The sequence below is a fragment of the Centruroides vittatus genome, unplaced genomic scaffold, assembly GCF_030686945.1.
Source record: "Centruroides vittatus isolate TY-2023 unplaced genomic scaffold, ASM3068694v2 contig_1476, whole genome shotgun sequence".
Taxonomy (NCBI): domain Eukaryota; kingdom Metazoa; phylum Arthropoda; class Arachnida; order Scorpiones; family Buthidae; genus Centruroides; species Centruroides vittatus.
The window spans coordinates 547,498-691,676 of record NW_027120915.1 but is presented as its reverse complement, the minus strand read 5'-3'; the positions used below and the strand labels follow the sequence as shown (position 1 = coordinate 691,676).

At 28.3% G+C, this 144,179-nt stretch overlaps 3 protein-coding genes and 1 non-coding gene across 4 annotated transcripts; 1 reads left to right on the top strand and 3 right to left on the bottom strand.

Annotated features, from left to right (window-relative positions):
* Positions 1–15,454: 15,454 nt before the first annotated feature.
* On the bottom strand, positions 15,455–62,952 carry MAGE. Its single transcript, XM_067262434.1, has 9 exons — positions 62,753–62,952; positions 51,160–51,237; positions 48,187–48,250; positions 33,675–33,754; positions 29,060–29,151; positions 28,496–28,578; positions 23,087–23,129; positions 22,465–22,654; positions 15,455–15,621 (listed from the first exon to the last, which is right to left on the bottom strand). The coding sequence occupies exons 1-9, from the start codon at positions 62,804–62,806 to the stop codon at positions 15,541–15,543; spliced, it is 765 nt and encodes a 254-aa protein (XP_067118535.1). The 5' UTR covers positions 62,807–62,952; the 3' UTR covers positions 15,455–15,540.
* Positions 62,953–72,142: 9,190 nt separating this feature from the next.
* Positions 72,143–72,216, bottom strand: TRNAI-AAU (transfer RNA isoleucine (anticodon AAU)). The gene has a single exon. It is a non-coding gene; the product is annotated as a tRNA-Ile (tRNA).
* A 4,242-nt stretch (positions 72,217–76,458) lies between these two features.
* LOC136968426 (uncharacterized) lies at positions 76,459–80,990 on the top strand. The gene is made up of 5 exons (XM_067262449.1): positions 76,459–76,611; positions 78,670–78,805; positions 78,923–79,074; positions 79,207–79,327; positions 80,652–80,990. The coding sequence occupies exons 1-5, from the start codon at positions 76,557–76,559 to the stop codon at positions 80,854–80,856; spliced, it is 669 nt and encodes a 222-aa protein (XP_067118550.1). The 5' UTR covers positions 76,459–76,556; the 3' UTR covers positions 80,857–80,990.
* Positions 80,991–92,390: 11,400 nt separating this feature from the next.
* On the bottom strand, positions 92,391–134,870 carry LOC136968416 (uncharacterized). The gene is made up of 5 exons (XM_067262437.1): positions 134,813–134,870; positions 113,986–114,040; positions 107,827–107,963; positions 107,659–107,749; positions 92,391–92,601 (listed from the first exon to the last, which is right to left on the bottom strand). The coding sequence occupies exons 3-5, from the start codon at positions 107,960–107,962 to the stop codon at positions 92,565–92,567; spliced, it is 264 nt and encodes an 87-aa protein (XP_067118538.1). The 5' UTR covers position 107,963; positions 113,986–114,040; positions 134,813–134,870; the 3' UTR covers positions 92,391–92,564.
* Positions 134,871–144,179: the final 9,309 nt, after the last annotated feature.

The window sequence follows — 144,179 nt, the reverse complement described above, 5'->3', positions numbered from 1 at the left end:
GAATTCGTATTTAAAGTTAGTATTAAATAATTTTTAATTGAATTTCTATAAATAATCCTTATTCTTTGACAGTCTTTATAAAATATAAATGAATTAATTACGAAAATAAACCAATGAGCAAATACTCAATTCGTTTTCGGCGCTTCGTCAATGTGGCGGCTTGTTTAAAAGTCCTAATTCACAAGCGATGGCAGATTTAAACGCAAATACGCCGGCCGATGTCGTCTCCGTAAGTTGGATTAAACGAAACGAAAATAAAATCTTACAGCTAGCTAAATTCTAATTAAAATCTTACTTTGTATACTGTCGGCGTCCAAAAGTCTTCTTAAAACCACTTCGGGTAGCAAAAAACACCGAGAAAAGGCAAAAAACACACCGAAAACAGGAGCAAAGAGCGCACACGTCCGTCCGGCAAGCAAAAAACGTGCAAAGTGACGCAAAATCGTGTTGCAACAATACGCGTTTCCATAGAAACATAGAAACGGGGATTAGAAAGCGCTTAACGAATTCGAATGCGATTGACGTAATGGATTCTTTTTGAATTTTAAGGCTAAATATCTGCATTGTTTACGTTTCTATCCCCCGAATGACGACGGATTGGGTCCGAGAGACTCCCTACCGCCCTCCGCCTTCCGTTTCCATTCTCCACAAGGGGTTAGAAGCAAGATTTTCTATAATCGAACGTCATCTTTACCTCGCCACCTCCCAAAACTAGAACAAATCATTCCTCTCGTTCGTCCAGTATTCTCCGATTGACCGACAGCGCAATTTTTGCAAAATTTCGTAATATTTCGTTTATCCGACGCCATTGTAAAAGCGTTTACCTGACGTCATCGGACGTTGGTTATATGAAATATGCGTGTTATAGTTTAGTTACGTAAACGTTAATTAAAGTGACTTATATATTAATAAGATTTATTTCCAAGAACTAATAATTTATTTATTTAAAGTAATAAATTTTAAGTGAAAATAAACTAATTTTTTTAAATAAAATTTTAACGAATTTCGGAAGAAGCATATTTTTGACCAGATATTTAGTTAATGTTTAATAAACTCATACTTGTCACATCTTTAATTAGCCATATTATAGCCCGATATTTAGGCGATCGTTTGGTAACATTAAAAGTGCTCAGCAAATAAACACATAGAAATAAAACATCTTAATTTGTTGCTGAGAAGAATATATTTGAAACAAACGTTTTCAGCCTGGTTAACAGGCCATCATCAGGTTAAAAAAAGAAACGAAAATGGAACAGATACGTTCCATGTATTTAAATCAAAATTTAGAACAAAAACATTTTTAAAAAATATCCAAGATAAACGGAAGAACATATAAGATTAACACAAAATAAAATTAACACGAATTAAAATTAAAAAATATCATAAATCTTCCAATAAACTAATTCTAGTCCGAGTTTTTAGTGAACTTTTTAATCATGTACAGTACTTCCACGCTGACGGCAGGCTCTCAGCATCTCTCTCATTTAAACATCCCTCATGTAGCCTACTTCTATATATTTCCATCTTCTCCGCCGTCATTAATAAAGTGGGGGAAGATATAGGTTTTATAATTGTTGCCTCGTCCCATTTTACCACCGAACCTTGGACGCGACATTTGCGACAAAATTGTAGCATTGGATCCTTTTTTTACGTTATATCTATGCTCTTTTAGTCCTACTCCCAAGATTCTGTTGGTGACGCCTATATAGTCTTTCTTAACATTTAGTTGGATGTTCTCATAAGGTATACTTTATAGACACCTGTATTTTCTTCTGTTCTTATTCTATCTTTATCGTTCCTCAATATCTTACATAAATTGGGGGCTCTTTTTAAAATCATTCTTGCTTGTTTTCGATTAGCAACTTCTTTCATAATACTATTCAAATTACTATTATATGTTAAAATTGGAACAAAAAAGTTCCTTGAATGTGCACTTCTTAGACATTAATATCAAGTTCATGGGAGATCATTTGTCCACCACCGTGTATATTAAACCTACTTACACCCCACTATATATACCCGCACAGTCAATGGATCCATATCGATATAAAATGGCCGCTTTTCAAACTTTGAGAAGAGGAGCTTATTTGTATTGTGATAGAATCGATGACAGAAATAAAGAAATTAATAGGATATTGCAAGTAGCCCAGACCCTAGGTTACCAAAAAAAGCACTATTGTTGGATTACTCAAGAAGTATGAAAGGAACGAAGAGAAAAAAGGCTTAAATACCGCTCCAAAAAATAGGCGCTTGAAGTTTACATATGACCATCCTTGTTATCATTGATTCTATTTAAAAACTCATGTATCCTGTTATTATTTCTCCATAAAATAAAAATGTCATCCACATATCTACAGAGATGTATAATATCTTCTTTAAAACCACGCAGGACTCTTCTTTCTAATCTTCTAACTATCAATACTAACTCGCAAAGAATTCCAGAGAGGGGACTTCCCATCGGAACCCCTCTTTTCTGCCTGTACATTTGACCAAATTTCTGTAACACTTTGCGACTGTATTTGTATATTAATTGTACTGTACATATTTTATTTCTTGTATTTTATTATCTGTGTTCATCATTTTGTATTTTGTACTTTAATATCCATCTACTGTATTATTCCCTATATTGTATTTTATTTTGTACCTGTATCTGTATCTTACAATATGTTAACCCATCTGTACTAATTTTCATACACTTCTATTGTTATTTTAATTCTGTACCTTCTGTTCATTATTGAAAATGTAACATTGTAAATATGTTCTGGTTTCCACCTGGTTATATGTCTATGGCACCAGGTATGTACTGTACCCTAGTATTTTAGAAATAAATAAATCTGCATCTGTACATTTGACCACAAAAAGTAAAACAAGATTGATGGCATACAAGGCTAGCTAGCTCTTCTAGGTCTTGGGTGTAATTAAGCAACTGTGGTTTGTTGTTGTACATGAAATTCAATAATGTCTCCACACAAGATTCAATCATTACTGAAGGATACATGCCTTCATAATCCAAAACGGTCACTACTTCATCTTCCATTGAAGAAATATTTTGTACTTCATTGACTACGACAAGAGGATTTTTTACCATCAGCCTATCATCTTCAAGTTGTGAGGATAAATATTCATGTAATCTTTTTTCTAAGACAAAGGTGGGCCCCCTACATTTCTCTATCACTGGTCTTAATTCGCTTCGGCTTTGTGCGTCTTAGCAAACGCAAACAATCTTGGAGCTCCTGCGTTTGGATTGTGACATTTTTTCAGAAAAGGTAAAACGGCAGCAAGACTTGAGCGTTCTAACCTCTTGACCCTTCTGTCCAAAGACCCAATAATCTTGTCATCAACAATGTCACACTCGGTCTTCTTGATGTAAGCATGTAATTCCTTCTCAAAAGTATGCCTCTTCATGATAACTAAATGCCTAGTTTTGTCTGCTTTGGTCATCACTAAGTCATTCGTTCTTAACCACTTTTTCGTAAGCCATATGTCTCTATTCTTAATACTAGTTGCTTTTTTCTTTGGGCGGTTACTGATGACCGTCTTCCATCTAAACAATTCTTTATCCAAGGGATCCATACCAACTACTCCTCTTTCAATCTCCTGTATGGAGGTTTCCCAACTATTTACAACATCTGGGACAAAGTTAGGGCCTTTTTCTAGTACCTCCCTGATTTTCTTCGATATTTCTATCTGGTCCCATACTTTCGCTACTTTCAACACCTGGTATAACAAGGTGACGGCCGGATGTTTGAGCGATTAAGACTTCAGTCTACCGCTCTGAGATCGATTTCGGGCTGTTGAAGAACCCGGGGCGATCTGTATCTGGTGTGTCAAGACATTCCAGCAGCCCAAATTGTGGATCTTCAGAAACCGACGATGGGTAAGATTAAAACGGCCCTCTATAAACAAAACAAAGAATCACCAGCTGCCATATTGCAAGTGTGATGAAATATACGATGGGCACGAAGATCTTTAATTAATGATCTTAGGTAAGAGTTAGCAATACTAAAGTACAAGCGAGATTTGTGCGCAGATGATTTCTTACCACGCTAAATTTAACAGAAAAATTTATCACAAAACGATTATTGATGCTAATGTGTGAAATTGTATTTAATCCATGCAAGATGTGTGATACCAGAGCCCCTTCGGCGGCCAATTTAAAGTCTTTTAATCTTTAAAATTGGCGTTTCCACTTCCCGGGACGAGGAACCAGGGGTTGGATTTGTGGGAAGCGAGTGTTCGGGTTGTTTCAGTGTGTTGAATTACAGAGAACGAGGCGCTTGACGTGTAAGTGCGTGAGTGCGAAAATTCGAGTAGAGGTTAATTAAACGGTATATATCTTCGTGTACAGTGATGTTGTGTCCGTGTGTGTATGTGTGTGATCGAAGAACATTTTTCGGCGTGTCTAAAAACAGAAAAACGGTAAATTACGATACGAGAATAAGATATATAGAGAAAGAAAATGAAAGAGTTCTAAACATAGTAAGTATGGTTGCTGTGTATACTAATTTTGTGTGTACCGTCCTTGTAATCCAAATGATGATATTGGTAGACGATCATACAGCAATGGTTAGGGAAGATTTTCGTTTATTTACTCAAATGCATTTCGGGTTGGTTTATCTCCCAACCCCTCTTCAGTGATATTATGTTGGTACATTTTTTACAATTATTTTTCTATATTTTAATACAAAGGTGTATTACATTCTATTTGCAGTGAAAGTGTTTTGTTCCTAATGTAAATAATTGTAAAAAATGTACCAACATAATATCACTGAAGAGGGGTTGGGAGATAAACCAACCCGAAATGCATTTGAGTAAATAAACGAAAATTTTCCCTAACCATTGCTGTATGATCGTCTATCAATATCATCATTTGGATTACAAGGACGGTACACACACACACACACAAACAAAAGAAAGAGTTCTTACCATCGGAGATTTCCACAAATATTCGCTTGTACGATAAACGACCGCTTCGTTCTCTTCGGGATGAAGTTGGAGAGGGAGATTCTTATCCCTCTCCCAAATGTTCCTAGAAAACACAAAGACAGTGAGCAAGCGAGAAGTTCATTTATTACCTAAGCTCAACATTATTACCTTTATCAAACAGTCTTTCTTCCCGAACAGTGTTATGAGAAAAGCGAAGGACCTGACCAAGCCTAGCCTAACCTCACCTCTTGCTTCAGCTTGTGGTATACCAGTTAAAGAAATATCAGTATTATAAATATTTTCAATATAATAATTATTATTTAACTAACTTTTCCTATTACAATATCAACTTTACTCGTTAAGTTTCTGTCACAATGTGTGTCACAATGATATTACATCGTGATCTACGACGTATTTTCTCGGTCAAATCTTTATGCTTATTTCCTACGTATACGTTAAAACTCCGTAAATTTGGTAAATATATTAATGTAAATTCATTGATTAAGACACCAAACAACATTCTTACTTTTTTAAAACGAATATTGCATTTAATCATTGTAAACGTTCTGATAGATTTTACAACTTAAGCCACTCTACAACTGAACCTTAACATTTTTCAACTTTTAATTTAAGTTTGTACAGCAGGTAATTTAATATTTTTTTAGATTAACGAAAGCGAATCTTAAAAATTCTTTGATATTGAACTAAATTTTATAAAAAGAAAACCGTATCAAATTTTATAAATAACGTTACGTCATTGGCCGAACGTCATTCACGACAATAATTATACAACGAAGAGCTTTTTCGGTAATTGTTAACGAATCAACAATTCAAATTCCATTGGCGTCTTGATTCAAACAAAGAACATTTTCGAAGAAAAACGTAAGAAAAGGCCGAGAAATTACAAAATGATGAAGGGAGGAGGAAAATACGGAAACAGGTATTTTAATATAAGAAACGGGACATTCAAACAAAGAACAATGGAACAATAATTGTTTATTCGTATGTATGTGTGATAATATATATATATTCCTATATACATAAGTAAATGTAAATATTTAAATGTAAAGTATTACTATCAAATATAAATATAATTAGTAATTAGATTAGAATTGAGTAGAATAAAAAATAAAAATTTGAATTACCCTCATATATACAAATTATTTCACATTAGAAATAAGTCATTTAATTAATGTAATATTCATATATATATATATTATATATATATATATATATACGTATATTCTATTTATTAATATTTAAATTAAATACGCATTATACCTTTAAATTTAGTAAAAAATAAACTGTTAACCTATTATTTATTTACAGCTATAATTACAAGCAGTGCCGTAACTAGGGCGGTGCCAGCGGTGCCCAGGCACAAAGCGTAGATCCTGGGGGGAGTAGAAATGACCTGGCCCAAGTTTTATATCATAGTTTTGGGGCGTAGTTACAGAAGCCCGCACCGGGCGCATAAAAGACTAGTTACGACGCTGATTACAAGGCTTATCACGAATAAGCATTCATAATAAGCACAGCGGCCTTCGTCGATGCCATCTTTTTATATATAGTACATCAGCTCGTGCATCAAATTAAATTATGGTCCGCCGCCGAGAATGGGTACTACTCCGTCATCTGGCTGACGCAAGCTTGATGTAATGTGTCCTAAGTTCGATTTAGGTCCGGATGTTGAGATTCGAGCCGTCAAACTTCGGACGTATCAATGAACTTATTGCCATTTTCTATCCGTTATCGTGACTCGTATTACCTCGTAAATCTCGGTTTTGACAGTTCTCTTCATGACTAATTGTCTGTATTCACTAAGGTTAGGTTATTACCTGAGTAAGAATTGTTGATATTTAATCTGTTTTATCTATCAAGAAATCGCATGAAAGAGGATGTGTGTGGGTTTAGTCCAGGTTGATCTTCTCTGGTCTTTGACCTTTTGTTTGCCCTTCTTTCCCGGTGGTGTTTGAATATTACTTTAAGTAATTAAATTATTTAATTAACTTAATTGTTCCCCTCTGCAGATTCTCACAAAAATGTATATTAATAATTCATACAAAAAATTTATCGGTATGTTTGATTATAAACATAAACGTCTGTCCACTTTTACCTAATATTTATTTCGTAAGAAATTAGAAAATTATGCAAGAAATATTGGAAAATACCTGATAAAACTAAGATGCATTATAAGCTATTGTAATGTATTGAAAATGTGACAGATCACATTAAAAAATAAAGTAATAAGCATCAATGCATGATTTGTCGATTGTTTAGTTGTCAAATCATAACTTATATTTGAAAACGATTGTATTTAACTCATATTTAAAATATTGTAAACGTTTCAATGATATTAAATGTCTCACAAACAAAAAAGTGATGCATTTGAAAACATAATTGTGAAGAAAGATATTATTAATACATCGCGCTTTACAAAAACTGATTATTACTCGATCTTTTACTTAGTGTTGTTTGTACTGCATTATTAACTTGTTAAACATTAAATTATATTAGGCTTACTATTGATTTTGTTTTTCTAACAAATTAGTCTTTGTAACGAACTAAGGTTCATACAATAAAGAATTGATTGATTGATTGAATTATTGAATTTTTTATATAAATGGAGAGGTTGTTTATATGTTGTTATTATGAAGAACACGTCTAAAACAAAATATCTATTTCATGCATAAATTAAATAAGAAATAAAAACACGAAAACAATGTAAAAAAAGAATAATAACGAGAAACACCAAATATCCGTATTATACAAACGTATGTCTATTTTTCCACTATCCTGAAAATTTAAAATATTTAAAAAAATACAATTTCCGACTTGAGTCTAATCTGATCTAAAATAAACATTTAATTATGCAATTTTGTCAGATAAACAGCGAGCCTGTTGCTAAAATACTACCACTTGCAACATCTAAACGTTGTTTTTCTTTTTACTGTTTTGTATTTCTACATGTAATTGTAAGTGGAACAGAATATGATATAGCATCACGACCTTCTAAACCTCGTGCAGTACATTAAGAATTCCATCTGAAAGTAAAACTTTTTATGACTTATCGATATATTACTGATTTTCTTCTATTAGTACAGTGTAGTTTATATTAATTTCAGCTTGCTTCTATTTTTACCTATATAAAGCCATAGAAGCAACACATTTAATGCTGCATTTCTGTATGATTTTTAAGAAAGTGACAAAACACCGCTTGACAAAACCGCCACGAAAATACTTGTGAAATTTCTGTCGGGTGTACTTAGTCTGTGGAAAACATTATCTTTAGAACTTCGATAACATTTTTACACGTTAAGCCACAAAGCCACGTCAAGGCGACACCCAGTTTGTGGTAGTTTTTTGTTTTCCAGAAACTGAACCCCATTGCTCGACAGAATAACAATCGGGGAATAAAACTGGATATTCGTTGCTATTCGATTAATTCAGTAACCTGAAATCGATGACAAAACACACAATTTTTAAGTCAAATAATTCTAAAAAACTCGATTATATAAGAATAATTCTAAAAGTTTAAAAAATTTTACAACAGTTATTCTAAGATAACTGAATCTACACCGATTTCGAGGACGAATTATAACAGCATTAAATCAAAACAGCTAACAAAAAAAAAAAAAAAATATTTATACTTTTCCTAATAAATCCGAAATCTGGGCATAGTACAAAGAACGACCATTCACTCACTACAGAACTATACATACATACGCCACTGTCGTTTGTACTATACCAAAATAACGAAATCTGGGCATAGTACAAACGACACCCATCCACTGACTACACGACTATACTTACTATGAATCTTGTTAAACGTCGGATAAAAGAACACTACAGTATTAGGAATTATGTAAATAACATAAATTTGAATACCGGCACGAGTGTCGATGCATGTTGGGACATCTTCGTCAACTATAAAAGCACTTATAACTTGATGTCAGTATCCACTGAAGAAGCCTAACTGGCGAAATGCATATGGATTTACTAGGAAAAGTATATATAAATATCTTATTTGTTAAATGTTTTAATTTAATCTTGTCATAATTTGTCCTCGAAATCGGTGTAAATTGAGTTACGACGTGTGTTCAAAAAGTATCAAACCTTTGGTCAGCAAAAATTCATTTATTGATTTTGAAGTACAAAACCCTAATCCCCTTCAAAGTAGTCTCCTTGGTAATTTATACACTTCTCCCAGCGCTCCTGGCATTTCTGGAAACACTGCTGGAACGCCTCTTTTGGAATGGCCATCAACCGGTCCGTCGCATTCCGCATGATGTCTTCTCTTGACTGAAATTGGATTCCTTTTAGCGTCATTTTCAGCTTGGGAAATAGCCAAAAGTCACACGGAGCGTGACGAACCACAGGAATGTTATGTTTGGCGACGAATCAGATGCGCAGAATGAGCCAGTGCGTTATCATGATGGAGCTGCCAAGTTTTGGTTGACCACAGATCCGGTCGTTTGCGTCGCACAGCATCACAAAGACGACGAAGGACCTCCTTGGTAGTACTCCTTTGTGATGGTTTGGCCTTGTGGTGCGTACTCGTGATGCACCATCCCACGGGAGTCGAAAAAATCTGTCAACATGACCTTGACATTGCTGCGGACTGCCGCGCTTTTTTTTGTCTAGGGGATGTCATGTCGAATGTTTCGGGAACGTCGTCCCCAGAAGCCTGTTGAATCTTGCGAATGGTTACCGCTTGGGTATCGCCAAGCTTTTGGCAAAATTTGATGCAATATCGCTGCTCATGTTGTTCAATCATTTTCCAACCTACTGGAATCCGACGAGCGCTCACTACACGTCCTCACTCATAGGCCGACTGCCAGCGACTGACGCTTCCTGCGGGCGGGAAAAAAATTTAGGACTGCACATGACTGTCCCCTCCACATCTCCACCGAAGGAGGCTTCCTGCGCGTCATTGGTTTACACGGGAAAAACAAAGATTCGATACATTTGAACACACCTCGTATACTCGGATAATTTTTCCAAATTTTTTTAGAATTATGCTTATATAATCGATTATATAGATATCGATCCTATTGCTAAATTTTACTTTTTATATTTTTCAAACAATTCTATTAAGTAAAAGAGATTTTCAATCCAGATTTATCAATTCGAGATAAAAATAGCAACGAATAAAATAATTAAAAATATATTGTATATTGAAATACGTAATGATAATTGTCTAGTATATATTTTCAATTACTGTATTTTGTAGAACACAGACCGGCACGCACGTGCTAGTGCACAAGTTGAAAGGCACCCAGCCAGTGGCGTAGCGTGAGTGTCAGCCGCCCGGGGCGGAGAAAAATTTCGCCGCCCCCTTATTTAGGTATTTTTACAAGATATTATTATTTATTGTGAAATTTTGCCGCCCCCTATAAGTGCCGCCCGGGGCGGGCCGCCCCTGCCGCCCCCACTACGCTACGCCACTGCGCCCAGCACGTGATGCACGAGCTGATGTACTGTATATAGAAAGATGGCTGGCTAGCATCGACGAAGGCCGCTGTGCTTATTATGAATGCTTATTTGTGATAAGCCTTGTAATCAGCGTCGTAACTAGTCTTTTATGCACCCGGTGCGAGCTTCTGTAACTACGCCCCAAAACTATGACATAAAACTTGGGCCAGGTCATTTCTACTCCTTCCCCAGGATCTACGCCCTGTGCCTGGGCACCGCTGGCACCGCCCTAGTTACGGCACTGCTTGTACCTATAGCTGTAAATAAATAATAGGTTAACAGTTTATTTTTTACTAAATTTAAAGGTATAATGCGTATTTAATTTAAATATTAATAAATAGAATATACGTATATATATATTATATATATATATATAATATATATATATATATATGAATATTATATTAATTAAATGACTTATTTCTAATGTGAAATAATTTAATTGTATATATGAGGGTAATTCAAATTTTTATTTTTTATTCTACTCAATTCTAATCTAATTACCAATTATATTTATATTTGATAGTAATATTTTATATTTAAATATTTACATTTACTTATGTATATAGGAATATATATACATTATCACACATACATACGAATAAACAATTATTGTTCCATTGTTCTTTGTTTGAATGTCACGTTTCTTATATTAAAATACCTGTTTCCGTATTTTCCTCCTCCCTTCATCATTTTGTAATTTCTCGGCTTTTTCTTCGAAAATGGCGTCTTGATTCAAACGAAGAACAATGGAATTTGAATTGTTGATTCGTTAACAATTACCGAAAAAGCTCTTTGTTGTATAATTATTGTCGTGAATGACGTTCGGCCAATGACGTAACGTTATTTATAAAATTTGATACGGTTTTCTTTTTATAAAATTTAGTTCAATATCAAAGAATTTTTAAGATTCGCTTTCGTTAATCTAAAAAAATATTAAATTACCTGCTGTACAAACTTAAATTAAAAGTTGAAAAATGTTAAGGTTCAGTTGTAGAGTGGCTTAACTTGTAAAATCTATCAGAACGTTTACGATAATTAAATGCAATATTCGTTTTAAAAAAGTAAGAATGTTGTTTGGTGTCTTAATCAATGAATTTACATTAATATATTTACCAAATTTACGGAGTTTTAACGTAAACGTAGGAAATAAGCATAAAGATTTGACCGAGAAAATACGTCGTGGATCACGATGTAATATCATTGTGACAGAAACTTAACGAGTAAAGTTGATATTGTAATAGGAAAAGTTAGTTAAATAATTATTATTATATTGAAAATATTATTTATAATACTGATATTTATTTAACTGGTATACCATTTACGTTCATGGACCCAAGAAGTCTAATTGAAGGGTTACATTCCCAAATTGGTTCGGTCCAGTCCCAACCATTAACAAGAAAATTGTTGCATTTTCCCCCGAAAGTGGAGCCTCTCCACGGGAGTGAATGGTACTTTGAAATATTGTTCGGTGCCATTGATATTCACTCGAAGTCTGCAGCTTATTGTTAACTTACGTATACTTGTATTTTAAACATTTTTTCAATTTAATAACACAAATTTATACAGTCAAGCAATAACATTAATCAAATAACTATCTATAAATGATTTCTACAAAACCATTAAATAAATAATAATTCTTTGATACAGACATATTAACTTAAAAATAGTAAGAACACAGTTATCTCCTGTAAATACATTATAACAGTTTTCTTTTTTAAAAAAACTATTTGCTAAAACGTTTATTCTTCATTTACAGAAATGAAATCAGCATTGATTATACACTGGAAATAACATATCAAAATAATCGGGGCTTGAAAAATTACATACCAACTTACCAATCAGGGATTCATTTCTCTCAATCATTATTAGAAAATTATAAGTACCCAGAGATCTTAAAAGTCGGCAAGTAAAAAAAAAGATATGAATAACGAATGCTCTGTATAAAAAAGACAAAGAATATATATATAAAATATCAGGAAACTGAATTATCAATTTATTTTAAGTTAATTAATTTATAATGATAAAATATTAACCAGGCATTTTTTATAAATTAAAAAACAATTAATGAATAAGCAAAGTATTTTCTCTATATTAATGAATAAATTATGCTTATTCATACTTCTCAGAGAATTATTGAATATACAGAGTTTGTCCAGTAAGTATCCGGACTGATTTTTTCCTGCCAATGCAAAGGGGTAGAGGACAGTTTATATGGACGGGATCGGTGGTGGGGATGTCACGCTACGAGACCCAACTCAGCTTTGCAGTGTATAGATCGCACCTAAAGTGAAAGTGTGTTTAGTGCTCATGTCGAGAGTCAAGATGCAGCGAATCATCGAGCAAATTTTTTTATCGGCAATTTATTTTTTCATTTTTAACTTTGTATCTATTATACATATAATTATTATACCAATTACTTAAAATTTTCCTTGGATATCCATTCAATAAATATTTTATAAATAATTGTGTTTCTTCTAATATGATATCTTCTGACAACGAGGTACTTGTTAATATTTTTCTCAGTTTCATTAGGAAGGCATTTCTTTTAACATCTATTGGGCAATATGATTTATAATGAATCGTTTTTTAACATTGCAAGGTTTTTCATACTTGACGGAACTGTAATAGTTTTTCGTTTCGGTTTGTAGTTGTGAAAATCCAGGGTTAAGAGAGAGGTATCTCTCGTATTTGGCGTCAGACCCGAAAGATTTTCCCACAATGTCACTGGATGGGATTGTAGTAATATTTAATTTGGGGAACAAGAAGTTTTTATGATCTTCCCATAGATTTTTCCTGACACCAGCCTAATTAGAGCGTTGGGCACGCTAAAAAATAATGTCGTACTTTTTCGAGAGGGAGGGATCTTGGTCTGCCTTACGACTTTGGCTGATATTTGAAATTAAGAACGAGACCATTTTAAATTAAAACAAAACAGAATTTAATAGGAATAAAATAAAATACAAAGACGTGGTCCTCGAACCACATCAAGTAACAGAGGAGGTTCTAAAAGACCTATCTTACCGCCAGAGTTTACATCAATCCAAATAAAATACTTGGATTGTAGGATTGGGAAAAGTCTCGTTGATTTTCTTCTTGTTGTTGTGGTAATAAAGGAGACGGAGTTCGATGATGCGGTGAAGCAGCAGACAATGACTTTCTGGAATCGAGCACTATAGGAAATCAACCAAGAACTCCCTGAATCGGTGGAAATCGCCCTTTTTATGCGTAAATTTTTCCAATTGAAATTTGGGGTTTGGAGAAACTGTTAGAAACATTCATAATGTTTCTAATGTTTGTGTAATGTTTATGGTACTGCAGCTGTCAACTAAAGCACTGTCAGTCATTGGGCAAAACACAAGAGGAATGGCAGATCTACGCAGTTTTGTGGGAAGCGATCGTCCCACCACAGCTGTCTCGGCAGCCATGATGCAGCGAGTTGATGAAAACGATTTGGGAGGAATGACACATTACAGTCCAAAAGCTGGAAGAAATTTTTTGCATTAGTGCCAGGAGTATTCACAAATCATTTGTGAACTTAGGAGACAATGATGTTGTTGGCTTATCGTCCTCGCTATTGTTATTAGGTGAGAGTGGCACCCATGACGATGTTGAAGGAATAATTTCAGCTGGGTTAGGATCACAGTGCAATAATGTGTCACTTTCAGTCAATGAAGGGTTTTTAGAGATTTCTTGACCATCACTTTTTAAATATTTATATAAAGACCCACGTAGATTTTCTTCTACCCGCTTTCTTTTGATAGCTCGTTTCCTTTTTGAACTACCAGACTCAAATTTTCTACCGGCATCACGATCACGCGAACTCATTTCATAAATCTTGATTCGCACATAAAAGTAATTCAGAAATAATTTACAAGCAGTTTTACACTGTTTCTTTTAACAATTCACTCTTTTTCTATAAGTACTGTTGATAATGTAAGATTCACTAAAACTTAATATCATTTAATGTTTATTTACCTACTGAAAGATATGTGCCATACAAACGATTAAGTAACGCATACAGCTGCTAGCAGAATAAGTCAGGTGACAAGAGTTGTCAAACGAAATGAAACACGGGGATTCCCGGAGCGTAAATCGTAAACACGAATCACGAAAGTAACAAAACCGCGCGTTCAAGTAGGTTTTCTAATGCGCAAGACGAGAGATTCAAATAATAATAAATTTTTCAAATATGTTTTACAGTCAAATTACAAAAATTATTATTATTCACTGATAAATTAATTAATTTTGATATCGTTAATCTTACTTTTATTTGAATGTGAGAATGAATAAATCTAAATGATAAAGTTTATTTAGGCACTTATTAATATTAATATATACTGTACTATGAATTAATCAAATTTATTTTATTGTTATAACTAATAGCTAAGGATAAAACTTTCTACTCGGATTGTTACGCGAGGCCCTGGGCGATTGCCCTGCTGCCACCCCTAAGACTGCCACTGTCACCATATATTACAAATTATTTTAAGTTACAGATTTATATTAGAAAACCTGATAAATTATGGATAATTGATCTTCATTCCTTATTCATTGACTCTATAGAACCAAAGATAAAAAAAAATATGTGAACTCACTTATTTCCCATCAGTATCAAAGTAAACAAAACGTCTTTAAGTACAGAACAAAAAAAAAATTCCTTTATTCTCTTTGGAATCTGGAAAACGTTCTTATTGATTGTCTTCCTGAGCAATATCTATATCTTTGATTGAACCAGTTTTAAAAAGCTTTTTCTCCTATTGTTAAATTTTTTTCAGTGATACAGCCTTATTAAATCTTATTAAGAAATAACTTGGATGTTTTTTCATTTTTTTCTGTATATAATGTCATTTTTTGGCTCATATTTATGAAAATTTGTTTTTCCAAAACAGTAATAAGACTTAGCTACCATTTCTTAAGGAGTTAGAAAAACTGGCAATCAAAAATATCTTGTATGGAATGGTATTGACAAGACTGGCTCATTCTGCAACAAAAATTTCAATACAAAAATAATATTTTTGTTCTAATGATTTCAAAATTAGAAAAATTGACATTTAAAGTTTGATTTTAATTTTTATTTTATATTATGGTATATATAAAATATTTATATAAAATTCATAAATGATTAAACTAATTAGTTTATTTTTGCATTTCTTCAGAATGTAGCATATCTTGATATTGAGATGTCCACTGTTCAACTTTCATATCATTATTAAATATCTGAAAAATAAAAGAAACTGTTTAATACTTTAATATATTAATATGATTACACATCATTTGATTGGAATTCAATAACTCTTACATTTTAAAATGAGCAAAATAAAAATGTCCTTGAGAACACTGCATGGGTAAAACAATAAGTTAAGTTGATTTAGTACAATCAACACTTTTGAATAGAAAAGCATAATTTCTTATAAGTATTATTGCCAGGAACATGAAGACTAACACAGACAGAAAATAAAACAATAAAAAAATTAAAATATAAAATTTGATCAAAATGTGAAAAATGTAAATTAGAAAACTCTAGTCTAGTCCAGGTCATGTTGGCAGAATTAGTGAAAATCAAATTAACAAGTTTATTAAAAAGTATGAAAACCTCTCTTAAGTTCATTATTTATTAGCTTTATTAGTTTTCAGGTACAAAACAGAAGACAACCAGGCAGAAGATGATAATCAATCAAAGACTGAAAATTAGTAAAAAAAGAAATGAAGTTTGTAAAACCTGCTTCAAAGAAATTGACATGCTATGGCAATTCATTGTGCCATAGCATGTCATAGTGTATTGGAAACCCTTAATAATTTTTTCAATATGTAAATGAAATATGAGTTTAGAATCATAGATTACCCCTAATCAGAGATTGAGAGAACCTAAAGAAAACAACAGTTTTCAATAAAAACAAGTCTGAATGAGCAGGATTTCAAAAAGAAGAAAAGCCCATTAAAACTGCTTTACATGCATTAACAACTCAGTTCAGTTTTTCAGGATCTCAACTACAATATTTATATCCATTTGTATAGAATAATTATTAATTAGATTAATAATTTTCTCTAATGTTTTCTGTATGATAAGTCTATAGAAAAAACAATACTCTAAGCTTTTGAATTTGAAACTGGAATATATACTATTATACTCTGTGCAGGATGAAGAACAAAACTAAAGTGCAGCTATTGAGAAAGACTGTGTGTCCACATTTTTGCATAGCATTTGTCAAACATTATATTGTCCATTGTTTGCCATTTCTATTTTCCCCTTCTGTAATAGAAAAAGTGTCATGACAATTTCAAGCTAAGTAATATACATATACTCAAGGTCTGTATAGGGTCTGGACACACTCCCGTGATTCTATGCGGCAGCAGCCATTTTGGGACTTATCAATAGAGCTCACTACATGTGGTTCCTGTGTGAGTCTAATATTATTACGTATATACGTACTCAAAACGTTAAACAATGGGTTATTGTGTGGCACCCAATTGTAAAAGTTAGTCTACCGACTTTTGATTGTTTACATTTCCTGCAGATAAACAGAGAAAAGCAAAATGGGTAATTCACAAGCTTGTAAGAGAATCAAAAATAATTACTTGTAATAATTGCATTTAATCTATTAGTACCGTAGAGCCTTCTATAACATTACCTCATGAATGGACCACTACTCTAAGTAAAGGTAATTTGGTTCATCCAACAGATATTGCATTCAACATTGTTTGGGAAAGTGAAAAAACATTTAGAAAGCGTATTAATTCATTCCTAAACAAAGACAATTTAAAGGAAAATCTGTTACAACTCACTTCAAGGTTGGTAACTCATGTGATACAAAATTCTTGTCAACACAATATCAAGGATTTGTTAATCTCAACTTTTCTGTCAGTGAGATTACATATTTTTGCCAGAGATATGAACAGTACTTTGAATGTAAAAAAACCGTATGGAAGCAAAAGCTCATTTATGTGTACTTCTGCTGACCTCCAAAAATAGTGTTTTATTATATTTGTGTTTACAGAGAAAGAAGTTATGTCTCAGATAAGCTCTGTTAAAAAAATCATTAAATTGTGTTTACTATTATCCTTTTTAATTAGATCATATGTAATTAGGAAAATATGACGTTTAAGCCCTTTGTAAAGCCAAAAATGTTCATTAATTACACGTTAGTCCAGTATTTATTTTTTAATGCATTAATATTGTATTGGTAAATGTTTTAAAATAAAATTTTGGATAACTTCATTGTATATTTTTTATCATACTTTAAATTTTCTTTTATGTTATTGCATTATTTTACGAAGTGCTTATATATGTAATTGCATCAGTTTTAGCACCTATTTAATTAGTTTCACTCACAACAGCAAATAATATGGATGATTGTTTCTTTTAAACTATTTGATCGAAACATTACATAAAATTAAGGTTGCGTAATCATCCGAAATTATTATTATATTTTTGACTGGAAATCACTGGATTTAAGCAATTTTAGTTTAATTAATGTCGTATAAAACTGACTGCTCATACAAGTTTGCTTAAAACATGCGACTCAAAATACCCCAAAATGGTGGCTCAAGAAGTACGTCAAGCATGTCCTGACCTTCTTATACAGACCTTGCATATACTAGTAACCCGGGCTGCCCCTAGTGGGATTTCTAGCAGCAGCAGTGTAATTCTGTGGTATAAATAATCAATGGAGAATTTTTTACCCTTTCAGTAGGGAATTCCCCTCCCCTTGGGGAAGAGAATTTATTTCCCTCCCCACGGGGGGTTAAGGTTTACCCCCCGACAGGGAGAGGGTAAACCTTAACCCTCTCCCTCAGACGGCCGGATGGCCGAGCGGTAAAGGTGGCAGCCTACCGCTCTGGGGGACCCGGGATCGAATAATCCCCAGGAATTTTTTGGGGGGTGGTCCGTTCGGATATGTCGGGCCCCGTCCCTCACCACCCGGTCGCCCCATTGTGGGCCTGGCCGAACCCATAATGGGCCTACTAAAAGATGCCCTCTTAGTGCCCACAGGGCGGAAAGAGTTAAAAAAAAAAAAAAAACCCTCTCCCTCCATGGGAAGGTCTAGCAGCAGCAGTATCATTCCGTGATATAAATAATAAATTTATATCAATAATAAATTCGTATTACAAATAAAAATAATTTATTGTTAATTTAAAATCATCACTAGGGCATCCATAGTGGGCATTTTAGGCATACCGAGACATACCTATAAACAGTGCGATCAATGGCTTATATTATTGCATATATGATTTTTGACTTTTTACATATATATAATAAATATCATATATTGTATATGATTTTATCAATATGCTGGATACACTTACATACTTACTCCTGCAACATTTAATAGAAATTATGAACATTTTTGGTTGCATTGAGAGGCCCTCCTCAGGTAAAAAATGTTAGACTTGGCACTTATCGGAAAGATTGGTAAAAAGGCAGTTGGACTAGCGTAACCGGTTATGTAACAAAGGAACAAAGAGTGCACAAAGATTACACACCGTCTTGACTCACGGAAGGTCAGCGCTGGAAAGGGGGAGAGTGAAATGAGGTCACCTTCCCCAAGGGGTCAACAACGCCACCAACCTTTTATTACGTCAGAAGAACATCTACAAAACATCATGATCGTTGATTCCAACGAAAAAGTCATTCCACAGAAAGAATATTTATAAAACAGAGAAAAGTTCCACACAGAATATGATGTGATTTGAAATTTACATTATAAATTAAAATGACACAACACATAAGGTTTACATATAATAAATACAATGGATTAATATAAATTTTAAAATAAAAATAAAAAATTTAAAAAAACTTAGGAAAATGGATGTCTCACAGGCTTATTGCATAATTTGAAAATTGCAAGATAAAATATGTCATGCTTTGATATGCTTCAAAAATTACACAATAAAATAAATGATAAAAAAACATTAACAACTTTATAGATGAGAAATAAATCAGTGTTAACAAAACTTTTAAATAAAAACAAAAATACTGAAAATAATATAGGAACTGAAGTTAAACAAATGTCTGGTAGGCTTATGAATTAAGGGTATATAGAATGAATTTTATGTACCCTTAATTCATAAATCCTTAACTTTATGCGTTGTGTCATTTAATTTATAATGTAAATTTCAAATTGCATCATATTCTGTGAGGAACATTTATCTGTTTTTAAATGTTTTCTCTGTGAAATGACTTTTTTTACCTGAGGAAGGTCTTTCAATGCAACCAAAAATGTTCATAATTTTTATTAAATGTTGCTGGAGTAAGTAAATAAGGTATTTTTGTGTGTAAGTGTCAATTGTAATATATATATATATATATATATATATATATTAGATTATAATATTTTTGTCGTTTTAAAATAGTCAAAAGGCATTGCCTAGAAATGCCAAATTTAAAGAGATGTATTTGAATTTGAAAATTCTGTTCAAATGTTTGGTATTAAGTTTAATGTTTCCTTTTTTGTTCAGTGTTGTAAAATTATATATTTAACTTAATTAAAAGTTTGTTTATGTGTGAAGAACATAATAAAGTAGAAGAACTTAATAGGCAATGGCTTCAGATAGTTCTGCCAGGCTAATCTTCTAACAAGTAACACAACTTTGTTCTTTATCCTGCAGAGTGTAAAACAATTATTAACATAAAAACAGAGCACTAAGGATTGAGCCTTTTTAAATATTGCAGAGGAGAGCAAAATCACTAAAAGAAAAAATTCTAACTTTAATGCAAAAGATATGAAACAAAAAATAGTTATTTAGCCATGAAATCAAGACCAAACTCAGAACTTAAAATTTTGAAGAAAATGCTTGGGGAGTTAATCAAAATGGTTCTGTTTTATATCCAAATAAACGAAAAAGCAGGTTGTTTAAGCCTGTGGTTCTCAAACCGTGGTCAGCGGAACACAGGCGCTCCATAAAGCCACTTCAAGTGTTCCACGAAAAAATCAAATATACAATTAAAAATTGTTGCAAAAGAAAAAGCAATACAATGTAAAATAATTTTTGTATGGGAAAGTAATCAGCAAATGCCAATGTCATCATCTACTAGACTGAGTGTGCCTGATTTTAAAAAGGTTTGCCACTCCTGCTTCAAACTGATGTATTGTAAGTGGTCTGTGGAAAAAAATGTCAAAGTTTAGTGTTCCCTGGCTTCAAAAAGATTGAGAACCACTGATTTAAACTCTAGATGTTTCAAAACTGTAGGTGGTAATAGAATATATGTGTTAAAGAATACAAGAGTCAAAAAGTTTTAGTTAGCATTGCTGTAGTAGTAGTAGTACTGTGGGTGATTGGTTAATGAACATAATCAGTTCCAAGACTTTGTTCGCTATCCGAATTGTTTGTTAACCAATTATTGATTTACCACAAGTTTTTATGGGAATTTGATTAATTCATTCTGGAGACCCCAAAAAATAAAAATATATACTTTCTTACTAGGTTTATTTACATGTAATAATAAAAATGCATATAAATACAATCTTGCATTTTTATTAGTCATGTTTTTTCCATTTGTGGGTGTTAAAGAATGTCTAATATCAATTGCTTTTCTCTCTTCAGGATTTTTCAGAAGTAATTAATAGTATCGTAATTGTAGAGATCCTCAAGCCTATTAACCTCACCCTGGTTTGGATGCCATTCTAAGACCGTTGATCTGACATCCTCCCACTTCTTCAAAAGATCTCTAATAGTAGGTATCGGCATCCTCTTTTTCAGAAGAAAACATATTTCGCTGAGTTTCTTGGTGTTCTTCATTCAAGAGTTCTTGGCGTTCTTCTGTTGTCAGATCCGTTTCAGGTTCCATTATGAGCTCTTCAATGTTCTTTATTTCTAAGATGTGATTTTTGTTACTTCTTTAGTTGCTTGAGTCTTCTTGATTATAAAGTACCTTTCTTAGATAAGATTGAACTGCAGCCTACTGTAGACCTGTTCAAGCCATACTGCCCAGCAACATCAGACATCTTCTGCCCACTCTCTACCTTTCCTATTATACTCTCACTTTTTGAAAATAAAAACTGACCGAGCGCCCACCCTACAGTCTTGCAAATACTAAAAAAGAATTGTTTCTGTCAGAAAAATAAAAGGCTGGAATTACAATGGAGAATTTCAAAGTTCAAAGGAATACTATATACCGGGTTGAATGTCAATGTCAACATCTCCCGTGCTCTGAAAAGTTTCAAATTGTTGCCTGAAGACAAGGGAAGACCAATTGGTATTCATTATTTTACGTCGCTTCTTCTCGTGTTTATTCTGGGAGGTATTCATTGCCTGAACACAAAAATTTTTCTTGAAAGTGTTCGTTATCCGATTTGTTCGTTAACTGATCACCCACTGTAATCGATTTAAATGAGTCTGGATCATTTTTAAGACTGGTAATTAGCAATGAAGGATACCTTTAGTTAGGAATAAAGTTATTTTGAAAAACAAGAGAAAACAAGTGTAATGCATTGATAATAAATTCAAAGCTAATTATTTAAAGAAAACCTTGTGTCACCATAATTATTCTTGTTTAGTATAAACTCATAAAGGACATAATAATAATAATAAATCACAGATAAAACAATTTACCACAACAGACCAGACATCAGACTCATTGACAAACACAATAAAATCACATAGCCATTCCAAACACTCACAATATAGAAAATACATGCACTGAAAAAGTCAGCAAGTACGCAGAACTTGCCCAGGAAATAAGGCATCTGTGGAGGATGGATAAAATGCTAGTTGTACCCGTTGTTCTCTCCCGTACAGGTGTGATACCACACACACTACACAAAAGCCTGGGAACATTACAATTGAATAGAAACATACATCACACTACAGAAAGCTACTATATTGAATACATGCCACATTGTTAGGAAATTCCTGAATACAGACACTGACACTGACACACTTATTTTATTTTAGTTTTGTTTTGGTTACTATGCCTTAACTTTGGTCTGGCATAGTACACAGCCACCGGTGTCAATCAAGTATAACCCACTAAACCCAACATAATAATAAAATATTTAATAAAATGATTAGGTAATTTTTCATTTAATTATATATGTTATTTCACTTGAAATTTACATTTACCTTGCAAACAAGTTCTAAAATATCTCTCTTGCTCACTTCAAGTGAGGCACGTGGTCCCCATCTAAATTCATATCTAGCCGGATCAGATCCTTGAATGCGACTATATTCCAAGTATAACTGACGTACAAATTCTGCAGTAACAAGTTTCTTAACATCGCCAAAAATGGGGTGCAATTTATTGGATGATGGTCTATAAACATGAAAAAATATTTGATTAATTTAAAGATTCATTTTAATGTTATTTTTAGGTTTTATTAAAATAATGTATGTAAAGAGACTACAACAAATTTCATTGTAACTATATATACTAAATCGAACCAACTTGACTTGCATCATAGGAGTGTATATATACAAGTATATTAAATTATACAATATAAATAATTACTTTCTAAATGTTTTTGCTAGAATGTTATAACATTAGAAAAATGAGTATTTCCTCGACTCTTTATTTTTTTGTTGTCATAACAAAGAAACCAAGTTTCAAATCATCTTTTCAAAAGATTAAACAATGAAAACTTTTGCTTTCCATACTCTCACTCTATACAATACTTAATACAGTACAGAAATCATTCTTATAAATTAAACTTAAATTTACAATGACACTTTTGTTTATTTTACTTACTCTGGATTTAATCCAAATCGTTTCAATGTTTGCCAGAGATGAACTGAAATAGAAGATATATTTATTTATAATAAATATAAATTTAATACAAAATCTTACTCAAAAACCTTTTAAACGTGCAGCCAAATTTATTAACTTCAAACATTTTCAGTCTTGTTAAAAGACCTTTCTCAAAAAAAAACGTTTAAAACGCTGCATGTTTAAAAGGTTTTTGAGTAAGTTTTTGTATTGAGTAATATGCAGTCTCGGAAGAATATAAATTTAAATTATTGATGATAAAAAACGACAATAAGTGTTTTATAGTAATAAATTTATAGAAATTTTATTGTGGTAAAGTGAATATTTCATTGAAAAAATTATTGAAATATTTATTATTTGGATATGATATGATTATAATATGATTAACATTTCTATATCTTTGTTTAGAAATTGTAAATATATCAATTATGATATATTTAAAAATGGAGATCTCGCTTAAAAATTTACTTGAAATTTTGATTAAATCATCAAAATTTAATATAAAATTAAATTAATTAAATAAAAAAAGAATATAATTTATAAGTTTTCAAATATACAATTGATAAAGTTCTGAGTTTATTTCATATAGATAATGAAGATGATTTATCTAAATAAATACAGGAATACATATGAGTCACATCAACTTTCATTCCAGACTGATACCATAACTTGAAAATATTTACAAGTTAAAACACTGTCTTTTTCACTTGTTAATGCATGTACTGCACTGAAGGAAATCTAGAAGAGAAGTTGTATCTTCTGCACAATATATTGAATCATCAAGGGATAAACACTTTCTTACTTGAGATTTAGACAGACTTCTTAAAGCTGCAATAAAAACTGTAGAGCTTTGGGTTGATATTGGTAATGATGTTTTTCAGAAGCAACTGTCTAAGGTTGAGTGTGAACTAGATAGTCTTTTCTTTTGTCTGTAGATTTTTGGATAACGTGCTTAATCCCTTACAAAATTAACATTGACTTTTAAACTTCTTTCAAAATCTGGATCATGCTTTTCCATGACCATGCTAGCTTTGAAATAATGGAAGCATCAGAGAATTTTGAAAGTCGGACCTTTAGAACTAAAACATAAGATACATCTTCAGACACATCATCCTGTCTCTGCTTTCAAGTGCAAGATCTTCATTGAAAAAGCAGAGAATGGGACTTCATAAGTTCAACTTTATCTTGGCACTCCATTTCCAGCTCTAACTGCTTTACTTTTTCTACAATATTGTAGTCACTTGAAATACAAGATTTTCTATGTCTTCAAAATCATCTAGCAATTGTGGACATAATTTTTCCCAGACCTCATTTAGTATAGAGATCTCAACATCATTCTATGCATTTCATAAAATTCCAGCGAGTAATAGAGAGGTTGTAGCCGGCTTTTTCAACGTGAAAATGTGTATGTCAGACATTCAGTGCCACCTTCCTGTAAGCCTAGAAGTTTGACAATGGTGTTGGAATGTCAGTGGAATCATGCTCGACATTCCAAACACCATTGTCAAACTTCTATGCTTACAGGAAGGCAGTGCTGAACATCCGATGTACAAGTTTTTGCATTGAAAACTTCAGCCGCAACTTCTCTAATATGTTGGAAACTTACAAAATTTAAATAAGCCCATACATTATATGTAGAAAACACAAACAAAACAATAAAAATACTATTCAGCAGTTTTTACTAATACTATTACAACTGTTTATACAATAAATAAAACAAAAATCTTAATACAAATGCAAATTAAATAAGTATAGTTGTTTTTAAAAATCAACTATAATAATTTGTCTGAGATTTTAGCAAACTGACACCCTGGTTGCTAACAAAAATATCCTTGGATACTACAAGAAAAAAAATAGAGTTCCAATAGATGTAAATTCTGCTAATTACATGATTCCAATAATTTACTTACACATGTAATATTACACATTAAAATACTGAAATGGCAACTGGAAAGGCCATAACAAGTGAAATATGTAACGTAATTATTAATTTTCAGAATGCTGGAAAATCACTATGACAAATATCAGCAGAATTGAAAAATAAAATGCCCATGCTTGTGATATAATTAAAAATTATGAAGGAACAAGAAATCAACTGAATGACCTAGCCTCATAACTGTTTGTGATCAAAGATGTGTAAAGTTTCCTATAAGTGTTATGGTTTGGACTATACATCTAACTCAAGGTAAGAGTTCTAGTTTGTTATAAAATATCATCATATTCTCAAAGAATATCTTCTTCCATCAATGCAAGTCTTTGAACATCCTGAAAATGTCATCTTTAAGCAAGATAGTACCAGCTGTCATACTGGAAAAAGCCCAAGGCATGGTTAAATGATCATCATATTAAATTATTAGACCATCATGTAGCAGTCCTATCTTTTGTTTTTCCCTATAAAGCTTCAATTGGCAAAGAAAACTTTGGAAAAAAAATCTTCAATAGAAAAATATCTTCAAGAGAATACTGAAAGCTTATGGCAAAAGATCAAAGAAACCTAAAACGAAGTAAGTAAACAAAAGCGCCAGGAACTTATGAATACCATATGTAAATGAATATGAGCTGTGATAAAAGCTAGAGGAGATGCCACAAAGTATTAAAGTAAAACCTTGTTATTTTGATATCGGTTAATTTGAAGTATCACATAATTTGAAGTCTAGTCCAGTCCCCGGCCAAGAGAATAAGATTTTGCATATAGTTTAGTTTGGATAATTCAAAATATGTATACAATAAAATTTGAAGTCATTATCTGGTCCACTTATCCACAAAACTATTATTTAATTCAAAATTTTCCATCATAGTACATGTTTATAAGAAAAAAGTTTCCATGCCATGAGGTAATTTCATTTTTAGTTCTACTAACACATTATTGATTTATCACTTACAAAGTCATTCAGACATTGGAGTTGTTGCCAATGAAGAAAGAATTTTTTTATTTTTATGAAAGAAATCAGTTTGGCATTTAATTATTTTGAACATTTTTTTTGCAAAAATCTATATCTGTTTCAATAATTCCAAAGTTCATTAAATACATGTGTGTATTTACAATAGAATACATACTTAGCTTTAGCCATTAATGCAGCTTGTTTTAATCAGATTACAGGATTTTTGTAATCTTCAACTCAAGACTGTGTTAAAAGACAGTGAATTGTTCATAGAACTAGCCATTGATCCTCTAGAATCTAGATGAAATTTGCAGATAATTCTTATTGAAGCACTTAAGCATCTTTTGTACATTATCATCAGATCTTACTTTGAACATAGTTTTGTTACATTTTCTTTGTTTTTATTAAGTATAGTACATGCCAACTAATGGTTTTTTTAGAAATAGCTTAAATTACTAAGTAATAACTTGTAATATTAACACATTTGTAACCAAACCAGTGAAATTATATCAGATAATGTCATATTTTTTCAGAAATTATAAAAAAAATTTGATTCAAAAAAGTTTGGATAATTTAGTCATGCGTTTTGGTCTCGTGAGTTTCAAAGTAAGATTTTACTGTAATTTATTGAGAACAATTTAAACTGTTTGTTTTTTGGTTCATAACAATGTAGTATTTGAGGAATTTTTGTTAGCATCAGGGTGTCAAGGTTTTATTTGCTAAAAAGTTTTTAAAAACAATTGTATAATTTTATTTAATTTATTATATAAGCAGATGTTAAATAATATTTGTACTGTTTATTTGTTTTCCTATGTATAAAATGTGTATTCATTTAAATTTTGAAAGTGTAGGACATATTACTTGTTGGAGTTGTACAGTTGTGATACCATCTAATATAAAACATTTCCAGAACATCTTGATGACTTCTTGCCCAGTTTCTTCTTTCATGTCTATTGCTGTAATGTACAGTACTTGCTGAATGTTCTTTAGTAGTACAACTTGAAGGTAGCTATGACAAACAAATCCATAGATTACAGCAGTGAGGCAATAATGGGTGGTAGGAATATCATTTGAATGTTAGGTTACAGATCATCTAATGTTTAAGGATGCCAAGAAACATTGTTTACAAAGAGTAAAATTTTGGAAAGGATGTTTTTATAAAATCTACTGCTTTCACTGCTTTCACCTCTATTACAAAGCAGCTATCAGATCATTTAAAAAAAAATTCTAACAATTATCTACTTTCATATTAGTTATCTAATCATTAGAAGTCTAGTGTTAGCATAATTTTTAAAAGTCTAAGCTTTTCTAAATAGTAAATTAACATAAGCTTTACCTTTAAGGTACCACATGCATTGGTATATAACAAGGGTTAGCTTATCTTTAGCTGACTTGAATATTTTTCTCTTTTGCAATAAAAGTTCTTGATAGAATCTTCTAATACAGCCCATTTCATCACATTTAAAATTTTATTTTTCACATGGCCATTATCATTAATTAATGATATTCACTAAGTCCTGTGAAAAACTTTCTGCAGTCGCAGTATCTGAAACAGCTACCTCTCTCCTTGAATGTTAATATTATGTAAATTTTACCTCTTTTTGAAGCAAGAAAACAATCCATAGCTTGTTTCAAATTCAGCATCTTTTGTTGCTTCACTTTTCTCAGTCTTTCTGTCATTGAAAAGGCTTTGGACTTTATTTTGAACAACAATCTAGTTTAACTTTTTCTCCTGCCTTAGTAATTATTGTATTATTATTAATTAATAAACAAAACAATAAAAAAATTTATCTTTTGACAGTTTGTATTTTCAATACTTAATGCAGTTTAGATCTGTCTCAAATATCTTTTTTTATTTCACTTATTTAAAATTACATCTACAATGAACTTCTTACAGAAATGAAACAAAATATGCAGAGGAATACAGAATAACATAACATCTTTTAAGTTCATACAAGTGTCATGTTTTTAACACTCTCTTCAGAGAGGCATGTTATATGAAGGTTTTATTTTGGTCCTAATAATCTTTTGCAGGATATAAATCAGTGATATCTGCAGGAAATTATAATACTTCTAACATAAAATCTTGAGATATGACCACACTGATCACTCATGGTGCCAATTGGGAAGCATCCAGGACCTCCATGGCTTTAAATCTTGAGATCCAAATCAAAAGCTTTATTAAGGCTGTTCTATATTAATAATATTTAAATATGAAAAATTCTAGAGCATTTTAGAAATACTGCAATATAGCATATTTAATTTAGGATAAAATTATTATTTTATAGATATAAAAACTTGTCTGTATTTAATTTTTTTCAATGTAAAAGTCAGTTACTGTGAGATTTAAATGAGAAGGATTCTATGGATGTTGAAAGTTTAAAGACCACATTTTTCTTAATCATTCAATTCAATGTATTCAATATTTATACATTAGTTTCAATAATTTCTCTACTGATATTTTATTTTATTACCATATTTTAAAATATTAAAAATTATTATATTTTACCTTCAGATATAACGTTCCCATTCATGAATATCAATGTTAAGATGATCAACAATAATCCATCTTTTGCATTTTCAGAATCAGAGCTATTTAAAAAAAAAGTTTACAATACTTTAATATATAAGAATAAAATAATAATTGTAATTCATACTTTTACAATTGCTTATTGACTTGTAAATATATACATTAGGTGCCTCTTATCATAATAAGTAATCTAATATTACCATATGGTAATATTAGATGACTTATTATGATATGAATATTAATTTACAAATTTCACAACACACAATACAAATATTTTTATATTTTATTTATCTTTTTTATTAAAAGTATCTGAAATTATAGCTCAGATTTTAATTTTGGACACCAGTGTATTTTAATCTTTGCTCAAATGATGCAGCAAGAGTATGCATAACTGTAAATGAACTGTTTATTTTTTTAAACAAATGATTATGTTCAGAAAAGAACCAATAATGTTCTTTAGAGCTGCAAAATGAAGGTTGTTCATAACATAAATTTAACTGTATTAAGTTTAAAAAGAGTTACTTTGATAAATATATACGTTACTTTGTACGTTGTACAGCACAGTCCTTCAAATAATTAATTAAAATATAGTGACCTTTTCGACCTTCAAGTTCAACTAATCGTATTCCATAAACCTAAAAAACAATTACAAATTATTGAATTATGCAAAATTATTGAAATATTTCTTGTAAATATAAACAAATTTTGTTCTGACTTTCAATTAGAAATATATATAAAATATTATTAAGAAAATTTTTAAAAAATGAATAGTAAATTTGACCAACAACTGTTTATAATTATATATGTTATGGAGTAAGTGATTAATACGGGCATTATTCATAATGACTGGACATTATGAATAAAAATCAGGCACTGTAATAAATTTCAGGTATTTTTATCATAATTTATCAGATTGACCAGTCACTATGAATACTGCTATCACCTGATCGGGAAAAGTGATGATAATAGCTTCAGGAGTGATCATCCGACATACATTAGTCAATCAGCACTCGTGTTTGAATTGCACATGCATATTTTGTTTAGTATCAAATTTTAAATTCATGTGACCAGTATTTAATCTTGTACAACATTTTAATTTTACTTTTTCCTCTTAAAATAGCGTTTTCTTCTTTGAAAAAGTAATGATTAAGGAGCAATCATTAAGTGATATGAATAACCACTTCAACAACCAATTAAATGAGTTAATAGCAGCAAAAGGTCAAAATAGTCAAATTTTTACAAAATTAGTGAGTCAAAAATCAAAGTGACTTCAAAGTTACCAGAAAAATATCAGCATTTACATAGCTGTGACATTCCTTATGTTTCTGTATTCAATGGTTGACTCAACAGTGAATTTTCCATTGAACAATCCTATTAACCTCACAACTCAACAGTCCATTTAGAAACGTCGTTTTCTCACCGTTGAGTGAACCATTGAATATAGAAACGTACAGTATGTATCTATCAGATAAATAGAAAAATTAATTGTGCCCATAAAAGAAGATAATTTGATTAAATATTACATTCACAATAAAGAAATATTTCAGATATTGCATAATGACCATATTGCTATTGACCATGGTGACAGAAACTGCATGGAAAAAGAATTAAGTACGAAATATAAAAATATTACAAGGGATATGAGATATGATCGTGATTTACTTGAACTTACGTGAAATTTGTCAGAGAAAACAGAATGTTCCTAAGAAAGGCTTGGTAATTAAACCAATTTTAAGTAATGAAATGAACTCGAGATGTCAGGTCAACCTTATAGATATGCAGTCGCAAGCCGATAAGCAATATAAATTTATACTCGTGTACCAAGACCACATGATTAAATTCGTTCAATTATGATCATTAAATACCAAAAGCGCTGAAGATATAGCCTATGTTCTTTTAGACATTTTTACAATTTTCAGTGCACAGAGTATTCTACAAAGCGATAACAGCAAATAATTCACCTATAATGTCATCAAAGAAATGTGCAGTATGTGGCCTGAGTTAAAACTGGTGCATGAAAAGTTTTACTGTATTTTTGCAAATTGTCAGGCATGTCAGTCTATTTGGGGAAAATCATGAAATCAGATATTTCCATTTGGTTAAAACTAGCATGCCCGTTTACCCTGGAAATGTCTCTTTGTGTGAAATTTAAGAGGAATGTGTTATTTTTAAGATGAGGGTGGATTGTCAGTGTAGCCCACACTAACTAACTACAGCTGCTACTACTACTACTGCTAATGTCAATAAGTCATTAATTGTTTTATTGTCTTAAAATCAGGAAGAGCATTTTAGTTTACAAGTCAGTCAAACTATACAACTTTATGGTACTTGGAAGAATATTTTCTTTAACATTTACAGTAATTAACAGCTAGCTTTGTTAGATCTGATTAATTTTATTTTTAATCACAGTTTAACTGGCATGCCGGTAACATTACCTGGGCTTTTGGCATGTTGGTTCCCCCAGTTATATGCAGCATGCCAGTCATTCTGCAAAATTACAGTACTTTTCAGTGCATTCTGAAATATCAAGTTGACCCCAGAACAAAGTACTACCATATCAAATATGAGAGGTAAATACTTCATTGTACAACACACATGGAGTAGCAATGCATCACTGTGTAAAACAAATTCAATGTGAGAGTGGTTGACTATGCAGCTAGGTTTACATTACAAGTAATATGGATATGCAAATGATCAAATTTAATATAAAATATCAAATGCCATTAAATAAAATAGGGCTAATCTAAACCCAACCTGACAATCAATCACTTTATATTGTATTCATGTTATGCAGTAAAGCATTTGCTTGTCATATTTTATATAGTGATAGGTCACATTTTGACTCCTTGATTTTTTCATTTCTTGACATTTCAACACTCCAGGAGCAAAAAAATTTAAAAAGAAAATCATTATAAAATACTATATAGTGATATCTTGTAAGAAACTGAGTCCTAGCATTATTTTTATTTTATTATTATTTTTCGTTTTATTATATTTTGTTTGGGGCTTATGTTTAGTTAGGACAACGGTTCCCCACCACTCTCTTATTAGTAACCAAAAAAGAAGATAAACCAACTCACGAAGGAATGAGCACCATAGGAAAAAAATCTCGCGCGCTTGCGCTGCCCAGCGGAAATAAACAGTCTGCAGAAAAAAATGGAAGAGGGAATCCCCACACTCACTAGCAAAGAAATACTTACTAAACCGTCATAACATCCCAGAAAATTGTGTTAAATACTTTATAAACGGTTTGTAAGATTTTGTTGGAAAATTAAAGCTGCCAGAAAGATTCTTAATGTTAGAAAACTAAGTATGTAAATAAGGGGAGTAACCCAGCTGAATTGTGACGTCACCTCACAGCATAAAACCAGCACGCCAACCGAAGAAAGACAAGGTGATTTCCAGAGCAAGGTGATTCCTGGTCAAAGTCCAGATTGAGAATTAGGCGATCCAAGGTGTTAAAGAGGAATTCGATTTGACGATAGCGAAAGGAGTGAGGAAACAGGTTCCTAGTATAGTGAGGTGATGGATAGACGTTTAGTTCATAAGAGATTCTATTCATAGTTCTTAAGTATTTGATTTGTCGAATTTTCAAAGGGGAATTAAGATTAAGTTAAGCTAAGTAGCTGAGTTTTATTGTCGGGTTGACTTGTTGATTTTCGTTAATAAATTTTGTTTTGGATTATAGACAATTGTACATAGTAAATTCAATTCTATTTACTAATTAAATATATTTTGAAACTTTTGCTTTGACTTGATATTTGTCGTTATTCTTACTAATATTTTTGGTGCACGCGTAAAAGCCCAGGCCTGGCAAACTAATCTCGAATCCGTGTAAAGTACCCGTTAGGTTAACGGAAGTTTTACCGGCCGCAGTTAGTGTCGGTTTCCTGAGATACTAAAAATAGTACTTTACAATCTCACTTATACACCTCTCACTTAAGCTACTCTCTCAGTTATGAGACATTTTTCACTGGTCCTGGCTGAAGCCTATGAGAGATAATGTCTAAAATCTCTCATTTAAATAATTCTCAGTTCTACACCCCTATAAATGTTTCAGACTAATGTATTTTTCTCTCACTTTACTGTCATGAGTGTCAATCACAAGAACAGAGTGGGGTCACTTTGTCATAGGTCAAACAGGTGCCCATTAAGATAAGAAAGCAGAGAGAATTACCATATTGGTATAATATCTGTTTTTAGAAAGAGAATGGCTGCTGGCTATACATTTAGATAGAACAAGTGGTAATATAAATTATCAGAGCAGGAAGTCATGCAAGACTCCTTGACAGCTTTTTATAATAAAACTATAAATGAAAATTTAATAAATTTTTATTGTTTAAAAAATATTAAATTTGTATGTTATCAGAGACAGGATGAAATGTCATCTTGAATTATAAAATTATTTTAATAAAAAAGTAAATCAAAATTTTTATTGGTTTATTATATTATTTACTTGCTTTAGTGAATGGTTTTATAGATTTTGATATTTGCTATTAATTTTTCTGTGTAAAGAATAAAGTAAAAAAAAAATTCTTTTTCTTTTAACAAATTTTGTTAAACCTTTTATTCTTTTATAAATATAAACAACTTTATTCAAAACATCTAAATTAATTGAGGAAAGGACTAATTTTCAATTAATAACAACTTATCTTCTACTGTTAAAAAGTTAGTTTAGTTTATGTTGGCCACACAAAATAATAAATGAATAATACCCTATTTTACAAAATATGATGCTACTTTTGTCAAAAAAAACCACTCCATGATATATATGTGAAATTGCAAACTCTAATAGGCTAATAAATTCTCCAATTGCATGTATGGGTATTCATGATTATAAGATATTTTAATTATAATTTTTTTTTTTTTTTTTTTTTGTTTTGCTCTAGTTAAACAGCTCTTGTTTTAATTAATGATAAAATTTAAATGGTAAATTACTCTTTTCCTGATAAATAAAAGTGTGCATTCTAATTTTATTTTTTATTTAATCAGAAAAAATTTACAGTAAAAAAAATTTTTGGGCCAAGTGTAAAATGGCTTAAATACACTAAATAATTTTTGCCTAAATATCTTGTGCTGAAATGGGGTCGCATCTTATATACTGTAAAGTACAATAATTTTATTTGTTAATATCATAAATATTTTCATATAAAAATACCTGCTTAAGTTTGTCCTGAGCTTTGGTTATTACAGTATTAAAATTTCTACTTTGTTCTTTTAGCACATGTTTAACAATATCTGAAAACATTAAAAAATAATAAATTAAAAATAAATTAATAAATATAAATAATTCAATTTTTAAATTTTAATATAATTAACTATTCAAAACAAAATAATAATATTCAAGTTAATTAGAAATAAAATAGTATATGATTTAATTAATGTCTTAAAAATTCTAAATTTGTTACTATTAAATTATCTCTGATATTTGTCAATACTGACATAGTAATATTATATTAATAATTTATTTTCAGCAAAGCTTCTTGCATGAACTTAAATTATAGTGATATTTTAAAATTTTTTAACAATCCAATTATATCAAGAAAATAAAATTTTATTGTCTACATATATACAGGGTGGGCCAATGAAAACGAAACGGCAGAGTGTTCATGTTCGTCCAAGCAAATCGCTCAGACAGGTCGATTTTATTCTCAAGGGGACATCTTTTGCAATAAAGTTTTTGCGATTATGAATACAACAGACAACAAAAACTTTTAAAAACTCATTTATTTTGTATTAACTAAACAAACATTTATTTCGAAAAAAAATGTTTGTTTAGTTAATATTCAGATTTGCAAAAACTTTATTGCATAAGATGTCCCCTCGAGAATAAAATTGACCTGTCCAGAGCGATTTGCTTGGACGAACACGAACACTCTGCCGTTTCGTTTTCGTTGGCCCACCCTGTATATGGTTCTCATTAGCAATAATATGCAGGAGACTTTTCTGGTCTTCAAGCATGAATTAAGGAACTTAACACTTATGCTGAATTTGTTCTGCTCGTACATTACATCTTGTAGGTTTGAATGCAGATGAATGTAGCAGTGAAGGATGCCATTTCTTTCTGCTATTCCAGGAATTAGATAATTTTTTTAGTTCATCAACATCTAGATGGAATGTTCTTAAAAAATCAGATGTGAAGGAACAAAGATCTGAATTATTAACACTTAAAGACCTTTTCAACAAGGGTTTAGTTGTAAATTAAAAAGTGCCAAGGTGCTAACCAGTGCTCCGAATTTGAATCACCACTATCTATCAACACACCATTGTCTTTGGAGTTTTATATGGACAAAGCACAACTTTGTGAAGCAATATCAGTAGTATATGATTGAGAGACTCTGAGATAATTTGTTAAACTTTTAACATTTTATAACTTTTATCGTAGTAACACTCACGATTTCGCAGGAAAGACGTCAAGCAGGGGCTAAAAATCGACAAATTTCGCAATAATTGGTAAATCGCTCGAGCGTTTTTGAGATATTTAGTATCCCAAAAGCTCGCGTAGACATCAAAACCACACCCATTTTAGGTGCCCCTTCGGATATACTTTCCAGAAAAGCATTGTTAAAGGAAGCTTCTCCCGATCAAATAAAAGTTGTGTGTGAAATTTGTGAAAACACTCTTCAAGGTCGTTTACCAGTTAAAGTCAATAAGTTAAAAAAATATAAGTCATGTATAAGAAAACTCGCAAAAAAAAAAAAAAAAAAAAATATCGGTCTTCAAGCAAAAAAGATTTTAGTAAACCAATCTGGTGGATTTTTAGATGCAATTTTAACTCCAATAATATCATTAGCTAAAAGACTTTTTGGATTATAAAAAACAAAAATGGTCAATGAATGGCATTACTACCTCCCAAATTAGTACCTAAATATCAATTACAAAAACCAGAAATACGATTACACAATAATATTCAAAATTTACTAGAAGAAAGTACTTTGTCTGATGATCTAAAAGTTAAACTATTAAGTCAACTAATTTTGAGATTTAAACAAACTATCCATACACCAAAAGAACCGATTCGAGTCTCGTTAGTATCACAACCAACCGAAGAATCTCAACAACCGTCACCTGAACCAACAAAACCCTCACCTATTGAAGATCAGAAAACAGTTTCAGTGCCACTGGCATATCAAAAGTATGTTCCATATATCCTTCAATTGCTAAAGCCTTATCAATATGATTGGAACGAAAAAGGAGAATTAGTGGTGAATAACGAACCAATAATAAATAGTCATATAGTGGATCTAATGTCGTATCTTATGCAAACGAGAAAATCGAGCATAGTACCCCCGGGTTTTTCAGAATTTTGGAACGGCATTATTAAAGCTAATGTGCCAAAAGAGTGGATTGGAAATACAGAATTGTCCAGTCGATTAACAATAGGAGAATCACCCATACTTCGTTTTCGATCGCCATTAATTCCATCACCTCCGATTCGATCAATTAGTGTTAGAAAAAAAATTGATGCAGCATCGGCTACAAAAATTCCTAAACGGATTGCATCGTCTAAAAAAAAAAAAAAAAAAAAAAAAAAAAAAAAAAAAAAAGCATATTTTATGGAAAGACTATTGAGAACTATTTATTATACTCCATCCCATCCTGCATCGTTCGGCTGCGTAACAAGTCTAGTAAAAGCAACAAAGTTGCCAAGAAAAACTGTTGAAGAATGGCTATCGAGTCAAGATACATATATGCTACATAAACCAGTACGAGTAAATTATATGCATCGTAAAACTAAAGCGTTACACCAAGGAGAACTATTTCAATCCGATCTTATGGATGTTCGTCAATTTTCGAAAGACAATAATGGAATAAAGTATTTATTAACAACTATCGATGTGTTTTCTAAATATGCCTATGTAATTCCAGTTAAAGACAAAAAGCCTGAAACGATAAAAAAAGCGTTTCAGAAAATATTTAGACAAGAAATACCTAGGTTTCTCCATACCAATAAAGGGAAGGAATTCATGAATTCTGTTATTAAGGATTTGTTTAAAAATCATCAAATAAATCATTATTATACTCATTCCGAAACGAAAGCGTCGATTGTAGAACGATTTAATAAAACTCTAAAAAATAAAATTTATTGTCTCATTACTTATCGAAATTCTAATAAATATATTGATAAATTAAATGATTTGGTAAAAGCATATAATCATAGCATGCATCGAAGTATAGGAATGTTTCCAGCCAAGGTGAGGCCAAAACATCATTTACAAATTTTTAATCGACTTTATGATAAAACAAAAGCTAAAATAAAATATAAATATAAAGTCAATGATAAAGTCAGAGTTTCTAAAAAACAAAAAACTTTTACGAGAGGGTATTTACCAGGCTGGAGTAAGGAAATTTTCATTATAAAAGAACAACATCCTACAATTCCTCCCACATGTGTTGAAAGATTATAACAACCAGATGATTAAAGGTCGATTTTATAGCAAAGAACTGCAGAAAGTAAAAAAAAAAAAAAAAAATGAATAATTTTTATGTGACTCTAATAAGCACAGCAAGTATGGATTTTTTTCCAAACAATACTCAATTCTCCTTTACATCGAAAATTAATCCACCGATAAATTTATCAGGATCTTGGGAAATAGCATTATCCCAGATAATAATACATCAATCATGGTTTAACATCTCTAGTGAAAATAACAAATATGTCATTACTACTAGGGAAACAAGATCGTTTAGAGTAAAAGCCGAAAATTTATCTACATTAATTCCATTACATCCTATGGGAGAGTCCATTACATTAATTCCATTACATCCGTCAAATCAAGTAATATATTCGAGAATATTACGAATAATTTGAAAGCTTTAGGAAAGGATCGTTTTATTAAATTTTCTTTTAACCAAGACGATAGCACGGTGAAGATTCAATTGGCTATTGATTGTGAATTACATATAACTCCAAAAGATGGACGTACATTTCTTTCTATGCTAAATTTAGATAATCAAAAACTTTTCATGTTAAAGGGACAAGAACAATCATTTCAATATACTCCATCTTTAGAAGATTTTAGTGGAGAATTTATTACTTTAATCAAGAAAAATAGATATATAGAAAAAATAAGAAGCGAAAATGTTGAAAATATGATACAAATACTGAGTGGATTATACAGAACAATAGAATTTCTTAAATCATTTCAAATAATAAGTTTTAAATCACTCCCAGATAAAAAATTATTATTGAAAGTTCCACGGGAAACTTCCGTAAAATTTAATAGACAATTAAAAGATATATTAGGATTTGATTGATCAGAATATCCTGAAGGAGAATTTATAGGGACCTATCCACTAGAATTAAATGCAGGAATAACGGAAATATTTGTATATTCTAATATAATAGAATCTCATCACATAGGCAATACTACTGCCCCATTGTTTCAAGTAATTCCAGTCATGGGAGAAAAAGATCAACAAATTGATAAAATTTATAATACTCCAATATTTTTCCCGGTTCGAACAAATCACATCAAGACTATTTCTATAGACATACGTTCTATAGACATGTAGCTCTAGTTTAATAAAGGATTATTTTTAAAATTTAAAAAAAATGTTTTATTGAATCTGAAAAAAAAAAAAAAAAAAAAAAGTGTTAGGTTTATCAGTCTATGTATGAAAAAAAAAAACAGAAATATTTTACTTACCACTTCTATACTACAGATTCTATGACAAAATATCATTTTTTTTCTACACATCTGCTGACAAAAATATTAAATATCATTTTTGTATTTTAATATATTATTTTGGATTTAAAAAAATTAAATATAATCAATGTAGCTCTAGTTTAATAAAAGATTATTTTTAAAATTTAAAAAAGATGTTTTATTAACTCTTAAAAAAAACTAGTATTCAATTTATCAGTCTATGTATGAAAAAAATATATATATATTTTACTCACTCTTTTTATACCTCAGATTCTGGAAGAAAAAAAAATGTTATTTCTTAAATGTTAAGTCTTTTTAAGAAAACTAAAAAAAGAACATTATTCAAAATTTGAAAAAGATACTCACCTTCACTAAATAACACAAGCAATTCACCAAAATTGTCGACTATTATGTATTCTTTTTCTTTCTTTAAAATTGTTACAGCTATGTCGTTATTATAGTTTTCAGTAATAAATTTTCTATATATTCTTCCATTAATTATTATTTCATATTTAATTAAATTCCATGTTTTTAAGTCTGCGTAAATATGTGAATTGTGTATAATTATTTGTATTTTTAATGTCATTATAAATCCAATCACGATCGGGATGTTCTGGAAATTATTAACTAAAATCAATTATCTTATTTAAAAAAATCATCTTATTTAAAAAATAATTTTTCTATTTTTACTAAAATAGAAAAAAAGGTAGTTACCTTGTTTTTTTAATGTGATGAACTTCTCATCTTCTGTTTTAAAAATTATTTTTTTTTTTCATGATCATCGATCTCAAGCATTTTAATTGGTATCCATTTTTCTTCTGTTTTTTCTAATCCATTGTAAATTTTATCGTTTATTTTTAATTTATATTTAATATAGTTGACTTTTTCCATTAACCCGTTCATGTTTAATAATTCGAATAGCTAGTAAAAAATATAATTTAAAACTTAGCATCACATGTAGAAATGTATGTTTTTATATAACATGTTTTCAAGTATTCTGTTGATTTTTCAAGTCATTAGTATAAGTTGATTGCTATTAAAATTACAATATTTTCTTTTATAATTCATCCGAAGGTCAAATTTTTTCCCTAATTGCTATTAAAAATTTCAATACCGCTTTATATCTTCATTGAAGATCATATTAAAAATTACAATACCGCTTTTATAATTGACATAAACTTTATTGAAGGGCAATTTTTTTTTCCTTGCTATTAAAAATTACAATATCGCTTTATAATTGAAATGAACTTCATGATATGATTTTTACCACTGTTTTATTTAAAATTACTATAATTTACATCAAAGTTCAATAACCCTTATTGTTTTAAAATTACTATAATTAGTTTGCATTAAAGTTTAATAACCCTTACTAGAATTATTACCAAAATGATATAAAAGCAAGAGGAATAGACAAGATTCTTTAGTTCATTATGCGATTCTTTATCGACTTTCTCTCTACAACCAATCCCAGCAAGAAAATGTCTATGGAAGGTTAGTTAGTATCTCTTTAGATTTCGATTTTTTTTTAATAAGAAAATTAAATTATTTTTTTTTCATAGTTATTCATCTTTTTTATAGATTCACAATCGTTATTTGTTATTAATAATCTGTTTGTACCTAAAAAACGAAAATTAGCTAAAATTGATGATGCATCAACAGAGAAAAAGAAAAAATATAATTTAGTAATTTCGAAAAACAAATCAACTTTTAAAGCAATCCCACCATATTCTGTCTATATATCACATGGTTATAACTTAGAAATCAAAGAATTCCGACAGAATCACTATATTTGACTAGCAAAGACCTCCACGAAAGGTGAGATTCAAAATCGATTCAACATTCCTGTGAAAGAACTTCATTTTTTTCTACAAGCCTTAAATGCTGTTCAAAAATATTTGGAAGATTACATATAAATAATTGAAAGTTTACATGTAAGTAAATTCTTTGTAAAATAATTTTTTTTAAAATGATGTAATTTAATTGATAGATTTTTTTTAACAGAAATTCTCTCTCTCTATTGAAAACATCACTCTCTTTTCAAGAAGACAGAAAAATTGAAATTAATGAAAGTCACCTAGAAATCATTTGATTCATCATAAACTAGTCCAGGTAAAAAAATTAAAAAATGTTTTTGTTAATAGAATCGGCATTTCAAAATTTTTTACAGTGTTATAGTAAATCTAATCTCGAATATGTTGATCCAACCATTTTTTTCAGAGATATAAAATCTGAATTATTTAATATAATTACGAATTTTGGAAATGATTATAGAGTTCGATTTGTTATTAGTCTTAAAGTAATAATGTATAAATGTATAGAAACAGGAGATAAATATAAGTTTAAAGATTTTTTTTTACAAGTAATGCTGAACGAACTTTATCTCCATTTCTAGCTTGGAAAAATATTGAGAATGCAATAGAAAAAATTCTAGGAGATATATCAACTGCTGTTACATTTGGTAGTGGACGCATAATATATAAATTAGATTTCATAGATGTTCATAGATCGGAATATAATGGTCATGTTGGAGGTTGTGGGTCTATAATTTTACCCAAAAAATTACGAAACAAAAAAGTCTTTTAAATATTCATTGTAAAGACGATAAATGTTTTGTTTATTGCATTCTTGCATCTATTTTTCCATTCGCAAATACAGTCAAAGCTGTTTTTGTACGGTCTTTTTCTGTGCAATTTTTATTCGTGCGATTTTTTTTGTGCGGTATATGAAAATTTCAATCAAATTGGAACATAATTGACTCCTGTAAAATTTTTAAAAACTCTATTGGTTGTTTTCTATGACATCAGCAGGTTTTTTCATTTTTTATTCAGAAAAATTTTTTTCTCATACGTTTATTTCGGTCCCCTCTTATTTTAATAGCATAAAAACCATAAATATTATGTTATATTTGAACAGATGCGGTAAGTTAGCTCCCCTCCAGCTTTAGACTGCAGGTGTGAAATTTCACGCCTTGTTAAATGAAATAACACTTCCTGCAGCTATATTTATCAAATAAAATCTTTATTTAACAATTATTTTTAACTTTTTAATGTTAGATTCGTATTTAAGTGGAAATAATTAATTAATATAAAAATTAAAATTCTTAGAGGATTTTTTTCCCCATTAGGTGTTGCAGAAAAAGGCCCAAGGAGTTAAAAAAGCAATTGCTAGTTATTTCGTACAGTTTCGAGTTATTTTCTACGTGAGACTTTTTTTATGCGGTCCCTATTCACCGCATAAAAAAAATATATATTTTTAATTGTGTTGCGAAAACTATTTTTTATAGCCACTCGTGAAGTTTCGCACGATTTTTTTTATGCATTTTCTTTTATGTGGTCCCTATCCCCCGCACAAAAACAGGTTTGACTGTAATAAAATTAAAGTATCTACTTATAGAAAATATTTAAAATTTATTAATTGTTCAAATTTAAAATTTCCTGTTTCATTAGATAAAATAGCATTTGATTTCTCAAAAATCGATATTTGTATTAATGTATATGGTTATAAGGATATTGTTTTTCCTTATTATATAAGTAAATTTAAATTTGATAAAAATGTAAATTTATTATTATATCAAAATCATTATTTTTTAATACGGAATTTTAATAGGCTTTTACACGAAAAACAAAGGTCACTTTATTACTATTGTAAAAATTGTTTAAATGGTTTTCAACGCAAATCAAGTTTAAATTTACATAGAGAAATATGTACAAATTTCAAATTTCAAAGACTATCAGTTCCTAAAGTCAAAAATTCTATTCTTAAATTTAATGATTTTTTTAAAATGCTTAAACACCCCATAGTAATATTTTGTGATTTTGAATGTTTAACAGAAACAGTTTCTAATGCTATGCAATCGACAGATACTAGTTTTAGTACTGTTACGCAAATTCATAAACCAATTTGTTATGCAATGATTGTTTTGGGTAAAAACGATACAATTATCTATTCTACCTTTTATTGTAGAGATAATGTTATAGATAATTTTCTAGCTAGACTAAAAGAACTATCAGAACGCCTTATTAAAGAAATAAAACTGAATATTCCATTAGATCGTCGTATAATTCCAAATTCTATTAATCGAGATAAATGCAATATTTGTGGAAGAAAGTTTTCCCCTAATGATGTGAGCGTAATTGATCATAATCACTTAAATGGTAATTATCATCAGATACTTTGCCAACGATGTAATTTAAACTTAAATCTAAAAACCTTTATCCCTGTTGTTCTTCACAATTTTTCTGGTTATGATTCACATTTAATTTTAAAAGATACTTCTAAAAAGTATATATCCTCTCTTAAAATTATTCCTGTCAATATGGAAAAAATATACTACATATACTTTAGATTGCTATAAATTTTTAGACAGTTACAATTTTTTAAATTTTTCTTTAGCAAATTTACTTGATAATTTAGTAAAGTCAAACTACGAATTTCCAATCTTTAATCATTTTTTTTCCAGTAATAAAAATAGGTATCTATTGAAAAAAAAAGGGTATTTTCCCATATAGTTGGTTCAATGATTCTTTAAAATTAAATAATAAATCTTTACTGGATAAGAAATCTTTTACAACGATTTGACTAGAAGTCACATAAGCTCAGAAGAATATGATTTAGCTCATCTTGTACGGAAAGCATTTAACTGTACAAAATTTTTAGATTATTTGCATTTATATCAATTTACTGATACAATTTTACTTGCAGATGTTTTTACAAATTTTCGTAATTTATCATTAAAGTATTACAGTCTTGATCCAATTCATTTTTTAACTTCTCCAAATCTTACATTTATCGCTGGATTAAAAATGGCTAAAATAGAACTAGATCTATTTACTGATTTGGATATGTATATGTATATAGAATCCGCAATTCGTGGAGGGCTGTCATTGGTCGGAAAAAGATATTCTAAAGCGAACAATCCTTACTTATTGCAAATTTACGATAATTCGAAACCCCATAGTTATATAGTGATAACTGATAGCAATAATCTATATGGATTAAGTATGGTTCAATATCTCCCATATTCAGAGTTTCGCTGGTTACGACAATCCGAAATTGATGAATTTAATATTAAAAATGTTTCTTCAGAATCCGAAATAGGATACATACTCGAAGTAGATTTAGAGTATCCAGTTTCGCTTCATAATCTTCATAACAATTTTCCTTTAGCTGTAAACCATGAAAAAGTAGAATTTGAAGATTTATCTACCTATCTTCTTTATCTTCTTTAAATCTAAATTTTAACAATAATATCAAAAAATTAGTTCCCACTTTAAAAGATAAATCGCACTATATTACATATTATGAAAACTTAAAATTTTATCTAGAGAAAGGTTTAATTTTTAAAAAAATCCATAGAATTCTTTCTTTTAAACAAGCACCATACTTAAGTCCATATATTTTTTTTAACAATGAAAAAAGAAAAGCTGGCAAAAGTGAATTTGACAAAAATGTTTTTAAATTAATGAATAATAGTTTCTATGGAAAATGTATGCAAAATGTTTGTAAACAAATTAATTTAAAAGCTGGATTGAATAAAGATCAATGTAAAAAATATCTGAACGATCCGGCACTAGAAAATTTTCAAATAATCAATGAAGATTGTGCCATTTTCAGATTAAAGAGATCAAATTTACTGCTCAATAAACCACTATATATAGGTTTTTGTGTGCTAGAATCGAGTAAGCTACACGTGTATAAAACATATTACAATGTTTTCAAAAATTACTATAAAAATAATGTTAATCTGTTGTACACAGACACCGATTCGTTAATTTTAGATATATATACCAACGATATTTATCTCAATTTTAAAAACAATCTTCCTGACATATATGATTTTAGCAACTATCCTCTAGAGCATCCATTATACAGTGAAAAAATAAAAACAAATTAGGATTTTTCAAAGATGAAGCTAAATCGAAAGTAATATCAGAATTTGTAGGTTTAAAAGCTAAAATGTATTCGATTTCTGGAGAATGCTGTGAGAAAAAAACAGCAAAAGGTATAAATAAATCAGTTGTTAAATCAACTTTTTATCATGAGCTATATAAGTCAACTTTATTCAAAAAAACAGCAACATCGTCATAGTCAAACACAAATAATTAGTAAAAATCACGTGATCACAACCCAATTTCAAAATAAAATCTCACTTTTTGCTTTTTATAATAAGAAATATATTTTAAGTAATGGAATAGATACTTTATCTTATGGTCATTATTCTATATTTTCATAGACATTTTTTAATACTTTTTTTATTGATATTTTAAATATTATTCATGTAAATGAAGAAATGTAATCATTTTATTGTAATGCTTATTTTTAAATCTTAAATGAAAATGTAACCATTTTTATTATCATTATTGTAGTCTCTATTTTACATGTTCTATATTCCAATAAAAAGAGAGAGAGAGAGAGAGAGAAAGTTGTGATTATTTAATTATTTACACTTGCAACATTATCGGGAAAAAGTATTTAAAACTTCTTTAGAAAAATAGATACTAACTCAATCTTAGTCATAAATAAGGCTAATTTTTCCAAGAGAAAAAAGTAATATCTTACCTTGTCGAACAATCTGTAACTTTGTTCAATTATAAATTTATCTGTTGCATCATATCGTTTATTTAATCATCATCTGAACATTTCAATAAAAAAGTGTCTTGTTCTTTATTTCAATAAAAGAGTGTCTTGTTCTTTATTCCAATTTTAAAAAAAACCATCACCATATAAAAAACTAATCACCAAACATAAAAAACTAATCGCCAGACATAAAAAACTAGTCAATTTATTTAATCACCATCACAATTTAATATTTTTGTCAACAGATGGCGCCACAATGGTGTCAAAGTATTAAAATATTTTTGCCGTCAGATGGGTCTTAATTATTGATCACTTTATTTAATTAATATTTTTTAGAATCTAAGAGTTGTTTTTCGAAGCATTGCAACCATTTACGATATCTTTAGTCTTGCCCAAAGTATATTTCATTTAAAGCATTCCCGATTTTAAATATTATTTGTGTAAATGTCATTTTAATTCTTAAATGATTAGATCCTTATATTAAAAAAATATTAGTTTTCTTATATATAGAAAAACAGTTAGAAAATATTAAAATATTTCAAAAACTCTCGTTTAAATCACGCGGAAAAGTATAACTGAAGGGGCATCAAAAATGGGTGTGGTTTTGATGGGTAGGAGAGTTTTTGGGATACAAAATATCTCAGAAATGCTTGAGCGATTTACCGATTATTGCGAAATTCGTCGATTTTTAGCCCCTAGTCGCTGTCTTTCCTGCGAAATCGTGAGAGTTACTAGGATAAAAGTTATAAAATGTTAAATTTTAACAAAATTATCCCAGAGTCTATCATATATATACTACTAATATCTGCAAAATGACTTAAATGCACCAAAAATAATCTCTATATTCATTATCAGTGTGAGAAATTGGAAGTAGTAATTTTCTGTTTCTTTGCCAAGGTAAATAGTCTAAAGTCCAACCTAGATGTTCACGAGTACAAGGTCTTCACCCTGCTTAAAAAAAGTAACAGGGCACACCCTGATATGCCTTGGCATGAATGTAGCACTGCTTTCCAATACTAGATTGTCTTAAATAACTACTCATCACACCAAAATTACTTCAAAAAATTACACACACGCAACCATTTATGGCGTGATAATGAAACATCTAAAAACTATCAACAAAACAAACATTTTCAAACCCCTTCTGAGCTTAAAAATGTTTGTTTTGTCGATAGTTTTTCGATGTTTCATTATCACGCCATAAATGGTTCCGTGTGCGTAATTTTTTTTACTAGATGGTCTTGATGATATGATGCATGTCATGCATTTAAAAAAAAAAAAAAAAAAAATCACTGGGAGGCTATTTTGTTTGCTTTGAATTCAATTCATGAAAATTCCACACAAACCTTTAACACATGCTAAAGCCAAAGGACTCTTGAATAAATTAAATCAATTGGAAACAGCACTTATGGTAAAGTTTTGGGGATTTATTCTAGAGTGTTTTAATGCTGTAAAAAAAACTATGAAGTACAGACATTGATTTGAGTACTGTTTGTGATTTGTACTGTACAATTCATTGATTGAACTATTTGAGTCCAACTCAAAATAATTTCAATTACTTTGGAAATTTCTCTGGCTTTTTCTTCAATGTAAAAATACTTATGAATTTGAACTAAACAAAAAAAAAGTTACCTTACAAAAAATGTACTGAAGGTAAAGAAGTAGTAATGGCAGAGACAATTTTCATATCAACAAATTTCTCATTATTGTTGACAGATTAATATTCAAATTGCAAAAGAGAAGACGAGCACATGTTCATAGGAATCAGAAATTCTTGTTCTTAACACAAATTGAAAGATTGTCGTTAAATGCTTTAACTAAAGCAACTAAGACTTTGCAAACACAATATTCTAATGATTTAGTGGATGCATTCACAAATGAAATATTACATCTTAAATCTTATCTTGGAGTTTTCAATGTGGAAGCCAAGCCTAAAGCTTGATTGCACTTTGTCAATGATTATAGAATAAAGATTTGCACATTATTTATTTTAAAGTTGATATAGCTCTGAAAATGTTTAGTGCATACCTGCTTCAAATTGTACAATTGGATGTTCTTTTTTCACGTTTAAAAAAAATAAAAAGATACCTATGCCTAATATGATTGGAAATCATCTCAATGCATTAGTCGTTTTATGCAGAGATGCTGAAACTATGGAAAAATTAGATATCCAGTTATTGGCAAATTTGTTCAATGAAAGAGACAAAGAAAGCCAATCAATACTTAATGAGTAAAATTTATTTGTTCAAAATTTAAATTATTATATTTATGTTAAAATATTTAAAAAATGCTAATAGAATTTTATTGCAGATTATCAGTATGTTTGTTTATATGTAGTATGTATATATTATAATATTCATTAAATGAAATTATCTGATTTTTTACTATAAAAAATTATCCATCATTCTGTTTTCTATTCTATCTTATCCTGTATTATTCTATTTATATGAATATGAGATACAATAAATTGGTTGGAAATAAAAACATTTAGTGAAAATTCATATACAGAAGTTATAAATTCACATTTAATGTAAGGAAAAGGTGGCAAAATTTTATTTGATTTCAAGTGGCAAAATGATAAAAGCATCTCTGCTCTTTCAATGTTATTAGTCTCAACCTTGTACATTATGTTATTTTTCTTTAGCAGTGTTACTAACTTTATTTATTGAATTTGCCTCATATACACACACATTTAAAATAAAAGCCAAAAATAATTAAGAAACAACTTTTAGAATTTACTTCAATAACTTGGCTTGCAGAAACATGACTAAATCTTCTGACAAACTTTTATTTCTAATTTCTTGAAAAGTGAACAGAAATATTTTCCACTAAGTTTTCACTCAGTAACTAAGAAACTTTCATTAAAATGTCATTGTTTCATAATAAATCAATCACATCTTGTAAATCATTATAATTAGATGAATTAAAACATAAATCTTGCTAGTAAATATTTAGTGATTACAACCTATCTATTCATGAGTTTTATAACAAAATATTTACCATCAAAGTAATTTGCCATACTTTATACAAATGATTTGGCTGAAAATAACCTTTTAAAATATATTTTGATACATATTATATACTTAAATTTTGATGTTTTCTATAAATTTACATTTTTGACCAATACAAATTTTTTATTTCTAAAATTTCAATACAAAATGTATTGGTTTCTCATAAGATTTTAAAATGATTATAGAAATTTTCATTTAATCTTTACTTTCATTATTTTATTTAATAACAAATTATAATGGCCAGTATTTGTTTCCAATACCATATTGTAGTATTAATATACAAAAATCATTATAATTCAAGTCTATATTTTATGCTGAAAACTTTTATATCAACATCTACATTAGTGGTTCAATTAGACTAAAATTTCTTTATTTTAAAATGTTTATTTTTAAATAGAATTTATGTAATATTCAATAATAAAAATGAACTTGCCTGCTTTTTTAATCACTTGTTTCTTCTGGTCAGCAATCAATAAATAATATACTGTGTCATTTACCTTTAAAATTAAAAAAACTCTATAATAAACATAATATAACAAAGTTAAGAATAAGAAAAATATATAATTATGGAACAGAATCAATTGCAAAACTTAAAAACAACTGTTTTTAAAGTATTATAGTAGAGAGGTTGCGGCTGACGTTTTCATTGTGAAAACATGAATCAGACATTCAAGTGCTGCCTTCCTCATTTAATACTGGGCAAAAATGTTAGCTCTTACTTTTTTCTGCTATTTTTTTTCTGTTGCTGTTTTTATCAAGTTTATTCAGTTGTGAGTGGTTGTATTATAATTTCTGAAATATGGTCTTTATCTTTTACTGTTAGAGATCATATGTATGTTATGCAAAATTGTCTTAAATTGATTCCCTTTGGTTATTTCAGTACTATAACAAGCATGCACCATATGTATACACTTGTGCAATGCTGGAAAGATCTCTTTTGCCTCTTGATGGATGTTTAAGAGCCACCGCAAACTAGCACTTTGCGAGAGCAAAATGCTAGCAAACATGCCCTAGCACGACAGATGACATCAAAGGCTCCGCCCCTCTCTTCTTGCTCACGTGGTTTTTCCTTTGCTAGAGCAGCGATACGAGAGTACTCTTGCTGTTCACAAAATTCAACAACGAGAGCATTACGCTAGCAAGAGAAAGCAGGGGAAAATGGATGACTACATAAACATGCCACATGTCAAAAAGAAATAATAGAATTTTATTGATGTATGTAAATTACATGATTAATACATTCAGTACTGAAAAGAAAATGGTATAAACGTTGTATATTAAAATAGTAAATAGTTATTTATAAATAGGCTTAAGTCTAGTTAGGCTTAACTAGTAGACATATTTTTCCCACGCTGTTTCAAAGTTCGGAACAAAAACTGACTGAGTACAAGTATAGGTTATAATAAAATCTTTGTTCTATAGCCAATCCACATCTGTGGAAATCCACGTCATGTGGACTACGTTATGTGAGCAAATGTTGTGTAGTTTGCGGCTGCTTTGTGCCCGAGTAGCTTATCTAGCAGAAAAAGGCGGGGCTTGGGAGCGTGACTGAGCGTACGCTACCTCTCACTTCCTGTAGTTTGCAGCGGCTCTAAGTATGACATAACTACAATCATGCATTGTTACATCTTATCCCTATATATCTTTGATCTGTAATTGGCAAGTAATATTATTAACCCAAATAAAGATTTCCTTCAGTCCACCTTTAGACTGTAAATGTTTTTCATTGTTTTGAAAGTCAGTTTACAACATACAATGTATACTTTCCAGTATCTGAAGACAGATGCCAATGAAAACTTGTAAATTGATCTTCCCATAAATATTAAATAGAAAATTCTTCAGTATCCATGAATAATTAATGTCAAACACACTGTAATCATCAAATCATATTTTGGTGAAAATACATAAAGGCGTATCTCAAAATTTCACCAAAATGAGTTATATACACCTTTAAATATAAACCTAGGTCTTTTGTGTTGTGATGGTGCAGTGTATCTTTATGTAACACTGTTTCCATTCTATGGAACGATAAACATTGGGCATTTCTCAAATATCTGATGAAATATTGTGACTTATAGACATTTTGCAAGAGACACCATAAACACTATACAAAAAAGAGGTTTTCAGTTCGTGTTTACAATGCTCATTCTTCTGTGCTGGAAGATTTTCTTATGTCCTATGGGAATATGACTAAGAGAAAATTACAAGGGTAAACAAAAAGAAACTTGCTCTGGCATTACAGTGCAGTGGTGCAGAATATTTTTCAGAAAGTACAAAGAAAACTGTGAAGGGCTGAGTATTCAGTCCAATGTGCAATACTGAGTGGTACAAAAAAGACAGAAGGCAGTGTGCCAAGTTTAGTGAGGAATGTAGGCAGGCTATATTCAAAGCATTCTACCAATTAGATGACTTGCAGCTTCAAAGGGAATTTATTACGCAACACATTAATCAGATGCCAAAGAAAGCATGTGCAACAGGTAAAGCAGAATCACGTCATTAAAATACGAACTTCTTTTACCTTCCATCAGAAGGAAAAGAAGTTTAGATGTTTCTTCATTTTTAAAGTTAGCAGTGCTAGATGATTGCACATCTGAAGTCATGTTTAATGTATTATTCATAAACATTTTAAGTATCAGTGAGAAAACAATACAAATAGTACTTGAAGTTGAAACTACCAATATGATCCAAAGAGATCATCATGGTGGTAGATGTGATGCAGCTACATTGAGGGATCAGGCTAATCAAAACTGATTGAAGGTCACATTAATCAATTCCAAAGGGTGGAGTCACATTACTGCCAAATAGACAGCACTCAGAAATATCTTCACAGTGAATTAAATATATATTATGTTTTTAAAAGAGCTGTATCCCAACATTGGAAAACCATGTTTCACATCATACTGCACAGTTTTAAATCCATGAATCTTTCATTTCACAGGCCCAAAATGGATCAGTGTGGTTTGTGTTTCAAACTGTCCTCCCATTGAAAAAATGTAATTGAATGTGAAGGTGAATATTTTGATAAATAAAATTATTTTAAGCAAAAAAAAAAGCAAGCTTTTTTCCTCCTCATTTCAAAAAACAGCATTATTTAGTTACCTGATGATAATCATACTCAGTCACAAATTTGAATTTTGTATTGTATAGGTGCTGTCATATATTTTCTTTCATAAATTAATTTTTATAAGCTTCAAAGTTATAAATGGTTTTAGAACATCTATTACAACGCATTTCTTTTATGCACAAATGCATTAACAATTATTATTATTATTATTATTATTAAATTTTTTGATTACAGTTTACTTTTTTTACAATAATACCAATATATAATGATTTTCATAATATAAAAATATAAATATTGAGCGAATAAATATCAAAACATAAATCCAAAATATGAAATACTTACAAGATGTTGTAATTCATCTTCTTTTATTCCAATCACACTTTGTGATGATTGAGATGATTTAACGGTATATTCTTCATCCTGAAAAAAGAATATATATTTTTTTTCTGTTTATCACATAGAGGTACTCCTCACTTTATGACCAAGTTCCGTTCCGACGACTACATCATTAAGTGAATTGGTCAATAAGCAAGGAGCTTGCGCCGGGAATATAGGATCATTGTAAAATTATACAAATTATGCAACAAACTTCAAATTTATTCATAAAAAAACTATTATAGTATGCTATTAGCCTATTATAGTACTATAAGACAATTATAGTATGCTTAGTGTGCATGTCACCATTTGCCACTGATCGACACTCAAACTGAGAAAGGGGATTCCTCAAATTGCAGGTCGAAATTCGATTGGTCGTAAGCAGAGAGGTCGTAAAGTGAGGAGTACCTGTATTTATTTTTGAAAAAGCAATGAACAATGAACAACTGGAAATATAATTTTTCTCAAAACTTTGTTTAATAATAATAATATATTTTAAAATTAGATGAAAATACTCTTGTAATATTTCAAATTTTAAAAAAAGTTAAAAAATAAAATAGATATAATTAAATTAATTTATAAGTTTTCAAACAGGCATTTTCAAAACTCTGGTAAAATACTATAAAAACCACATGTTTCAGTGAAAAAGCTCATATTCTACAACGAATTCCTACAAGTATATGTTGTTGGGCTGCAAGTTGAAAAAATTGCAGACCTATAAATCCCCACTATTGTCTGCCAGTCTGTCCATGAAGTTTATGCAGATGAAAGTCGAGACCAGATATGTAAAGCTTAGGGACAGGAAGTCCCAATTAACTATGTACAAACTTTCAATTTGGACCAGAAGTAACATTACTTCAATTCAAAAATTTTCCTCTGAACAGAGTTAGATAGATAACTGGCACAACTCTATTGCTAACAGGAAAAATATGATGTACTGGGTAAGACACTACTAAAAGAATTGAGAAAACATTGTGACAAAAAATTGCAGCCTGGCTTTGTGACGATATCACAATAAATAATCATTCTTTATTCAATGAAAGAAAAATGTTTTCAGATAATTTTAGTATTGCAGATTTATATGAACTATTGTGAAAAAGTAAACAACTTAAGAAATGACAGTAAAATTTTTATAGGTAAAAAAGAGACATTACATGTGATGTGTAAAAAAAAAATTTGTTACTTCCAGTTTCATAAAAACCACAATGGATTATTTATAGATCTTTAACTTGAGAAAATGTTACAAACAATATCAAATAAAACAATTAACAACAGTGGAGCAGCATTAAAATTACAATTTATTAGCATAATTAAGAAGCTCGCTAGTATTTCAACAGCTTACAGCCACCATCCTCAGGCAAAAAACGAATTGAATGCAATTAATTTTCAAACATTTGGTTATTTGAAAGGACTTTTTTCTTTTTCTTTTATTTTTTTAAATTAACCAAGGTATGTGAATAGAATACAGAATAAAATAAAATTAAATTAAATGTTTTTTTTCTTTTCAAATTATGTACGTGCATTGTAATCTATGTCAAAACCTTTAGAAATTAATTTAGTAATATGTACATGATTGTAGTACATATATAAACACAAAATTACAAATTAAATTGTTTGAATAATGTTATCCACAATTGTGGGATTTCTATAGTAGATTTATTACACTGTGTTATGGTAGATATATAGAGGTTGTCCCATATAAATAACTCCCTTCTATCATTGCACTGCTTAAGTAATTTAGTGTGTGCCCAAAGTAATATATAACCTTGGTCTAGTACCCATTTAGATAACTCAGTTGCTGGTATGTTGTTTTTTAATATCATCTTGATGTTCTAAGATACAGGACTGTAACATTCTAGCAGTAGCTCCAATGTAAATAATTTCCTCCCCAAGAGTGCATGTTGTAACGGAATTTTGATGCCCGATTTTTCATTTCATGTGATAACGTCTCGATCATTGCATAACACTCTTCATAGTGTAAGTTGGGCTATAGGCAAAGTAAAGCAATGATTCCTAAAAAGATGTGCTATTATCAATGATATGAGACCCAAAAATGATATTAGGGTTGTACTACCCTCAATTCAACCTTGGTTCAATGGAAACAACTTATTTTTGACCCAATTATAGAGATAATGAAACCTGGAAGGAGAATAACCAGCATTGCATACTGCCCTATGAATAAGTTGTAATTAATTGTTTACTAATGTCTGGGTGGATGGGAGAAGGAGAGTTGTAATTGAGGAGTTTACAAAATTTAAAGACTGGAATGCAGTGACAAAGAGAATATGTAGCACTCTGTTATTTTTATGGTATACAGAAAATAACAGTTCAGGCAATCTATGAATTTTATATGTAAAAAGGAGAATTTGGCATTTAGTTATTCTTCCACAGTAAAGTTGATAGATGGATATATAAAAGCTAACATTTTAATAAAGCTGTCTAATTCCTCCATGGAGCCATCCCATGCAATCAAGATATCATTTACATACCATAAATACACTATCAGATAGCAGACAGTCAAAAGAGCATTGAAAATACTATATTCTATATTCCTCATGATGAGCTCTGCCAAAATGGTGAGAGAGGGAAACCCATTGGCACTCTCTGAGTCTGCCTGTATACACAACCACTAAATTGAAAATAATTGTTTTCTGTGATGAGAAAGACCCTCTCATAAATGTAACACTTGTAACACAGACTATCCAGAGCTAAGAACCAGTGCATTGACAACCATGACTGCTTCAAAATATGGCACCGATAGATATAACAAAGCCACATCAATTTTATACTTTTTACAATTACCACAAACAATATCAAATCTGTAAAAAATAAAGATTGACAATTATAATAGAACAAGTCCTTACTTAATGTTGTTTCATTATAATGTCATTGAGGAAAGATACTAGTACATCTGTAATCATTTACAATTATTGTTATTGAGTTTCTTATAAACAGTAAATTGATCCTATGAGATAAAAAATTATTCCTGGAGGTTGCAAACATGATCCAATAAGAATAATATTAACTGAATTATAACTTGTTTATATGATTTAGCCTACAGTAGAATTGGTTTTGCAATACACATCATTTTGCTTAATGACACTTTCCAAAGAATCTATTGACAACATTAAGTAAGGACTTACTGTATTTATAAAATAAAATTTATACAGTAGAATAATCCAAAATATCCAATAGTTCAACACCTTTTGAAAAACAGCCAATAAGCCAAAACTATCCAAAAATAATCTGACATGTTAATATTTTTCAAATTAGAATGTTTTTGGTCACTTGATGTACTAAAGATATCAGGCAGAAATTAAAATAAAGGTGACATGTGGCTGTGTAACATTAGGAGGGCAACTATGGGATTGAGAAAAGTGACTAATTTTGATACAGCACTTTTTGTGTCAGGTCATATTTGTACTGCAATATCTGCAATGTTTAGATTGCATATAACTTATTAAATTTTGTGAAAATATAAAAATGTTTATTAATCCAGCACCACTTTGATTCCATAGGTGACAGATGAATGAATTTTTACTAAAATAAGAATTGATAAGATAGAAACAGAAAAATTTTTTTTTATAAATAACTTCTATAAAAATAATAAAATTTAAAAGTATTCCAATTAATAATAATCATGTATTTATTTTCTAGACATTTAAACAAATATATATATATACTAATATATACAGTAAGTCCTAGCATATTTTTCAGGATGATCATAATACAAGTCCCATCCTAAAATAGCCCCAGTTACGATCATCAGCTAGATCAGCAGTTCCCAACCCGTGGTACAGTCCCGACCATAATTCTAGTCTATCAGTCGATCGACAGCGCAGCTCCGGAAATTGATCACTTGATAAGCCAGGACGTCCTACCTGTTAGCAAAGGCGTCTCAGGTGGACTGACCCGATTTGCGCCGTAATAGGGGTGAGGAAATCGAGCTGGAGGGACTAATTGTGCAGTCAAGCGTGCTGCAGGTTGACATTACTAATCGCTCATCGCTTGCCTAATGCTGGGTTCGAACCATCGGTCGTTTGTTTTTTTTATTGTAAATTTCCGCCATCGATTAGCAGAAATTATGATTTTATCTGTTATTTTTATACTTTTCTTTCTTTATAACGTTTTTTTACGTTTATTTTCCTGTAATTTGAGACGATACAGCTTTAAAATAAACAGATCACGTTTCACTTGCCAATAGACTATCTTTATTGACATCGGTTTCTTTGTAATCGGAGAGGAATAGATCCTGGGTCAATTACAAGCGTGTATTGCTTTTGTAGTAATCTGAGTAGAGCGGGGGAAGTCACTTAATAAACTGCCAAGTGTTTTATTACCCTTTAAACAACTCCTTCTCACTTGTTATTCTTAGTAATCGGAGAGGGGTAGATCGTGTGTCAAGGTCAGTAAAAGTTTATTACTTTAGCAACAGGGTGTCATATGAGCTGCCACCCACTCCCCACTCTTAATGACAACAACGTGCTAAGTGTATTATTACTATGTAAACAAAAACTCCTTTCCCTGTCAGAAGTGGGTCAGATGTCAAGGCTACTGTTTGATTGTATTGAACAGAATGCTGTCCTTGATATTTACGAATCATTTTGTCAGAACTGTTTACTTTTAATACCTTTCTTGTAATTTATTTCCGTTTCGGTTATAAAATTGTTTTTATCATGTTTTAAATCTGCGCGTTTTATAATACGCTTGTATAAAGTAACGAATTAAAATTGAAATGCACATTTCATTGTTTCATAAAATATTTATTGATTATACAGAGTTGAAGTTTGCAAAAATGTTTCCATATCTCTACATCTTCGTTATTACATATATATGAATAAAATATATTGCCATTTTATAAACAGATCTTATTGAATTCAATTTGTTTTATTTTATTGTATTTATATTCGTATTGTATTCGAATTCACCATTTTATAATTTGTAAATATGCACGTATCACATTATATTTCATTCGTTTAATTCTATACTACTTACGTAAAAGCTATTTTTATATCTTTTAATTTCCTTTTATATGTTTTTAATTAGTTTTTTAAGCTAATGCGACCTAATCTACGAATGGCAGCTTCCCACGCATCACATAGAATTCTACGGGAAAGCCATCATTGCAGGCGTAAAGTTGCCTCTGTAAAGTTGTTTATCTGGGTAACATACCGATCAGGAATCCTTTTCGACATTTTAAAAGAAAATAAATATACACACTTGTTTAAATTTTTAATGAATACTTTTTTATTTTAACAAAGCTATACATTTTTCCGAGCACGATTTCGATAGAAGCCTTCTAATGAAGAAGTTAACATATTGGAAACAATCTGAAGATGTTTTGAACTACAATGACAATATTTATTCTAAATGGCATAATTGAGAGCGATACATCGCATTATCGTCATCATCAATTTTCGGGTTCTGAGTTGACTCGACAAACACACGATTTGTAATGCTACGAATGTCAAACCAGGTAATGAAACTTTTATTCTTACAATTCGGTTGATGAATATCGAACATTGTCCTTTCTCTACAACTGATCTAGTCTGCCGTTACCTGGATATAGAAAAGAAATTAATTGGAGAGCAACGACAGGAAATTGGGACTCATGTGTTGCTTCGAAGACCCACTCTTTAAGATTCCAATTTTGTTTTTCTAAGTAAACAGGTTCAACTATAAAGGTGACATGCTTTTGTTTTTTCCACATCTACGTTTCTTTCCTAATCGCTTTTTCTTTCTGAATTTTATTTCCCCTCCCCTTTTCGCAAACTCACCACTGTATTGCTTACTGATTAAGTTTTGAAAGTTGACAGACAAAACACGAAGTTTATTGGTTTGTTATTATCCAATAAAACATTGGAAAATTTCCTTGAACATGATTTGTTAAATGGTTTTAGCCACACCTTCTTCTAATTGCTTGATTGGTCATTATTGTTGGTCACACCCTGCATAAAGCGTATTGGCCGTAAATCATTACCGACCTATATCAGAATCGCCAATCAGAGGTCACAAATATATGTAAGCGACCAATCTGCCAGCAATGCACATTAATATCAAGTAACAGTTATAATAACTATTATAACATTTAATTGTGCAACAATTTTATGACTTGTGTGCAAAACACTCAGATTAGAAATGAGTAAATACATTTATTAACTCTAGTTACAAACAACTTGTTAACAAAACATAGCAATTAATCACGGCCTTGATGGCTCGTTAACAAAACATAGCAATTAATCACGGCCTTGATGGCTCGTTAACAAAACATAGCAAAACACGCTTGATGGCTCGTTAACAAAACATAGCAATTAATCACGGCCTTGATGGCTCGTTAACAAAACATAGCAAAACAAAACATAACTATGTTAGCATCCGCTAACATCAAAACAAAACGCAGATGGAGGGGAGAGGTTTAGAACCTCGACCACAATCCAACTCTTTCGACGACCTCATTCAGTCGCTCGGGCATGCTTTCCACAAGAGTGTGGCAAAGCATGCCCTCGCGAAGCTTCTCCCAACGACCAGAGACAATGTCCCAAAGGTCGTTGGGATTGGCAGCCTGAATGGGTTCGTCTTTGAGCTTGGCCCAAAGATGTTCGATTGAGTTGAGGTCCGCCCCTCTCCCCGGCCATCCCAGATCCACTACTTGCGGATGGTCGTCTAACCAGCTTGAGACGATTCGTGATGTGTGGACCGGGGAGCGGTCCTGAACGAAAAAAAAACGCTCATCGCCATAGACGGCCCTCACCGTCGGCAGTAATACCTGATCCAAGATCTCGATATACTGCACGGCGGTGAGGTTACCGTCTATGCGAACCAACTCCCCGGGACCCGCATCACTCATCCATCCCCAGACGGCTGTAAACAAAAAAAGCAGATAAGTTGTCATGTTTAAAGAGGTAATGACATATATACACGAAAACACCACATTAAAAACACTCACCTAGCGAAAAACGCCCACTTCTTTGAGTGGGCCACACATATTTAGGATCATGGCGAGTGGCTGGTGGCCGCCGAACCAAAACCGGCCCACTGCTACAAGAGCAGAAAACTGCTTCATCCGAAAAGATGACCTTTGCCCAGTCCGCCTTAGTCCATTGCCCATATTGTTGGGCAAACCCAACTCTGTCCATTTGGTTGGTTATACTCAATGTTTGCTTCTTAGCAGCAATCTGCCCAAACAGGTTTGCTTCTCGCAACCTATAAATAAAATAAAACATATGTATTATCCTGCTTCCTACATTTCTGTATACACAAGAGCACGTTAACATAAATGTCTGGCAGTTCATCATATCGATAGAAATATATTTCGTTGGAAGGTTGGATTATTATACTACAAATGTTACTTACCTTCGCTTGACGGTGTTCACAGATACTTGTAATCCCAACGCCGACTTGTGAGTAGAGGCGGTGGCGAATGGATTTGCCTGACCTTCTGCCTTGATCTGCTCGTCCTGAGCAGAGTCGTCAGGCGCGGTCTGCCGGATGATCGTCCAGGGGACACAGAACCAGTCTCCTGACGTAATTTTACAATTCTAGAAACGGACCTCGTTGAGATTCGGAGGCTTTCCGCAATCTCTTGTATAGTTTTTCCATCGTTATGATGTTGCACAATTAACTGTCGAATCTCTTTTGCCAGAGGTTTCGGCATGTTCGATGAATTAATCCAGCACTTCAGCAAAGGCTTTATATACTGTCGCTTCCCTTGACAATTGAATTTAATTTCGGGGAAACAGACATAAATAATATAGAAGAAAATGTGTCCTTATTTACTGTGTATGTCTCCTTTTAATTACTGAAGGTTTTTACCTCGAATTTTCTGATAAATGCAACACATTATGCTAATACGCATTATGAACCCATGACTGCAAATAACACCTGATCGGCATGTTACCCGGATAAACAACTTTACAGAGGCAACTTTACGCCTGCAATGATGGCTTTCCCGTAGAATTCTATGTGATGCGTGGGAAGCTGCCATTCGTAGATTAGGTCGCATTAGCTTAAAAAACTAATTAAAAACATATAAAAGGAAATTAAAAGATATAAAAATAGCTTTTACGTAAGTAGTATAGAATTAAACGAATGAAATATAATGTGATACGTGCATATTTACAAATTATAAAATGGTGAATTCGAATACAATACGAATATAAATACAATAAAATAAAACAAATTGAATTCAATAAGATCTGTTTATAAAATGGCAATATATTTTATTCATATATATGTAATAACGAAGATGTAGAGATATGGAAACATTTTTGCAAACTTCAACTCTGTATAATCAATAAATATTTTATGAAACAATGAAATGTGCATTTCAATTTTAATTCGTTACTTTATACAAGCGTATTATAAAACGCGCAGATTTAAAACATGATAAAAACAATTTTATAACCGAAACGGAAATAAATTACAAGAAAGGTATTAAAAGTAAACAGTTCTGACAAAATGATTCGTAAATATCAAGGACAGCATTCTGTTCAATACAATCAAACAGTAGCCTTGACATCTGACCCACTTCTGACAGGGAAAGGAGTTTTTGTTTACATAGTAATAATACACTTAGCGCGTTGTTGTCATTAAGAGTGGGGAGTGGGTGGCAGCTCATATGACACCCTGTTGCTAAAGTAATAAACTTTTACTGACCTTGACACACGATCTACCCCTCTCCGATTACTAAGAATAACAAGTGGGAAGGAGTTGTTTAAAGGGTAATAAAACACTTGGCAGTTTATTAAGTGACTTCCCCCGCTCTACTCAGATTACTACAAAAGCAATACACGCTTGTAATTGACCCAGGATCTATTCCTCTCCGATTACAAAGAAACCGATGTCAATAAAGATAGTCTATTGGCAAGTGAAACGTGATCTGTTTATTTTAAAGCTGTATCGTCTCAAATTACAGGAAAATAAACGTAAAAAAACGTTATAAAGAAAGAAAAGTATAAAAATAACAGATAAAATCATAATTTCTGCTAATCGATGGCGGAAATTTACAATAAAAAAAACAAACGACCGATGGTTCGAACCCAGCATTAGGCAAGCGATGAGCGATTAGTAATGTCAACCTGCAGCACGCTTGACTGCACAATTAGTCCCTCCAGCTCGATTTCCTCACCCCTATTACGGCGCAAATCGGGTCAGTCCACCTGAGACGCCTTTGCTAACAGGTAGGACGTCCTGGCTTATCAAGTGATCAATTTCCGGAGCTGCGCTGTCGATCGACTGATAGACTAGAATTATGGTCGGGACTGTACACGTACCCTTAAGGGTATGCGATAGATTGTTTAGGGGTACAGAAAAAAGTTAGTTATTATGGCAGAAGAAATAATATATTATGTATCACAAATTAATAGTATTAAAAAATTATTAGGTAAAAATATTCCTTGCAACATGCCGTAACTAGAATTTTGGATGCCTATGGCCAAGAATAAAAATGGCGTGCCTTTTTAATTTTTGTTGTTAAATAAAAATAAAAATGGTGGTTTATTTCTGAAATATATGTTTGTTGAAATTACAGATAATAAATACTATATAAATATAATTATAGAAGTTTTTTTGTTATTAATTTCGAATACATATTATTCCAAAATTTCTTGTTGGTGCCTTTATTAAATGGGCACCTATGGCGGAAGCTATGTTGGCCATACCCTAGTTATGGCTCTGCTTGCAACAATCACAAACTTTATTATACATTTCAAAATGCCAAAGTAGAAATAAAAACTTATGCTGCCGATTGATCAATGCAATAGATAAATAAATGTTGCGCAGTTGATAAATAGTAGTGAGGATACCATTATACGTGATTAGTGATTATGCTATGGACTTTTGATGGTGGGGTATGCTACCGTTATTATTATTATCTCTCAACAATATCACCACGTGTTGTTTGAAAAAAGTATTTTTTTGTTTATAAAAAGTATATTTTATTAGTGAGGTTAAGAGGAAGGAGCTTTTTCTTCCTCTCTATATATTAAAAATAAGTATTGCAATAAGCTGAAGGCAGTTAAAGATTTGAGATTATACCTCGCATCAGTCGAACCTGACATTAAAAAATTATGTGGGAAAAAACAAGGACAAGGCTCGCACTGAACTCCTTTAATACGAAATTAAATACTTTCAAGTTAGTTTTTTTGTGCAATTTTATTTTTATTATAATTTTTATATTTGTTATTATATTTGTATTGTAAATGTATTGATTTTTAAATGTATGAACATAAATATATTCTCTTTATCAACATTATAAATTAGCTTTTTCTTTTAATTTAAAGTTACAACATATAAAATTAACAATACGATTTCTCACTAAATTTCTTAAATGAGGGGTACAATCTAGAGAAATGACATTTCACGGAGTACGCTAATGTAAAAAGGTTGGGAACCGCTGAGCTAGATGATTGTATTTAATACATCCATTGCAACCCATGACGAACATACAGAATTATAAAATATTATTATTAACATTAATACTTAAAATAAATGATAACATAAATTATAATTAATTTTTCATAAATACTAAAGTGAGTAACTTTGGACAAGACATCCCTGAAAATAAGACCTAATGCATCTTTTGGAGCAAAAATTAATATAAGACCCAGTCTTATTTTCAGGGAAACACAGTATCATTATATGATTTATGTTACAGTTATAAAAAAACTTCATATAAGTTAAAGGAATAAGTATCTAAATTCTCACAAATTGTAACTCTTGTATTTAAAAAGTAAATATAATTTTCATTATTTAATAATTATTCATTTCTTATTTCCTATACTTTAGAATATTTTACATAAGAATTTATACCTTGTGTTACTTTCTCAAATTTAATAATTAAAAATGATTTTTACAATTAAGCAAATCCAATGTTTAAATCATAATTGCAAATGGACTTTTAAGTATCAGATATTGACATAAAATAATGCTATTATATAAATTTTTAATTTATTGTAAACAGAAATAAATTGTTATAGATTTAAAAAAAAATACACTCTTCACTTCCCAGATTTACATCATTCTTTCCTCATTTTGGTTTTTTATTATTAATTTAAATTCATATTTAAATTAATAATAAATAACAAATTGTAAAATTCACCGCTTGGTAAATGATAGATAAAGCATTCCTTATAAAAATATGTAGAGCAAATATGAGTGCTTAATTTAGGAAAGTTTGTAAAAGAAAGTTTAAACTCTTCTTTTTATCTTTAAAACAATTTGTATAACAAACAGGATTTAGAATGAAGAAAAAAAATAGAGATCTTTCTTTTCATACAGTCTTTTCTGTACCTTATACATCTAAGTATACAAAATAAAGTGAACATTTTTTGCATGTTATCACAAAATTTCCTTTTCTTTCTCTCAAGTTAAATCTAGATTCAATACATGTTCTATCCTACAAGAAACATGTTTTCATATATTGCACAACTCACTACATCATGCAAAAATAGCTCTTTACAGTATATTATTATATCATTAATTGTTAAATTATTTTGAGTTCATTGACAAAAACCGACTCATTTATTAACTGATGCAAAAATAACTAAAGAACAATACTTACAGAATCTGGCTTAGATGTCTTTCTTTTTGGACCTCTGTTTTGGCTTTTAGACATAATTATTACTATTTACTCTAATTTTTGCCTAAATGGATGTTCTTAAATGCCTTAATCACAGAGAAATTCTTCTTCTTCTTCCACAGTTTAATATGGAGATATCACAGAGAAAAAGAAATGCACGTGTTTATATTATGATCGAAATTGACATATAACAAAATCAGAGCTGCCAGATGTTTTTCGTTTTTGTAGACAAAAATTTTCAAAAAGTAGCCGAAAAGTAGCCAACGCAACAAAAATTTCTTTTTAATAACCCGAGATTTGACGATAAAATAAAAAAATCACAATTCGTACTTTTCTGGCAATAACTTTAATCACAAAATAAATGTTTAAGACTCAATAAGGAAAATAAGGATCGCAAGACTCAAAATACATGCATAAACTGTAATTTACTGTCGAGAAAACTCATTTTATCTGCAAAGTAGATTGCAACGAATTATGCAACAAATGATCTTACCAAAATGTTAATTTTCCTATGTAATATTCTTAATAGTTATTAATTTGCTATTTCAAAAGATTTATCAAACAATAATTACTTAAAACAAAAATTTGAGTAGGAACCCTGTATATAGTTAATTCTGCTCCTTTAATTATCTTAATGTTAATGAATACAGCAAGAATTAATAATTTATTTATTTAAAGTAATAAATTTTAAGTAAAAATAAACTAATTTTTTTTTTATAAAATTTTAACGAATTTCGGAAAAAGCATATTTTTGACCAGATATTTAGTTAATGTTTAATAAACTCATACTTAGGCCACGACTCCACTAGCGTAAAAACGGGAGTAAAACCCTCGCCGTAAAAATTCTTAATCACGTGACCATGGTATTTTACGCCCGAGCAAGTCGTAAAACCAGCGTAAGAGCGAGTTGAGCAGTGTTCAACCAAGGCCAGTTGATCGCTTCGCTAGTAAGGCCGTCCACCAACCCTCTCTGTCTATTGTTCTGAGCGTATAGACGCTAGTTGATATTTTCTCCGCTTGTGGCGCTGACGATCGGTGACTATCCATCATCAGCGTTTCAGTATAGAGGAGTTTGGAGACGTCGTTGCGTTAAATATTTTTCTCATTAATGCATGATGAAAACTTTTGACAATCAAGAAATGAGCTGCTGCAAACGATGTTCCCTAATTCGTGAAAAAAAGCAAGGGAATGCTTCGAAAAAAGCGAAATAATAATACAGTATTTTTCACACCTTTATTTTTATAAGATGTTTTTAGGAAGAAATAATAACCGAGTATTATTGGCATGGAAAATACAAACTTTTTCACACTAATACTATTTAATGACCTCTTTTCGATTTTTAAAGATACCAGTAGTTAATCGTTAATTTAAATATTTTTTTTTACTCGAAAAGTACGCAAACTTAGCAAAACTAGATTACCTATAGTGTCTACTATAAAAAATTTCACATTTTCGGACCATATATGATAATTTATTAAAATGCTGTGTATTAAATGTTATAAAATTATTACTTTTGTTAATTAAGACTACGAATAAATATCGATATAACCTTTCGAAAAAATTTGCTTATTTTTTCGCAAAAATAAGCACATTCTTTTAGATTAGTAAAAAAGTTTCGAAAAATTTTCGCGGAAATATGGTAATATTGAAGGTAAGAATTTATTATAATTAATATTGGAGAAGTATGTAGAATTGTGAACAAAAGCAACATATATTGTTTTAAAGTTGAAATTAAAAGTATAGCTATGGTAAAAGTAACATTGCTTCAGTTTACATCTCGAATATAAATAAAATTCTTTATAGAAAAAGCAGAAGTTTATTACATAAAAAAAATTTATTTATTGAATAAAGTGTACACTGTTTTTGAATGAATTTTACAAACATGCAGAAAACTGCATGTACTTAGCTTCCTCCTCATCAGAAATTTACAATATGAATTAGACTTAATATTTACATCTAATTACATTAGATTTTTAATATTTTTCTAGAAGTGGGCTTATGATACAGTCTGAGAACTTTTTCTACAGTTTGACTTAATTGTCCAGTCCAATTGGTTAGTAAAGGGCTAACAAACTTTGCTGTTATAATATTGCACATGCGAGTATTGTGATTTGAATGTGCACCATCAATGTTAGCCTTACACCACAGTACAGGGCAGTTTTTTAAGTATGGCAAAATGACCTTTATCAGATTAACTTTCAAACCAGCCTGGCAAGGATTTGTGTATGTCATCACATCATCAAAAAAATCTGTAAGGATTCTAATCACTCCCACAAACGCTGGTCTCGGATAACGAAGCTGTCCTCTATCTTGGTTTGATATTAAGCCAAAAAGAGCTCCATTACTTGCAGGATAGTTGAGGATTTCAAGGCACTCATAGCATGCAACCTTCTCTTCAAGAACTCTAATTAGGTAACCACTGATGACTGCCAGAGAAGCATTTTCAATTGTACAAGGAACACTGCAGTCTTGTGTGACAGATTGCAATTTTTGCAAAATAGACAGAGAAGAATCATGCAACTTAAAGACTTTATCTTCAACATTATAGTTGGTTTCTGTCATAACAGGTAACAACTTTGAGGAGGAAGAAGAGCATGGTGCATTTCCATTCTGTGCAGCCTGTAAGATACCAACTTTTAAAATCATTTGCGTTGTAAGAGATGCTGATCGTGCATCTAATTTGTCATTTCCTCCATTAAACTGACGAATGCAGCTAAAGAATGACTCGATTGGATCACTGTTAAATCTCCTCGTCAAAACATATCTGAATTTGACGGTATTCAGCAAGTACTTTACAACATCAACCATGCTGAGTGTTGTCAGATAGAGAGCATTGTAAGTTTCTTTTGTGAGAAATTGCATTTTCATATTACTGCATCCTTTTTTCATTGATTCCATGTAAGAAAGGAAATCTGACTGCAGCCAATTGAGCCGTTCATCATTAATTTCAGAAAATGGCCTTTTGTTTGGCAGTATGGAGAACAGATGTTCATTCCAGTTACTTATATCCTGTAGCTCATACCACTTGTGAATATTTTCCATGAGCATAACTGTTGCACCACAACCAGAAAAAAGAGAGGCATCTTTGTGACAAAATGGGTTGTCTTTCAAAAACTTAAGCGTCCCAGTAACAACAGGTAAGAATATGTCTCTTGCTCTCTTTACTTTCATTTTTTCAAGATTAGTTGGAAATACATGTGCACGTGTTAGGAATCTCACTGGTTTAATTAGAATATTTTTCTGTATATCCAAAAGAATCTTCAGATAGTAACCTCCATCAATACATTCATTTCCATCTGTCATCTTTCTTTCCAATAATATGGATCGCAAATTCTTAATTATATGATTTGGATCAAATGACAGAAAGAGGGGTCTAATGGTGTTACATGGATGAGGTATTTTATGTAAAAGTTCTCCATTTCCAAGAGCTTTGAACATGGCTGTATTTGTTTGATGATTATCAGCAACAATACGTATCACTGAAAAACCTAAGCTTTCTACCTCTGACAAAACATCGAGCATCATCCTTAGCAATTCAGTACCTTTTAAACAGAATGTGAAAAAATACCCAACAGGTATAGCATAAGAAGATGAAAGTCCCCTGAGGAGAAAGCACAACATGCGATTGGCTGCTTTTTGAGGTTCACAAACCTTTCCATGTTCACCTGTTTCGACAAAACCAAATATTTTGTCTAACTGCTTATCATAAACTAGCTTCTGATCAATAGTCATTTCATCCATAATTAATGAAGCATAGCATTCTTCTTCAGATGTAAAATTTTCTTTTTCAGTACATAACCTTTGCTTTATTAAAGGTGTGATGCCAATTGCACCTGAAGCTTGGCCTACATACTTTGCAAGAGTTGACTTACAAGGCAAACGAAGCAGCTTTCTAACACGAGCATGATCATAACCTTTTGGTGATCTAACTTTCCATAAAATACATTCACGAATTACATCATTACTCCATTTGGGGCATCGTTTATGAAAATTGAGAATCTGGTCAACAAGAAATACTGCTCCAGTGTTCCCGGTTTCAGCTAATGCTGCTATTTTTCCTACTGCTTCAATCAGATTATCTTCTTCGTAGGCCTTCAATTTTAGAGCATTTTTATCATGCTGCGCCTGTAAATCTGCCAATTTTGCATTCTTTCTCCAAAGTGTAGCTTTTAGTTTGTTAACAGTTTTCTTATATTCTGTAACAATTAGTTCCAGGTCATTATTAGTTTGGCATGCAGCATTTACCATATTGCTCTTCCTTCCTTCCTCAAAATCAGTATAGTTATAAACAGGCCCACCAGTTACTTCAATGTCTACAGTTGTGCTTTCATGCTGAGGATCCTGCTGGTCAACAAGCTTATTCCTTTTCCGTGGTGGATTTGCACGTACTTCTAAATTCCGTTGTAATGATGTTCTCTTTGTTTTTTCTGTCTGAGGACGCTTATGTGGGGGATAGTTTGGAAACTGCGAGGGACATGATGATGAATGTAAAACACGCCTTTTAGACCCGATTTTGTAATCACTTTCTACAAAATGCAGGCTACACACAACTGACCTGCTACTTGGTATCCACGGTGATCCTTTTTTATTTCCTTGTCGTGATATAACATTTAACCACTTCTGTCTCAGTTCTTCGTTCGATGGGATTTCATGAAATGTAACGTTTAATCCTTCAGGAGTTTTACATCCAGCATACGATGTACAAAAAGGCACACAACAATTTTTAGGCATAATGTTCCTTTACTATTTAAACTACACAATGAATGTATTTTTATCTATATATCAAGCTGCTGTTGAAGAGAAAGTCCCGTCATCTGTGTATAAATCACGAATAAATATAACAATATACAACTATACCTATATATAATTATCACAATTTCATAAAATAGCTATATCTGCACACAAAAGTACAAAACGACCAATTCACTGAACGCGTGAGTTTCACCGTTAACTAGCGCCAAAATCTTTCGCAGCGGCGAAAAATGGAAACAGTGTGAATACGGCAATTTTCCTTACGGCGGACGGCCTTACTAGCGAAGCGATCAACTGGCCTTGGTTCAACTTTCGACGCGAATACGGCCGTAAAACGGTACCATCCACCAATCAGAAGTCAGTGAAATCTAGGTCATTGTGACACGGTGCGAAAATGGCGGAAAACGAGCTTTTGTGTACGTTCTCTCGTAACTACTTGAAAAAGAACTAGAATAGATCCGGAAAGATTTATCGAAAACATCCGAAAGTATTCATGTATCTAAGACAAGAGGCAGTGGCGTAGCTAGCATGGGTGACACCCGGTGCGGATATCATGATGTCACCCTTTTTAACTCTTTTGTAAAACACTGTTGAATCGTAATATCTTCGCACTCGAGCAACTTGAACGCTGTATTGAATATGCGATGTCGCGACGTATGAGTTTAGATTTATAGAATAATTCATAGTAAGATTTTTAACTGGTGCGTGCTCTCGTGGCGTCTCCTCATAGCGAAGAAACTGTCATGGGAGGCGAGCCGTTGACTTTTTTTTTTTTTTTTTTTTTTTAGGTACAGGCCTAGCCTACTGGGTGTCACCCCTACACGGGTGACACCCGGGGCGGGCCGCCCCTACCGCCCCGCCCTAGCTACGCTTATGACAAGAGGTATCCCGATTATAATAATGAATGCCTAAAACACGAGATATGGACGGGCAAAGGAAAATCTTTCATTTAGAGGAGTATATAATAAAAAAGCTAAGCTTATAAGTGCTGTATATTATCTTGATAATACAATAATAAAAGTTAATATATAAAAGTAAAGATATTATTTTTACTACATTTGTAATTATAGTACAGAAAAAACTCGTAGAATATAATCATTGTCTTTATATCAATATATCATGTATACAACCGTAATAGTACCGTCGCCGTAAAAAGCTTCGCTAGCCGGACCTCCACCGCAAACCCAGCGCAAACGCAAATAGGTCACGTGATTAAAAGTTTTTACAGCGAGGGGTTTTTATGCCCGTTTTTAAGGTAGTGGAGTCTCGGCCTTAGTTGAAGTCTTTGCAGACATAATTTGAAATTTTATATGAAAATAGAAATACGGTAGGACCTGCTTAAGGTGATCACCCTTGGCACCAAGATAAATGGTATGATTAATTAATACTTTGTAGCCTGAGGAAATTACAGTCAAACCTGTTTTTATGCGGTCTTTTTTTGCGATTTTTTATTTGTGCGATTTTTTTGTGCGATTTTTTATTTTATTTTTATTATTTTTTTCTAAATATTTCTAAATTATTTATTTTTCTTTTTTTATTTATGCAGAAAAAACCTCTTCCCGCTCAGAAAGCACTAAGAAGCCCAGGAAAGCCTAGGCACAGTTGGTACATGAAAATCATTATGATGGCACAAAGAAGGGACAGCGGGTGAAGCGACATACTCTATTCTAATTATTAGAGTTAGAACAGAGCATACGACACCCACATAAACACACACATATAACTAGAAACATATACACACATCTAAATATAACAAGTATAAGGAAACATATATTACCAAGATAGACCCTGTAGAAACACTAAATAGTCCAGCCAGGAACAGTGACAGTATGCCGCAGCCAGCAGAAAGAGTTTTGTTGGGGACCGTAATGACTAGCACACTGAATAAAGCAATCCTTTAGTAAGTTAAAACCCTCAACGTCCTCTACTGAAGCGTGGAGAGAAGCCGGCCAGACCTGCAACTGGTCGCAAAGGAAGGTGATCAATTTTCTTCGACAGATATCAAAAAGGCTACAGTCATACAAGATATGCTCAATAGTGTCCGGAACCTGGCAACCACAGTTACAATTTGGGTTCTTTATGATCTTGAATCTATAAAGATAGCTATTTAGTTTACCATGCTGCGTTAATAAAGCCGTAGTGAAATGGTCATGATGCTCCCAATTAATTTTAATCCTGTGACTGACAGTAGGAAAGAAGCTATGCGTAACGGCACCATTTGTGTCTGCTTGCCATCTGGAGTCACACAGCTGAATTGAACTCTGTCGAAGAATATGCTTAGCATGCCTTAAAGGAAGAATAGAATAGTCTATATTACTATTTAAATGTGCACTAGTAGCCAGGAGGTCAGCCAAGGCATTCCACGGGCAAGCAGAGTGTGCCTTAAAGTCTAAACAATGCAAAACTTGCATGCCTGACAGGAAAGCCGCAGCTACCCCCGTGCCACGCTCGGACCTCGACCCATCAGTGAATACCTTAAGCAGGTGGTGGTCAGCATAATCGATCAATGCACCTTCATGTGAATATGCAGGGTGAGGAAGCTGCTCCACACTAGCATGGATAGCTTACTGAACACAATAATTATTAAGGTGCAATGTACAGTACCTTCCCTCTTAATGTTAAAATAATCAAAATAATGTAATTTGTTAGCTAAAAGTAAAGCAGTTTCTCTTGAAATAGTCCTATATCCCTTAATTATTTTAATACAAATACGCCGTTGAAACTTTAAAAGCATATCCCTATTCTTTTGGTACTTGAGAGCGTCCCCCCAGACCCCTACAGCATATCCCAGATACGCTAGTACAGCTCCCTCGTAAATAACATCTAAAGTCTTAGAAGCAAGTCCCCATAGTAGGGTCGCTATTCTATTTAACATTTGTAGCAGTTTCTCAGCCTTCCCCAACTGCACACGGTGCAATTTTTTATTTGTGCGGTATAGTTAGCGACTAGTCTCATGCGTTTTGTCATGTCTCACGTTGACTTATTATAGCTAAATAAACTTATTATAGCATAAATGAACTTATTATAGCAATATTATTGCATGAATATGCGAAAAATGAAATAATTTATTTTTAAGTCAACAAAACACTACTTGGACAAAAATATGTAAAACAGACGATAGACAAGACGACGCAGTCAAGTGCTGACATCTGTTGTCAATAAATTTTACGTGTGTTTTAATTACGTTAATTAAACCTTCAAAGTGCTTTCACATTCCTGGACCATTAAGATAAGATTCATTTCAAAGCGTAAATTGAACGTAAATGTACTGTATTATTTTTTCTATTTAGATATAAAATTTTAGGATTTTTATTTTGTTTAGACATAATCCATGAAAATGAATAAGGGCAAAAACAAAACGAAGAGGAAGGTAATTTCCTTAGAAACTAAGACTACGATTTTAAAACGAGTTATTTTCTATGTGAGACTTTTTATGCGGTCCCTATCCACCGCATAAAAACAGGTTTGACTGTATTTCTCATGTTTGTTTTTCGAACATTTATTTAATGTGGAATGAATTTAGTTTCTCACGGTAGCTGTTGTTGAAACAATTTCTGATAATGGAAAATACTACATATGGGAAACAAATGTTGACCTGCAAGTAGAATTCTTTTTTCTTGTCGACGCCACCGGACATGTTTTGGACTGTTAGCCGCCTGCGTGCTACACATATTTGACCGCCCCTATCAATGCTGATCGCAAGTAAATTCAAAACCCATGAGAGCGTACTATCGATAGTTTCATGTAGTTGACAGGGGGTAAAAAAATCCATTAAAATATTTGATATATATTAATTTTAATTTTATTCAAATCAAACCTCTCTGTTGATAATAGGCGCCTTTCTGCGCCGCCATGAAATACAAGCTGCAAACTAAAATGAAATTTTTCTTATTTAGTATATGAATATGTGTATATAAAAATTCCTTCCCAGTTTTGTATATTGTATAACATTAAGTGATGGAATCCGAAAGAATCCTGTATATTGCTAATCACGTGAAAAAATAAATTATTGTGGTTATTTTTTTGTGTGTGTATTGCCTCTGGTGGACTATTGTACACTCGCGTGACTATCACAGTGGTCAGTCCTGGACAGCGTGGTTCGACAAGGCTCATAATGAGCTTGCTAAAAATGACCTTAGTACCCACAGGCGAGAATGATTTTTCTGTTATTCGGCTGACGTAAATTTAGTTGGTAATTTGTCAGATTAACTTAAAATTTATAGTCAAATTCAAAAATGAGACACTTCTACGGTTCACAAATCACAAACACAAAATTTATAACAAACAAAAAGGTTACAGATTAACTTTTGGTAAAACAACTAATAAGTACAAAGATTAGTCAACACAGCGTGTCTCCGCTCGTACACGGTTCACTATTGTCAAAAGTCACTAAACTCCGTTACAGGTCCGTTGAAAGAACCCCTTACGGCCCTTTCCTTCCGATCGTACCGAGCAGTACAGTTCTCAAGTCCTTCCCAGCCAACAAGCACTTTTTTAAACGAATAGCCTCCAGTTCAACTGATGAGGGATTTATCGTTATGTTGAACAGCAAACAAAAATAAAAACAAAGTCTGTAGTGAACTCTGTTTACGACGTTCAGAATCTGCAAAATAAAACGACTGGCTCGTGTGGGGGTCGAACCCACGGCCTTCGCGTTATTAGCACGACGCTCTAACCGACTGAGCTAACGAGCTGCAAATACCGAAATCTCGCTTCCATTACTCTCCACTTGGGTGACATTTAATACCTCGCTACATCGCAATGGCAGTAAATAATCGCGAGCGATAGTCTCCGAAACGATAGCATTGCTAGCGGGATATTCAGAAGGCAAGCGTGTGTCACGGACACATCTGAACATCGATGTTTGGCTGGGTATATTCGGCGCTTTCTCCTGAGGTGACTGCGCTAAACATCAAACATCCCGCTAGCAAACGCACCGAAATCTCGCCTCGATTAGCTTTCGACTTCTGAATCGTATGATTTCAACAATAGAATTAGAACAATAAAATTCAACAATACTATTCATTGTTGCGTTGTATTAAAATTTGAAAGATTTCTAAAACTTTTCGTAATTTTTTCAAATAAAAATATTTGTTGATTTATTACACTAAATTTTGTTTAAGAAACAAATATATATATATATATATATATATATATATATTTTTTTTTTTTTTTTTTTTTTTTTATATATATATAATATGAAATGAAATTACATTTTAAGATAATAGAAATCAAATGAAAATGGTATTTGATTTACAGTGATAAATTGTTATTAACATGAACTGCAAATTAAGATAAGATTTATGACACTGGTATTAATATCATAAAACATATATTTATAGTTTAAACGTAAACTACACTCGCTAAATTAAATATCCTCTACTCGAAAGATTGCTCAAGGGTTGTGTTGCTTTTTTCCATTTTTCAAATCCAAGTCAGTTTCATATCTGATCTTTCATTCAATAGATTTCTATTTATTCAATATTTTAATGCCTACTTTCTAATTTGTTTCGAAACTATTTTATTTTTCTCTATGCGCAAAGTATTAATCTTTTATGAACTCAAAGTAATGCTTACTAATTAAAGTTTTGTAATATTTTTTCCTGTTTTCTATTTGTTGGAAAGTTGATTTTCATACAATATGCACAACGGCCAGATGGCCGATTGATTAGGTTAACCGCCTATCGTTCTTAAACCCGGAATGAATCGAAAAACCACGAGAATTTTTTGGGAGGTGGTGTGTCAATACGCCATATTAATGTATATATTAGATATAAGTTTAGTTTTAAGTTTTTTTTCTGCTTTGTTCTTCCTTTTGTTTTCTCGAATTTTCTATTAACATTCCTTCCTGTGGGTGGGGTAACCCTTTCGTTAACGAACCACGTTAACAACGGGAAGTGAAGTCCCTGAGGCTACTAGAACGATAAGAAGATTCATTCTTGACTCTCGGTGAAGGTAGATGTGCGAAAGTTACGCTCCTGCTCGTCGTCTAGAAGGACAAGGGGTGACGAAGGTGGCCTACAGAAAGAGAAAGGACCCCGCTAACGTAAAAAGAAAGAGACAATGTCCCTTGTATAAAAAGAATCTTCCAAGAAATCCGAAAAAGATCAGCGAGAAACGATTTAGAGTGGTTCCCCACCAGAAGAGCATCAATGCCAAACAGAGAACCCGAGTATTCCTTATAACCTACTCTATCGTAGTAAAACTTCTTGCTATTCTTCCTTTCCTTTTTAGTTTATAATTTAGTGTAAGTTAGTCGTAAGATTACAAGTCCGTCTTTTCTTATTTGTCGCTAGCGCGTTCTTTTGTTCTGTATTCGCTCGCTTCCTCACCGCAGTTTTAGATATTGTATAACATTAAACCAGTTAGGGACTTGCGTTGGAACAAACCTAATATTTTCCAGAGATATTTGCAAGTTTGAATTTTAAAAGTACATTTTCTGTCACTCTTAGCCTAGGGATACGATGGGAATAAGTTTGGGTGGGGGTGTAAAGTTAAAGTTTTTAACCGTTAAAATAAAATACTCGCAAATATTTTTATAAATTTATTTTGTTCCATCATAATTTCACAATTTCTGCTAAAACCGAACAAATTAATTATTAATCCAGACAATGAATTTAAAAACCGTTTTGTCCGGATGAAAACCGGCCTGGAGGCAACACTAGGGGTAGCCCATTCTAGGCGAATAATCTGGAAATCTGAAAGAGAAATTGTTTATTGAAAAACAATGAAATACCCGTTTTGCCAAACATCATCTTACAATAAATCTTCTAAATAGCTATATGTAATTTTCTATAAATTTTAAGTACTTATCACACCACAGTTTCAATTGGAAAGCTCACTGAGATTTTATTAAACCAAAAAACCATTTTATTAAACCATTTGGTTTAATAAAACCTCAGTGAGCTTTCCAATTGAAAACTGTAATGTGATAAGTCTTAAAATTTAGAGCAAATTGCATATAGCTGTTCAGAAGATTGATTACAATATTGGACAGAAAACAAATAATTATAACCATCTTACGAGTAGTGATTGTATATAGTAACAATGAACTTATTAGCCTACACAGGGTGATAGGCAACTCTAAGTACAAGCTGATACTAAAATTTACATATTGTACAGTATAATGTCGTCATCATTTTATTTCTGAGTGGACATAATGCTATTTCAGTACAATTAATTATAGTTCTAAAGGAACTCATTACAAAAGCAAACGGTACTTACTTGAAATATGATATATCTGTAGTTTTATTAGTGAATATCGTAGGTTTTTTTTTTATTTTTTATGGCATCCACGGATTAAAAAAATGTCCAGAAATGAACTGATAGCTCATTGCAAGTATCTTGTAATGATTTTAACAGTTAACATTTATAATTCATCAGATATTGATGAAATGGATCTCGCAGACGAACTATCTGTTCTTTGTACCTTGCTTCTTAAACAACTTATTCCTCAGGAAGTCCTACAGCTCATTACTGACTTATACTTCGGATCTAACATAAGAATTGCTCTTAGGATTCTGTTAATGTTCCCAATAACTGTTGCCAGTGATAAAAGGTCGTTTTCCAAGTATTTCTTGTGTCAAGAATGACACAAGAAATACTTAGTAGTTTAGCTATGCTTGCAACAGAATAAGATTTATGCAATAAGATTGATTTTCAACAAATTAACAGACTTTGCCGAAATAAATATCAGGAGAAAGCATTTTAAATTTGTGATTTATATTTTCCAAAATATTTTGTATTCTTGTTTGTATTTTTACGTTTTGGTATTTCTTTTCTTCGATAAACAATTATTTATTTTACAAAATAAATAATATTTTAACATTTAACGTGCTTGTGTTTTTGGGTAATGTTATTTTATGTATGGAGTAAATCAAATCTTTCCATTAAGCCAACACTCTGATATCTCCATATTAACCTTAGATAGATAGATACTGTAGATGGAATTTTGCTTACTATCCGGGATCCACCAGTATGGGTGAAGGTATATAGGTGAAGGTATCTTTATCAAGAATATAAGTAGCTATTTCAGATCGGGGCACGTCCTCCACGTGATAAAGATATTTTTTATTAACTTTATTTTCATTCGATTATTAGACTTGTTAACGGATGTTGTCGATAGTAATTTTAAGGAAATCAACTTTTAGTTAGAAACAATAAATTTAACACTAAGAAAAGCGTTTATTTATTTTAAATATTATATACTTCTGAATATTAATCCTAGCAGCAAATAAGCAACAATTTAAAACAATAAAAAAGATATTTAAAACGCGTTTTAGTCATTTCCTGTTTCCCATTCAGTTATCTTTAAACAAGTAGAATTCCTTTAACTGTTAAGACGTATTGTAACTATTACGTATTGTAAAACTAATTATTAAAATATGATGTTAATAAAATTTAAATTCAACGAAATATACTTTAAAATTTATCTTCTATTGGAAGGAGATAATAACCGTTAAGACGATTTAGAATGATTTTCTAATATAATCAAATCACAGTTCACAAAATGCTATTCATCATTGAACTTTGCAGTATGCAAAGGATTTGAATTAATTAATTTTTTTTTTTTCGTCAGAGAAGTAATTAAAAATTATCGTTTAAAAAATAGCGCGATATTTCACAAAAGAATACAGATTACAATTTTATAATTATAATTTTCTGTTTTTTATTAATTAATAAATAAATGTTATATATAAGTAATAAATTATTTATTTAAATTTATGTAAATATTTCATATTTATTCTATTTCTGAAAAGAGAATTCTACAATGATAAAATATTTTATCTTTAAAATTTTGTAAATTATCTATTTTAATTAATGTATACGATAAATAATAATCTTATTCTAGAATTTAAAATATATATGAAAAGGCTTTCGCTTTATCAGTTTGTATCGTTCTTATTAATAATTCTCCGAATTTAGTCTGACAAATGTTCTCCTTGCGAACGTTTCCTGTTTGCATCCGGTAAAGAAAAGGAAATCATTATTCTCCATTTCCACTATTGAAGTAAAAACGACAGAATAAAGAAATATGTTAAAAAGGATTTATTTAATATGTCTTCTTCTTATCCCCGTAAAACTGCAAGGTAAGACAATTTTTAATGTAATTAAAACACATTTCTTTCTTTTAATTAACATAAATAAATAAGTATATAAGGAAAAACACTATATATTAGTTTCCTCATATATTTAGCTATTTCCTACGTGTATGATTAGTTATTTGTGTTTATACGTGCTAATTATAATTTAAAAAATATGCGTAAATTGGTTTATAATGAATAATTTGGTCTTTAAAAATAGAGGAATAAAACGTATATCATTAAAATTTTTAAAAAAATACGTATATTCCACCAACATAATGGTCTCGTGTTAAGCTATAGATATACTGTAGCGTCAGAATATTGTACTGTATTATTAAATTCATTCAATCTTTAATACAATGTCACATTAACCTGCATTAATTTGATTTAGTTTATATGATAGTGATATCAGAATTTATTATTTAAAAATACTATATACTAGATGAATGTACCAAGATACGCACTCATATATATTACAGTACGTACAATATGTATATTTTTCTTCGAATAAATCGTATAATAAGAATTTACCTGACATCCGTATTTATGTATGAACTTTATATATACAGGGTGGAGTTTAAAAGATGAAAAAATACCTTATATATAAAAGTATATTATATATCATATAATATATTTTTATTTTTATTTTAAACTCTTCCCGACCTGTGGACACTAAGAAGGCTTTGTTTCCACACCATCGTGGGTTCGGCTAAGCCCATAGTGGGGTGGCCGGGTGGTGAGAACCAAAGCTGGGCATACCCAACACTGACCGCCCATAGAAAATTTATATAGGAGTTGCTTGTCCGAATTCACTCCCAGGTCTCTTAGAGCGGTGGGCTGACGCCTTCACAGCCTTGGCCATCCGGCCGTCTCAGTTTATAATAATACAGAATTAATATTATCGAACTATCATGTTTATTGTAACATATTTACTGTTAAAAATAAGTTTCCTATCATAATAAGAAATTTATAATTTATATTTTTATTTCTCTGTGAAAGGAACTACAGTATTATAACATGCAGTTCTATTATTTGACTTTCGTACACGATTTTAGTAATGCGGTACGTCTTAAAGCCTGGCTATTTGTATATATTAAAACAAAATAAAGCATTTTAAAATGTTATAAATTAAAAAAAAAATAAAATAAAATTTAAAATTAATTTAAAATGTCCAAACTTCTAGTGGCATTTTTGCATTTAAAATATTTTGGATCTTGAGGGATAAAGCAAATTTGATATATCTAACATCAAGATTAACACCGATTAGAAAAAACGAAGATATTTTTAATTGCGACTTCTCGAGAGAAGTTAGTGAACACAGAGATAAAAATCGCCTTGACTCCTGCAAAACATATCAGCTGCTGTTAACAGTACGGCAGCGGATACATTCGTAATGCGTAAACAGTAATTTAACTAGAACCGATATTAGGATGGGCGAAATTAAACTCTGCAAATTTACATTCACTTCACAAGCGATTCGGATGAGAATTAAACGCTTAAATATTGTATATACGTGTATATAAATGCGCTTGTCACATTCAAATCTTTTCCCTGCATTTATTTGATTTTTTCTTAATTCGTTTATTTACAAAGGGATCCGGGCCCATTGGACTTTTTCTCGGTTACACTACTTTACTTAAATAGGAAAATAGTTTTTAATCTGAATACGAAATACTTTCTTTATTTTAATTTTAAAACTACAATGGTATTTTCAAAATCGATTCTCCATTCGATGCTCAGTAAACCGATTGTTCAACATTAACGATTTCATTGAAATTTAAGTCACTAGCAATTCAATTGATCAACTAACGAATTGCTGGATAATTTTCTTTAGGATTATTTAGAATATTATATTGTATCGATAGGAAAATCACATGATATCGGCGACAAAATTTGTTGCGAAATGGGAGGATGTTATGTTGAAAATAACCAAACTTTTAAATAACTTTTTAGTCGCCATTATTTTCCCTTTAAATATAATTATTTATTGTTTTAAGTTTTCGTTATTCCTTAAATAATATAAAAAAATACCTTATTTAAATAAATAAAAAAAATTATTTTCAGAAAATGAAGAACAATGTGAGCCATCATTTGCTGACGATTGTTTCGGAGATATAGAAAAGACATTAAGAGATATGCTTGATGTAAAAAACAATGTTGCAAAGAGAGTAACATATAATTCTTTGGATGAATTTTGTTGGTAATATCAAATCTTGATTTAAAATAGTTTTAAAATATTTAAAATTCCTGTTTTAATATAGGCCTAAATATTTCGAATATAATCGGAAAAGACGTTTTTGTGTATGCTTTAATTTAGGGTATTAGATGATGCTTTGAATTGTACCAGTGACATTATAGATTCAGACTGTTCTTCAGATGAAGGCCGAGATCAATTCGATTCTTGGTTGGAAGCTCTTCGTGCTGCCTACTTTTATGTGTGTGGTGGTGATTCACTCGAAGATTTGAGCGGTAAGTTTGCTGTATTATTATTGTTATTACTATTATTAACTTCAAAGCATAATGTGTTAAAAATGTTAAAGTTTGATTTTAAAAATTATAAGATATTTAATCATATAAATCATATAATTTTGCTTTCTACAGAAATTTTTAGAGGTATAGCATGTTGGAACATCGATATATTTGTCAATTGCACAATAGCAAAACTTCGAATTGGACACGTTGAAGATTTATTGTATACAAATTTAGATTTTTCAGAATGCACGTAAGTTTCAATAAATCAATAACTTTTACTTTATTTAACTGATCATTATAAAAATATAATTAATTAATTACATTAAAGTATTTAAAATTAATATAAGCAAAATTAATAAGTGTAATAATACAACGAAATAATGCACAGTTAAATTTGCGTATAGTAAATGATGTAAAGAGTTTATACAATGAAAGAGGAAAAAGTTACATCATTTGTTCAGTTTTCCTTGATAATTTCATAATGATTGTGATTACTGGAAATTTTGAAAAAATTTATACAGTATACAAAATTAGATAATGCTTTCTAGCTATAAGTTCTCTACGGATAAGTTAAAGTATAATCCACTGTATTAGTTGTCTGGAACCAAGAGATTAGTATTTTGTAGATTTTTTAAAATGATAAATCGTTAATTCACACCTGGAAAAAAACATCAATTTGTAGAATCAGTTCTATAAAGCTAATATAGCTTATTTTTGAATGCAATTTACACCAAATCTTGTGTTGAATAGGCTCATTCCTCTTGTTCGGCGCTGTAGAAATAAATCTAAAATAATGTATTTTGTTCTAACTTTCTATCTTATGTTTTTTTGTTCGTCCACTTAGAATTCAGCTTTTCAATGATTTTATTGTAATTTAAGATACTCGAAAAATGTTTAACTTATCGTCAGAATTGTTTGTTCGTGAGAGGTATTCGTATTCTTTAATAATCTAACTTTGATAGCATTTGACATCTCAGCTTAAACTTTCATGTTTCCGTGATCATTATATATCGAAATAAAAACTTATTACTCTGCTAATTGTAATGTTTCTTAACCTTAAAATTAGACCGGATGCCCGAGCGCCTAAGATGTCAGCCGACTGTTCTTGGAGACTCAAATGAATCCGAAAGGGTGGAAATGATCTTCCCTCATATGTTGGGTCCTGTCCCTCATTACAAACCGCCCCATTGTGGATTAAGACATTGAATCACGATAGGTTAAGATAGGCTGATTTAAAAACCCTCTTAGTGCCCATGGAGCGAAAACAGTTTTAAAAAATCCTTAAGATTTAATTATACATACACTCTGTTATGTATATTTTATTAATTTTCCTAAAATAATCTTTAGATTTTAGTTTTGGATATCAATATTTTTTTTAAATAGGCTTTTATTTATTTGATTATTAAGATATTTTATTATTTGTTAGGAAAATTTTTCTTATATTTTATAATTATCAATTATTTAATGTCAAATCTAAATCGATCTTCAACGTTTGGAATATCATAAAAACTTATCTCTCTTTGTCTCAACATCTTAATAACATTTTTATTATAATTTTATTTGTTTCCTTGCAGAAAATTAAGACAATCATTTTTTCAATGCAATCAAATGGCCAAGGTATCATCTTGTCGAGAACAAAATAACGTCGAAGATAAAGTTCACGAATTACTTACGACATTTTTGGATGCTTCTCACTGTTCTGGTCAATCGGTTATAAATTCTTTCAAGTACTTAATCATTCTTTGTGTATGGTATGCTTACCTGAAAAGGTTAGGTTAACAAAGACTTTTCAAAAATGTAAAATTATTATAATGTTTGTGATAATTTAGAATTCATTTCTCTCTGTTTAAAATTCATAATTGTTTTCAGTCAAATGAATGTAATTACGACATAATAAATAAATTATAAAAGTTTTAAAATACGTTATTTATTCTTAGTATTATAAAATATATAAAAGATTAAAATTTTAAGCATCATAAGCATAATATTCGAATAGTAGTGAATTTATTAGACGGCTATAAAACATTTAAAATTATATTAAAAAATAATCTTCATAAAAAGATAAAGGTTTTATTCTAAAAACAAAATATCATATAATTTGTTTTTTAAAAAAAGAAACGTTGCTAGGTTCAACAGGATATATTTTAAACTTAACAAATGTTGAAGGCCAGTGAAAATAGTAAAAGCTGAACATTTTTACAGCATTTCTAACGTTTAAGAGTCATGTGTAAAGCTAGGTTTATATTAATATTTTCTCACGTACTGCAAACGGACGAAATAAATAATAATAATTAATTTGATTGATCGAACAAACCGAAGTTCGGCAATGATTGAGATATTTTCAACTCCTAATGAATCGGTCGAACATTCGCCGATAGAGATAAACTGGCAGTTCGTATCTACGTCATAGCGGTTTGTGTACTAATTTGAATCCAGCTTAATTATAATTAACGAAAGATATATTCATTTTTATATTTATATGCGGAATGATCATATTTTCAAAATAGAAATGGGGACAACTAAAATTCGTAAGTGGCTAATGTTAAAAAAAAGAAAACATATAAAAATCGAATAATTATCTTAATGTACTACTTGCAGTCATCATATTAACTGCAAAAATCGGAGTATTTTACCTTAAAGTGAATTAGAAATTTAATTGCGAGTAATGCCATTTTATAATGCCGTAAGTTAATATGAGATGGCGTTATAAGCGCGTGTATGTATTTCTTGTGTTTTTTCGTATAAGAAAAATCAACAGTTAATTTAATTAAAATTTTTAAGCCGAAACTTAAAGGAGAAAATAACTAAAAAACTGATACAATGCTGATAGAAAACGAATGATTCACAAAAGGCTTCCATAAAGAAATGATAGCCTATTTAAAACAGTAATATAAAATATTTAGCCAAGTTGGTATGGGAATACATCAGTTGCAAAAGATTTCTAATTTTGATAATCTTGCTTATCATGAAGTTCTTTTCAAATTCAAATGTATGCAAATACAAATCTATATGTTCTAGCATGTTCTAGCATTCATATAGCATGTTCTAGCATTCATATCATTTAGCATGTCATGTTTCATATAATAGCATTTTTATTTCCTGTGAAATTCATTTTATGAAATTAATTTACCTATATCTATATTAAGAGCATAGTATCATAAATTTATACTTACACAATTACTAATATGATCAACAAATGGCTGCATATTTTTTTTTTAAATTGAGGAATTTACAGAAAAAGAAAGTCTACCAATATTTCTAAAATTGAAAGGTTTGGAAGTTATTTGGATAGAAAAGTTGCATTTGTAGAAATTGAAGTGAAGTTTTTAAAATTTTTGTGTTAGTCAAAAGTGAAATTTAGTGATAGAAAAGCATCTTTTTCTGTTATTACCCATTCGTTTCACTAGTCTAGACGATTAGTTCTCGAGAAATCCTGCGAATAAACATTGGACGAACAAACTGAATATAAAACTTTTTAAATCAAAAATTGCATTAACAAACTTAAGATTATTATTGAAAATATTTAAGTGCGTTAGGCCTACTTATATTTTCTAATTGCTTATGTAGTTGAACTTGTCTATCTCGAATCTCACGGAAACGAGTAAAAAATTCGAGATAGGTTTCGAGATACAGACATTCCTACACAGTAAACAGTAATAGGTTTTATTAGCGGTATGTAATTTTATTAGTACAATTGCAAGTATAGTTTATACCTGTATATGAGTAAATGAAACATATTTAACACATCTTAACGAACATAATCCGTTCCAAGACTTTGTTCTTTGTCCAAACTGTTCGTTAACCGATCACCCACTGTACCGTATTGTAAGCATTAATTCTCAACTATCGTTTATGATATTAAAATGTAGTTTTGAAATGTAGCTTTGAATTTGTGACTGACGCTTCAGTCCGTAATTTGAGATATAGAGATTTTGGGAGAAAAATATTTGAGATAAACATAGAAAATATGTTGAATTTAGGTCGAAAATGCAGGGAAAAAATTTCAAGATAAAGAGGTTTTTGAGATAAACAGATTCAATTGTATTTTAAAAGTAATATTATTAATGTTGTATTTATATTAATACATTGTTAAAGATAAGCACTTAGGTAATGAGTGTTCGAATTTTTTGCTTTGTATCATGAATTATTTTAGCGTTTGTTTATTTCCATTGTTTGTTTGTTGTTTTTACTTTCGAAAAACACATCTGTAACACTGGGATGAATTCCTAAATCTGATAATATAAACTGATGTAATTTTTATTCTGGAGATATTTAAATTAATCGGTTCTTAAGCATTAGTTCGTTTCTACGTGTCTCTTTATATAATTGCTTATTCGAAAATTTTGAAACGTGGATATGAAAACAAAATTCAATCTCAAAAAAAGAATAGTAGTAAAAATTAGAATAAATGTATTTAAATTATGGTAATGACTTATGTGTTGATATGTATATTCCGATATTAATGAAATTTTTATACGTTTTGATCTTGTCTTATAACTAGATGTCCGTCATCTTGTTCACTAATGATTGTCTATCGCAATTAACACAGATCATGCTAATCAACAGATCTATGTTTAATGTACCATTTGACGAAAAAGTGTGAAGATTTGCATTGTCTGCAACTGACCTTTCTTCATCATTTTGTTAAATATTTAATAGTTATTACGCTTAATTCTATTATATTTAAGCAATTTAAATATTTTTATCATTAAATAAAAACATTTTATTTTTGCAAAATAATCAAATTATTTAAAATCCAATGTTGGATAGGTTTGTCAAAATATTGAAGCTATATTTTCTAATTCGATTCTTTAAATATGAATGATAAATTAAACGAAATAGTTATTATTTTGTTTAAAATTATGTTAAAATATTCAAAATTAATCATTAAATGATATTTTTTATTTATGCATCAAAGTAATTATTTTAAAAATAAATCAAGTTTATAACTACTGTAGGGGAAAAATAATCGGAATAGAGTTATTTACAAAACAATTTCTTAAAATTTCTGGACGTATTGACATAATGAACCACTAAGGTAATTACAGTAGAAAATTTAGTCCCTTAATCAAAATATGATAATGGGTTTTCCAATGCTTAGGGCCTAACCTCACCGCATCCATGATGGTATAGGAATTTAAACAAAATTCTACAGATTCCATTTCCTTTTCTTAAATTTCTGTTATTTCTGATTCTTCGCTTTCTACTGCTTCTGCTTTTTTATTTAATGATTTCGAAATATTTAGTACTTTTGAGACATTCTTGTAACATTTTTAAAAATAGATGCAGGAGTATTTTCATGAAACAAAAAATATTTGAAATTTTTGGTATTTTTTTAATGTCTCTTCTTTTTCTTTTTTTTTTTCTTATTTTTTGTAACTCTGTCAGTTCTACTTAAATGTTTATCCGCCACGAAGGAGTGAACTTTAATAAATAAATTTGGAGAAATCTAAATTTTTTAAAAATATATTTATCTACATACAACGAAAAGTCTAAGATTGTTTGGTTAATTGTAATTAAGTACAGAATAAATACAGAATGAAAAAAATAAGCAAAATAAAATAAATTTTGTTAAAATTGGGCGACGGATTACCGAGTTATCGCCATATTTTATGCTATGATGTTATTCTGTACCACGTTACTTTTTAAGGTTGCCGATTACTAGCAAGGTTGAGGCCGAAGTTTTCAACGCGAAAACGTATACGTCGGACGTTCAGCGCCGTCTTCACTTATCCGTCCCTGAGATCGTTATCAGAGGAGAACACTCTCTCTACGCTCAGCGGGTTGCCCAAGTGCCTAAGACTACCGTATTATCAGTCTCTTGCCCTTCTCCCCGTTTCTCTCGTCACTCTTACTATTTAAAGAGTTTTTAAAATTTGGACGACAACTTCCGACCAATCAGGATTCTTCATTTCATCGGAAGCTTTCCAAAACGTCGAATCTTCTCCCGACGAAACAGCTCATCGTAACGTCCGTCACTTGTTTACATTTTTTTCTAGTAAGCTAACATGTGGTAAACACACTGCCGCCCACACACAAGTCCCATAAACAGAGACGCTACACCCTTTGTCTCCCCGACTGTTTACAAACACAACGCCAGGTGGGACCAATTAACAAGGTCGTGTCGCCTTAACCCTTACTCTGTTAAAAGCGATCCTTTACAAATACTTTATAGATATAAGTAATTTATCAATATTTAATTAATAACCTATAAATATTTTGACATTTTGTAGTGATATTTACGTGAAAGGGATGTTTGGCCTAAATGCTTAGGCGTTAAATTATATTTAGATCCTTTTAAGAAAAAGGAAAGAAACATGTAAATATACAATGCAAGAATCTTTAGACTATTGAAATGATGACTAGATTCGATAAAAATTGAAAACTGAGTTGTACAGATTATTCCCCGTTTCAATCAAAGTAGGATTATTCTAGATTAATCATATCATGTTATGAAAATATGTTCCTGACCGTGTCTAATAAAGAGACTACAATTGTTATTTACTCAAGTTTATTTTCAATCGATTGGTTAAGTAAATAATGTAAACAAACGTGACGAAAAATTAGTTTCGATGTCAAAATTAAATGTATTAAATATTTAATCATTGATATCACTGATATCAGCGATAATGTCGAAAAGGTGGTGAAAGAGTAACGGAGATGAACTTTTAGAAAATCTAATTAGGAGTCACTGTCGTGACTCCTAATTAGATTTAGATTAGATTTAGGAGTCACGGCAGTGACATTCCCCACCAAGTAAAAAAGTCACTGACTGACTATACGTACAGAAATCAGAACTTTCCGATTTTCGGGGGTCGATTTCTCCGTTCCCAAACACCTGAAGTAATTCCAAAATATCTCGTCGAAATAAAATTGCTTTTTAGGTAGGGTGCAAAATTTCAAGATTTTCTGTAATGCGGTTGTCGAAACATAAGCAATTGAAAAGTGCAAAAATCGCGAAAAAAACTGTATTTTCTTCTTCTTCTTCATCCGGCGCTGCAGATGCTCGTAGAGAAAAAACTACTGGGTCTAGAATGTTCAAATTTTAAACTTAAGCCTTTCTCGTTATCAGTGAGGAGCTAGCGAAAATTTCGGGTCGATAGGTCAAAGTTTCCCATAGAGCTAATTCAGTTTTATTTCTTAATTTTATGCTTATAAAGATAAAATTGCATGGAAATAAACGAATTTTATTCAAACTGTTACTCAGAATAACAAAAGCTAAAATATGTGCCAATTAAAACTTTTTATAAGGATTTTTCTAGACGACGTATTGAAGGCGTAGGTCGGCGCCGACAGAATTGTACGTCATTGTCTTACGTCTTGAAGTAACAATACAAGTTTTTATTTGGCAATATTTTTTACATCTCAGATATATTAATAAATTATTATCTGATTTTAAGGAATACTAGATAAGAAATGTTTACTCGTATGGTATTCTAGATTAATTTTCTACTGCCTCTGCTCCTTGAATATTATGAAAATGTGCTCACACCTCTTTATGATAAAGAAGGTAAGATTTTCACGTTTAACTTCAGTTATAGCTTAAGCGATTAAGAAAATTTCTCTTGCGCCTATTTATTAATAGAATAAACATTTAATTCTAAGTTAAGATCAACACCAGAAAAAGCCACATAATTATACATTTAAACTCAAAATTTGCATATTTTTATTAAGATTTTTATTTTAAAAAGACAGCTCTCAATTTAAAAGAAGAAAGATTTATAAGTTTTGAAGAAAGAAAAAAAGTGTTATTCTAAATGACAAAATACAGATTCGTTTGTCAATGTTTAAACAAAAATTCAAAAAATAATGCGATAATTATAGAATAAAGTAATTTAATACTAAAAGTTACTTAAATACTAAATTACTAAAACAATTATTATTATTTTAATATCTATTAAGACTGAAATAAGGTAAATAATAGTAGTTTTCATAAAATGTTTTATTATAAACTCTACAACTTTATTTTTATTACTAATTATATATAAAGTATAGTATATTGTTTAAACACTTTTAATAACTCCAAAGAAAGGTCATCCTCATCCTTAAGTCCTTGTACCCAGACTAAAAACTAATATTCTAGATCAAAACAAAAGAATTTTGATTAAACACATGATTTTCTCGTATTTCTTATTGTAAGATATTAATTATCAAAATTTGAATTAAAACACAGCAACAACAACACTAGATTACACATTTTTAGGATTTTTCTTATATTTGAAAAACTGTTTTATAATAAAAAGTGACTTATTATAGGTTTAATTACATATTGTATGTAAAAATAAAGATGAAATTTTTATGAATATATATATAAGCTAATGAATATACAGAGAACAAAAGTTAACTAAAGTTTATTATGCCGTTTGATCGAAATAGGCAAGTTTACTCCTTAATGATGGAAATCCAAAATTTTCTCTTATTGAGTTCAAGCGCATCGAAGCGTGGAGTGACATACAATTAACTAGTTTTAAACTTGGATAACATTTAATGATACGTTATGTTTATATAGTCTATTATTGCTATAGGAATTACTATAACTTTGGAAGTAAATAATGCAAGGAAAAAAATTATTCATGTAATAAAGGTATTAGAGAAATAAACGGAAAACATTTTTCATTGTATAAATCTTCTAAAACTTTATAAAGTTATAGTCATAGATATTTTAGAAAATGTTTTTTTCTGAAATTAGAAATTTTTACAAAAAAATATTTTCATCGGTTCACACGACATTGTTTTAAAACACAATTATTTTAACCTATTTATAAATTTAGAATAAGGAATTTTATAATTCATTTCATAAATTTTACGATCCAATACAATATTCATATAACGGGGTAAGATTTACTACTGGTATTATGGTTTCAAAAATTATAAAAGACATACTAAAACCATTTTCATCTGTATTTCTTTGTAAACGCTTTTTTATTATACACCCAACATAGCATCAGTAGCAGTTCCAGCAAGATAACGCTTCCATCAACACTACCTGCGAATGGTTTCGGATCAACGAAGTTCGAGAATGTCTGAGGGGCTTCTGGTCGGGTCAGTCTACGCAGATGGAAAGCAATATGGTAACACCACAGAACTGAAGACTGCAATCATTGAGAAAAAGGTTTTCAGGGTTTTATTCAAAAGTTGATCGAGTCTATGACAGAATTTTCAAAGTAATCGTAAACAAAGGAGGATATTATAGCTATTAACTTTTATAAATAACCTCGAAAATAGCATTTTCTGAGGTTAATTATAATGAATTATTACATTTTATGAATATAAGTTTATGAATGAGACTTACATATATATATATTTGCAATATGGAAATATACATTTTTATTGATGCATACAATGCGCTCAATATAGATAAAGAACACTTGGTTTTTTAAAATTTATTTCGGATGATGAAATGCCGTCTGATTATAACCAAATTTAATTCTAAGTATTTCAACGTATTTTTACATTTACATAAGTGTTAGAACTTGAAGTACTGTCATTCATTTCTTGAGCGGTGTTTGTGAAGACAAGACGTATATATTATTTAGTATACTTTATAAAAATAAACAACACGTCAAGATTATTAATCACGACATTATCTATGTAAAATACTTAACTTGAAGTCGTCTCCACACTTTTTTCTGTCATTGAAAAAAAAACAAAACAAATAGAAACAGCGGCCAACGGCACGTTATCCTACGGGCGAAAAGGGTAATTGCCTGGGGTTCCCACTAACAGGAGACCCAAACCAATCTTTTATAAATTTATTACTGTACTAAAAATATCGAAATTTAAATTTGGGCCTTATCTGGAGACCCTAGATTGTCGGGGGTGGTGCAGGCACAGAATGTACTAGCACAGCGCAGAGGTCGCGTTAAAAAACGAACGAGGATACAGGGGAATCTACTATTTAAAAGCGTTCGAAGTCAAGCGGCATTGGGAATCAATGAATCCCCAGCAAATTCTTGAACAAGTAACGAAGCGAAGGGGATAGGAAGTAGAGCGAAGGAAGCAAAGTGAGGAGAGTGAAGCGTATGGGAATTGGCCCCTCGCGGGGGTTGAATTGTCACGAACTTTTTGTCATGAATAGTCAATTTTGGGAACAAATGAGCCTATGGGACGAGCGACCAAGTGAATCACGAAAATATGGAATCGGAACGTTTTTCTGTGGGACTTTCAAAAAAGTCGTAGGCAAAAAAGTCGTAATGTTCGACCGATTCGAAAAAAAAAAAAAAAAATTGTTTGTTCTGGTATCTGAAGGTTTGTATATTTAAATATATAAAAATAAATATATTAATGGTGCGGTTATTAATTTTTTTTATAATCAATTATTGATTTCTTAAAACTTCAAGATTAAAAATCATAAAAATATATCCACCATCTCTGATTAATGCGGTTACGGAAGTAAAAAACAACGGTTAATATATTTTTATTTTTTTAACCCCTTGAAGTTTTAAGAAATTCTGTTGTTCTATGTTTCGATCTTTAATGGAAAAAATTTAAAAAGAAAAATTTTTAATGCGATTTTGGATAAAAACTATTTTTTTCAATTATTTTGTATTTGGAAGGTCATTCCGAAACAGATCTGAACTGTTTACGTAACAGAATCCTCACTCGGAATTAAACAGATGAAAGATAATTATTATTGACATTTTTATTGATTATGAATAGATTGTATTGGAACAAGCGAGCGAAGTATACGAGTTGAACCCCTATCAAAATAAGCCTTGTTTATCATGTAAAAAAGTGCCTTAACAAATGCCTTTTAGCATTTGTGTCTTGACATTGACGTTTTCTTAAAACATCTGTATAAATTATCGTTGCAAGAGTTTTAAAAAGCAAATGTTTCTTTTTTAATTATGCATCATCACCACAACAAAGAGAATTGTTAACTATTTTTCTATAAGAATGTCATTTCTAACAAGACTATCTAACTTCCAAAAATAAAATTATCATCAGAATCTTTCCGCAGTGTGTTTTACATGAATGTAACAAACACATTCTCTTAATAATTGACTACTTTGCAATAAAAGCAAATTTATTTAGTTATTTTGCAAATATTAAATTTTTATATACCGAATGTGTAATGTTATTGAAAAAGTGAAATACAAATTGAGATAGTATATCTTGTCATGTTATATAAAAAAATAACATCTGATTCATTAAATTTAAATATCTTATTCCGAAGAAAACAGATTAGTTTATTAAGTAAACAACACAGATTTAAGAAATTTATAAAGGTAAATACTTAAAAAATGCATATCTTCTAATAATTAATATCGAAATTACTAAAAATATTAAAGACAGTATATTAAAATAGCATAATTTTTACATTTATATAACAAATTAATATAAATAGCATTAATTAATCGTCAGATTTGAATGTTTATTTTCAATATAATAATACACATTTTAAAAATATTTAACGTAAAATAAATTAAATCAGTATTTGTTCTCTTTTGTATATTTTATAAATATAATATCTCTATAACAGTTTATACGGTATTTAATTTAATGATTCTGTTAATTAAAAATTATAATTTTACACTAATGAGTAGTAGATTTAAAATTTTTTTTCGGATGGATTAACAAACTATCGGTTGTTTCTGGCATTTTTCCACTATTAATAATAAAATGAATGTTCTGTTTATTTAATAAAATTTTATATTACAATTTTTTTCTGTTGTAAGAAGAGCTATAAAAATATTTTATAACGCAATAAAAGATGATTCTGAACTTTCTAAAGTCATTAAAGGGAACAAAAATATCCATATCCAAAAGTTAACAATTAAACCACTAATCTACAAAATTTATTGCAGTCCTTTTATTTATCTTCTTTTGAAATATTGAAATATAGAAACGAAGAATGTATATAAAATGGTTATATTTACTTATTTTCCAATTTTATATAATTCTATTTAGAAGTAGTTATTAAATATTTGTGTATTCATTTAAAAAAAAAAAAAAAAACAATTTTCAACGTTATTTTCTCCTCTAAATCATTAAATATAAGTAAACAATAACTGGATCTTATAATGACAATTCTTCGTAAATTGTGTTTACTTAATGTTTGAAGAAATTCGGAATTATTAAATATAAGTTTATATTAAATAAAGTATTTTCATTATAGCTTAATTGAATATATATAGAGAGTGTTCAATTTCCGGCCAGTTTCTTAGAGTGAAAAACAAGGAAACAGAAATCACAAGTTGTAATTTAAGTGGAAACTGTCCTAATGACTTACAAAATTATATTAACCAAGCTTCTTATTCAGGTGTCAATTAGTCGAGTTAGAAAAATCTTTTCTACTTAAGAAAGGAAATTGGCACAGAGTTCTTCTTTATTTGAATATTCACTAAATTCTATATTATTAATTGCTAATGGTCTTTGATTAATTATAAATACTCCATTTAAATAGTCTATTGAATTTCAACTCTGACGTCGAAGAAATTATAAAGAGAATTTTAAAATTTATTAATGGTAATTTATAAATTGTTTGAAGAATTTAAAGAGTTTGAGTAAATGTCTAGAACTATAACAACATTTAAAAAATTTTTTAGCTAATCATAAAGTCGTGATATCATCATAAATAAATTCTAGACTTATTGAAAACATTGCTCTTCATAGTCGAATATTGTTTACACTTACTTTTGTAATAGTCAATGAGTGCTTAAAATATAAAATAGATCCAAACTTATAATATAAATAGTAATGTAATAGTTTATAGTATTTTTTCAGCTTTATAAATTTCATTTAGATACTTCTGTATTGCATTTAGTTCAATCTGTATTAAAAAAATCATGAGTTATCAATTCATTCTAACAATGAGTAGTTGTACTTACTTGTTATTGAATGTCACACAAGCTAAAATAATGTAAGCAATAGCTCTTTTTTCATTTAAACATTCGAATATGTCATTTAGCATATTTTTAGATATAATTTAATTGAATAAAATAAACACTTGGGAATTTTTAAGCTATACACGGCGTGTATTTTAGTGAACGTCATAACCAGAAAGTTAGATTTCAATGCAGTTCTGCATTAATAATAAATTCTGTACGTGTTAATACTGTACGTCAATCATTAAATAACTGTTAATAAATTATTATTTTTTTCAAAAGAAGTGCTTAACATTAAAACTTAACAGAGTTTAATACCATAATTGACTAATAAATAAACCATTTTGAATATGAGACAGCTTTAAATTTAAATTATAGAAAAGTGATATAAAATAATATCAGAAAAGATATTAGTACTTTATTAATTTAGCAATGAAAACTTTAAAAAGTTTATCAAATATAATTTATATAATAAAAACGAAACAATTTTTTCAGCGAAAACGTGAAATTTTATTTATTATATACGAATTTACATAAATAATCTAATCATTAAAACATAACTAATATCATACTAATATTAAATCACAATTATTTAACAATTTCGAAATAATAGAATCAGAAAGCCAAACACAGAAGATTTTTGATTTTTTTCTTTTTTCCCTATTCAATACTTCGGACATGAGTCGATTCTTCTCTCCTATAAGAAAAAATTGTTTAATATTGTTATTTTTATATTTAAAGTGGTATATTAATATTTATTAAAAATTTATATCAAAAAGTAAATCGTTAATTAAACAATAATAACTTTTATTAAAAGATTTAACCTGATCTTACCAACGCATATATAAATTTTTATAATCAGAAACCATGTAATTGAATAATGTTAAATTGTCTGTAATGTAAATGAAATGTAGTTTACATTTCTTAAAAATACAATTTGTAGAGTTTTTCAGCATTTCATTCACAGTAAATATTATCAATTTAATTAGCATCAGATTAATTTAACAGTGTGTGTACGTACACATACTGTTCACTCTCATTAATCCGAACCAATTTGGTTTGTTTTTCCCCTAAATGTTTTAGCCAAAAACAAAAAGAAATCGCGGATTATTTTTTAGAAACCTATCGAATTTATCTGAAATCCTTTTTTATTTACTTTCTTTAAGTACGGTCTCGTTAATCCGAATGGACCCATATAATGATTAGTTCGGATTAGCAGAGTGTACTAAACACCGGTATAATGGTCTACTGTTATAAATAAAAATGTTAAAATATAAAATATATGTTTATCTCAAAATATAAGAGGAGTAAAAAATTTTAAATTATTACAAAAATAATTTATTTAAAGGATTAAATTTTATTGTCTGCAATAAATCTGTTTTACTTTATTGAACAAGCAGTGTCTGTCTTCTATACGGCGGTACTTACAACGATAATAAAGTACAAGTACACTAGATTGCAATTCGTTATAATAATATCTATAAATTATAATATTAAAATTAGGCATTAAACTACAAGTAGTCGTAAGGTCGTAAGTCGCATAGAACTTATGACTGATCGACTTTACGACTACGACTGCCGACTGGTATGTCTGGCGACGACTTGATAATTTGCGATGAAGATTGATGTTTTATGTTTTGAATAAACTTTTATTTTTGTTCTTAGAAGTTATGACGATAGCATACATACCAACATTTCCCTCCTCTGTTTGTTCTCCGGAAACGTTCGCCCTTACCTCTTTCGAATGTTTTTAATAATTTCTGCGACTATACTTTGTTTTCATATACTGTATCTCGGTTTTAAATGAGAACTACTTCCCGTCACATTTAAAAACTACATTATCCTCCGGTCGGTGTTATAAAGAAAATTTTTAACCCATATGGGACAACAGTAAAACCCGTTTAAGATGTTCCCGCATGAGATGTTTTCCCGCCTAAATCGTTCAAATTCTGGGGGTCCCCTCATTTCGCCCATAAGACACCGTGTCAAAAATTCCCTCAAAAGATTGACGAGCGTGAAAATAAGAAAACGATATTTAGAGATACGATATAAAATGTACGACCAAATCGGTTTACGACCGATTCCTTGGAACTAATTACAGTCTTAAGTCGACGCCTTACTGTATACTCAAATAAACAAATTTAATCTTGAATAATGATAAATGAACGTAAGTATAATTTATAATAGAAATATAAAATATAGGCCTATAACTCATACATGTACTGTTCGTATCTATACAGCCTACTAACATGTTTTAACTAAATAAATTACATTAAAACTCATTACAGAAAATCCTCGTTCGAAATTCAAGAAAAATTCAAATAATCGCGACTTCGAATTATCCGAGATTTATATATTTATGTACTGTACAATTTGTCAAATGCTATGTACTGATGTGATTTTTTAAGCAAATGAAATAAGACTACATATACAGAATGCTATTTTTGTTAATTAATAAGTAATAATAATATAAATAAAATATGGGGTAAACCGTATGTGTCCGGTGAGAACCTCACAGGTTGCCAGATAGGTTTTATAAAAATTTAAGCAGAATTTTTCAAAATGTAGCACCAATTATTTTTAAAGTGGCCCAAAATGTAGTAGCCTAGAGCCCTACAAATATCTCAATCTGTTACTTGTAGCCCAATCTTTCAAAACTATATTTTAGTGATAAGAGGAAAAGAAGTGTACTTCATGATGTAAGGTAACAACCGAAAATGTGTTACTGTAAAAGCAAAGCCATATTATCAGATTAGAGTTGTTTTTGGTCTATTGTTCTCTTATAGTATGAAGCCACCGATCTAAACGAACGAGTTAACATACGCATATCACGTTTCGGACATAATTTTCACTTTGAATTTCTAAGTAGCCGTATTTCGAACTAACCGAATTCCTTAACATGTAAATCTCTATATCCCCAGCCAGGACAAAAGTACAGTTACGAACTAACGGGATTTCGAACTATTCGAATTAACGAGGATTTCCTGCATTATGAAACGTTTACAACGTACAAAAACTGTAATTTTCGTAATAATGTATACAAGTACAAACATTTTGTTTCTTCTTCATAACGTTATTATTTTTGTTCCGTTGAATAAGAAAAAATTTGAATAAGTTTCTTTTATTCAACGATTTTAAATTACTTTTACTTGAAAATTAAATTATGTTTTTGGAAATTTGATTTATAAAGAGAAATCAAAAAGACTTTTTTGTTGCTGTCGTTAAATAATAAATTCTGATTTATATTTGTTTAGTACATGATTTCAGACGAAATATCGATTCGTAGAACTTGTTAATTTTCATTTCGATGTTGCATACTTTATAGTTTTGTTTTATTTCCAATAAACTAAAATTCGTTAGTTTTTGAATAAAAATATGGAAATCAATATTAAGTAAGTAAAATTCATCATACAAAATATTTCTGTATCTATTAATTAGCCTATATAACCTGTTTCTACAGATAAAATTTTTGATAATTGAGTTCTTTAATATAGAGAATTAATTATATAAAATTTATATTTAAAAAAAATTGTTTAAATAATTTTAAAATATTTATTAAATTTAAATTAATAAAGCTCAATACAAATAATTTATTTAATCATTTTTTTTTATACAAGTTAAACAATAAGCAGTGAACAAATTGAAAATTTAATTTGTTAGATAAATATTAAAAATTAAAAAGTTTGCATTTTTAGTTAAGAACATTAAATTTTTTGTACGTTTCTTATTTAAAATAATTATATTTTAGTTTAATTATAAATAATCCATATATTCGTTTTACAAGAATTTATATCGTAATTAAGAAGCTTAATCTTTCAAAAGCCGATTCTTAAGAAAGGTTTATTAAAGAAAATTTACAAAAAAATAAAATTTTTATAAATCCATTCCAATTTTTTAAATTAAAATATTCATAAAAATAATTTTATGTTTATTACTTTTAATTGATCGTGTTTCATATTTAATAGATGTATCTAATAAAATAATAAAGCAGCAAAATTAATTTTAAAAAGTAATTAATTCATATGATAAATAGATGTGTAAATATCAAATCTAGTTAGAGAAATATTAACTTTAAAAATGCTCATATTTTTAAAAATCGTTTTAAAGGACATTGTTTTTGAATAAACAGTGTTATTGCTATTGTATATAAGCCTAAGTGTTCTCTTTCTACAAAAATATCTGATTAAGTATTTAATCCCGAATCCATAGTTTTAATATTTTTCTGTTTACTTAAATATTTGTATTATTTCCCCGGCTTAAACGGAGATCCCAAAAGGATTTTTGTTCAGATAATATAAATGTTCAGGTCTATAAAACTGTTTCACATTTTTATTTCGGAAAAAAGCCAATCATCTAATCAAAATATTCGCTGAAAAATAATTTTAGTAATCACTTTCTCATTCTGGAGTAAAAAATTCTAAAAACTTTGCAAATTTTTCTTCGGGCGTTTTTATTTAATTGATCTCCAAAGAAAAAATTTTTTAGAAATTTTTAATTGATTTTTTTAACTTAAATTCCTTAATATTTAATCAAAATAATTTTTAAATTAAATACTAGTGACTTTTCGTGTTTATCTAAGAATATACAAAACAAATTTAAGAAGTTGTTTTGTACATTCTTATTATTTTCAATTTTATAAAATATATAAGAAAAGTTATGTAAAATGTTATAAAATTATAGTTTATTAACTCGAAATTCGTGTAAAGAGAATAATTGGTATTATAATATTTAATTTAAATCAGTAGAAATGAATTTTATCAATGGAAAAGTTGTAATCCATTTGTTTTATATTCTCTCCAAATTTTGATATTACGAAACATGTTTTTCAAATTGTTTTAAGAACATACAACTTCAATAGAAAAGAAATTATAGAATAAAAGTATTTTATATTATACGACTATACCTAAATAACTATCATCCTTCAATCTTGTCTCTCCGAATAAATTGCATATTAATTTTTTATCTTAAAAATTTTATATTCTTTAACAAATAAATTATAATCAATGTAATATTAATAAACACAAATAACATAAAATGAACTAAATATATATTTTCTTTTGCTTCCAATTTTACTTGTTAATAAAGAAATTTAACAATAAAACAGTAGAACTTAGTAATTATATATAATTAGCAAAATTAAAATTGTATATGATTTTATTTAAGCATAAATAAAAAAATAGTAATGAAAAGAATTTTAAAAAATTTACCATTTACGTTTATAGTCGAATAATATTTTCGTTACCAAAGTAGTGCAGCCTATAAAATTTAAAACATGCTTTTACACGAAAAAGAATATATTAATACTTAGTTAATAATAAATATGTTCAAAACAATAAAGTTAATCAATGTGTATCATAAATCTACTGTGCAATTTTATTAAAAAATTTCTAAAATTAACAAATAATGAAGCATACAAAATAAATTTTGTGTATCATATATATTATCGATACTTTATCTTCGAATACTTAGTTGCTATAAAACGTATCTTAAGTTTAATAAGATTATTGGCCTATAGCAATAATATAAAGAATGTGAATAAAATTATAAAAAAATAAACCTATATTAAATTATGTTCTGATAAAGAAATTAATTAGAAAGTAAATTTCACTAATTAAAAACATATATTTAACTAATAAAAAAATAAACTTAATTAATATAAGTTTCTTTTTAAGTTTTAAATTAAAATATTTCAACTTGAAATGAAAAATACGAATTTCATTTTCTAAACTTTTCCAGAGAAATAAAATTCATATATTTCAGATGTAGATCATGACGTTCTTCGTTTTATGTTCACTTCATAAATTTTAATGTTCTCAAAAACATTTTTAATTTATTAAAAGAAGAATTCGGATTTTTTTTCTTCGAAATTACAGAAACATGAATATATTTTTCGGTTAAATTTGACTGATTTCTTATTCACGATTTTAAACATTTTTTAATAAGATAACTCAAATAGCAAATTATTATAAATATTCAAAGAAAATAAAATTTCGAGATATCATAAATATTTTATTATATGAACACAAATGAAAATGAAAGAGTAAACTGAAAAAGTATTATTATCAATTCGAATTATTTGACTATTTGATCGTAAATCTTTTAGAACTCTACACAGGCCTAATCTATTAATAATAATGACAATTTATTAAAAAAATATTAATTAAGTATTATATATACAAAAATTTAAATTTAAACCGTATAGATTCAGCGTAAACAGAGATAATTGACATCTACAGTTTGTTAACTTATTTTTATTTACATTTATTTCCCTATACCCTTATTTTGTTACTTAAACAAATTTAAATTATAGCAAATTTTCTATTTTATTTAAACTTTCTAGATTTAGTTTCTGGAACAAAAACTATAGTTAATTAATTGTGCATTTGTAATTCTGGAATTTTATTATGAATCGCTTTTACAAAGTTATCTATACTCTTTTATAAATAAGCATGGCCTAATTGTTTTACAGCAGGGGTTCTCCAACCTTTTTGTACCTAAGAGCACATTCTAGAATACCGGCTGGACGACGGGCACCATTTATTTTTTTCAAGGTGAATTTATATTTGGACATAGTTAACAGCGCCGGATTAAGCCTCTAGCGGGCCCTAGACAAAATTTAAATTGGGGCCCCATTTAAATAAGTTGCTTCTAAACAAATCTTATATAATGTGACATTAGCATGGGTGACACCCGGTGCGGATATCGTGGTGTCACCCAGGAATATTTCTAGATGGTGCGAGAGATATCGTGGCGGAGATTACTTCTGACACACGGATGGCTGTTGACCTTTTTTTTTTTAGTTAACGACTGCTGAAATTTCTAGGTCACTCCAAGTTACGGGCCCTACACGTTTCCCTACTTTGATTTTACGGTATTCAGAACGGACCGTTTTACTTCATTTCAGCTATGGGAAATTGAATTGGTGCAGATTTGGCGGAGGGGAAAAAGAGATCGGTCGCATTTCGCTTTGTGCTTTCATCTGTGTTGGACGCCATTTCTACTTTTGAATGGTTAATCGTTCAAAGTGAAAAAACTTTTACATAGCATTTTATTGAAAACCGAAATATTTTTATTTTTATCGTGGTCGCACAGTGGCGGGCACACGTAAAACGATTGGCGGGCGCCATGGTGCCCGCGGGCATAGGGTTGGGGACCACTGTTTTACAGAATGTAAAGCAACTATTTTCGTTCAAAAAAAATTAGATTTCCGCGATATAACATCTTATATACAATATATGGCACTTCATTTCATTTATACACTGCATTCTGTAAATTACATAACTGATTAAACATTATATAGTATAAGTTCAATGATCCAGTACTTTTTAATAAAATAAAATTGTAGGGGAAAGTTGAGCAATGACGATCACTTAGGTATCTCGAAACAGAATGGAATACTAAATGTCTGATTGGTGAGGCCAGGTAGCAAATGACATCATGAGTCTGAAGTCGCCATCAGTGGTAGAGTTTTTTCTTTCATTGGTATGTTGTTTTTGAGATGATCTCTTAGAAAATTTTGTGAATTTCAACTGAGGATAAGTTCATATTTATTTTAAATTGTTAGTTTTAATCATTATGTGTATAAACTGCATATATTTAGCTTAACTTTTCTGCTTTTCGTTTGATTTATAATATGCCGTTAAGCTAACAAAAAAAAAAAAAGCATCAGAATCCAATATGACGATGAACGGTAATGATGTTCACGTAAGCTAAGTACAATAATTGATGCTTTGAGGTGATACTTCACCCGTTTCTTGTATTTCAAACAATACTAAAGCGAGACGGCCGGATGGCCGAGTGGTCACGGTGGCAGCCTACCGCTCTCGGGGAACCGGGATCGAATCGGAACGGGTCGAATAATCCCCAGGAATTTTTCGGGGGGTGGTCCGTTCGGATATGTCGGGCCCCGTCCCTCACCACCCGGTCGCCCCATTGTAGGCCTGGCCGAACCCATAATGGGCCTACTAAAAGAGGCCCTCTTAGTGCCCACAGGGCGGAAAGAGTTTTAAAAAATACTAAAGTGACAAAAAATGAGTAGACATAATAAAAAAATTCACAAATTTTAACATCTACTCCAGAAAATCACTAACTAGAGGCGTTAGAAATTTGAATTTGTTATTTTAGTTTACTCTTATGGGCACGGCATTACCCTACTTTCTTCTATATTGTTATATAATCTATAACTTATTCTAATGAAAAAGTATTGAATCATTTAAATTAATGGCACATAATATAGAATTGCTTGTACATTATTACGTAATGCATACGAAATATACATGTATACATATCGTATCAGTACATACACATCGAACTTTAAAAACGTAAGCAATTTAATACATTCGAGATTATATCTTAATTTTAAATATGGTTTCAGGTAATAAAATTAACACTTTGTTTCCTTTTAACAAAAACAAACATATGAATAAATAAAAATGTATATTTTATGAGAAAAATGTTATAAATAAATGCACATTTACGACTTGAATTTTATCGTTTTTTCTAAGATATTATTTATTGCCGTTAGATGGCGATAGTTTCATTTAAAAATTCCTCTATCTACTGAATAATTTATTAACTAATAATGTAAATTAGAAGAAGAATATTTTTGTATTTTTGAATTTAATGATGAGAAGTGATTTCTGAACTAGTATATGCATTACTCTTACGTGATAGACAATCTCTTCACACTGACACGTAACTCAATTATTACAGTCATACTTTTAAATGCAATGTGGCTTTTTTAATATTTCTTAAAATAAAATGTGGGATAGTATTTGAAAATCAGTCGCTCTACATGAAAATATATTTGATTAATTATATTTATTTAATATTTAAATGATGTGCTAAAACTTTCAAGTTTGGATATCTTGAACATTCATTGCATGTATTAAAATTTATTATTTTTTCAGACTTGAGTTTTTTCCCCTAATACACTGACGTGAAATTAAGAATTTCGTTCATTTACATGCAAAAAAATAAAAAATAAAATCAACTAAATACAGCGATAGTTTATTTAAAATATTTTCAATCCATAGTCAAACCTCAGGTTCCGAACTTAATTCGTTCCTAAAAGTTGTTCGAAAACCGATTTGTTTCGAAAAAATTTCACAAAATAAATAATATAAAATGAATTAATCCGTTTCCTACCCCCAAAACATAACCCTTTTTTTCCTTACCTTTTAAGCTGTATTTCGTACATAAAAATGTCTGTAAAAGCAATATCTATATCTATATATCAATTATCTATATCTATATATATTAAAAGTAAAATGTTCCTTCACCACCAACTGAAACCAAAACCGAAACTAACACTTTACAAAATTGCTGCAAATAGGGATTTGACTGCCAAGATGAAATATTGGCAGTCAAAAATCTGTCAAGACCGACAACTACTTTATCCGCACTTTTTTCGAAATATCGTGTTTCAATGAATTTGATTTCAATTTTCATATAAATTTTAATTAATTTATTTCATTTTAAATTTTAGTTTCAGTTTTGGTTTAAAATTCACTTTTAATTATTATTTTCAGTTTCAATTAACTGACTACCTAGTATCAATCTAGTACAGTGGGTGATCGGTTAACGAACAAATCGGATAACGAACACTTTGGCGAAAGATTTTTATGTTCAGTCAACGAACGCCTCATAGAACAAACACAAGAAGAAGCGACGTAAAATAATGAATACCGATTGGCCTTCCCTTGTCTTTAGGCAACAATTTGAAATTTTTTGGAGCGCGGGAGACGTCGACATCGACGCTCAACCCAATATATACTGATCGGATAGTATTCCTCCGAATTTTGAAACTCTCCCTTGTAATTTCAGCCTTTTATTTTTCTGACAGAAACAATTCTTTGTGGTATTCGCGAGACTGTCGGGCGGACACTCGGTCGGTTTTTATTTTCGAAAGGTGAGAGTACAATAGCAAAGGTAGAGAATGGGCAGATGTCTGATGTTGCCGGGCAGTATGACTTGAACAGGTCTACAGTAGGCCGCAGTTCAATCTTATCTAAGAAATATACTGTATAATCAAGAAAACTCAAGCAGCTAAAGGAGTAACAAAAATTACATCTTAGAAATAAAGAACATTGAAGAGCTCATAATGGAACCTGAAACGGATCTGACAACAGAAGAACGCCTAAAACTCTTGAATGAAGAACACCAAGAAACTCAGCGAGATATGTTTTCTTCTGAAAAAGAGGATTAATGCCTATATCTGCTATTAAAGGTCTTTTGAAGAAGTGGGAGGACGTCAGAACAACAGTCTTAGAATGGCATCCAAACCAGGATGAGGTTAATAGGCTTGGGGATCTCTACAATTACATTATTATTAATTACTTCTGAAAAATCCTGAAGAGAAAAAAGCAATTGACATTAGACATATTCTTTAACCCCCACAAACAGAAAAAACATGACTAATAAAAATGCAAGACTGTGTATATATGTATTTTTACTATTACTTTTACTAAAATAAATATATACTTTTTTACTACGTTTTTTTTTATTTTTTGGGGTCTCCAGAACTAATTAATCAAATTCTCATAAAAACCTATGGTAAATCAATAATATGTTAACGAACAATTCGGATAGCGAACGAAGTCTTTGAATAGATTATGTTCGTTAACCGATCACCCACTGTATTAATAAATATTAAATATAAATATTTCAATATAATATAATTAATATAATATACAATAATATTATATTAATAAATTTTCTGTTATTTAATTTAACTTAAGCATATTTAAACACGAATTCTCGAATGCCATTTATTTTACGTGTAGGAAAATTAATGCTGTTTTTATTAATTAATTAATTTTATTTAAATATAACCGTGGCGCGTATTAAAAAATGGAAATAGTTTTTCCTCGTGCGCGTTGAAATGTAATTTAAATAGCAACGCTGATTCGTTACGTAACTCCTGACGATCTCGGCGCCACTAATTTCTGAATCGGTAGTCCTGTCCTTGATTGGTCGGGCCGTCGACTTTCTTTAACATAGGAAGTACAGGAAGTTGATCATCGGTGGCGACTCTGCCGAGTAGTTTGTTCGGAAACTGAGTTATCGTACGGCAAAAATTAGTTCAAAATTTTGTTCGTAAACCGAACTGTTCGAAACTCAAGGTTTGACTGTATAGCAATTCTGAATATATTCTATTGATTTACAGTATTTAGTTTTCTAAATTAAATTTTAAGTTTTGTGGAAAAAAAGAACGTTTATTCCATTGTAAAATAATAAAATGACATTATATAAAGTAATTGATTAAAATATTTTGAATTATTAAATAAAATATTTTCATATTTTCAGTAAAAAGTTTTATGACTAACGTAAAACCTGTCCAAAACGGAAGCCAAATAAACCTGGAACCTGCCTAAACGGGAAAAATTCTTGAGAACGAACTGATTTTCTATATTAAAAAACCGCCAAAGTTGTCAAATCGGAAAAAATATTCGGTTTTGTGAGATTTCGGTTTATGCGGGTTTTACTGTAATATATACAGTGAGGATATCTAAGCATTTATTACATCTGAATTAGCTTTTCAGATTTAAAAATTCAGATAAATTATTTAAACGTGACCACATTTGAAGCTTATTAGTTTTATTTCAATTTTTTTAAATAAAATTTTAAAAAATCTATAAAATTTTAGTCTTTTCGGAATATTTAATATTTGATGTAATAATCAGATAAATTAATTGACAGAATAAATACAAAGCTGGCTATTAAGTATTCCAATATTTTCTTTTTTGGAAATGCGGTTTGAATAATAGATTTAAGGAAGATAACTTGTAATAAGTATATAGTTACAATCAATTTACTACTGTTCCACCTTCCCACTGTTACCTCAATAATGTCAATAATGATCACTAACCGTAAATAGAAAGATAACATTGCTCCATTTTCTCAAGCTTTTACACCTCGGGCTTGGTGTACTTGTTATTTGTTCAGTCAATAACCCGAAGGAACTGACAACATTCTTTTTGTGTTGTTAGGTAAGCTTTAAAATTTATATAATAAACTTGAATATTTATGTTTTAATTACCCAAGTTCCATATAAAAGTAAAATATGTATAATATAGGTCTATGGAGAAGACTGGGGAAACACAGACATGAGATTTTTTTCATCTGTATCACGAAATCAGTTATATATAAAGATCTAAATTTTCTCTATCAATTGATACTCCAATTCGTTGGCTATAGAGAACATTAAAAAATATAACCTGATTTTTCAAAAAGAAAAAAGAAAAAGACAACCGTACAATATTCAGTATTACCCTATGGAGCAGGTAATAGCGGACAGCATGCGGAGTAACGACACCTAGAAAGTGGCCAAAATTTTGCAGACAAAGGAATGAAAGAAACGAAATATAATTTATTTACATATATTAAAAATCGAAATACGATAGATTCGCCAATTTATAAAAATGGAAATGAACATTTCAAATATTAAATTACTATAATTTTAGATTGCCACGATCAGAAGCATAACCCGATCATGGCAATCTAAAACTGTAGAAAATTATAAGAAAAACTGAGTAAATTTACCAAAAAGTGAACTCCGAGGTAATTCTGGACACTATAAAGCTGTCCTCGGTAGTCCCAAAACGTCATTTTGGAATTTTAATCAGTTACCGTATTATTTAGATACGGTAAATTATTATTTAATATATTGTAAATAAATAACACATTATTATGCATATTTTAAAAATTATCTGAAAACTTTTTATGATACTTGTAATAAACACTTCCTGAAAGATTAAAATAAAAAAAAAAAAAAAAAGTTTTCAGCTGCACAAAACAAGGACGAAAATGCGCGAGCGTAATAATATACGGCAATAGGAATCATGACGTAAGATGACAGTGCTGCCAAACTTATTTTTTACAATGTCTTATGTCTGGCTTTACTCGGTGACTGGGATTGGCCCAGTCTTTCTTATTATTCATATACTGTAATAAGTTATAAATTAAAATTACAAAATAATAAAAAAATCTTTGATATAGCATATAAATTCAATGTATGTAATAACTATTTTATCATCAGTGTAAATATGTTTTGCAATTTAAAAAGCAATGATCAATTGTTTACCATTGAAGAAACGTCATTATCAAGTATTGATTTTCCGTCATTCTCTATCAAATTCACGTTATTCTCTATCTCAGAAGATACCAATTCAGTTAAGTTATCGATTATATCTATTTTTACAAATTCAAGTAAAGTTTACGTTATTAAATTCAAATAAACAAAAGTTTCCGTGAATTTTCGAACTGAGATAAATGGGGCATAACACTTTCATTTCGTTCAACTAAAGAAATTATTTAATTTCATTTATAAATTTCGCTTTGTTACGGTACATTCTGTGTTGTAAATTTAAGTTCCAATATAGAATATATATTCTTAAAATAGTTTAATAATTAAATTTGGATATTAAATCAATTGATAAACATTCTGCAAGCGATGAGTTTTCGTGTTTAATATGAGAGATTATATACAAGGATTTACAACGGGATACAATGAATAATTATATACAGATTCCTTGTCAAATTCTATTTCCAATATTATATTCCTAACAAGATTTTGAAGTTTATACTTTGCATTTCATTTTATATTAGTTTAAAAATATGATAAAATTATTTAGAAACAAATGTAATGCACCTACGTCAAATATTGCTAATCTGAAATAACTATTATCATTATTTCGGTATTAAGTCAGAGGAAAACTGTATTAAATTGAATAACTACCTTAATAAGAAACTTTTCGTACTTGGATACGTAAAAAATGATAAAATAAAAGAATAACTTTGTAATAAACAAAGTGTATAAACTCTTTAAAGTAATATTTATTTTATCGAATTAAAGAGATAAATTATTAATTAAAAAGGGTAAATAACTAGTTGAGATTAAATCAAAATTTTAAAATAAAAAATATTTTCTGTTATAATTAACGTCTAACCTGTTAATTAATTTCTTACTTCACGGAAATGTTTTTAAATATAACAAAATTATACACGAACCTTTATCGTAAATACACGCTAAAACCATTATATATTTATAAGCTTATAGAAATCGAATTATCTTCAAGAACGAACTTTGAAAAATTATTTTGTACGTTTTTTCTTAAAATCTCGTCTAATAAATAGCTTATTTTCAAACTTTAAAAATTTTATTTTATTATTTAATATATCTTATAAAAATTTCATCGAGATATTTTTATGAAAATATTTGTAAACCTGATAAATTATAATATATAAAAGTACAATAACTATATAATAAATGTATAAATTAGCAAATAAAAATTTGAAAATTATTATTTAAAAAACATTTATTTTACTTTAATTTTATAATTTAAAAAAGCAAAATTAATTTTTATTTGAAATATGCTAAAAAAGATACTACAATTATTTTTAAAAATGTCAGCTTAATAACTTGAATTTCAAAAGTTCGTGAGCAATTTTAAGAATTTATGTGATATTAAAAAATTAATCATCATTAAATATAAGTCGACGACAAATACATTTGAATAAATAATACATAAATACTAAATTTTGGTTTATTAACAAAGGTAAAATAAATGAAAGAAAATTCGCATTATAAAGCTAATCTCCAATATCGACTATGTATATTGAAAAAGTTTTCTTTATCAGTTTTGTCAATATAGATTAGACCTACTGTTGACCGAGAAAACCATTAACATCTTGTTTGAATTCACGTACAGTATTTATCATCGGTCTGCAATCTTGTTATAGACCTATTTCTAGTTATCGATTTTTATTGATTCATATTATGCATAATGTTTCAATCTCTTCATTGAATTTTAAAATTGAAAAATAAATCATATTACGAATTTCTTTATGGAAAAATTGACTTTAACTTTTTATTTTTGTATTACCCATTCAAATTCTTATCTTATAAAATAACTCATTTTCATTTTAGTAATGTTTATATATTAAGAATAATTTTCACTCGATTAGTAAATTATAAATAAATCGACCGGAGAAGCCTGATTAACAGCGGAAAAATATTCTAAAGGCTTTAGAAAATGATATATTCAGAAGAAATCAAAAATTAATCATAATCAAAATATTAATTTGAAACTTAATCGAAAATGTTAATATTAATTCAATAGAGTTATTATGTTGCTAAGTCTAATTTATATGTTAATTTTAATGTTAATTACAAACATTTAGTACATGTAATTTAAATAATAATGCCAATAATATTTCTGTATAAGTTAGTTCCAAAAGCATTCATTTTTTGTTGTCCACATTTACAAAAGATATTACATACTTATATTACTCTAACAATAAGTTATGTATTTAGCTAAGAAAATAAATTTTATTTTAATCTTTACATATTCCTAATTAAAATTTATATTTATATTAATTAATAATGAACAATTTTATTAAGAAATTATTCATTTGTAAGCTTATTGTCTGCTCAAAATTTAATGTAAAAATCAATTCTAATAATCTCTAAAAAGAAACAGTTATAGGCATTTTCTTTAAAATATAAACACTTATTATCTTAAAATTACTTTTTATTGCTGTCTCCCACTTTCTAAAATTAATTACCGAATTAATTTTCTCACCGAAATTAAAATGGTTGACTTCTTCAAAGTACTTTAAAAGAATTTCTCGAAAGATCGTAAATTTTCTATTTACATTGTTCTTCGTATATATATTACCATAGTATATTAGATATGGTATCTATTGTTAAAACGAGAGAGGGAGAAGAAAAGAAGAGTGGGAGCACTCTTACCTGGAGCATCTATACAGTTCTTGGTATCCTGTGTAAACACAACTGACAGTTCCGTCACCGAAAAAGCTTACGCTCATTTCTCGTGATCCACCTGCATTATTTAAATATTCAAAATTTAAATATTAGGGTTTGTCGATTTAAAAAAAATATCGAAATATTTTAATATACTTGGCAATGGAGGTGTACTATCTCTTCGTCCGTATCGACCGTTCGGATAGAATTGTTGAGCGCATATTTGGACTACTAAGCAGTAACAAACTGCTATCAGCATCCAATTTCCTTTGCTCTTTTGGCTGTTAGACATTCTGAAAATGAAAATCAATTTATTTACTTTTATTTACACAAATACGCACGCAATTAGTCTAATTAGTATCGTTAACTTTCAATAGATATTACATTTAAATCTTAGATTGCTAAACCGCTTTTAAAATGACAAATCGGAGACGTTATTTAATTTTTAACGGGACTTTAGCCAATGACAAAATAGAGATGTGTCATTTTGAATCCATTAAATAAATAATGATGACAATTATATTCATGTTTAAATCACAACATTGGAATTGTCAGTATTCAATGTTTCTTGAATATTCCCGCGTGAACATTTGTCAAGTTAAATTGTATAAAATATTCACTACTACTGTGTAATTGTAGCACGAAATGAATGTAATTTTAGTGCATTTTTAATTATGCAGAATTTGACGATTATTTCCTCAAATTCGTTATTTATTTAATGTGCTAATATGTCACCAGAGTATGCGATAAATTTTTTTTTCTATTTATTGTTCGTTCTTACATTGTTTATTTAATTTATATAATTATCTTTCATAATTAAATTACTGTTTATAGTATACTAATGTATAGATTTGCGTTGAAAATTATTTAAAATGATGACTTTCTGAATAAATTATTTTCCATTATTTACGATAAGTCCTGTAAGCTTAATGTAAAAATATCAGCTTGAAGCTTATTTTTATTTTCCTAGAATTTTTAATTTAATATTTAATAATCAAAATTTAAAATTTGAAAAATAATTAATTCTAATATTTTATAAAGCCATTTCCTCTACGAAGCTAAATCTTTTTATTTATTTTTTTTAGATATTTTATATTTAAAAATACATAAAGTAAATTTATGAAATAAAGCTTAATTTTGCTTCTACAAACAAGGCTATATAAAACGCAGTTTATTGAAATCATTCGTTCTAATACACGAGTAATGTCAAGATATAAAACAATTGCAAATTCAAATTTATTTGGAATATTCATTTTAACTTAATTGATCCAATTTAGAAAAATCTCTAATTTCACCTCTAAATCTGTGAAGTTTTAATATAGAAGACACTAAGATAAAATAATGAAATATTAATTTTAAATTTTAAAAGAAATATCTATCAAAAACATAATTTTAAAAGTTTTAAAATGTTGTTTTTGAAACCGTTGATAAGATCGCCATTAGACAAACAGTAAAATTTTCTTGACTAAAGTAACTGATTTATAGGGATATTCAGCAGTATTTTTAAGCCTCTTACACGTTTATATCGTGATCCTCTTAACGAATTTCCCAAATTAAGCAAAAAGCCGAAAGTGATAAAATGGGATACAAAACAACTTTACAAAAAAAGCAAAATAGATGAATTTGGGCAATAACCAGAAGCGTATAGTCTGTTGATCTGATTAACTAATTCTAGAATCATGTAAATATATTCAACTTGATCTTAAAAATTTAGGTTAATGAAATGTATTAACGCTTTGATGTGTTTTTATTTAGAAAATTACGCTAATAACTTAAATCTGTGGATCGTAGATCCTGTGGTTCAGCTGGAGAATGTCTTTCCGGATTTGAAATTTCTAGAAAACACCACACTCCCCTAATTTTTATTCGTTTTTTTCTTTGTTAAAGTAAGAAAAAAGTCTTATTTTATTGACAAAAATAGCAAAATGTAAACACTTAATTTTCTAGAATCGTATAGGACGTATCGAATAAACGAAAACGTATCAAATTGAAAAATCTATTTAAAGTTATTAATAATTAACTATACACTCTTTATGATAAACTCTATATAAATGTATAGATTTAAAAAATAATTTAATAAATTATAAAGAGAAATTCTCTAGAAATGATAAAGATTTTAAAGTAATAAAGTTATCTGTATTGACGTTACAAGCTCTGTAAAAAAAAAAAAAAAAAAAAAAAAAAAAACAATCCACCAATGATATTTTAAATTTATTTTTCAGCTTCTTCTTATTAAAATATCGTATTTGATTTAAAATATATAAATAAAATAAAATAGAACTAAAAATTTGTCTAGATGCTGATTTCAGTTATCCACTGTGATATTTAAAATAAATGACGATTAATGACAGTCGGCAAAAATTTTAACAATAAAGCTATTAATAATTATAAATCTTGTAATAAATTATTAAATATTAATTAATGTTATCTTAATTATCATTATAATTAATTTTAGAAATAAATTTTCTATAATTTTTTAATATAACTTAAAATTTATTTTTTTTTATATGCAAGTTTATTCTACACACAAATAATAAAAATGTTTTTCATTTATGTAATCCAATATTTCTTACACTTTATTACAGAAAATTGTTATAAATCAACCACGACTCTTTATTGAATTGTTTAAATTAGATGTTATTTCCATCAACGCATCAGGATACTTAAGAATCATCTCTGTCTTTTTTCCATATTAATATTTAACACTTTATTCTGACATTTTTATAGCATATTTTATATTTTCCGCAGTTATTCTTCTCAATTTATTTGGTTTAATATAAAATACTTTAAAATAATAATAGTCATATTCATAATTGATAAAAATTCCTAATAATAATTAACTGTACATCAAAATATTTACAAAAAGTATGAAAATAAATGAATAAAATTTGTAAATTTTTTTTCTAATTCTTTCTGAAATTTAAAACCAAAATTGAATTCTTTATTTTTCTTCTAATGTTGTTTTAATTAATAAAAAAAATTCATAATTTTATTTATTTAATTGTAAAAATATTTTTAAATTAAAATAAAAACATTTTTATTTTAAAATTATAAACGTAGTTTAACATAAAAATAGAAAATTGTTGCTATGTAGTTTATATCCTATTTTAATAGCCTCACACATAAGCAATTTACGACAACGTGCATATATATATATATATTTTTATCGTAGTTTCCATATTAAATGTTTTTGTAATATCTTCTTATGCTATACTTTTATTGAATTTTTAGTAGGCTACATTGCATGAAAATACTCTGAAATTAAAATATTCTTGTACGGTTATTGATTACAATTTATAACTTACATTTAATTTCAATTACGTTTATATTTGTCACTGCGGAATTATGAAATTTGGCATTTTCATTTCAATACATTCTTTTAAAAAAGTCTATAATAAATTAATAATTTTTTTTATAATATTTACAATAAAATATAAATAACACTTTTATAAATGTTATAATTACGTTATAGAATTTAACCTTACAAATTGTAGGCTTACTATAAATATATTTTTATTTAGGTAGATTATAAAAATATATTGCATGCTTTCTAGGCATTAATTTGTTATTATATATTGTTTTAGTTAAATCTGTAACATTACTATATTTGCTAAAAACTTAACTTAATTTGTAAAATTATTTTACCTTAATATAAATTAATCTAGAATTAAAAGATTAATTATAAAATGAGTTATAATGAGTTAAATATTGTGTTAATAAAAACTTGTGAAAACTTTAGATTTCACGATATATATTTCACTAATGTATTCATTATAAATTCTTAATGTGATGAGACTTTATCATCCATGTCTCACAGCCATAAAAAAATAACGAAAAAGAAATTAAAAGTATTTGAAAATAGTGTACTACGAAAAATTTTTTCCCAATGTTTAATATAGAAATCGACTGTGTGATAGTATAATAGAATAAGTTTATACTATTATACTATCACACAGTCGATTTGATACGTGTCGTTACGGAAAAGAGATTAAAGGGGTTATAAAAATAAATACACAGGACTTATCAAAGAAAGTGTTGGAGTAAAACATGAAAGAACCGACGGGGAAGACCACCAAAAAGATGGCTATTCTGTTTTAATCGAGATTTCAAGCAACTGTGTGTAGGTCTAAATGGTGATGTTGAAACGAAATTACAGGATAGAAAAGAATAGCATTCTATTATAACGACGGAAAAAGCTGTCAATGACCTCTAAAGTGATAATATAATATAAGCCATAATTATTATTAAGTGTTTAGATACGAAGTAAAATTCTGATTACATTTTAAAATTGACCTTCTATACTAATAAATAAATAGAGTTCATTTATACATGTATCATTATGTTCCATAATACGAAATTTTCATTTCTTCATGATAAGATGCTGTTCTTTTTCACTTAAACCTATTTATTTTTTCGATCTAGATTATTGTTATTTTTGAATGCTAATATGACTCATGTACTGTACTAGAATTTATACTTTGAAAGTTTAAGTATAAAGGTTTGCTTTGCAAAGTATCAGATCTCAATAAACAGTATGGGTGGACTCAGTTGCACATACCTATGATAGGTTCGAGTTGCAACAGGTAGACCAGTATATGTGAAAAATTGAGAACAAAACTCAAACCGGAATCTTGAAATATTACGACAATCCGGCTAGAGAATTCAAACTCCTTGGTCATCTGCCTATGATGAATAATAAAACTCAATGCACGAATATTTCTGATTTATTTAAAGACATTTTCCTTTATTTACGACAATTTATTCAACAAAATGTGAACCGTTTTTGAATGTTAAATAATACAAAAGACTTTCATATAAACAACTACATTCTATCTTTGATATTTTTAGATGATGTCCTTTGGTTCAATGTAAATAAATTTTAAAATATGTATGCTAAATTTAGAAAATATTTAAATTTATATACTTAAGATATCTTCAGCGAATAGTGGGAAAATATAATAACCTCAGAAATTTATAAAGAAGAAATATTATTTTAAAAAGTTTTAGGAACTTAACTATTAAATAATATACGCTTTAACGAAGATTACTTAATTATTATTGATTCGATCATCTCTAATTTAAATATAAGGAAAAATAAATTTCCGTGTAATTTTACTTAATCTCTCATAACTAACTTAAAAAATATGCTATGGCCGCTATTTATTCTATATACTGCGCAGACACGATGCATAAAATATTCAAAGAACAATTTCATTCAATTTTGATTACATTATTAATCTAGATATTGTATTTATTTGAGATTAGCTTTGTATAATCTGCTTTTATCATAATCATTTCTAATAATAGCTATTGTCAAGCCGGAATAATTCCATTTCCTCTCTGTTATATGTTCATAATGTACCACATATTTGAAAGGCATTTTCTATTTGTCAGAGGGATAATTTAGGTGTACATTTTAAATCAGCTGAAAATACTTTAAAATGTAAATTAAGCTAAACATATCATAATAGTAAATCAGTTAATAACTGATAAAATGACAAAGATATGAAAAAAATTTTAAATTAGAAGTCATAAAAATCTTATTAATAATTTCATAATTTTGATACACTTAAAACAAAATTTTTAATGAATGCTCTACATGATAATTTCAAATAAGATATTTAAAAAGTAAAAACTTTTAATTTAAGTTATAAATAAATTTCTATTCAATTTGTCGAGATGATTTTATTTTTTAATTACATTTTTAATATTATTTGTTAAAAATGGCTTATGAAATAAATTAATTCTACATAATAATATCTATATCATTAACTTAAAAACAATTAAATATAATTAATTAATTTTGTTTATAAATTAAAAATTACCATACATAATTATCAATACACTTTTTATTATAAACATCGTTTCATTAATCGGAAAATTCGATTATCCAGGCGTTTTTATTCGTAATTATTACTCATTAACTAAATTTTCTTAATTTTTATAAATTTAATTAAATTTTTTATATATTTTATTTTATTATTAAATGTCTCTACATGATAATAAATATAAGGAATTAAATAATTGATATTAATTAAATTTTTGAAATGTTTTTTCTTATAATTTTATGCTAAAAGTAACCTTATATATAGTTTATATATAAATCGAGATCATTTTTATTCTTAATATTAAATTATATAAATTATCGTATAACTGACGCTTTCACATTTTATAATGAAATTTTTAGAAATAATTTTGATGGTAATTAAAAGAAATATAGCTTTATTAAGAAATTAAGAATAAAAACGTTAATATCATATTTAAAATAATTTATAATTAACAGAAATTATTATAAAATTTTAATTAAATACAGACTTTTGAAGATTGACAGAGAAGACCTCGAATCTAAGAAGCTCCACGAAGCACGGCACTAGAATAAAAAATTTTTCTTTTTATAAATTTATTTTCAATTAAAATAATAAATTAATTAGAAAACCAAAAGAAAAATGAAATTCAAAAAATCTTATTTTAAATATTTTTTCTTTGTCTAATCAACAAAATTTCAAAATATTAAAGTTATTTGCAGTGGAAATACCAAAGTGAAATATTTATAACTTCGAAGATTATTTTAATTTTAAGTTTATAAAATTAATATTAAATTAAACTCAAAACTTTTTTATATAAATGTAAGAAATTAATTATATATTTGAAAAATAATCAAAAATATTTGAATCTCAATGAATTTATTCCATAGTTAATTTTTATTTAATTGATAACCGAGAATGGAGCAAATTAACATTTGTAATATTGTTAATTTTCTTCAGTAAAATATTTCTAAAAATAAATTAGGTTTTATAATTATAATTAATAGATAAATAAATATTTGATTTTGTATATTTAATGAAATGACCTTTAATTTCTTTTGAATGAAATGTGAATAACTTCGTTTGAATTCGTTGATTATCACTTTTCTACTTGGAAATTTTGAATGAAATGCCTTTCGGCGGTTGACACAAACATTCTACTGTTTACAATAATATATATATTTTCATAACAATGCGATCTTGTTATGTCTAATTGAATTATCAACGTCTTGATTAGAAGAATTAAATTTCAAAATTTACTCTTTAGAACTATGCTTATTGCAGATGATATTTTGTCATCTACTTATCTCGATAATTAATCGAATTAATTTTAGTTACTCTTAACGTAGGTTGCTAGAAATATTTGCAATTTCCACGCCTCTCACAAATAAACTTTTATAAGCAGATATTATTGTTTAAAAATTATTCTACGAAGAAAAATTTATAATTGTAATATTTAAAAAAAATAAGAATTATTAAGAGGATAAAATCAGAATTTTTAATCAAATTTAAATAATAAAAAATATATTATTTATTCATAACGTTCTTAAAACTTTTGATGAATTTCGGCGTGTGTTACAAGAATTATAATTTAGTTTTTAAAGTATTAAAAATAAATAATATTACTTTAGTCTTTAATCCGATTAATTAAAATATCTTCTTTACTTTTAAAAATTTATACCATCGCATGCGATTTGTTATTATTACAATTATTGTTTTTATATTATATTTTAAATTTTAAAAGAAATTATATATATATTGAAACGAATTCGGAGAACAGATTTATTTCGGAAAAGAGTAGAAAATCTAGTTAAAAGCCGTCTTAGAATTCACGAGATAATAAAGATTAAAATGACTTGATTTTTTAAATCTGTTTGATGTTGCTGAAATTTAAATGTTAAAACAATTTTTGCTTATTAACTTTCTTTAAGTTTTTCTTATTATTATTAAAATTATTTTAGAATTAACGTAGAATTTTACAAGTTTCATTTTTATAACTTATAGAATTCAACATTGCTTTCGTAGTCGTCTTTTCAAAATTTTGATCAAATTTTCTTATTTACTCATAAAACAGACGAAATATATTTTATTTAATAAATTAATTAATAGATAGAGTTAAAGTTTGAAGTTTTATTCGATGATATAGAAACTATGGCTGGAGATGGGAAACATTCACTGATAACAAATATAATAATAGATTTCGTCTGTGGAAAATCATAGTACAAAGTAAATTTACCTGCGATTAAGTGATTTCGCTAAAGAAAGTCAATATCTTATAATTTATATCAAAAATACAACATCACATATTTGTATCAATTTTAAATTTAAATTGTAATCCAGTCTCTTCGATAAGATTCACAATTTAATGTTCTGAGTCTTTCTTTTTTATAAAGAGTAATAAACAGAAAATATTTTTGATTATTATTTAATAAGAATTCGAATTTAAAACTTTATTATATTCATGTAAATTATTGAATAAAATTATGAAATTAAATTCAATCATTAAAATAATATTTCATATAAATATAACCAGCAGTTAACGAGATTCATTTATTATCGATATCATTGTCGTTTGATAGTATCATTTATCAGTATCAGTAATTGAATAAATATTATATATATATATATATATATATATATACATATGTAATATTCAAATTGCTGTATTGCTAAATTAAATTATTTATGGGAAATAACGATATATTATATAATTTAAAATTTACTTTTATACATAAATTATTACTTTTCTAGTCAACAGAGGATAAATATTTAATTTTTCTCAATTAAATTGCGAATTTTACATCTGTAGATTAATTTACACTCTTTAAATGAGATATTTGAGCAACTATATTCCAATAATTTAATAAATCAAATAAGTATTAATCGTATTTCGAAATAAATCCGAATACTCGCTTAATAATAATAATAATAATTAAATAATGTTTTACTGATCTTATTTAATTTAATTAAATAAGATCAGTAAAACATTATTTAATTATTATTATTATTATTATTATTATTAAGCGAGTTTTAATTAATTACATTAAATAACCAAATTGAAAATTAATTTAACGAAAAAGTGAAATACAAATTTAAATCGAAGTTGATTAAATTCATTGAAGATCCTTAAATTCTTAAAATATTTTACTAAATCTATAAAGTAAAGTAAACTAATTTTTAATAATATGGAAATTAATTTTGAGTTCAAAATTCAAGAATTTTGCTATGTTATTAGTATTTAATTTGTAATGTATTTATTATTATTATATAAAATATAATTTAATTTAATATATCACTCTTATTCTTAACTTATCGTCGTAATTTAACTACTATATTCAATTTTTTTTTAAATTAAACTTAATCTTTAAATGATGTTTATGGTATGAAAAATTTTCAATATATATTGTTACTACTATTTTCATTTTAAAAAAATTAATATTTATTAATTAAAAATCGTATTTTTACAGTAAAGTAAAATTTTTAAAAAATTTTAATATTAATTGTTTTCTTATAAATGAAATTATAAAATTTAGAACAATTTTTATACAAATTTTAAATCATTTATTTGTTATTTCTAACTAAAAAAACATCATATAAAACTTTTATCATAAGAATTAAAAAGCAGATTTTTGTGTACGTTCCCATATTTTAGTTTTATTTGCTGTTGACATTAGTAATTTTCCGAATTCGTTTCTCTCCTGGAAATGACACTTTGCCGGTTTGTATCCGAGATTTAAAGTTCCTCGCGGAAGATTAGATAAAAAAAAATTAACTTTTTATTCGCCGAATGATCATAAGAAATAAAATTGGCAATTTTCGAGAAGAGAAACAAATTTATGTTCATTTTCTTTTAACAATTCGTTGAATAAACTGTCGCTAAGACATTTCCTATGTCCAAACAAATACGTAATAAGAAAATTATACAATGTAAGAAATAGTTATTTAATAAAAATCGTGAGATAAATTATAAATTGAATGTAACCTGACAATATTTATAATTAATTTGATGTGACGATAGATCCAAATCAATTACGACAACTTATTTTATCCGATCAACTTTTAATCTGTGAAATATAAAGAAAAATCCCTTTTTAAATATATTATGGTACAGTACATTAAAAGAAATCTGTCTGCAGACTGATTAGTGATAGAATATATGTTAAATTTATTAGAAGATAAACTTGTTGAAATAGTCACAATAAATAAAACATTCTTATAGTTTATTTCTTTACAAGAAAATTTTCAGATCGAAATAAAATTTATATAATTTAAATAAGCATTATAAACTTATATAAGTAAAATTTTTGAATTTCGTTAAGTTTCTATTAAACTTTATTACCAATTTCAAATTTCTCATTCAAAATTAATCCTCATTGAAGTCAGTGTTGGCGAGGAATAGTATAAAGTTGCAATCTAAGTGTTTATAATTTTTATAAGGTTGTCCAAATTCGAACAACCTTACGAAAATTATAAACACTTGGATTGGATTCGTGCTTAAATTTTTAGGTTCACACGGAAACTTAGTTCAAGTTATCCAATCAACTACAGTAATTTTAAATGTCAAATGGAATAAATTTGAAGAGAAATTTAAGAATTATCCGTTTTTAACGATGGTCTTATGACGAACATTTTACATATAATTATTTATTTATTTTTTTACTTAAAAATTAGTTATAATAAAAAATAAAGAAAAGAAAAAAATAGATATTTTTTCCGTTATTTATAAATAAATTTATAAACGTTATATATTTACAAAATATTTTATTTCCACAGATACACTTGCTAGAATTTTCATAAATGAGTTTATAGAAAATGATCCTCATCTTCTTGAAAATATTCTTAAGCAATTCTTCCTAAGAGTTAAAACCGACAAATACATCATCTATTAGCCTCTATTTAATTTAATAACAGAAAATAATCAAATTTATTTTAATAATTTCTATAATCACGCGGTCAAAATTTTATTAAATTAATGATCTAACGGTTGACTAGACGAACATGCAATCCAGAAATTAATTTGTTCGAAACCTTCTTTTTAAGTTTATCTTCTAAAAAGTTAATAAATTATTCCGATTAACTGAAAAAAAATAATTGTTTTTACTTTGCTGTTGAGGTCTGCTTAATGAAGTAAGATGATGAAAACGTAGCATTTCTACACTTCCTCCTATTTCTCTAATTATTCAATAATAGCGATGTTATAATTATTTTTGTCATAAGTTAGACATATGTTTCATTAGGAAAACAAGAGAATTTATATTATTAACAAGAGGAAACATTTGCTACATTATTAGTCTCGTAATCAAGAGCAAAAGTAACGATATAAATAATAGCAACAAACAATAGATATGTTTTGTTTATTTTCTCATTATTTCTATATTCAAATGAATGGATAATTGCATCGTTTATCATTTCTTCAAATTTTTGAAGATTATTTCTTTTTTTTCCTTCTTAAATCAATAATACGACGGATGCAACAAATCAATAAAGCTTATTTATTTGATGAGATATGTAAAAATTGTAGAAAATTTGCCAAAATTTGAATGTTTATATCTGAAATTTTAACCAAACGTAAAGGTTAAACTTTTTGAAAAGGCAAATAATCTACAATAATAATATGACTGAGAAAGATTGATTAAATATTTAACATCTACACATAACAACCCATCTTCCTATTTGATGTTATATGTTGTTTATTCTAAAAAGCATTAAATCTAAACAAAATTTTAAAGTTTGTTTAACATCTAAACTTTTATTTTAAACTTTAAACGTTAGCCTTCGTATAAAGTGAGACCATTTGATTAAGATTTACTTAATAACCTTAGTCTTAATTTAGTTGCATATATGTGATAGCATATCTTCATAATTAAAGTTAATACAAGTTAAATTAATTTTACTAAAAAGCTGACACATTAATCTTTAAGCATGTAATTATTCAAATCATAGCTGTACTGATTTAATATTTTATATAGCAGCGATTCTTCAGATTTGCAAGCTCCTGTGAGATTGCGATTTGTATTTGGAGAGGTTTTGGATTAAAAGTATTAATTAGTGAATATCAGAAAGGTAGATCCTTTTGTGTGATGGAGAAGAACCGTATTAATAGGCATAAATGATAATAATTAGAAGTTGAAAAATGTTTAATGAAGTAAATTAAAAATTTGTAATAATTAGCTTTGAAAATAGCGTCTTAAACAGAAGAAAACTAATTAAAGTTAAATAACATTTACATTAAATAAATTTTAAATTGAAAATAATCTGAAAGTTATACAGATTATTTTAATTATTACGAAAATTTGTCAAAATTGATAAATATTGATTACATTAGCGATTACAAAGTTAAAATCAACCATAGACATTTAATCTGTTTATATTTACATTGCCAGTTGTAAATTAGAAAAGTAATGAGAAATAAAGAATAATATATATCTACTTAATAATATTATATATTGTTTTTGTCAAAACATTGAAGAAAATACTTGAGTAAATTGAAACTGTATTTTAATCTGTTCCCGTAAACAAAACAAAATTTGTTTTATTTTTCAATTCTTAATTTGTTTAAGGTTAAATTTCAGAATAGTTTTTACGTACATTAAAGAAACTTAATTATAAATTTATTCTTTCCAATTGTAAGTTCCAAGTAGATATCATCGCTACAAATCCAGTAAATCCTTAAGATGTTATAAAAAAAGCAAAGTAAGAATTACTACACAAAAATAAGTTATAAAATCAAATATTTTAATCGAATAAATGTATGCTTGAGTAACGATAATTAAATTTTAAAAAAGTGTAATTTGTAAAAAATATTAACCCAATAAAAATAATAATATAAAATCTCAACTATTAATAATAATTATGCAAGTTTTTCAAATTTATAAGAAAAATAAATAATATTTTTTATTATCAAATGTATTACTTATTTTTCTTATTTAAAAAAATTTAAATAATTTTATTCATATTGACATTTATTCTTTGACTTTTTACGATAGTTAATTTATAACGATCCGCAGATTAGTAAGAGGTCAAATACTTACAAAACAGTAGAGAAAATTAATAGTAAATTATTTATAAAATATTTATAAATATAATTCAATAGTTATTAATATACACGTTTTATAATTTATCTTTTCATTCTTTATTTAACGATAGCTACCTTTTATTTGTTTTATTAATGATTCAATAACTAATTTTTATATATAATATAAAATAATAATTATAGTTTAGATCAAAAATCAAATTATCAGATAATTTCTTTTCATTAGATCGTACAGATAAACCGTTCTGAAAAAACTGATTCTTATCTAAACTCTAGAAACAAATAATTCTGATTACTATTAACGAAAAAAAAAATTAAATTCATTATAAATATAATTTATACTTGCTATTAAGTAAATATAAAAGTATTAATAAAGTAGTTACGTAACAACAATCTATATACACATATATATCTTTATAATTAATTCATAACAATATGATAATATATTGCTATTTATACTGTATAAATAGCATGATATTTACTTCATAATTGTTATATAACATACTGATTTTGGACATCTGAACTTAAAATCAAATTCGGATTAGAATATTTGATAAATGCAAACAATACTTCTCTAATTATTATGGATTGATTTATCAATGATTCATTGATTCATTAATTGATTATTCCTTTACATATGTATTAAAGATAAAGTAAAGAAATGATAAATTATTTTTTAACAGTTTTTTCATCTTGATACTTTTTAGAAAATGTTGATTTGTTACGATTATTATTATATCAAATTACAATAAACTTATATAAAGCGCATTATGCGCAACGTCTTACAATTTACTTCGAAATAAATTACATCAGAAGTTATTTTCAAAATAAAAAAAAACATTTATTATGACTATAATTATTTTTCGATTAAAATAGAAAAATTTCAAAACAATTATCTTAATTTTTCATAATAATTTATTTTAACATTAATTAAATAAATATTTAAACAAAAATAGTTGTTATTGATGAAAGAACACGTACGGTGTTTAGTTTCAATGAATATCAGTTTTCAATTAAATCACGAATATGAAATTACAGTAATTACAATACTGAAAATTACACGTTGACTTTTAGTGGGACATTTAATAATTAATGTTAAAATTACTTAAATTTGAGATATAATTTAATCGTTGTTGAATTATTGTTTAAATTTTGTTTTAAATCCAATACAAAAAAAACGTAAAATGTAATTTGTATTCAAGTTAAAATATATTCATTTGTATTTAATTAAGAGGTAAAATGTATGTGTAATTAAGCAATATTAATGTCTTAAATTTATAAACTTTTAGTTTATAAAATTAAACAGTTGGCTTAATGATAAGATCAGCAAATTAAGTTTAACATCTAAAAAAGTTTTGTAAAAGAATTCACTAAAAAAATATAATGTCTACAAACTTTAATGCCATTGTTTTCAATTTTAGATATTAATTGTTCCGAACAATTTACTTCAGTAAAATAACGTCTAACTATTTCAGTGATTAAAGAAAATTTGTTTTACTTCTTTCAGTTGGAATTTGATATGTTATATACGACTATAATTTGTTACTGTTGTGTTTCACTAAACAAATGTACAGAATTTCTATTGTTCTAAGTATTAGATATAAAAAAAAAAATTACAGATTATCGAAATTACTATAAATTCTTTCATTTACTATTAAGCCATATCGACATTAAGATATAATTATATATTTCTTTCGATATTTTTAAATTTTCGTAATTGTTTTCTTATTTGATGTAGAATTATTCTTATCGTTTTGAATGTTATAAATGTATTTTAAAAATAATAAAATACTGTATAAAATTAATATCAAAACAAATAATATATAACTTTATATATATATATATACAATAAAACGTCGGCATAGCCAAGAAAGGAAGGGTGTCAACCTATCACTCTGAGACAGCCTGATTCCAGTCCTGATGAAGCGATTTAGGAACTTTTCGTGTGTCGAATATGTCGACTCAGTCCCCTCATCACCCAGTTGTTTCCGAAATCACAAAGGGCAAGATTAAAAGTCATTAAAAAGGGCACGCCGAGGGCATTAGAAAAGTCATGAAGGGCTTTCTTAGGCGTGGAAAAAGTAGGTGTACTGTACAGTACAGTACAATATATATTATACGAGTTTTTGCATTAATTTAGAAATGCCACTTTTTCTGATTACAAAGCATTTATTTTGCGTTTTCGCCTTATGTTTACCGCATCTAATCTATAGAAACCACAGAAATGTCTTTTATTTTTAACTTTAAGTTCACTAAATTAAAAAGTGATAATAATTCAATTGCATCAAACAAAATTTAAAAAAATTAATTTAGACCAATGTTGATTAACTGTAGTATTTATATATTAATTAATTAAATTTTTTTATATTGAACTTTTATTGTTGATATAAATACGATTAAATTTACACGAAAAATGTTCATATTTGCATATTTCTATGTTCGAATAATAGCAAATTCTTCATGGTTTTAGAAAATTTGATAAAATTCTTTAAAATATAATAAGTAATTCTTTGTCAATAGTGAAAATAGTTCAGCATATAATAATAAAGTTTCGAAAAAAACATTTTTTTCGTTCTGAAATTGGAAGTTTGTTTCTATTAAAAATAAATATCTTTAAGAAAATAGGCGTATGATGTACTGTAAAAGCTATAGTCTCTTCATTTGCGATAATGATGTAACTTGAATGATGACGCTTAATGAAGCGTCATCATTCAAGTTACATCATCAAGAGATAATAATTTTAATAACTAAGTCAAGATATGCATAATTTGAAAACTATCCACAAATTACCAATCATAATTCATTAATATAATTCATAACTGAATAATTTTAATAAACAGAAATAGTATTTTTATTATTATCAGATCATTTTTACATACTGTATTATATCTCTTTATATAGAGAAAGTTAACTATAACGAAGTTTTTTTCAGAATTTTAAAGTTAACGATATTATATATGATATGAAATGTTAAATTATCGTCTTTTACTGTATAATATATTAATTCAATTTCTATAGAAATTTATAACATAAAAAGTGATGAAGAATTAATTTGTTTTGACAATATAAAAGTTAAATAACTTATTTAACTTCTTTACCATTTTAAAAAATTTAAATAGTAATTTTGTATAATGTTAATAAATAAAAATTTAAATAGTAAAATTGAATTAAATAAGTCAGAATTACACTAATTGAAGCATGGAAAGAGAGCAATATCTTTATTTAAAATTATTGTTCCGTTGACAAGCCTGCAACGATCTTCGTTCAACCTTCTCAATTCACCATGAAATAATACAGGTAAATATATGTGAAATTCTGTGTTAATGGCAGATACTAAATCCTAAGAGATGTTTATATCACTCTTACGATTGTTGTTAAACTATTTAACAAAAGCAAATTATTGTTTAACAATATTACTGAAATAAATATTATATGGTTATGCAATTATATAGTATATAATATATACAGAAAAGTATTCGAAATGAATTAACTAAATATTATTTTTGAGTACTTTTACATTTTTTAAAATTTTTTATGGAGAGAAGTTCGCTTATAATATTTATTGATAATTGCATTGCATTTATTTTTTATTTTAAATTTTCAGTGTCAACGGATTTGAGTATTTCTAATTATTTCAAGGCTGTGCACATGGGAAGAGTTTTAGGGTTTAAAATATCTTTATTTATTATAAAGCTAACGGATACGTTAAAATATTTATGTAAACCATATTGTATTAATACCATTGACACCTTAAAGACACTGCAATGAAGAATCAGTGGCACCCTGCAATAAAGAATCCTTCTTCGTGACAGTGTTTCGTTATAAAGAATCTCGATTAGTCACAAATACTTTGAGTTTGAATTCATTTTCTATATTTGACGTATGTTTATTGACTCTATTGAGAATCAGATTCACTATAATGGAAAACATTTGATTTGAAGTGAGCAATATAACCCAAGAGAAACTGTAGCCTTACAAAAAATTTTAGTTGTTTATTGCTACTAAATAATACTGTTTTATTAAGAGAAAGTTAATAACAAAAAATTAAATAATACATGTCAGCTAATTTAGTAATTAAAATAGAAAATCTCAAAATATTTTAACGAAAATATTTGAATTTCGCGAGGAAAAGACAGTTTAATTTATATAATAATAATTATATTCAACATCATTCGGATTAGTGTTATAACGAGAAAGAACGTTTTATTTCAAATATTCTTGTTTTTTTTTTAATATATGACCTAAAGTATTAACTCACTTCATAAAACAAAACATTTTACGATAAATGTTAACATTTATTGAATAAAATATATTGTTATAATAATATCAACGTTTAAAATTGCCTATGAATTCATTGTAATATGGGAAGACAACCTATGAATAGTTTTGAAATGCGGTTTCTTTTAATAGTAAATTTAAACATGGATAAGAAAAACTGATACAGAAAAATACTTATAAAGTTAACATTAAATTGGAAATTTTAATAAATATTCTGATTCAAAGAAGGAGTAAGTTTGAACACAATTCCAGATATTTCTGTTACCTGTAAAAATAATTTCAGCAAACACAGAAAAAGTTGTTATTGCAAACGACAAGAAAATTTGCAACTTTTACTAAATTGTGTATTAAAAAAATTTTACTTGAATTATTACAGACCAAAATATTTGAGATACTTTGCTCCGTAGAAATCATTTAGTAAATGATTACCTTAAAAATCTTGTTAAATTCGAATTACGGATATATCATATCATTATTATACTACAATTACAGCATCAGTATTATTGTTATAAAAAATTCTATTCAGTATAGAGTACTTTAGTACCAATTCGAATAATATTTAAAATCCATTAAAATTTTACATATAAAATATAACTCTAAATAAATTCTTCTGATAGAAACTTTTTAGACTAAAATTTTTCCGATTGTTGGATTAAACACTTTCTGTAAGATTAAAGTTTCTTTCTTAATTCTGTATGATACAAAAACAGATTAGATTTTCCTATTAATTTAGTGATCAAATTGAAAAGAATTAATAGTTTGGAATATAAATTTTTAATTGCGCTAATAAAAAAGAATACGAATTTATTTAAGATTTGCCGTTTTACAAAATTATAAAATGGAAAGAAAAGATACAATAATTAAAGAAATGTTTACAATTAATCCAAAAAAAGCGGCAGTGTAAGAGATGAAGACAAAGCGACACAAAATTTATTTTTCTATTACAATAACGGATAAGTTTGAATCCAGACAAGGGTAATAATTGAAACTATTTGTCTTTAAATTATATTTTTCTATATATATATATATATATATATAATTTTTAATTAACTACCATTAAAAGACAAATAGTTTTACAGTTATTACCCTTTTTTCGTTTCAAGCACATTAATAATATTAATATAAAAAAAGTTTCTCTTTCCATGCCATCACTTATATTGTCAATGTTTTTTGAGTTGATATAACCACTTTTTGTGTATCTTATTAAAAAAGTTGCCGTTGTTGTTTGTCATCTTCAGGCCTTTTACATTGTATAAATAGTATTTATAACACATTTACAAACGAGAACTTTAATACCTATGTCTTCTTTAATAATATTCAAATCTATATTGAGCGATAGAAAACATTTATAATACACTATGAAAATAAATATAATAAACTTAATATTTTAGTAAAAAGTAGTAAAAAGCCATCGCTTTTATTCGATTACGGCAACGCGACACGTGGGCGATCTGAATGCCTCTCGGGAGGTCTTTTACGAGAAACTGTTTAAAAATCGGTGTTATATAGTATTTATAACAATACACAAATTTTTGCATAGTAATGAAAGAATGGTTAATTAATTGATTAGTGATTTGTATGAATAAATAATTTTATAGAGTAAATCAATTGGAAGAAATTAATATATTATTTTGTATCTATAATATTATTATTCTCTATTTTGAATTTACAAGAAATTTCAAATAATACTCTTTCAAAAACAATTGCATAATAAACATTTAAAATTTTACTTGATCGACTTTTTCTATAATGACACTTTTCATTTAGTGAAATACTTATTTCACTAAATGAAGAGTGTCATTATAGAAAAAGATCTAAAATCAAAGGCACTCTGAATCTAAATCATCGTTGAAACAATTGAAAGCTTTATTTCTTTTGTGCCGCTTATTACCTTTAGTTTAAACAGTTTTAAAAAAAAAACCTACGCTTGGTGAATAGGAACTAAAAAATATACTTTTCTATAAAAAATATATCCAATATATCTTCAGGTAAGTTAGTGAATTAGAAATTCTGTTAAATTGTGATTGATTTCTTTTTATCTGTTTACGCATTTATGATTTACTTCTCTTTTATATCTTATATAATAATTTATATTAAAAATTGAAAATATCATTCTAAAAAAAAGCCATTGCATGTTTACTTATATAACGTTATATTGCGTTACAAAAGAAATATGCTGTTTTCAGTTAAAAAATACAGTATGTGAAGTTTGATTTCTTACATAAAAATTTTATAATAATATATTTTATTATATATTTTTATTTGAATTAATAGAAACAAAGAGTATATTTTAAAATATAGGGTTTTTCAAAACTCACTTAACCGTGTCACGTTTATGGATACACTTATGAATGTGAATTTGCTCCGTATTTAGAATAACCTGCTCATCTACAAAATTAATGAAAATATATGATTAAATTGCTCTTTCATTCAAATACTTACAAGTTAGTCTTTACAATACGTAACTGGCTTTTGGGACTTTTATGCATATTTTGAAATTCTACTTCAAGACAAAAATTATCATCATCTTGATTATTTATAGTTGCTAACAATTACTTATTTTGATTATTTTAAGAGAATATAAAAGGATTTATTGATCATAATTCATTTTTTTCTTAGACATATAACTTATTTTTGAAAACGAAATATTACTTTGAAGATGCTGTAACATGAACTTGCTTAAAATTAATAAACTATTTTTGTTAACTGAATATAATTAGACTGTATTGTATTATAATATAAAATGGTTTTTACATATCTTATATAAGTTAATTTTTAAAAGTTGAAGTTTATTTTAATCGTAAAATCTCAATTAAAAGTTAAATTTTACATAAAGAATTTTCTGCTTTTCTTTTAGGGTATACTGATGTACATTTAAGCAATTTATTAAAAATTATTATAAGAAATTTTTTAAATAAAGACGATAAAATTACATAAAGAAATGAATTGTAATTCAAAAAAACTACTATATTGAAAACATTACATCTGCATTTCAGTTTTAAAAGTTGAAACATTTAAGTTAACTTTACACATAAAAGAGACAAAAATAAAAATATTGTTCTTTTACCTTAAAACACTGACGAGATTGATAGCTTTACTTAATAATTTAAAAGAGTAAACTGTATATCTCATTTATTTAACGTTTGAAATTGAATTAACTTTTATCTTATGTACAGTACATTTAATAATTTTCAAAATACAAAAGTAAAGTGAAAGCAAAAATTAATCTACCGCAAAACATTAGATCTCATTGAAAAATTCATTTGTAAATAAATTAATAATTTAAAATCAATCCTAGAGGGTTTTTTACGCTAATTTTATGGCGTTTTATCTCTCCAATACTTGGTACTTTTAAATCGCTAACATTTTGAAGTATTCCCTAGTCTGTTTACACTAAAAAGTTAGAATTTTTCGGATTTTCCATTAAAATAAAAATATTCGTTTCTGTTAGGTGAATGATACAGACACAGCATTAAAAATTTTCTCATCAGACGGGATGGGATTAAAGTAGAATCTGTTATAAAATTGTAATGTTAGATCCCTTATTAATTATGTTTTAAGCTAGTCTACTTCTCTTATTAATAGTTTCGATTATTATTAACATCAAATATATTAATTTAAATTTAATTAACTTTGGCAATTTTTTTTATCATTTTCAATATACAAAAAAAAATTTCTGATTAAGATTAAAATTTATTTAATTTATCTGATAATTTAAATAATTGAAATATTGTTATAAAGTTTTGCGCTTTTGAGATTTTCACATAATATAGGGTTAAATAGTAATTGTGGAAATCAAATATTGATGAAGGAAGAGAAAAACACAGAAGATAACTCTTTACGTAGTTCGTTAACTTAACTCCTATTATGGTATATTTCACACTAAATTATACGTTATACATTAACAGAAGAATTTTTACAATGATCATTATTTAACTCGTGTTGAAATTGATTAAAGAGATAGAGTGAAAAAAAAACGAAAATTCGATGAACCAAAAACTGAGAAATTATTATTATTATTCGATGTTTTCTAAGAATATAAGTTCTTGTTATTTGCTGAAAAGTAAGGCATAATATTTTATTTTTTAATTAACTAAAAGTTTTATATAAATATATATAAATTCGATTAAAACATGAAAGATATTCTAGCCTTTATTGCGATTTATATCTACATAAATAATAGTTTAAAAAATTGTGAATTTTTTCTGTTTTACCTTCTATTTGATTCATATAATATTATTTAATTTATTTACATAATTTTTAGCGAAAATTATCATATTGTTACAAAGTTCTATTTTCAGCATGTAAATTATAGTAGAAGCTACAGTTCTTTTTTTAGAACAAAAAGCTGAAACGTGTTCCATTAATTTTTTGATAAAAATCTTTTCATTATGGAATAAAAATTTTATATTTAAATTAATTGTTATAAATACAATAAATTTTGTGATAAAATTAATTTTCTTTCATTACAAGTTTCTATGAAAAATCCATCAAAGAGAAGGTAAAGTAAGAAAAACAACAGATAACTCGGCATCTAACTGGTGGTATTATTTTATCTGTATTATAACTATAATTAGAAGTAAGCCAAATCGATCACAAAACTAAAAGAGATAGAGGAATAGATCGACAGAGAAGAAGGAATAAACGAATCTTAATTATAGTCACACCTCGAATGACTATATAAAATGTCCTATTATATTCCTGAACACATTATACAATCAGCTTCGATAATCAGGAAAACATTTTATAAATTAATATAATTAAAGCGTTTTGAAGAAACAGCTATTGCAATCAGAAAAGTTTCTATTGATTATAAAGAAAATTGTTGATAAGATAATTTTTTTATTTTATTTTCAATTAGAAACGTAATTGCTACGATCTTTAATTAGAGTTAACTCACAAATTTAAATTTGTTCAGGAAACATATATGACACATTAATACTCTATTAATACCGATTTCTCTCTTAATCTCCAATCGTATCTCTTGGTACAAATTCAATTCAATTATTTCCAAACTAACGATTTAATTCAATACTTAATCACATTAGTACAATTAAAAGTCATTTCTGAGAGATAAATCTGTACAATAATTTAAGATAAATGAAGATATTTTTATTTTATTTTTAGAAATTCGCAGTTAAATTTACTAATTAAACGAAGAAAATTTTTATTCTTTATCAAATATTATTGTAGGAATTCTAGATATTAATAAAATTCAAATACGAATATATTAATAATACTTACAAAACTTTAATAAATCGGATACATTTAGCTGCTTATTACATACCTAGATATAGTAGGCTATGTTATAAATGTTAATGTTATGTAAATATTAATTAACGATCGGTTAGAATTATGTCTTTAGTTGTTTTATGGCTGAGTTTAAAACTTGAAATTATAATTTTAAAAATTGCTTCTAAGTTAGGTAATAACAGAACAATTTACGTTTTTGTTGCTATTATTATTGTTTTAAGTGAAATGTATAAAATTCATAGTTTCAAAATATTGATTTTAATAATATAAAAATAAATTAGTAGTAAGGAATAGTGTAGTAGATATGTAGGCCTATCAATGAAATATTGGATTGCCAATAAGTCAATAATAAGCTGGTAAAAATAAAGCAAGATCAAAATTTTAATCTGAAATTAGTGTCATTTTTTATTTTAGACTATTTCTACCCTGCAGGCTCAAAGAGGCCTTTTTATCCCATGCCTACCATGAATTCAGCCAGGCCCACAATGGGGTGCCCAGGTGGTAAAGAATGGGACTCGACATATCCGAGACAGATCGTGCACGAAAAACTTCTGGAGGTTTCTTGCTCGGATTTGATTCCTGGTCCCTCATAATAGCAAGCTGCCTTTACCACAATCGGCTGTCTATAAATGTATAAATATCAAATCGCTTCAAAATCTGAAGTTTACAACATAAGCTTTTCTGGAACATTTAGTTAAAATTAAAAATAATAATAATAATAATAATAATAATAATAATAATAATAACTAAATGCTCAAACTTTTTCAAATGAAATGTAATAATTTTCGGTAATATTTCCTTCGTATATAGATCCAACGTTAAATTATTTTGTATTTTAAATACCGTGGTAGTCCTTTCATTCGAATATGTAATTTTAACTGCATGCTCAAACAAAAAATTCTGTAAATCTATCACAAAATACTGAACATCTCAAATTGAGTGGGTATTTATTTTTTATTTATTAATTCTCTGTATTGAAAATTTTTCTGAAAATATTCACTGTATAGAATTTTATTGTACTGTAATCATTTGCAATTGTTATAAAATTCGGGATACTTGAAAATAGTAAAGGTTCGATTTCTTGATTAATTTCGAAAGTGCAATTGTCTAACTCAACGGTAACGATATATTTCAATTAGGAACAATGAATTTCTGTTATTTGCGGAGTGATTCTCATTGTTCGCATTGAAATCAGTTAAACTATGATGTGTTTTAAGCTAATATTACACGCCTTTAACTCATTTTGTATAGTAAAAAGAATATGTTAACGTAAAATCAAATTAATTACACTATATCAACACTAAACGGAATGAATATAAACAGGAAAAATCGAAATCTTCGCCAACCTTCATTCTATAGAATTTTTATTTTTATATTGAGAAATTCATTCTAATTTGTTATATCACAAACATAAGAAAAAGAAATATTAATTGTTATGAAAAAAATTTAATAAATGTTAAACTATTAATATTCAAATGTAATATAAATCCTTATAAATATTCTTTCTTTGTGATGATAATCGTATAAGTAATTAAATCATAGCATTACCAATTATGCATTTAATTACTGATATTATTTTGCGATAACAAGAATAAAATATGCTCGATACATTAATTTTTAATATAACATATGTTAATCACGGCAAAAATGTTTTAATTATAGACAACAACAAAAAATTACGTTCAAAAGTTTCCAGCGACTCTCTGCCGTAAAACGAAATTAAATAGCTACACTTCAATGATTTTATTTCCTACTCTGATATTTTTTCTTTATTTTTTTTGCATAGAAGTATGAATATTTTACATTAAAAAAATATAAAAATATGTTATTTTAAAGAAAGATCGGATAATTTTCTTAACTGCTTCCTAAAAAAAATCAAATAGCAAGAGATTTGAATTTATTTTCAGAAAAATTTATCTTATTAAATAGTGTATTGTTTACTAAAACATTCAAATTATTTTATATAAAAAATTTTATAAATAAAAAAACAATATAAAATTCAGACCACGGATAAATTATTTGATATTTTTAGATATAAATTTTTTATATTAATATGTACTGTACTTAACACATTAACAAATGCTCTTTTCCTCTTAGTACAGACTAAGAGGGAAAAAATATAATAAATAATTTATTTTTTATAAGTTAATGGGATTAAGTAGTTGATTTCGATTAATTTGTTATTTAAAAACGAAACATAAAAGTAAAAGAAAAAAAATGAAAATAGAAAGAATGGGGACCATAAATTGTCACAAGTTTATAAATTATTATAATAAAGATATATTATTTATTTATTTTAAAAAGGCTTCGGTTTAGAAGCTGGCTTCTTATCTTCCAAACTCAGGCCTTTCACATAAAGAAATGAATGTATTTATTCTTTATTCACTTTTTGATCTGACGAAATAGATTTTTTCTAATAACTATGAATTTTTATTTAAAAAGTAAAAAATTACTTATAATTACTTCATGAAAAAAATATTTAATAAGTTTTAAGCGTTTTAAGAAACATAAAAGTTAAAAAGATTTATTTTCAGAGATTGATTTATTCATTCGAATTCCTGAGCAAACTATTTAAAGAATCATATTTAAAAATAAAAATAATAATAAAAAGAAAAGTTGAATGAAACAAAAATTAGATATTAGGTAGAATGAAATGGGATTAGTAAAGAAGTATCGCCAGCTATTATTCTTCGTATACATTTTATTGGGAATCTATTCTAGAAACAAACAGGCAATGAAAATAGGAAATGAGATATCATTAAACTGTCACATGTTTCTGAGAAAAGAAATAAAATAGAAACAAAACTGTAATTTAATAAATGTTAAAGTTAATATAGCAATAAACATATCTTATATTCGTTTTATTCTAAATTCAGAAATAGATATTCTTTATTTTTTTAATTGGAAAATAATTTTTTTCTTTCGGCTGTATGAGCACTAAGAGGGAAATAATTGGAAAATAATTTCCATTATTAATCTCAATAAAAATATATACTTTAATTAAAATCCAAATGACTTCATTTCTAATAACGAAAATAACAAATACAATTATAAATTTATTTTAAATAATTTTTCAATAATTGTAAATATAATAATATTTTATTAGTTATTTTACTTATATTAAGATTATAGCAACACATAATTTGCATTTAATATCGTATTTATTTTATATTTTCTTGTATGTTTATGGTCCCGTTTTCCTAATTAAGTAATTAATTAGAAAACTTGTTATAACATTTCTCTATTAAAATTCAGTTACTTTAACAAGCATTATTCAAGATTTATCAATAAATTTGTTCTGTAAACTTTAGTTGCCATCTACTTCTATTGGAGATAAAAATCATTTTAAAAAATGGATTTAATAGATAAACTTATAGCAAATAAAAAATTTAAATATAAAATATAATTTATAGTATTTTCTTTATACGTTTGAATAAATATTAATTTTCTAATCTAAGCGAATCGAAGAATTTTTTTAAAAGTATTTTTTGACTCAAAATAAGCAAAATTTTTAAATAAATTCACACGAAAATAAGATTTCATACCAATGAATTTTTAGTGTTAGATTAAATATCGCTGTTATTATTATTGTATGTTCCTAAAAATAATTTGTTCTAATAAAAATAACTCAAATACAGCACCTGGATATCCGTTTGTGTTATAAAACCAAGAGATAAATTCTAGTTGAAAAAACGGAAATTTCTAAAGTTATTCTATTTTTATGTTACAAATCATTAGTTGCGATGAAAAATCAGATAAATGCCGACTGTAATGAAAGTATCCTGAGTTTTTTTTTTCTTTTTTATTTTCATATCTTGATTTCAAATTTTGTTCGGTTTAAATATTTAAGTATTCAAAGAATATAATTCTTGAGCTATTGAAATATTTAAATTGCAAAAATGGATATTTCTACTTGATGAATTCTTATGGATATCCTCAAACAATAATAATAATACATTATTGAATGTTATGCCTTTTAAATATTTCATTTAAAAACTTTACTCTAAAAATCATTAAACTGAATTGCTCGAAATTATGCAATTATACGATTTACATAAATTCAAAAAGTGTTTTATTTATAAGAATCAAAGCCGACATAGTTATGAATATAAATATGACATAATTTTTGAACTGAAAAACCTTATTAAAGCAATATAAAATTTAACTTTTGTAAATGTACAGGTGACACACTCCTGATTTAACTAATCTACTTTGTATTAATTTATAATAGAATTTCTTATACAATACTAGTTGAATAAAGATGTTATTAAAGGTATTATCAGCTTCTCGCAATATTTAAATATTATTCAAATATTATCTTAAATATATACTTACCTGTCTGTATTCTAAACGCATGTTTCTTTATATTATGAATAGAAAATTAATTGCAAATTAAATCAAAAGCGTTAAAATTTACACATTTCGTCTCCACGTTAATAAGTAGACTTAATTTAACTTTATCACGATGTGCAATTAAATAAGAACACATTTTTATTTATTTTATTTTAAAATATAATATCTTTCCTTTCTAATATTACATTCGAATTTTTATTTACTCGTTTTAATAACTAATTCATTGCTAAAATATAAAACGAGGGAATTAAAAAGCGCAGCAACAATAATAAAACGGAAACTTAAATACGGACTAAAGCAATTGAAACGTAAAACAATACTTCTTTTAAATAAATAATAAATGCAAAATTTTTTTTTTAAATGAAAGACAAATTTTTCGTATTTTAGCAAAATGTTAAAATCAAAGTATGATGTAGCTTACCCTAATAACGGCTTCAGAAAAGGGCTGATCGAGTAATTCGCTGCCAACTAGCGCCGAGCGGATGAATGTGACGGAAGAGACAACCACTTCTCTTTTATATCGGCAGAGTGTAAGGGGGCGGCCTGACAGATGAAGAACGGCAGATGAAAGTTTATCGCTTGAACAGATTGTATTTGCATTGCACGCCACACAGGTGACGTGTCCTTAATCCAATTAACACTTTGTCATCTCAACCGCAATATTATCAGTACGTAAGCCAAAAAGATTATCTTCAATCTGCGTTATTTACTAGTGTTTCGAGTCTCCATCCAACTCGAAATTTCATTTTTCATCGATGTTACTTAATGAATGTTTAGATAAAATGTAGAGCATATTATCTATTATCTCGAATTAAAATTTTTATCGATAACTACAACTTATCGCTGTATCTATTAAGCATCAACCTTTTTCTTTTTTTTTATCGATTGATCCGATCGAAATTTTGAATTTAAAGTGTAGCGAGTATTCTTGTTATAGTATCTGTAATCTTAAATGATACGTGAATTTACGGTTTAGTATAAATATTTTCTTGCCAGAACTTTTCCCAAATAGAAAAAAACACTCGCGAATATCTTTCTATTCGCCGAAAACCGTTTCTATTTTTATATGAGATGCGTCGATAAAATTTATTTTCTATCTTTTTATGGTAGCGTATGAAATAAGAAACGAAGAAATTAAATATATTTCATTCTTTTACGTTTATAAAATATTTTTATTTATTATAGCAAAGTCCGTGAAGAAAGTTTTAAAAATAACATAAACTAGAGCATTGGAAGACAACAAGAGACGAGAAAAATCGAAAATAAATAATATTTCGAGAAACGTTGTTTATGAAATTAAACTAAGTGATCTCGTTTTCAATATAATGAAATTATTTTTACCGTTCTTTTAATTTATCACAATAATATAAGTCAGAAATTATACGAAGGACATGAAAATAAATTTAGATTTTATCAATACATCAATCATGTAGGCCTGTAATAAATCGTTTCGTTTTATAGCAACAAACTAAAATGATATATACTTAAATTTATTAGTTTGTAAATAAAAATTAAACTAAATTTCTGTTAGTTTTTGTAAATGACCTTTTATAATTATCTTTATAATAAATTAATAATAAAAACCAGTAACACAGACAGCGTATTCGAATTATATAGTATTGCAACTTCTGCTTATCTAATAGGCTCTCCATTTTCTCTGTTCGTGAACTTTAATTAGATCTTTTCAATTTAAAATATACTCAATATTTCTAGTATATACGTCTAGAGATAAGATATATTCGATTTTAAAAATTCATAAATTACATTACTAAACAATATCCCTTATAATGATCAATCAGTAATTATATATGGTTCAATAAGAAATTTAAAAGATATTAATATTAAAATTAATTTCTCTCGTTATTTCAATCAAATAAATAATTTGTTAATACTGAAGTTTAAGCTCATTCTATATTTAGTATTCGGAATAAGTGTAGGTTACAGTATTAAAATATCGTCGACTGGCTGAAATAGTAAGAGAAATAAGTTTAGTCTATTATAAAAACGAATAAAATATAATTAAAATTATTAATTCTATTGAATTGTATATTGTATCTTCATTTTATTCTATATTTTTTCCCAATATCGGAAATTTCTAGAGATTATATGAAGCTATATGAATTTGACAGGTGGATTCGTCTAATTAATTTATAAATTACTTTTTAAATATAAATAAGCGGTTTTAATTATTTATTCAGTTGAAACATTCGAAGAATGTTTTTGGAACTTTAAATATTTACTTTATTATTTCAATAAACTCTATAAAATGGTATTGTAAAAACTAAAATTCTTCATGATTAGAATTTACAATTAATCTTTTTCGGTTCTATTAATATTTAGGAGTTAGGTAGAAGTTAATATACTTCCATGCTAAAAAATACTGTTTCTATATTTTAGTAATGGTTTTTATATGTATAATATTGATTTATAGATACTTTTTTATTCCTTAATTCAATTAATTTTATTTCCTGTAATTTGACTTTATTTCTTTAACATTTTTCTAATCGTTAAATAAGAATAATTAACGTAGAAATAATAATGTAACGCCTTAATGTAATGACCGCATTAAAATAATTTAAAGTTTTTATTTAATAATAATAATAATAATTTCTGAATTTCTATTCGGATAGAAAATTTGTATAATCGTGTTCATTATTACTAAATAAACATTTTCATACCATTAAATGTTATTTGTTAATAATTTTTCTAAATTTTTATTATATTTAATATAAATGGTTTTGTTTATTGGTGTAATAGTGGTCAATCGTTCCGCATCAGATTGTACCAAATATATTATAAGAAAGATATTAAAAGCCAATTAATACAGTTATGAAACATTTAAATAGTGACAACTAAATCTATATGTAACGTACAGAAACTCGGAAAGTTGTCACTCAGAATTTAACAGTAATAAAAATAATAAAATACACTGTATACTATTATGAAATTATTATACAATATTTTTCCCAATATTTAATCTTCTTCTCTATCTTCTTCTTCTAAAATATATTTTCTTCTAAATAAACTGTCTCATTTGCCTTTTACTGACTCACCTGATGTCGCTCGAATTTTTTACATGATTTTTTAAACGTGTAACGTATTTCGATCGATTATTTATATGAAATTACTATGATGGCTTGCTTACTTCACATTACATTGATATTAGGATAAGAACTCTTTCCGCTCCTACCAGAAATACTTCACGTTTCTATTCTCCTTTCTGACATCTCTACATTACAATCGGATCTTTCTTCCTCCGTTATTATAAATCAGTTATTTATATAGAAAATATGTACGGAATACCACATTTAGAAATTTAATTGTAAAAAAATATTATATAAGTTATTTCTTAACGTTGAATTTTACTGTGTTTTGTTTTAAGCTTTTTCTGTGTGTTTTGTGCGTTTATTTGTTATTGTTTTAAATTAATTTTAAATTTAAAAAATGCTTTAAAAAATTCTTTAAAAAATTCAAGGGTGGCGGCACAATCACAATAAAAATACATTAAATTTTTTAATATGTTTGCATATCGAAGAGGACGAGTAGCCTCAAATAAAAAGTTGTGTATCATAGTTTAATATACTTTTCTTTACTATACAATATTGTAGGATCATACAATGATAAACCTGTAGTTCTCTTATTCTTTAATATATTTCACAAGATCATAAAAACTATCACTTCTTTAAAAATCAATATACAGAAATTGTTGTCTAATAAAAAGCATAACATAATAAATATGAATTAGAAAATAGATAACAGTTTTTATTTTATTATAAACCAAGTACTTTAAAATAATCAAATTATGTGATAGTTTATTTTTAAACTACTGTATAATTATAAATTTTGTTGTCACCTTAGAATCCTATCAGACAAAATCTACCTATAAAAAATACTACAAAAAAAATCCTATCGGAGAAATTCCTACTAAGACAAGATCCTAATTTCCTAACAAAGGAAAAATATAATGTTCACTTTAACATTTTTCCAAGTGCTAAAGAAATCTTTCTAGCATTGCATGAGTATATTACAAGTACTGTACCTTAGTTTCTCTGCGATGTTTATACTAAAATAAATTCATTCATTCAAAAAGAAATATGTGTAAATCTCGCAAAAGTTTCGCAGAAATACGTGAATTTTTCAAGTATAAGAATAAAGTATAAATTAAAAATGCGATTTTCTCAAATCCTGCGGTAACACACGAAGCTTATAATAAGCCAACATTGTGCAGTCTAGTATTTTAAATTATTTGTAATTTTTTTTATTTTATATATATTATTTAAATACTACGTTTAAATACTACAGTTTTTATTTTATATATTATTTAAATACTTTATATTATAGACATAGTATTTAAATAATATATGCACAAATATGCACTAGTATTTAATTTAATAACACTAATTTAATGCTTTTTAAAGACCGAAATTTACATAGTCTGTAATATAAAGTTATTTCGGTCTTTAATTTTTCGGTCTGTAAATTTCAGTCTTTAAAAAGCATTAAATTAGTGTAATAATGTATGATTATTAAATAATTATTACAGGTTTATATCAAATAGTTTAAAAAGTAAATGGTGTACATAATTTTTAGTTGAACATGTAATATAGCTGGGAATTACATAGTAGAAATTATAGGAGTTTACAGAAACGATTCAAAGAATACGAAGCAGTTGTTAGATTAAAATATAATTAATCGGTAATTTTTCTTCACTGTAAAAAATAACTGTAATACAAAGGATGAACAGTATAAATTTTAAAAGAAAAATAATTGTAAACTGTGTAAACATTTTCGAGTTACATGTTTGGAAGTAAAGCTTTAATTAGCAAAATGGCAGCAATGCAGTCGAAGTTGGAAGGCAATATATGAATGTTCTATATTGGACCACCGATCCAATGTAGATTCCACCTTAGATTCGATATACAGTTTACTTGTATACTGTCTGACATTTTATTTTTAATAGAATATATATCGAATACCAAAATATCAAAATATAAAAGTGCAAAATTTAATGAGAATGAAAAATCCTGGTTTTCTAAACTGTGTGGTGAAGATAATCAGGAAGCTATGATACAATGTATGCGTTGTCAGGATTGGGTTCATGAAGTTTGTGCAAAGGTGGTGCATATTATAAATATTATTATGTTCTCTGCGGTGATTTTGAAGACACTGTTTTTGAAGACACAAATAAGTAATGTGCGAAATTAGCGGAACCACTTTCCACTACATTTTATTTGCGATCCAATTTAAAACTACAGCGGTCAATTTTGGAAAAAGTTGCCTACATTGGACTAATTGATATAATTGGATTAAAATGACTTTAAACTGACAATTAAAGTCCATCGTTACTGAGCCGAGAGACGTTTTACCAGCTCAAATTACGTTCTTAAGTCACATTTTCCTTATGGGATCCCATATTGGGCCTTTTCCTTACAAATCTTGTATACATTTAAAGTAAATAATATACAATATATATGTTGTCGTAAAAAGGCCCAGATGACGTGTTAACGTGTTACGTTGCTGCTACGTAGCAGATAATACTGCAGTATCTTCACTTGTCACGGATGGATTGTTGTTCGAAGAACATGCGACTGTCTACATTTATTCAAAGTTCATGAAAGTTAGTCCTTGGCAAACTGTTATAAAAAATCTATCTGAAAAATAACGCCATATGCTGTATTACTGTTATTAAGGCACTGTGAGTGTTCCTAATAAAGCGTACCGCAATAATGGTGAACTTTATTCGAAACAATATGAAATTTGATAAACTGTCATAGCAACTTTGTTCTTTCGGGGTTAACTATGCTTATTACGGGAAAAAAGAGTAAACTGAATTCCTGAAGACGGGGCCAAGGCTCTGAATGCTATGAAAAATGTACAAGTCAAAGAAACGTAACTAGCATGTTTAGCTTTCCTCATAGAACTTTAACTAATCATTGAAAAACATTTATAACGGATATGAAAATAGAGAAAAGATCACTACTGTCGAAATCATATGAACAGAAATTGGTACAATGAATTCTGCGTATTTCACACATGGAGTTCCCGACCCCCAAAAGTCTTACACGTTGTGTTTTCGAAATCAACAATATACAAACTTCCTTTAATGGAAACCAATAATGTGTTATGATGAATGCATTGATTATCAGCCTGGGAATGTGGATGTATTTATTTGCTCAACGTGAGACGAAAATTAATAAGCCATTGAATTTCGATAGCGGCCCTTACTTGGAACGGTACTCCTAAAAAGGCCCGATATAAAGGTTTCTAAAAATCATACTTTTAGTTATTTGCTGAATAACAACACTAATCACTGCCATGTATGTGTTTCGTTTGCACATGGGTTAATTAATATGTTTCAGTCGTTGTTACGCCACCTTATTTTACCTTACACCTTTAAACATGTTAAGCGGGCTTATTCGGACAACGTATGTTATATATATAGCAAGGTTTAAACCAGAAAATGAAATTAATCTGAAGATATGATATTGCTAAGCTTTAAACACGTAAAAGTAAGGGCTTTTTCTTTTAATATAAAACGTAGATAAGCGTTTTAAGTATTGAAATTTTTCCAAGAATAATAATTTTTATGATATTCTTAAAGTTCCATTCAGATAAGTTTTAGAAACTATTGAAGTTTCCAATATATATAAAAAGAAATTGTAAAGCGAAAGTGAATTTTATTGTGTTATAGTATATACTTTTTTAAAGATTATCTGAAACAATTAATGAACTTGATATTTGAGAAATTTTTCTCAATTGCTAATATAATACCTTTATTTTTAACTTTAAAAACTGAAGACAATCTCTTAGATCGAAACTCATTTTGATTGAATAAAGTTATTGAAGCTGTCTACCGATTCGTTGGTGCATATAGAATGTTCTAGTATTGAATTTTTAATACATTGATATACGTAGTTCTTAAATTTATTTAGATCTAACAAAAATATTGTTGTATATAAGATAAATATCGATTTTCTGCAAAGTTCATAATTAAAATGTTGAATTCCTCAAGCAAATTTTAGTTACTTTTACTTAAAAGCTTAACTATTTCATGAATGCAAACTTTGAATCGTCTAGTTAAAAAAGTGAAAATACAAACAAAATCATGATATTCGAATTATTATATCTGAAAAACAAAACATTTATTTTTATTTTTAAATATATTTATATATTTTAATTAATTAATTAATTGGAGAGTATTTACAAGTGTATTAGAAGAAATTTTCATGTTTTTTTTTCTTTTAATTTTGAAAATAACTGAAGACACAATGATTACTAATATCGACATACTTTAAGCAATTTCTGTGTATGTGTATGAGTTAATTTGCTTGTTCGTTTGTCTGGGTATGTACATGTACAGTACGTATACAGATTATACAGGATAGCAGGCTGTTAAATGCTGATTCTGCTAACCATTGCTAAACATCTGTTAACTATATATATAACTGAAACTGAGAAATCAGTCTCACAGTTATATATACAGTTAACTCCCGGTAAATCGGACTAATAGGAAGTGAAGGTTGTCCGAGTCAGCGGGGTATTTTTTCCGATAACTTGGTAAACGAAAAACTGGATATACATACAGATCAGTAACTTATTATAATCAGTTCTATATTAAAGTTTAGTAAGCTTTAGTAGGTTATACAATGAATTTATTATTACAAGAAATCAATTCAAAAATTTTATGTAGTACAACGTAAACTGTTTTATTAAATTACTCATTAATTAATTATAATTTTTCTCTTGTCGAGAAATTTTAAATTTTTATATAATTTTTTGAAAAAGTTTGTCAAGTTAGTAGAGTTTTTTTAAAGCTTACAGATAGATTCTTTAGATTCTAAAATACTTACAATATTCTATATATGTGTAAATTTCACATATCTGTATGCAAAGTACACAATATAATTTAATTTAATTTAACTAAATAATTTTACATAATACTAAACTTTTAAATAATTCGAAAAAACAAAAAAAAACTAAATATGCTAACTTACAATTACATAAATTTTTAAAAATTAATTAATTTTGCTTAATAATTTTCCTACTTTCCGGTTTTTTTTTATTCGGAATATAATTATTTCTCACTTTCTATTAACTAAAAAACAGAAATTACTTTTAAAAAAATTTTATGATAATGAAGTTAGACCTTAAGGCATTACAGACTACGCTTAAATGATATCATATATTCAACTAATGTCTATTTAGGAAATTGCTTTAAATTAATAAACACATATTTTTTAATAAATCTATTTGCTTTCACGATATTATAAAAAAAAGTTATTGTAATCACTACGAAATACATAAACTACAGTAATAGATTTAAGTTAGATTTACTGATGCATTAATAAACAACGATTATAAAATAATAAAAATGTTCTGTGAAATAGTTAGATAGACTTAAAAACTAATGTAGTAATTCTAATTCCATCGTGACTTTTTGCTTTACATACATATTGAAAATAATCAGAAAAAGTGACAGCTTGTTCTAATTAAAAAGTTAGTAACCGAAACATCGTAACTTATATTAAAATATTTATATTCATATCCCACGTGTACAACTTTCAAATAAGTTTTACGCCAAATGTCACACAAAAAAATACTGTTATAACTTTTTATACTGCAAAGCATTGAATTTAGTAAAAGTTGTCAAATAAACTTAAATTACAATAGTTATAAATGTTCTTACCGTATACTTTATTACCAAGAGCATTTTTTGAATAAAAAGAAATCTTTGAAATTGCCAAACTCAGAACAACAAAACGGTAATCTTTCTTCAAAACTTTCTGTAGACTATTTCAGTGCTGCAAAGGCTTATTAAGTGTTTACCCTACATAATGTTTATAGAATTATATTTACTTACACTGTCTTTAGGATAGTCTATTTATTTTATACATAGGCCTATATACGGGGGGGTGCAAAAGTAGATATACAGTTGAGAATCTGAGAAATACAAATGTTTGGTGTTCATTATTATTATTTTTATTATCTTTTATTAGTTCATATTTCTTATTTGTGATTTAATTTGTACATAAAAATAAATATTTTTTTTCCTATTTCCTCCCTGTATGTTTTTTCCATAATACCTACTTTTTCGCCCCTCTCTGTATATTGTAAATTTATATAATTCTACTTAAATATATAATTAAGCAAATTTGAACAGTGGAAAAACTAAAATTTTTGAAGTTGATCGTCATTAGAAGAATAAACTTAAAAAATTTTTATGGTAATATCTTATGCTATGGATATGCAGAATCGATCGAGGATGTCTCAAGGATTAAAAAAGTTCGTGCCTTGATATTAGTCAAATACGAAAAAGTGATATAATTCGCGATAAAATAAATTTTAATTTTGACAAAGACTTCTCTTCGACCACTACGCAAAATCCTGACTTTTGCTCTTTGACTACAAAACAGCAAAAACTTTGTCGCTCGCTCGCTTACTGATTCTCATTTGCATAGATTTACTCTTAATCGTTCGTCAAATTAATCTTTCACAACAGAATGAATGACATAACATCCCTTAATAAAACAAAATCTTATTAATTTCAATCTGTCTAAATATTTAAAAATGCTGTTATATATAAAAAAAGAATAATAGATTTAGCATCCATTGTATATATAAAGGATTTAAAAAGTTCTGAATTGTTAATTATCAAAGTTTAGCGTGTTCGATCGATTGAAAACAATCATTTTTTAGGAAATTATTAATTGTAAAAGAATACATTAGACAGGATTTTATTCATAAATGTTAATCAAATTTTCTTCTTCGACGGAAGGGGCGAACAATAT

Excerpts from the sequence above, each read along its gene's own strand:
- LOC136968426 (XM_067262449.1), top strand. The coding sequence starts at position 76,557 with ATGTTAAAAAGGATTTATTTAATATGTCTTCTTCTTATCCCCGTAAAA. Across the intron at positions 78,806-78,922 it reads TCTTTGGATGAATTTTGTTG|GGTATTAGATGATGCTTTGA; the intron begins GTAATATCAAAT and ends GCTTTAATTTAG. Across the intron at positions 79,328-80,651 it reads TTAGATTTTTCAGAATGCAC|AAAATTAAGACAATCATTTT; the intron begins GTAAGTTTCAAT and ends GTTTCCTTGCAG.
- LOC136968416 (XM_067262437.1), bottom strand. The coding sequence starts at position 107,962 with ATGTCTAACAGCCAAAAGAGCAAAGGAAATTGGATGCTGATAGCAGTT. Across the intron at positions 107,750-107,826 it reads TAGTACACCTCCATTGCCAA|GTGGATCACGAGAAATGAGC; the intron begins GTATATTAAAAT and ends TAAATAATGCAG. Across the intron at positions 92,602-107,658 it reads GAACTGTATAGATGCTCCAG|GAGAGAAGAATCGACTCATG; the intron begins GTAAGAGTGCTC and ends TTTTTCTTATAG.
- MAGE (XM_067262434.1), bottom strand. The coding sequence starts at position 62,806 with ATGTCTAAAAGCCAAAACAGAGGTCCAAAAAGAAAGACATCTAAGCCA. Across the intron at positions 48,251-51,159 it reads AAGATGAATTACAACATCTT|GTAAATGACACAGTATATTA; the intron begins GTAAGTATTTCA and ends TTAATTTTAAAG. Across the intron at positions 33,755-48,186 it reads ACAAGTGATTAAAAAAGCAG|ATATTGTTAAACATGTGCTA; the intron begins GCAAGTTCATTT and ends TAATGTTTTCAG.